At 35.7% G+C, this 135,486-nt stretch overlaps 4 protein-coding genes across 4 annotated transcripts; 1 reads left to right on the top strand and 3 right to left on the bottom strand.

The window, feature by feature from the left end:
• Nucleotides 1–13,451: 13,451 nt before the first annotated feature.
• LOC144440736 (sulfotransferase 1 family member D1-like) lies at nucleotides 13,452–14,366 on the top strand. The gene has a single exon (XM_078130119.1). It carries the CDS (start codon nucleotides 13,452–13,454, stop codon nucleotides 14,364–14,366), a length of 915 nt encoding a protein of 304 aa, XP_077986245.1.
• Nucleotides 14,367–24,669: 10,303 nt separating this feature from the next.
• LOC144440735 (uncharacterized) lies at nucleotides 24,670–26,471 on the bottom strand. Its single transcript, XM_078130118.1, has 4 exons — nucleotides 26,465–26,471; nucleotides 26,042–26,195; nucleotides 25,636–25,741; nucleotides 24,670–25,101 (listed from the first exon to the last, which is right to left on the bottom strand). The coding sequence occupies exons 1-4, from the start codon at nucleotides 26,469–26,471 to the stop codon at nucleotides 24,670–24,672; spliced, it is 699 nt and encodes a 232-aa protein (XP_077986244.1).
• Nucleotides 26,472–39,501: 13,030 nt separating this feature from the next.
• Nucleotides 39,502–51,157, bottom strand: LOC144440996 (serum paraoxonase/arylesterase 2-like). The gene is made up of 9 exons (XM_078130501.1): nucleotides 51,054–51,157; nucleotides 47,503–47,573; nucleotides 47,103–47,158; nucleotides 46,087–46,276; nucleotides 45,386–45,512; nucleotides 44,657–44,854; nucleotides 43,291–43,372; nucleotides 41,860–41,994; nucleotides 39,502–40,797 (listed from the first exon to the last, which is right to left on the bottom strand). Exons 1-9 carry the CDS (start codon nucleotides 51,116–51,118, stop codon nucleotides 40,618–40,620), a joined length of 1,104 nt encoding a protein of 367 aa, XP_077986627.1. The 5' UTR covers nucleotides 51,119–51,157; the 3' UTR covers nucleotides 39,502–40,617.
• An 11,703-nt stretch (nucleotides 51,158–62,860) lies between these two features.
• Nucleotides 62,861–105,367, bottom strand: LOC144440734 (xanthine dehydrogenase/oxidase-like). Its single transcript, XM_078130117.1, has 22 exons — nucleotides 105,301–105,367; nucleotides 104,558–104,634; nucleotides 102,273–102,369; nucleotides 101,885–101,991; nucleotides 100,354–100,547; nucleotides 98,733–98,991; nucleotides 94,360–94,462; nucleotides 93,986–94,037; nucleotides 93,130–93,259; nucleotides 92,701–92,820; nucleotides 87,725–87,946; nucleotides 85,585–85,718; nucleotides 82,142–82,316; nucleotides 79,244–79,435; nucleotides 78,563–78,708; nucleotides 75,639–75,720; nucleotides 73,788–74,012; nucleotides 73,084–73,158; nucleotides 67,491–67,543; nucleotides 65,534–65,714; nucleotides 65,097–65,285; nucleotides 62,861–63,031 (listed from the first exon to the last, which is right to left on the bottom strand). The coding sequence occupies exons 1-22, from the start codon at nucleotides 105,365–105,367 to the stop codon at nucleotides 62,861–62,863; spliced, it is 3,051 nt and encodes a 1,016-aa protein (XP_077986243.1).
• Between the last annotated feature and the right edge of the window lie 30,119 nt (nucleotides 105,368–135,486).

Raw genomic sequence — 135,486 nt, 5'->3', positions numbered from 1 at the left:
GTATTCAGCGGTAAACTTTGGACTCGCCCGGATAGCAATCTGAGAGGTACCGATTTCACGAAACAGTGCTCTGTAAAAAGAAGAAACTCACAAGGACACAAATATTACTTTTGTGTTGAATGACTTATACGATTTGCAGCATAGGGAGCTATTCGCCTCAGTTCCAGTCAATTACAGTTAATTGTCAAAGTTCTTTCAAGTAATTTCAGCTCAGCTCACAATTTCTCAAGAACCCGCTGGTATCGCTCTTCACTTCAGTCGCCAACTGACTTAGTCTCCGGAATAGCGAATTCCACAGCTACTTCAAACGCATACGTCATCAACATTTTTATTTAAAACATCGTTCATTCCGTATTACAAATATGGTTAACAAACAAATTGTTTACAACAAAAGATTCTCTCTTAACCTTATTTAGTAAATGTTTATTAATATAATTAATTCAATTCAGCAATAGCCAGTTTATTGACCCGTGCTAAATAATTCTAGCTAGACAGCTGTTGATTCAATTGGGACACAATTTATCACTCTAAGATGACATGTGACCTCTACTCATTAGGATAGAATAACATTACTTGACCCGGCTCTGTCTCATTAATCAATGTGACCTTATCACTTGTGTCTTTTGTCAACAGAGGAATTATCAAATCTTAAATGTTTATTTTGTGACTCGTAACACCATTCCCCCCGTCAAAATATGTTTTGTCCCCAAAACACGTAACCAGCCTAATTGTAAGAGAAGCTAATTTAGGTTACAAAATATTGGGAAGAGCGAAAGTGATGGTACCGAAAGATGAAGGTCACATACTGTCAAAGAGATTATTGAGGACAGACGAGCCCGTATAGTTTATATCATACATCAAGTCAAGTAAAGTTTGATAAATATAAAGTAAAGAAGGAATTTTTTTTTTTTTTTTTTTTTTTTTTTTTTTTTTTTTTTTTTAAGGTAAAAACCTGATAATCCGTAAAAATTTGGAAAGTCGGAAATGTGAAGATAGCTTAAATGCCAAAGAAATGGTAAAAGGGTTTGTTGAGATGTCGTGAGACAAAGGTTTTGTAATATCGATCAAAATTTGTTCACAAAATTCACTTATTTAGCTTAATTAACTTAATTATCTTAAATAATTCTTAATTATAAAAGGCAAAAAGAGTTGCAAAATTGTTCTTAATTGAAAATTTAAATCGTCAAAATGTTTCATGTGAACTTGTAAAAGTTCAAAACTGTCCGAGAGTCTAAGAGTTCAAATTCATTTCAACAATTAGAGTTGAAAATGTTAAGAGTTCAAAAGTTTGTGTCTTCATATAATAATATTGAGGAACTGAAAAGAAACGTCAATATGATGACGTGAAAGTTGAAAGTAGCTCAACAACTTTGTTCCTTAAAGACATTTAAAAGTTAAAGTATTGAGATCACAACTGTCTCTCAATTTTCAGTGTGAAAGTTATCTCAATGTTCAGAGACTAAAAGTCCTTAATTAAATCTAATTAGACGTCAAAATAAAATAGGTACCATTAAAACAATTAATTGTTCATTAAATTTGATAACTGTTAACCATCAAAATTCCAGCGATTGTTCCTTAAATTGTAAACCATGTCAAGTTCAAGGGGTCACATTTCGGAATAGAGTTTTGAGGTTGAAGTGGAGTCGCAGTTGCACTAGTCTGTCGGCTAATGTCGTTACCGTTGCTAGCGTGGATGTCTGTCGTCACACCACTTAATCTACTGTTTACGAGTCTAGCATCTTCATGAATGAAGGGGCCCTGTAAAGGGTTGTCATGAATTGTGCAACTAGGCAAAGAGGTCATGTCCTTACTAGAATCACACATAGGATGATCTGAAATAGTAGGCAATATCGGGATGACATGCATTTCATGATCAATTGGACTGGCCTCAGAAGCCGTTGTCTTAACCATCAGTTTGTGCCAATATTGTTTAATGGCACGTAGGCAGTACTTATAAGTAATCATAAATATGATACAGAGAGCAAAAATACATATTGCCTCAACAATATATTTAATATAATCGGTGTTATGTGGAGGTTCAAATGGTTTTGTAGGGGATGGGTTTGTAGATATGAACCAAGAAATTTCCTGCGCTTCAACTCTTTTGGCCAATAAGATTTGCAACGCTATACTAAAATTTCTCATTTTCCACATCAGATATATGGACAATGCCAAGTTAACACACGATAATGCTAGGGTCACCCAAATTGAATTTGGAAACATTGTAAATACTGATGGATCATCATTAAAGTTTATGTTCTCCTGCCGAAATTGATCCATAGGAGTAAGAAAGACTTTGGAATTATCACGAAGCATAGTGGCAGCACGATTCAAATCAATTTTGATATCGTTTTCTGTGCTTAAAGTTTGTTTCCACTCAGTCTCTAATATTTGTACATCTGGCAATTGAACTGATGTAGGATTGTCGCTTAAGGTAGATAATTTCAAAGTAGGAAGGGCTGTACTATATAAAGACATAAGAACCGGAATATTCAAAGTATGACTATATACGATATCATGATCTTGTTGGCAACTATTTCCCAAGGTATCTATGTAGTATTTTTTTGAGAATAGTAAACAACCGCAAGGTATCGTGATCACACAAAAATGACACTTTTCAATTTTCTGCAATATTGCATCATTACAAGAAAGATGCCAATCTGATGAATAACCCTGAATTAATACTTGCGAATTTCGCAGCACCTGGGCTCTTTGAATGCCTGTGTGACGAACAATTATTTGAGGATTACACCATTTCAAGACTTTAGAATGTTGATTCAATAATACTGCACGAGCACATGATGGTAAGTCTGGTTTCAAAATTGTAAGTGGTTGACAAATAAGAATGGATAAACCTTGACATGTTTGAAATTCAGCTGTTGACATTTCTAGAAAATAATCTCCATTTCGCTGTATTGCAAAATAATTTGGCAAGTTATTTAAGACAGTAACAGATTGTGAAATCGCAGTTCCGTTTGTATTTTGTGCTACTGATGGAAAGGAAGGAATTGGCAAATGAATTACCTTAAATACATCGAAAATCAATGAATGACGACATAAAGGTACTGGAATATTGATGTAAATATTGTGGCCGTTTCTATAAAAAGTAGCTCCTTTTTGACGGTGATAATATGATGCGGTTTCGTGACACAAATGATATTGTGAATATTTTTTCTGAAAGTTGTCTTGTAACTTTTGCAGTGAATTTTCTAAAAGTTTGGAAGAGACAAATTCTGGTGGTAAATAGCCTTCCAGCAAGGTTTGCATACCAATTAAACGTTCTGTAGCTTTGGCTATTAAAACATCCAATGTACGTGATCTATCATCCAGAGCATTTAAAAGTAACATATAACGATGAAATTGATCATTTGAAAGATGATAACTATGGTCCTGTCGCTGTGTTTGTAATCGGAGTCGTTCAATGTCTGCTACTGCAAGAGTCAATTGTTCTACCGTTGAAAAAGTGTTATTGACAGAAGACCACAAATTGTCAATTCGTCGATTTGTAATCTTGAGTACGGAACTCAGGTCAGCACTAAAATGACGTAATCCTGTACGTTGATTTGCTAGTTCTTGTTCAACTGATGAAATATGACGTGCTAAAATCGAGACATCTTTCGTTGTTGCTGTTCCAAATAGAGTTTTAGAAATTTGCCCAATTATTGGCAAAATTGACCTGGTCTTTCGTTCTGAATTATAACCATTATCAAATCCCTTATTTCCATACTTGAATGATGAAAGTCGATCTAGTTCATTTAAGTAATGACGTAACTCTTTCAGCTTGTACTTTATGCGATAGTTTAACGTCTTGATGGAAGCAGAGAATTCATCACACATAGCATCAGTAATATTTAAAAGACACACCTGTTTATGCTGAAATGTTGATGTAACTTTCACAATCTCGTGTATATCCAGCCATGGAACCGCTATAGTGAGTGACCAACTGCTAGCAGAAGCTTCAATGACTGCTACCTTTTCGAAAATCACACCATAATTTAGACGTTGTACATCATCTGTGGCCATGAAGTCATAATCCGAGTCACTTTTTGCATATAATAATGGAAAAAGCATGACATAGAAGAAGACTGTTGCCTTTAGCATTGTAAACAGAAATGTTCTCCGGTCCATGGTGATCGATGAAGTGAGCTAATCAATGTTATCATTTAATGATGTGACCACGTAAGATATTTAAGAAATATTTACTTGTGTGATTTTGAAAGCGAGGCTGAGGATAGTCAGAAGTTATTTTACCATATAAGGTCAGAGCATGACGGATATGGAGATAACAATTTATGTGAGGTATACGAAGAATTTGAGAGATGTTCGAAATTCTAGTCAATAGTGTTTATTGTCCTTTGTGAGGAAATAAATATGTGTCATCAATTGGTGGAAATAAATATGCGTTATAATATGGTGTAACATATATGTTGTCCAAAGATGTTAAATTTAAGCAATCACAATTTTCACCATGATCTTCAGAATTTTCATATTCAGTGAATCTGCCACATTGGCTATTGTAGAACTTATAAGTGTAACGATGTGGTTCATCCGGATTTGTAGGAAAAGTTGTAGCGGTAAAAATATCATGTGAATCTAATATGGCTTGTTGGATTCTTTTGGGGAGAGGTAATTGTGATACAAGACGGCCGGCGTCACGTTTTGATTGTGACAATTTGATGGTACCTCCATAAAACTTTGGATTTCTTCCTAAAGAAATACAGTCTCTTATCTTAAAGACACATAAAGCAAACAAGTCATCTGGTTGGTTAAAATATGGAATTAGGGGTTCAAAATATGATTGTAATGATTCAGCTTTAAGCATGGAATTGAAAAGAGCCTGTGATAATTTTGTGCGCGCCTGCACACATGACATGACATATATTAATACTTCATGTGCTTTACGGAATTTTTCATCATGATTTTCAAAAGTACCTAAACTTCGATAATTATAGCACATGAATAATGCATAACAAAGCACGTCAATTCTCAGCGAATGCCAAGGAGTATTATTTTTTGAAAAATAGGCTAAGATAACCTTCAAACTATTTAGCTTGGAGTGCTCTATAGCCGTGGCGGTGACATATGTCTTCCAATGAAGATAAGGATTAGAAGGGAAATGTAAATTATAATTTTTTAAAGCATATTCGACTAAATTTGCGTGGTCATTGATAATACCTTGATATGTTACTTTATCCATATTATAAAGATACTTAATATTCCGTGGGCTGATTTCAACACTATCCTCGAAAATGGGTGTGTAGTCTTCATTTGCAGGAGTTGCAGCTATACGTTGTAAACGTAAGAATTCTAAATCAGCTGGGTCGCAATGTTGACGTAAAGCTTCATAAAATGAATCCTCTCGTAGAAGACAATTACAATCCAGAGCTTCCATTGCCCATATTCCGTGTTCCTCGTTAATCCAAATAGTCATTTTGAAACCTCAGTATATTTAAACAGGAAGTGTTCATTCAAAGTAATGTTATCGAAATGGAAGTGTATTGCAAGTTGGAACACTAGTGACATGTATAAAATATTTACCGTACATTAGTCAAAAATTTGTAGCCCAATATGGTAATGAAATGTGACATTGTTTTGTGACACCAGTGACAAATGAGAAAGTACAATTGGAGGACCTATTTCTTGTGATTAAAACTAGTTGTTTTTTGAGTGGTCACTTAAGAAGTACCCTTGTGGCCCCTAACACACATCGTCTGGCCAGACTGTTCAATTATTCACACAATCACAGCTGTATTTATATCTAATTCCTTATTAGGTATAACTCGCAGAATCAATCATGAGGGTTTTCTAAATGACCACTCTTAAACATGAACTTTAAATAATGTGATTGACTCATACGGTAAACATTTTTTGATATTTGATGACCAAATATAAGAAATTTATACATGCTATATGGTAATATTTGTTGTAAAGGATTGCAGTGATCAAACAGGTGGTTTACTGTGTCATTGTCTTTGAGTGACCTTAAGTGTATACTTAAAGATGACGTTTATAAGTTCGTGAACCTGATATAAAAACAGGATGGTCCTTGAGAATGTTTAGTGCTAATTGATTCAAGTTTTCAACAGGTTCCCAACTATTAAACTCTGATGAATAACCTTCCCATTTAATTAAATACTGTAGTTTACCATTTTTGTACCTACCACGGATGATTTTTTGAACGTTATAAAACGTTTGATCATTTTCAGCGGTTAATGTATTTGTAATTGCATCAGAACTGTCATCAGTCTGATTTTGGTGGGTATACCGTTTTTCCCGTCTTAACTCAGCTCTATTGCGGATATTTTTTCTCCACGATTGTCCTCTAGGACTGTTGGTGTGTTGATTTGAAGTTGTTTCCGAACACGAATAATATTCAGTTTCTGAGTTCATGTGGTAGTCCGTCATAGTTGTTTGTCTTCTATTATTTTTATCAGTGTTTGATGTGATATTATTGTTGTTAGTGGCAGAGTTGCTATTATCCCTGAGAGGAGCTTCGCTGGCTGTTAATGTAGTTGTATTATTGTTGTCACTTAGGAATTGTGGAGGTCTTAAGCGTGCATGCTTTAAACGATTTGCATGGATTAGCTTAGGATATTTCTTATCACCTGTTATGTATTCCAACTTGAAATTTACTGGTGAAACTTGTTCGATTATTCGAAATGGCCCACGAAAAGGGTGGTGAAATTTAGGTGTTCGACCCAATTTGACTGCTGGGTGATGTAGATATACGACATCACCCACTTTGAATCTGTGATCATGTGCTTTTTTTGCATCAAAATATGTTTTCATTTTGTGTTGAGCTTTCTGGATATTTTGTTTTGCGAGTGATATTGCAAGATTTCTAGCATGAGCTAATTCATCTAAATGATACTGAATATTGCGTGATTTACCCAATCTTGGCAAAATTTCAGCATCAACTGGTAATCGTGGTTCTGTGCCAAATAGGGCACAGAATGGTGTGATTCCAGTTGCTTCATGTGGGGTTGCCCTATATGCAAATAGAACAGATTGGAGATATGTGTCCCAGTCTGAACTTTGACAGTTTACATATATGCTAAGCATATTTATTATTGATTTGTTTAAGCATTCCACACTTCCGTTCGTAGTAGGCATATAAGGTGAGCTGCGTTGCTTAATAACATCAAAATATCGACATAATTCCGTTACAATTTGAGACATAAAGGAAGAACCTTGGTCTGACAACAATGAATTTGGAAATCCAAATTGACAGAAGATGTGTTCGAACAATATTCGAGAAACTGTTTCGGCTTTGCAATTTGCTGTTGGGAAAGCCCAACAAAATTTGGTAAGGTATTCTGTGATTACCAAAATATAACTATTTCCAGATTTTGTAGTGGGCAACTTTCCCACAAAATCAATTCCTATCTTATCAAATAAACCATTTACTGGTATAGGAAGTAATTTTTGACGATATCGAATACCTCGTTTCCGTGAGTGACAGAAGACACAGGATGCCACGTAAACTGTCACGTCTTTGATTAAGGTGTCCCAATAATAACGTAATCTGATAGCCTGTAACGTTCGTGAGGTACCCAAGTGTCCTGCTGTGACGTCATCATGAACCCTCCTTAATATGTATAGTTGTAAGGATTTCGGAATTACTAACTGTCGAATACAGTTATGAGCTTTAGCTGACTTACCTGTAGGGGACCAGTAATGATATAATATACCATTCAAAATGGTAAAATTGTCACTGCTTTGTATTATCTTCTGTGCATGCTTTGAGTCTGAAGGTAACTCGCCATCATTGGTTAAATAATTAATCATTGGTAATAAGTGTTTGTCCTGACGTTGTAAATTGTAGAGTTTATTAATGCCAGTATGTGTATTATCAATCTCACTATGATCGGTTAGTGTGTCATTGGAGTCGATTGATTGAGTGGATGCATTACACAGCTGGTCAGTCATGATATCAGTTTCAGACGAGTCGTATAGATGTCTGATGTCTGTAAGGATATCTTCTTGCGTGTTGAGTTGTAAATTGGCTATCTCTGGAATGTTAGAAATTTCATTCATAGTTAGCTGTGACTGATTGTGTGTATAATTTATGTCATCTGAATTAGTATTGTCGGTGTCTGTCGGTGTAATTTCGGAGTTTTGATATTTTTCAGGTGGATATTCGCGGCGCGACAAACTGTCCGCATGTGGAATTTTTGCTCCAGGTCTGAAAAGAATGTCGTAATTGTAACCTTGTACTTTGAGTACCCACCTGGCTAGCCTGCCGCTTGGAGTTTTCATTTTGAATAGGTAGATCAAATTTGCATGATCTGTAATGATTGTGAATTTGTTTCCTCTCAAGTAAATATCACATTGTGTTAATGCATGTATTACCGCGAGACCTTCACGTTCTGTACAGGTGTAATTTCGTTGTGCTGGATTTAGAGTACGACCACCATAAGAAATGACTCTTTCTATGCCATCTTGAACTTGGGCTAAAATGAATCCTACACTGTATGCTGACGCGTCCGTATATAATAGAAATTCCTCATTAAAACGTGGGAACGCCAATATTGGTTTTGATGTCAACGCCTTTTTTAACGTATCAAAAGCCTGTTGACAGTCATTAGTCCATATGAATTTTGCACTCTTTGCAAGCAATTTGTGTAGAGGATTTGCTATTTTTGAATAGTTATGAATAAATCGTCTGTAATATCCTGCGCAACCTAAGAACGATTGAAGTTGTGATACTTTCGTTGGTACGGGAAATTTTAATATTGCGTCGACCTTTTTTGGGTCAGTTGAGATGCCATTTTCGTTCAAGATATGACCTAGGAATTTAACTTCCCTTTTTCCAAATATACATTTTCGCGGGCTTAATTTCAAATTTGCATTTATTAACCTACCTAGAACAATGTCAAGGTTTTGAAGGTGTTGTCGAAACGTTGTTGCAAATATTAATATATCGTCTATATATGATATGCAAATTTTATATTGTAATTGATTTAAAATAAATTCTAAACTGCGTTGAAAGCTACTACTTGAGTTACGTAATCCTTGTGGAAGTGTCTTGAACTCAAACTTTCCATCATGAGTAACAAATGCCGTCTTATGTGAATCTTTTTCATCAAGGGCAATTTGCCAAAATCCACTAGTCATATCAAGTGTAGAAAAATATTTGGGACTTTGGGCCCCGATCATTTCTAAACTATCTGAAATATTTGGGAGCGGATGATTGTAAATTATTGTCACCTTATTTAATTCACGATAGTCAATCACAAGACGCCATGAGCCTGAAGGTTTTTTGACCAAAAGTACAGGTGCACTAAATGGGGATTTGCTACGTCGAATTATATTTTGTCTTAAAAGGTCATTTGTTTGTCTCGAAATTTCCTCACGCTTGTCAGGGGATACTCTATAGGGTGCCTTTGGTTTCACTTTGGCATTAGGTTCTAAATCAATAGTATGTTTAATAATATCACAATAACCCAAAGTATTTGAATTATCTACGAATGCTCGCCTATTTCTCCATAGTACTTCTTGTAAGTCATTAATTTGGCTATTTGTCAAGTTAGAGCATTGCCCAGTGAAGTCAAATAATGAATGAAATTCTTCCCGTTCTAAAGAGGGATTTGTCTGAGAAGGGTGTGTCTTATTATTTAAATATGTGTCCGTCATGTCAAAGTCATGTAAAGTGGTTCCGTCTGGGAGTGGTCTGAAAGTGCCCAATCGAATATGCCTACCTAATATGGCCTCATTGTTAGATGTGTTGATCAACCTGATTGGAACTGAACCCTCATAAGTAGATGCTAATACTCGTGCAACTTGAATGCCTAAGTAATGTAGTGACGTCATGTTGGTAGTGGTTCCTATTAGTCCATTCGGAAATGAGCCCCTTAGCTTAGCCGAAATTATGCATTCACACCTAGGGGGTATGACATATTTTTTAGCTGGTCTCAAGACTGCATTGGCATGGATGAATAATTTCTTGTGTGCAAAATCAATTATTGCTTTGTGCTGCTCTAAAAATTCCATTCCTAAGATCAAATCTCTATCTATGTCCTTAACCAAATGCACTGGAACATTGATTAGTTGATTTTCAATACGTATTGGAATTTTTACATAGCCTTGAATAGGAATCTGCTGATTGTTTGGTAATTCTATACATTTGTATTTAGGTCTTTTAATTTTGAACTTTTTTAGCTGTGGAATTTTTTCAAATAGTTTTGTGGAAACTACGTTTATTGTAGCTCCAGAGTCGATCAAAGCCGAAATTGCAGTATTGAAAATTTTAATAGTGATCAAATTGTTAGATTGTACCTTTAAATCAGCAGATTTTACAGAATTTAATTTGGGCGTGTGAGACATATTAGGCTCTTTGGATTTGATATTTCTCACACTCCTTAATCGTTTTTTGAATAAAAACGACTATAGGTAGGTCTTGGACAATTTCTAGCTATGTGACCTATTTGACCACATGAATAACAACCTCTGTTATTTCTTTCTGGGCAGGATGGGGCCATATGACCTGAACGATTACAATTTCTACATATTTGTCTGCCAGACATAATTTCTCTTCCGCCATATCTTGGGCGATTTTTATCAAAATTATTTTGACGGTCATACATAGGCCTGTTTGTATTGAAATTTGGCCGGCCTACTGCAAAATAATTGCCCTGATTTTGACGAAATTGAAGATTTCTTTGTGTCTGAGGGTAATATCCCGCCCGATTGTCAGAAAATGTTTGAGACTGTACCTGTTGTTGCAATTCTTCATTTCGACGAGTGAGCAATTCATTTTTTTGTCGTAATTGTGTAGTGAGCTCCACCATGTCGTCATGCAATTCTTGATCAATCCTGTTCTTGGGCAACTTCAATGTTGTGTTTCTGGATGTCAGCTGGCTGTCGTGGTTTGGTAGTTGAGATATGATTTCTGCTGTCTTGGCCGCTGAAAACGCATTTTCAAAGTCATTTGGTTCCCGGGATAAAGTTGCTATCTTGATTTCATGACGCAAACCCTGTAAAAATAAACTTAAAATTTCTGGGGCCGTGCGCATTGCTTTAGCACATTTTTCCCGTAATCGGCTGGAATAGTCATCCACAGATTCATTTTGTCGTTGTTTTATCAAACTTAATTGCTGATCAACGAGCCATCTTGGTTGAATACGATGAAATCTTGCAATAAATAAAGGCCGCAATTCATTCCAATTTTGTGCCTGATTTTCGTCCAAGTCTACATACCATCTTTCAGCAACATCTCTTATCAATAATATAAAGTATTGAACTTTTTGATCGTCATTTAAGTTCTTTAATACAGCAAATGCATCAAATTTATTCAACCATCGTTCTGGTGATTCATCTTCTTTGCCATAATAGTAAGGCGGTTTCTCATCACTTATCTGGACTCTTCCTATTCTGTTATTCACATCTTGTATTAGATTTTGAATGTTATGAATAGGGTCAGCTTGATTATTTTGTTCCAAATTTTGTGCAATTGGAATATTTGGTTGTAGGTTGTGATCAATTGGTACAATTGGTATTATGTCTTGATCAATCTGTAAATTGTTCTCCAAGTTTGCCATTTGTGCAAGAGGAATTTGTGGTATGTCTGGCTGTCTCAGTATACGGCCCGATCGTAGTAGCATATAATGTCTTATAAAGTACTTACGTTTTGCGATTGTACTTTTTTACCTGTTGATTCTTTGAATAGCACTGTCCAGCCCGGATTTTACACCAGTGTTACAACGCTGAATTTGGTAGCTGCAACGTTGACCCGTATTCAGCGGTAAACTTTGGACTCGCCCGGATAGCAATCTGAGAGGTACCGATTTCACGAAACAGTGCTCTGTAAAAAGAAGAAACTCACAAGGACACAAATATTACTTTTGTGTTGAATGACTTATACGATTTGCAGCATAGGGAGCTATTCGCCTCAGTTCCAGTCAATTACAGTTAATTGTCAAAGTTCTTTCAAGTAATTTCAGCTCAGCTCACAATTTCTCAAGAACCCGCTGGTATCGCTCTTCACTTCAGTCGCCAACTGACTTAGTCTCCGGAATAGCGAATTCCACAGCTACTTCAAACGCATACGTCATCAACATTTTTATTTAAAACATCGTTCATTCCGTATTACAAATATGGTTAACAAACAAATTGTTTACAACAAAAGATTCTCTCTTAACCTTATTTAGTAAATGTTTATTAATATAATTAATTCAATTCAGCAATAGCCAGTTTATTGACCCGTGCTAAATAATTCTAGCTAGACAGCTGTTGATTCAATTGGGACACAATTTATCACTCTAAGATGACATGTGACCTCTACTCATTAGGATAGAATAACATTACTTGACCCGGCTCTGTCTCATTAATCAATGTGACCTTATCACTTGTGTCTTTTGTCAACAGAGGAATTATCAAATCTTAAATGTTTATTTTGTGACTCGTAACACTATCAACTTCGTCCGTTCTCCAGTGCCACAGCCAACATCTAGAATAACATCGTCAAATGTCCAGTTATCTTCTAACAATGTCAGCAATTCGGTACCAATATTATGTTGTAATTCTCCATTCTGTGAGTAATTATTCCAATAAACACTGTTCATGTTAAGTTGACGTTTAACGTACTTACAGCATTGAACGTTGATCGTTGATCGTTGTATTTGTTCATACCAGAGGTTGGTCAAGCGTTTATTGTACTCGAAATTGTATGGGCGACAAATGAATATATATTTTTGTTTCTCGTTGTAACAGGCTTTAATGGAAGAAGTCCATTTCAAGTTGCCGGTACCGTAGGCGGTTCCCGCGGGAATCCAAACCCTCCCGTACCGCCGGCGGTTTTACCGCTTTGTTACCGTGCATATTCATGAGAAACTCATTACCGCTTGACATGGCATAATGAATTCAGTGTGAATGGGGTACCTGAATATTAATCAGATCGTTGTTTCTGGTCGGTCCCGCGGGAACCTCGGTTTCTTCCATCAATGCAAAGATGTTTTTAGACAGTAAAAAGTTACTGTCTATGGTTCTATGAGAATACAATAACATGGCGATAATAACGATAATATAGACGTGTATAAGCCAAACGTTTATGGTAGGGGTAAAAATACACTCGTTTTATATGATCGTATAAATTCACTGCAAGTAATGTTACAATTGGTTAACTGCGACGTACGTTAAAAAATCATCAGACGATTTCGAGTCAAGAATAAACATTGCCATACGAATCAAGTTTATTGGAACATGTAATCAATTTGTGACGAAAAGTCACAACTGCTTTCATTCTTCGATCGCAGCGTGCATGCAGTGTGATCGAATAGTGGAACAGCAGTCTTTGTTAAAAATACGATAACTCCGTGCAAGTGGGTCAAATGTTGAGCGGGTTCATCGAAAGGGCAGGACTTTGAATGGTAAGAGTGGTCTGCTCGGAATATGCAAATTGCAGGCTAGAGCATTGTTCTACCATTCGAGTGGCAGTGGGAGATAACTTGAATATGGCAGAATGGCTAGCGATGTCATATGAAGGCTGCTATCATATAGAAAGTGTTATGGACGTCAAGGCTCTTCGTGAACGTCATATTGACACAATTTGGGACGTTCGAGATTCTGACGTAGTCGTTTCCACCTTCCCCAAGTCAGGAACAACGTGGATGACATATGCACTCATGTCAATGTATGATGACCTGAACTGGAAGGTACCAGGCTCAGGAAGGTGTGCCGAGTTAAGCGTCGTGAACGAGAATTTAGACGTCCTCACTGGTTTTTATCATCAACACGTCAAGTCTATCAAGACATCAATGAAAGACGTACCATCGCCACGATTAATGGCGTGTCACTTACCACCACAGTGCTATCCTAATGTTTGGAAAGCCGGGGAGAAGCAATGTAAAATCGTAAACGTTACCAGAAATCCGAAAGACGTGTGTGTGTCCTATTATTCTTATCTGAAAAACATGGAGTATACGAAAATGGAACTTACCTGGGAAGAATGGGTACCATCATTTATTGAAGGCAAAGTTTGGTTTGGGCCCTGGCTACAACACGTCTTAGGGTGGCATAAGTATGGTCTACGAGACAACGTCCTCCACCTATACTTCGAAGACATGAGGAACGATTTAAAATCCTGTCTCTCCACTGTGGCGACATTTTTAAACCGCCCTTTGACCGACGATAAAATGAATAAAGTTGTCCAGCAGTGTAGCTTTAAGTCGATGCAGGCAGTCAACGTTCCAAGTGGTATGTGGGGTTCGCAGTCTGAAGGATATTGGGATATGAAAGGCAGTTTTCTACGCAAAGGTGAGGTTGGAAGCTGGAAACAGAAATTTACTGTTGCCCAAAATGAATTGTTTAATGAGACAATACTCGCGGAGCTTGGTAAAAATGATCTTAACTTACAATATGAACCATAATGTCTTCTTTACCTGTGTAAGTCGAGGTGACTGACTTTTATAAGTAATTAGTTATTAGTAATACACAGAAAACACCAGGTATCGGACAGGGATAGTTACCAAACTTTGTTACAGCATAGACAGTGGAGCTCCACTGTCTATGGATAAAGCGATAATTGTGTTATATTTTTTTTCCAAAAGGCCATGCGACCAGTATGTTGGTAACAGTGATCAAAGAACAGCGATGGATAAATTGTGTTCTTTTTGATACCCAATTTTCTTTGTTAGAAGTGGTGTTTCGTATTTTAATTAGTGATGAGAACTCCAACTTAATCAACCCTGTTATCATATCTCGTACAAGATGGTCGGACTAAACTATTCCTTACGTGGGTTTACATCTGTAGTTGGCGAGCGAGTATTTGCCTTCATGGCGACATTTTGAGACCAGTTCAGATTTTTTGTTCTGTAATGTATTCTTTTCAGCATTGTTTAAGTGGCCCGTATTTCAATCCCGGGTCACCGCATTAGGGACTACTCCACCCAGTACACAGCGTCTTATCTGAGAGGATTAACACTCACGTCACCGTGTCCACATATCAATGACAACGATCAAACATTTACTAATCCTGTTATGACACTGTTTCTGCCTGAACCAAAATCATTTATAGTAACAACGGACATCGGAATCATTTCACTGCGTTGCTAGTCGTTGTGATACTCGAACTGTATTATGTACAGGCTCGCAACGAAACGGCCATATACACATTGAGCTTGAAAGTTCGGCCGACACAGTATACAGCGACTGTGCAGTGTGCGTATTATACCATAGACAATGGATGGCAGTTGTCTACTGCATAACACTTTTGACTCGACAGAGGTGGTAATTTTGTTTCATTGTAATGTGTCATAATTATGTAACACATATAGTTTTATAAATAAAAGAATGAATTTCACGAAAAAGAACCTTTTGTATGTTTGTTCAAAGATCGGAATACAAATGTACCGGGGAGACAGCTGTGTTGACGTATCACACAACAATGCACTAGCGATGGCAAAGGAACTGTCTGAAGTAAATCGCTGTTTTGTTTATCGTTCATTGCAATGTCCCGAAAGGGTTGAACGGGCCAATTTTATAACTTTACCACTGTACAGTGAATCAAAATATGGAGCTTGGACGACAGCGTATGAATATAACGGGGTGTGCTGTACGCCGGGGATGTACGTACGTGGCAGGGTGGAGCCGAAGACAATTGCACTTACAGCTACACGACTTTTGCAATTGAAACTCATGATCCAAAAAATCTGTTTCGGCACCATTTTGAATAGTATTCTGCCTTCTTTCCTTGTATATTTTTGTCCAGACGCGTTACATTATTTTCTGTTGATGCAGCATGTACTATGTGTATCATAACACGGAAAGTCGGGTTGACGTCATGCTCAGTTTAGATTGAGATGATCGACATACTGCCACTTCCAACGACATGGTGAAAAAGAATGCTTTGTTACATGTAATCAATTCAAAATAATACGCAGATAATGGGCGGAAAAAAAACCCAAAATTTACTTCTTTAAAAAAAAAGATTTACAGGTTCGTTATTATTTCGGGGGAGTTTGAATTTATTGTGTGATTTGGCACGCTCGGTATGTGTAACAGGGTGTACCGATTTTCAGCCTTCAATGCAAATGCCAAAACCACGTAAAATAGGATGTCATTATTTCCGGGTTTACACATGAGGTAAAAGAAGGGTTTCGATTCCACCAAAAAGTATTACAAGAGAAATCGGCTAAAATATGGGCAATAATGTCATATGTGTTGACAACACTGGCGTTGTTGAGTCAACTGACGAGGTCTCGGCCAGCAACGACAGTGGTATCGATATCGGTGACGAGGCCTCGGCCATCAATGACAGTGGTATCGGGGACGATCTGCAAGATTAAAACAACGACATTGCTTTGCATCAAAACGAATGTCCGCACTGCCTTTGCTACCCGTGTGTCACAACATACCGACAAGACTGGCTTGGTATGGGCCAGGAACCTTGTGACGAAAATGTTTTGGTTCGCCATCGGCTCTACCGAAAGTATTGGAATATGCTCGACCGAAGAAATGCGTGGAACGATCCACGCTACTTACATAGGAAACAGCAACTAATGCAGGCTGATGATGTTGCCATCAGTCGTAGGGAAGTGATGCCTAAATGCGTCACTTCGCAGGTACGGTCTCTTTATCCAAATTTACCCGGTGTTCCGTACAGAGGTCATAGCTGGGCGTAAGCTCGGTCTAACCGAACGGCTGAAAAGCCACAAACCAAACGGCCCTTTTCAGGGCCATCACATCCTCCAAAAAGAGTGTACCTTACCTAAACTACACGTTCATGTTTTGCGTATGTCGGTGTTGTCATTTGTTAGCAATTTTATTCGAATTTGATCATTACCGTTATGTTATTATGGTAGGTAGAGGTAAATAATCTAGCGAATTGATTATCGAGATACTACCAACCCCCCAGGGAGTTACGCAAACGTTTACACAGTACTAGCCCCGTCTACACGGCACTAAAAATCCTACCTGAGGTAGGATTCAGGATAGTTTGAAGCCCGTGTAGACGCAAACGCGTCCTGAAACCCTCCTGACTTAGGACACCTTTGAGAGGTTTCCTGAAACCATGGAAGTATAACCCAGTATACTTCCATGCTGAAACCCTCCTGACTTCGTCCTATGTGCTGTGTGGACGCGTTCCGTCCTGAAAGCCTCCTGACCCCGGAAGTAGATCTACGAGCATGTCAGGTGATACGTTATCAGCTGATACAACATGGGTTTTTACGGTTTCGTTCGTCTACCGAAAGGTTCATAGGTGTTATGACTGAAAATTTCGTTCAGGTCAGTAATGATGTATATTTTTGGGCATATTTCAATTCTCTGTTGTGTAAAATTTACTATAGGTGCAAAATATAATGATAACTCGATAACATTAATGCGTTTTGTGTTGATTTTTCGAACGTTGTGTGTGTGTGTTCATGAACGATTGTTTGTCAAGTTGGCGCGAAATCGAGACCTAAACCGACATTTATTAATATAAGTTCGTAAATTTATGAATTTTTTCGTCCATGGTTTTAATGATGTACATATGAACAAGTTAAAAAACAATTTCTCCCAAAATGTATGTGTGTGCTTTGTTGTAAATGAGTTAAACAACACTTCATATGATTGTTAATTTCCAAAATTGTGTAGAAATTGTTACTTTGTTGCACATTTGGAACTATTTACAAACTCCTATTTGTTGTGTGTACGATATGTCAAATAAATATGGCAGCTAATTTTGGTAGAGATTTTTGGGAAGACGAGGAAACAGCTGCGTTAATTGCTGTATGGGGCGATGCCGTGATACAGGCTGAATTAGAGAACAGTTCTCGTACTAAGGGAACTTATGAACGTATTTCCAATCTATTGAAAGAGAGGCACGACGTAAATCGAACCGGTGAACAATGCTCAACGAAACTACGGCACCTTAAAGAATCATATAAACGATTTAAAGATGTCCTCAGGAAGTCTGGCAGTGGTCGCCCAGATAAATGGCCTAAATTTTTAGAGGCCATTGACACCATATGGTGTAAAAGGCCACAGATAGACCCAGTGCATGTCATTGACACTAGTGTCAATTCTAGTTATGGGAAAAATAGCAACAACAACAACAGCAGAAGCAGCAGTAGGAGTAGTAATGGTGCTAGTAGTAGTAATAGTACTAATACTGATGATGATGAAGAAGAAGCTGAACAGCCGCCCATGCAAACAGGTATTATTTTTTATCATTTCATCTTTGTACTTTCCATTATAAAATATTTTCTCCTGTTAAGTCCACAAGATACACTTGTTGACCATTTCTACCATGCCCTATTTTTTTATGTTCCGCAAATTAACTTTTAGCTCTAGGGCCTTAGTAGGGATGACAAAGAGGTATATATTTAATTTTTAAATTATGAAAGTACTTATATTTACTGTCTGTCCAAATTAAACTAAATATGAAACAGCATAGATAAAGTCCATGATGATGTTGGTAATTCAATTAAAATTGCCGAGATGCTAAATAAATGTAACAGTTGTACTACAAATTTCAATAACAAACATTTTACGCACTTTGTATTTTTTTGCAATTTATTGTTTTCCTAAGTCGAGATTAGCAATGGTAATTTTTTCCATATTATTTTTTCAATGTAAAAAATAGGAATAATGTTTAAAAGTAAATAGTTATCCAAAATACCCCATTGTCAAAATGTCATCCATATATAGTTATTTGTACATTTATTGTATTTGACATTGAATTATTAATTTCACTGCAGATAACATAGTGACTTGTTTGTTCATTGTATATACATATCTGGTAGGTACATGATATATATGTTAACTTTAATCAGGACAATTCCTATAGACTAGACAGGCAAGTGGTGAGGGTGTTTGTGCTAATTAAAGGGCCCCTATTTAATGTAATTTTTTGAATTATACAACCAAAATATATACCCATAGCTTCCAATCTAGAGTAAACCCATCCCCCACCAGCCACTCTATGGCCAGGTCAGCTGTGTAGTAGCTGGTTTGTCAGACCCCCCCCCCCCTATTTTTTTTTAATTTAACATCTATTGTAAATTTATTGAACACCATTTTGTACATGTCGATTAGAAGTGTATTCTATTTATGAGTAGTATAATAATAAGTTGAAATCATGATTCCTTTGGACCCTGATGTCAAAAAACAGTTTGATTTGATACACTGTGAAGCATACTATACATGTATGTACTGGTACATGATACTGATTCACTATTATTCAGGTTGTGCAATATTATGGGTAGGCTATATATAACAAAGTAGTTTTTAAAAATGTTCGAGTTGCAACTAGTGCAGTTTTGAGAGAACCTCGTTGCATTGGAAATATCATAATCCTAATAACGTGCCTGATACAGCAAGTGAGCATGTACCTTAACAAAGCAACCAACCCAACTCTACCAAGTTTAATTCTCCTGTAGTGTGTATTTACCCATGATGATTTGTATTGTTATACTTTATGCCTGCTAAAAGATTTTCTTTATTAAATATTTACACAGGCAAAGAAGTTGGAAATGACGCTACAATTAGAAAAAGGATAGCAGATGAACCTGCAAACAAACCAGTCACCAAGCAGCGTAAGCCAAATAAATTTAAGGCTGCCATGGCTGAAGCAACTAAGACACTGATGTCTATAACGGAGAAGTCAACTGAGAAATTAAATGATTTCCAGTCCATGTTCCTTGAAATGGAGAGAGAGAGGAAAGAGGAGGAGCGTAGAGAGAGAGAAAGAGAAAGGGCACATGATCGTCAAATGATGGCAATGCTTGGCAACATACTAAGTGGATCGTCCACCCAAAATCAAAGCAGTACCATTGATGATGAAGGTTCAACTTATGCAGTAATGTCCAATTACATGGGCCCTTACTAGTTTTTGTGATGTTATTTGTACTTCCTAATATTTAGATTCTTATATTTTTAAAGTGGCCATATAGATGAGAATTTGGTATTTATTTTGGATTTGTATTTGATAAAACAGCTTCACCATGTTTTTCTACTTGAAAAAATAATACGAAATAACATATACCAAGTCCATGTTCACATCTCAATAAACGGCAAAACATTAAACAATGTGTAAAATGTTTGCTATTGTGCGTACAATAACAAACTTTTTGCACTTTTTGCATTTTTTTGCAATGTATTGAGTTATGAATATAGACTTGGTATATGTTCTTTTGCATTATTTTTTCAAGTAGAAAAACATGGTGAAGCTGTTTTATCAAATAAAAATCCAAAATAAATACCAAATTCACATCCATATGGCCACTTTAATGTTTGTTTGATAACATTGGTATAGATGCTTCCCAACAATGCATGTGTAAGTTTTAAATGGAATGTCTTTCCAAAAGATTTTTCCATAAACTGTGTGTTCTGGAGAGTCATTTGATGATTTTACATCACCTACATTTATTTGTGTTTGCACATTAACAGCAGGTTGATATTGTGCATTTACAGGGTCCCTTTGCCATGTGTTATTGTGTGACAGAACTCAGTAGAAATAATAAAATCAATGGTCACATGCTGAATACTCATGACAGTTGTGTTACATTGCAGTGTATAGTCATTTTTGTACTAATTAATGTTCAGTGTGTCAACATTGAATAACATTGAATAACTTAATCATCTGTCTCTCATGATGCACTAGATCATAGCAAAGATACCCTATAAAGGCACAAGATCAACGTTATGTTTTCCCTGAATTTGCAAGTAATTGTAATTGATGATACATTATGAAATGACTCTTCACAATGCACATTTTAAAAAGAAGACTATTTCCTGGAGTGGTGTTCCCCTTAAATCTCCTTAACTTTGAGAGTGAGTTGTTACATGTTTAGTATTAAAAATAATTAGTGTTTTCAAGAGTATTACATAATTTTTACTGTTGCTGTTACTAAAAATCTGTTCAATATTTACTAAATATGTTGAATTTTGATAGTTGATTAATTATAGCTGGCTCGGAGTCTGCAAGTTACAGGTCTGTGCCTCATTGTTGCTGTTTATATCTGAATGGCTAAAGTCCTTTGCCAAGATTTGAAGTGTGATTGTGCTTCAGTCAACCCGGCTGTATAATTGGGTACCAGTAAATTATAGTGTAAAATAAATCAATAAAAAATCAGGACTGTATTTCTTGAATTTCTATTGTCATGGCTCTTTTCTGTTTTTCCTTTGTCTTCCTTATCCATGTGCCTTTTTTCTATTCAAAGCCTACTTACATAGGTTAAATATCCCGCCAGATTTAAACTCATACACATTCATAAACATCACATAGGTAAGAGTAGTACAAGTAAAGACACACTTTCATTGCTCGCATATTAAAGGACAGACAGTGAGTTGTGTTATTACTAAGCAACTAAGACACTGATGTCTATAACGGAGAAGTCAACTGAGAAATTAAATGATTTCCAGTCCATGTTCCTTGAAATGGAGAGAGAGAGGAAAGAGGAGGAGCGTAGAGAGAGAGAAAGAGAAAGGGCACATGATCGTCAAATGATGGCAATGCTTGGCAACATACTAAGTGGATCGTCCACCCAAAATCAAAGCAGTACCATTGATGATGAAGGTTCAACTTATGCAGTAATGTCCAATTACATGGGCCCTTACTAGTTTTTGTGATGTTATTTGTACTTCCTAATATTTAGATTCTTATATTTTTAAAGTGGCCATATAGATGAGAATTTGGTATTTATTTTGGATTTGTATTTGATAAAACAGCTTCACCATGTTTTTCTACTTGAAAAAATAATACGAAATAACATATACCAAGTCCATGTTCACATCTCAATAAACGGCAAAACATTAAACAATGTGTAAAATGTTTGCTATTGTGCGTACAATAACAAACTTTTTGCACTTTTTGCATTTTTTTGCAATGTATTGAGTTATGAATATAGACTTGGTATATGTTCTTTTGCATTATTTTTTCAAGTAGAAAAACATGGTGAAGCTGTTTTATCAAATAAAAATCCAAAATAAATACCAAATTCACATCCATATGGCCACTTTAATGTTTGTTTGATAACATTGGTATAGATGCTTCCCAACAATGCATGTGTAAGTTTTAAATGGAATGTCTTTCCAAAAGATTTTTCCATAAACTGTGTGTTCTGGAGAGTCATTTGATGATTTTACATCACCTACATTTATTTGTGTTTGCACATTAACAGCAGGTTGATATTGTGCATTTACAGGGTCCCTTTGCCATGTGTTATTGTGTGACAGAACTCAGTAGAAATAATAAAATCAATGGTCACATGCTGAATACTCATGACAGTTGTGTTACATTGCAGTGTATAGTCATTTTTGTACTAATTAATGTTCAGTGTGTCAACATTGAATAACATTGAATAACTTAATCATCTGTCTCTCATGATGCACTAGATCATAGCAAAGATACCCTATAAAGGCACAAGATCAACGTTATGTTTTCCCTGAATTTGCAAGTAATTGTAATTGATGATACATTATGAAATGACTCTTCACAATGCACATTTTAAAAAGAAGACTATTTCCTGGAGTGGTGTTCCCCTTAAATCTCCTTAACTTTGAGAGTGAGTTGTTACATGTTTAGTATTAAAAATAATTAGTGTTTTCAAGAGTATTACATAATTTTTACTGTTGCTGTTACTAAAAATCTGTTCAATATTTACTAAATATGTTGAATTTTGATAGTTGATTAATTATAGCTGGCTCGGAGTCTGCAAGTTACAGGTCTGTGCCTCATTGTTGCTGTTTATATCTGAATGGCTAAAGTCCTTTGCCAAGATTTGAAGTGTGATTGTGCTTCAGTCAACCCGGCTGTATAATTGGGTACCAGTAAATTATAGTGTAAAATAAATCAATAAAAAATCAGGACTGTATTTCTTGAATTTCTATTGTCATGGCTCTTTTCTGTTTTTCCTTTGTCTTCCTTATCCATGTGCCTTTTTTCTATTCAAAGCCTACTTACATAGGTTAAATATCCCGCCAGATTTAAACTCATACACATTCATAAACATCACATAGGTAAGAGTAGTACAAGTAAAGACACACTTTCATTGCTCGCATATTAAAGGACAGACAGTGAGTTGTGTTATTACTAAATGCTTCAAAACATTTTTTGTTATGTATGTATGTATGTATGTATGTATGTATGTATGTATGTATGTATGTATGTATGTATGTATGTATGTGTGTGTGTGTGTGTGTGTATGTATGTATGTATGTATATATGTATGTATACATATATGTATTTATGTATATATGTGTCTGTCGGTAAGTAGATAGGTAGGTAGTCATGCATGTATGTATAACCTGTGTGTGTGTGTTTTGTTTACCCAATCAAGGATGCTAATGTGTATTTTTTAGGGCTATTTTAAGTTTTTCCAATAACATGGTCTTCCAGTATGAATGAATATTTCTCTCAGAATAAGCCCTCAAAATGCTTACATCCCAACCCTTTAACAACATCGGACAACCCATGTACTTTAGGTCCAACTCTACCTCTAGATATATCTGATAAATTAACCAGGCCAATAATGATTTATGGATGTGATATCTGGAGTGATGAGTATATTATTGACTCACCAATAGAAACCATAAATCTTAATTTTTGTCAACTCATATTTAGGGTCTTGAGAAAATGTACAAAAACAGGAATATATGGAGATTTGGGCAGATTTCCACTCAAAATATTTTCCAAAAAACAAGCAATTAATTAGACCATACACTTGCTGCATTCAAATAATACTTTATTAAAGGAAGCATTTACGTAACAAAACTAAATGGTACCCGTTTGTGACCTCATGAGTATCCAACAATGACGTACATCATGTCAGTAACTACAAACCGACTTCATTGTTGTTGAGTTGAAAAATGACAAACGATGACAATAAAAAATTGAATTTACAAAAAAGAAAAAAGAACTAAGAACGTTTAAACTATTCAAATCAGAATTTAAAAAAGAACACTATTTGGAACAACTACATAACTCTGAACTCAGAGATTAAATTTGTAAATTTAGATTAAGTGACCACAGACAGGAAATTGAAAGAGGCAGATACCACAAACTACCAGTTAATAAAAAAATATGTAAATGTTGTGACACATGACATGTAGAAGATGTAAAACACTTCCTATTACAATATCCTCTATATAATATTGTCTTTTTTAAGTTGATATCAGTCTCTACATTCATTCCTTGTGAGACTTCACAACTTTATTTACTTTTTTTGGAATACGTAACAAAATTTGAGGTTGGCTTGAAAAAATAGGTGGGGTCGGGTAACTGAACCAAACAATTTTGTTTAGGCCTCTCATATTCTTCTTCAGATAACTTCAGATAATCTTCATCAGGGAGCCTTCAGTAATTACTCAGAGAAGATAGTGCCATGAAAATTGGGTGAATCACTTTTTACTGATCTGTCCTTGGAGGAAGGCGATATTTAAAAAAAATACCCTGTTTCTAGATGGATTGTAAATCAGGACCTCCTGTCAGACTAATAATATTGAGCTCCAACAGCTGTGCCATAAGGAGGCTGTGTTTAAAAAAACTTCATTTAAATATTTGTATGGGGGAGGGGGGGGGGTGTCATTTTTTAGAGAAAGGAAATTGAGGGAAGGTCACTTTTAACACAACAGACTAGGGGAGGGTCACATTTTATGCAACTGATTGGGCTTTATTTCCACTGTCCCCACACCCATCCTTGTTATTACTGAAGACTCCCTTAGATAAGCATGGCTAGAACAAGGAATTCATACTCTATCTCTATCTTCAACAAATTGCAGAGCTAATGCATTTCTCACTTGGCATGCATTATTATTTGGTTTGTCTAACAGGTCAATGTTTTCAATATTGTCATCATTATTTGGACGTAACACCTCATCAAAGTTATCCCCATAGATTTCACAAATATTGTGTAAAATGCAACAGGTAGTAATGTGGTTAGGTAAGTTTACCAGTGAGCTATCATTTCTTTTCATAAGACACCGCCAGCGCCCTTTGAGACGACCAAACGCATCCTCAACAACATATCTTGCTTTGCTTAACTTTGAGTTGAAGATTTTCTTCTCTCTAGCTAAGTTACCAATCTCAGGATAAGGCTTCATCAACCATGGTAGCAATGGATATGCTGGATCCCCTATGATAAACACTGGAACTTGAACACCATGTATTTGCTGTGTCCACTGTAGCCAGAGAGAGGATATTCAGGCATTAGGCCAGGGAATAAAAATCTGAGTGTATGTAAATGTCTTATTTTTAGCACAACTGAACTGCTATACTTCAGTAGTGTTATAGGCATGTTGTTGTGTCTGTCCTCTTGTGTGTGTGTGATAAACAAATTAGGTCAAAAAAATAGACCACACCCTTAGCAACAGTGAAATGATGATACAGATTACTAAAGATAAAACAGGGATTGGTAAGTATGTGAATAAAGATTAAAAAATTGTATGCATATATGGCTAGCAACAAGACCACTCCTAGAGCAACAGCCAAATACAGTTGTGCTACAATGCCATTGGTGCTATTTTGTTTAGTCTGGCCTTAATCTCAAATATTTTTTTGTAACAACATGACACATGGAGAGTGTAGCTTTGTATGTGTATTCAACTTCAAGAACTGGCAGGCTAAATGTGATTTTTTTATAGCGACGATGGTACTGTCAACACCATCCTCACTCCCCTATACACTTACACTTAAATAAGAATCAATCTACTTACATTAGGGAAAAGTTCACCAGCATTTCCTCTCTGGTATAGAGTTGAGTTTGCTAGTATCCTGGCATCATGAACTCGTCCAGGCCAACCAACATTTATGTCCATAAATCTAAAAATCAAGGGAATTGAAATGATTATGGTAAACATGATTTGCCAGTCTATGTATATACAGTTTGTTGTAATTGTTTACATTACATATTTCATGCTACTTATAACTATATCATATACAATGTCTGTTAATAGTTTACATTTCAGTCTCAAAACACCAATCAATGAATTATAAAAGTACGAATTATACATTCTGTGTGTATGTGCAATTTATGTGTTGGAATTAAAAAATTTAGGTAAGATCAAAAACCAAAGATCGAAACCAAAATCTCTGACAAGCATTTGCATGTGTATAGAGTACCTGTATTGGTGATCAACCACAGCCTGTAAAACGACAGAGTGAAAACATTTTCTGTTATAATAATCACTTTGGAAATCCCTAGGTTGCAGTATTGGGATGTGGGAACCATCAACGGCACCTGCTAGCTGGTAGAATCCAGTCTTCACTTGGAATCCTTGAAAATAAAACATATTTGACACTTTAATAAATTGTCATCAATCAATCCAAAATTATAGACAGAAATGACTTACTACAATTGTCAGTATATCTTGGAATTTTCATAAGATTACAAAAGTAACATTAACTACTGGTGGGGGGGGGGGGTGACATCGTAACAACTACAAAAGATTGCCAAATTGATAGTATGCCATACTTACATAAGTTACATTTTTCATAAATGTTATTTTACAAAATTTGAGTGACAGCTGTTTTGACGCTTCTAACCTAACATTTCGCCACATACCACATGACAACATACATCAAATTTCGCTCCCAGATCATCATAATTTACAAAACAATTCACACAGGCACCTCTTCTACATATTTATAATTCATTTTGGGATACATTTAGAGTAAATGCTCGGGAAATAGCCGTGATTTTGACAGCTTTCTTGGAGCACCCAGGCGATGTTAGGCGTACGAGAGGCTTTGCATAAATGAGCGTCCCTACTGTAATCCTCCTTTTATAGTCGATACGGGCCTTTAAGTGAGAAACTTTGTATAATCAATGCTGAATAGAATATATTACAGAACAAAAAAATCCAAACTGGTCTCGAAATGTCGCCATGAAGGCAAATACTATACTCGCTCGCCAACGACAGAAGTAAACCCCCGTAAAGAATAGTTTAGTCCGACCATCTTGTTACGCAATATATACATACAAACAGTAAGAGTATGTACCGATTTTGACAATCACTATTTTAGTTGTCTGATGATCGCTCGAAGCGTGAAACTCTGAGTAACAACTTATTAAATTCTTATAGATTCTTTTGAATTAAGTATATATATATATATATATATATATATATATATATATATATATATATATATATATATATATATATATATATACATGGAAGTATAACTTCCATGATATATATATGGGTTATACTTCCATGATATATATATATATATATATATATATATATATATATATATATATATATATATATATATATATATATATATATATATATATATATATATATATATATATATATATATAACTCGGTGAGTATCAATCTGCTAAGACAGTGCTCTATACCGCAGTGGCAGAGCGTAATAGTTTTGGTAGTACTGGAACTCTTTCTTGGTTGTAACTCGGAGTTTCACGCATGGTGCGATCATCAGACAACTCTGAGGCTTACTCTCTGGGTGTGCTGTATATATAGAGTGTAGACAATAGAAATACCATCACTATTAATTGTCTGTGTCGGTGGGTAGGTGTTGTATGTGTGGAGGTGTTGGTTGTTATTGTGTGAGTTATTGGGTGCGGACAAGTAAGTGTTGGCGGGTTGTTAAATGTTGGGCTTTGATGTTCCGTTAGTTAGCGGGTTTAGTTTAGGTGATAGATGCTCTATTGAAGTTGGACAAATAAAACTTATTCTCGTGTCGGCATTTGGATATCAACTCAGTTCTTTTGTTTAGTGTGGAGCTTTTGTCTGCTTTAATAATAGTTAGTTTTTCGGTTAAACACAGGTTGCAACACATGTACAGGTTCTGGGTGATTGCCATCTTCCGACATCTGAGAGTGTAATAGAACATCTAATTTGAATCTCCCGCTTTTAAGTAGCCAATCAGGAAGAGTTTTACATTGACAGATATGTACACTGGAGAAATTGGGAAAAAACAACCAACGAAATGTACAGAGATGGATCGTGTTGACGGTACGGCCCGTCGATGGCGGCGCCGTCTCTCCGACCGATTTTGAAAAAAAACGTGCTGATTGGTGGAAGAAACCTTTCAAGGTCCTTGAGATTCAAACGAAATTATCTGTTACACAGATTACAATTTGGCAAACTACAAGGTAAGTGAATGTTCCTGGGGTTTGAATGTTCAAAAAAGTCTCCAGAGAGAGAGAGAGAGAGAGAGAGAGAGAGAGAGGGAGGGAGAGAGAGAGAGAGAGAGAGAGAGAGAGAGAGAGAGAGAGAGAGAGAGACAGACAGACAGACAGACAGACAGACAGACAGACAGACAGACAGACAGACAGACAGAGAAACAAAGCCAGATACAGATTGACAGAGTTAGAAGGATATACAGATAAACAAAGAGATAATTTATTAGAGATAGACATTAGATAAATATATATAGACGAAAAGAGTTTGTCTGGTGGCATGACAGAATGTAAAGGTACAAACGACACAGTAAAATATGCTCACCACTATTTTCTAAATCCACGCTTGAAGATAAATTATTGAATGACTAAAGTCTGTCCCCGCTGAACACATCAGAAAAATAACAAATTTGAAAGGAGATAACAAATACGACTATCATTTCTGCCCCTTCTACAAAACAATTACCATAAAATCAAAACGTTTTCAAACTCGTAACCTGCCGTAGACAATAGTTTTAGTATTCTTTTTTGATAACCGAAATGAATTATAGTAGTTCTTTCAAAGCAGCAGTTTGAAATGGCCCTCTGATATTTATGATGAAAGGAAAAATGAAATAAAAACTGGTACTGAAGCAAAACAATGAACACTGGAGTAAAAAGTGGTGGTATGATGGAGTAAAAAGTGGTGGTATGAGAACTGATATTTAGGTTTTATTCCGGCAGAGAGAAATTCACAAATCGCGCTGTTCTAATCTTTCTTTTCTCTCCCATGGTGAGTGCTTTACTTAGATGAAAAAAGTAATAATAATATAATGAATCCCTTGTTTTAGTAGAAACAAATTAATTTTGTGAAGTAGGAGAGGCTTTATTCCATTCTATCAAGTTGGATGATAACAAATAGATATTGACTAGACGTAAATCGATAGGCGTTCTTCTATGACAGCTATCCAATGGTACATGATGAATCGGCCATATAATATGCTAATGAAGCAAGGTGAATGTTGGGAAGTGTACACTCTTTAAGTATTCCCAAATTCGCTATATTCTGATAGAGTTCTGCAGAGTGGAGAAGTACTGGCACTGGTAAGTAAGCCAACATTTGTCATCTAACTATTCCCTCCCGCCCTATACCACAACCTTGAAAAAAAGTTCTTTTAATATATGTCTTTTAACTAGTACATGCAAGGCTAACTATTCACAATTGCATGATAAGTGAGAAAAACAGAGTTGAAACTGGCGATCAGCGGCGACCCGAACAGCCATGCATTTACAGTTACACTGTCTATTGTTCCCCTTTTGTTTGTTTTTGATATCATAGAGGGGACGGTTTCATGCCAGTTGCTCGTCAAAATTTATCTGAGAGTGATGAATCTTCTTTCAAAAATGATTGTACCATATCATGTGCGATATATTGATTTGGCTATTTATGTAGGTGACGTGTCATACAATATTGGCAACAATAGTGAAAATGCTAGTGATTTTAGTGAGTATATCGGGTTCAAGTTGATCACGAATTCTATTGCCGAATCGGACCTCGATAAAACTAGGAGCTCAACTACCGTTACAAGTCGATATCAAAATGCCTCTAATGATACTTTAATGTATTGACTCAAAAAATAATAATTCGAACCAAACATAATGTTTCAATTGCCTATATGTTTCCCGTCCCAGACTTTGATTGCTACTAAACTTAAGTTCAATGGTTTTGTGGTGTAGGCTTTTGACTACCTTGGCGAGACAAAAAATGCAGCCGGCCTAATTTTGTTGTCTATATGAGAGTGACTTGTAAATGTTTTATAGTTTTCGTTGTTGTGTTGTATTGTCACATGTCTGGCTTGCATTCGTACTGAACAGAAGTTGGTCTCATCGACTTGTTGGGGACCCGTGTTTTTTATCACGGTGTACAGGCGATTATTAGGGGTATTTAATTATCCATAGGTGGGTACTGTTGTCAAGGCAGTAGTTTTGTTTCACGGGAAGTCACCGCGGTCGTGGCCTGCAGTATGACCGTTCCTCAATCATAGCTGAAGTAGTATATGTATGGACTCGGAGACCATACTTGGGTTGAATTTATCCATATACTCCATACTTATCAATTAGATATATTACAAAATTCTTATGTCAGAGATACGGTTTTCAATATATATGTTCGACTGTACGTCGTCTTGGCGATCACAGTGTACGACATTTCCCTATTAACACTTCAGACAAAAGAACAGGCACTATCATGCATATATATCTGTATAATGTATTACCATTGATCAGAGTATATCAGATATGTCTATTTCATGTAAATGTAAGGTTTCCGGTAATGAAGATCAATTGAGGTTGAAGGAGGATGAACTCAAGACTTAGGAACCAATGGAATGAATAAATTATTTAAGTCATTCCCTACCATCTAACAGCATTAAGGATTCTTCTCGGGGGGGGGGGTGACTTTTGCTGCTCGTGATTCTTATATTATATTTGTTGGGTACTTTACAGCTTATTTCAACTTACTATATATTAAGTGACAGGTATTTGTCAGGTTTTGAATACACATCTATTTTGCCTCATCCTTTGTAAAAGATTACTAATTTGAAACATCGGGTTTGTAATTATTGATCAGGACTGTTTTACTCTTTACTTTTGCACTGGACTCCTAGGATCCTTTATCTCTCAGCCTGTCTGCCTCTCTGTCCGTTTGTCTGGGTGTCTGTCCGTCCGTTTGTGGACACAATAGAGAAGTTTAGATACACGTTAGAACGCGTACGCCTACGTGAGCATTATCGTGCAGGCATACAAGTAATGACGCGTACAAAATTGTGTTTAGTTATGCGTTCTTAACACAAACGTGAGAAACAGTGGAATGTAAACGCTCGCGTTGACATCTTCTGTCCAGAAGGCCAGACACATGTCTTTTATTTCTAAATTTGTCCATATTTTTTGCCATTTTTCCTGCAACTACCCAAATCAAACACCAAACAATTAGTTTAAAGTTATGCTTCAGAACTTTGATATAAAAATACGACATTTAATAGACGAAAATGACAAAAAAACTGAACACGTATTTACAGTGACGTATACACCGCCATTTTGACGTAGCGTCGTCTAATACAGAACGCCTAAGTTGCTTCGAATCACGTGACTATGACGCTACAAGTATAGAACACACGTAAATACGCGCATCTAAACCTCTCTATTATCTCCCAAACTACTGCGTCAATTGCACTTGGTACACATTATCCGTATGCTAATTGTAAAGATAGGTTTTGGTAAACATCATAGGGATATAGGAATGAGTGATTTGCATAATCAGAGCCAGCTAGCTGAGGTTTGATTGATATTTTTTAGTCATTAGGCTATATAAATTTCAAACTCCATATAACAACTTACACATCTCCTATAAAGCTTGTAGGTGTAGCTTATAATTGTAATGATTAATTTGCATAATTATTGATTTTTTGGTTATAAGGCAATATTTAGTATCCAAAGTATGCAAGCTTCACTTTTAAAATATATATTTTTTAAATTAATTTCCCAATTTACATAAATGTTTGATTGCCATATCAAGTGCAAATGGTTTGCTCATATTGAAGGCATTCAGTTTGCATCTAATATGTATATTTCGTAGCAATGATCATTAACGTTAAACTTGAAAGTATCTCACCTCTTGTGCTTTGGATATATAGGTTTGTATAATGTATAACTATCCACTTCATTCAAAATACATATTATCCAGCTCTGGTCACTTCACCAAATCCGCACAGCAATATGCATACTACAACGTATACTCACTCAAATATATGTGTATGCCACAAAATGAGTCAAGGAATAGCAAAAACCGTCGATAATTCATTTTAACCATGCAAACTGAGTTACCATACATATAAAGAATCATTACAGTCTAATTCAGTTAACCGATTGCTAAGTTGGCGACTTCAGGCAGGGTGAATGTTGAAAGGTTAAAGGTTAATGAGTTTCCTTCTCACCTGCCGAGGAATAGAAAGATACATACTAGGACGTTAATTGAATCTTCCAGATGATGATTTATTTCAGCTGGTCAGAGTACTCTTCTGACTAGAATTTTTTTTTTAAAGGCTGGAATTGCATTTTCTTTGTAGCATTATGATAGACTTGTTTTGATCTGGGGGGTATATGCTAGGTATTTAGCAGATGTTAAAAGAAAAGCGAAAATGGTTATATATAAATATATAATACTCTTCGATACAAATAACTTTACAGACAGTACAAATGAACAATGGACTCTAAACATGCAGTACCTTCAACAATATACAATATTGTAATATTATTGTATTTGTAGAAAGACAGGTCCTACCAACACATATGGGTATTTCCTGTCATAAACCATTGGAGAGTTTTATTAAAAACACATTTTGTGTTTCTGTGTGACGTTAACAAAGGGTGTTGTCACAAAGGACACTTATAGATAGGTGTGTGTGTGTGTGTGTGTGTGTGTGTGTGGAGGGGGGTGTATTGATGTGGGGGAGGGCATTCGTTTTTATTTTGGACATTGGAAATATGGGGTCATTCTGTTCTTTATGTAAATTGCACATACAAGTGGTCATTGTGTCGTGAATTTCATAATCATTTCTGAACTGCGTACTTTTCTTGTCTGTTGTTCTTACTTATTTTAATATTACTTTATCTAGAGTGAATGTGCTTTCGTCATTTGTGGACAAATAAAATAAATCAAAACAAAATTCTTTTTGATCTTGCTCATTTATTTTTCATTAGCCTTACCAACTGCCCAGCCTGGCAATGCAAATTCGCTATATTCACGGGTTTGGAAATGTACCCTTTACTATAGACAAGCATCAGTCCTTTGGGAGATTTAAACAAAAAATGTCATTACCTTTAACGTTTGTTATAACCTTTATCCTTTTTTCTTCTTTTTTTAATATTGTTCCAATTTTCTTAGTTTTTCCCAGTTCCTATATGGCATCAGCCAATCCCCAAGCTCCAGACTTGTTACGTATTTATCCGACTATTTTGCTATAACCCCAAGCTTAAAGCACAGTTTTTGTTTAAATATTTAATTCAATTACTTAAATGGTGTAAATGGAATAAACTCGAAAATGATTTAGCAATTGTCCGTGAGCGTGTCAGCACACTTCATGGTTTGTGTGTTTTATTGTTCGTTCCTCGGTTTGTCTGATTGCTTCCCGTGCCCCGCCCAGTGTACGTACTGTGGACTTCTTTCTACTCATATAGTTGCCTTATACTTATAATTCTATTTTACAGGTTTGCTCAAAGCAGGTTTTTCTTTTTAAAATATGAACTTATCTACCCCCTTAGTATACATAATGCAACTAAATTAAAATAAGCCTACATTTATTTCCCTTTAATGAATCATTTTCATAATTAATGAATTGCAGTACTTAACCATATCTTAATACATGCTTCAAATTTCATTTAACATGTAGAATAGATTTATGAACACGAAGCATGTGTCTTATTAAATTTGGAACTTGAAACTTGGTGTGTATTTCAACAGTTAATGAGTAATATGTATAAACAATTATGTTCTCTGATTAGGTAATTAGCATGATTAGATTACAAGCTTCACATGTCATCTAGTTCCGTACATATGTTGATAATGACAAATTACATGTGTCCTGGTTAGCTTGTTGAAGTAGATTGTAATATTAGTGGATCTTTTCCATATCATTATCTTTGGTAAGAAGGTAAATGTATAGATTTTTTTGTATTCCCTTTCCCCTCGTATGTAGTATTTATATTCTTGAAACAAACACTGATAATTAGTTCTCTATCATTTGCTGGTTCTAAGCTGGAATCCTCTATAGAACGATGTTATCATTTCAAGTAATAGAACATTTGATAATTATTATCCGAGTGATTCGAGTAGAGGCAGCGCCAACTGTATCTCACGGTAATAGCACATGATAGTAGGGGGCAATATTATACGCAATGTCATGATGACTGATCGCGAGGGCAACAGCAAACGTCTGGTTCCTTGTGGGACTGTGGGTCACTCCAACACAGACTGTTTCCCCGAGGGTGAAGCCTCGAGAGAAAGAGTCATTGTTGGGGTGACCGGTGACACACAGTCCCGAAGAAAACTGACGCATGATGGATGTTACACTTGTACGATCAGGCAATATGTGTTTTGTAACACACCTATTACATTCTCACTCTATCAACACATTTACTGTTCCATATGGCAATATAGCTAAAATGATGTAGGCATGGTGTTTCACTCATGGGACATGATTACGTTTTTGACACTGACATAGACATATTTCAACTTTAGACTAACAATAACAGAGACACAATAAACACTGTACAGCACAATCCTTTGCCCAGTCATATTGAACACTGATAAGTCTTGCTATTCTATCACAGTGCAGTAAAACAGGCTTCTGATGAAAACATTACATAGAGTTGATAATTTTAATGGCTGCAATTGTTTATCAACATTTCAACTTCACTACTTCTACATCCCTACTGTGCACGGCACCTGTGTAATTGCTTCTTTTACATTAGAAGTTGTCTAAGGATGTGTATTAAATGTCATGTTGCATGAGTGAAACATCAAGGCAACGTCATTTTAGCTCTGACACCTGACGACAGTGACGATAATTCAGAAAACCACACCGGAATATGGAAAACCGTACTTCTCTTAATTACCAAATGTGTTCATTCCGAATTCTATTCTGGCACAAGGGTGCTATCATATCTGTCTTCAAAAATCTGTAAAAAAAAAAGATTCAGTTTCTATGGTCATGTGACTCCCGGAGCCAACATACAGAAGACGCCATGTTCGATTGTTGTGAAAACATGTACGCATCAACGTATGACGTCATCAGTCAACAGTTGCTAGTGCTGTTGCTGTTGCCATCACTAGAACTGTTGACAAGTAAACGTCATTTGCAGTCAACAGCGCAAAACCTCTACATACCACGTGACCACGTATTGACGAATCACAACACAGAAAATGTAGTAGGCATGTTACAAAACGGTTTATTGCCTGATATGTGGATGGTGTAGTGTTGATGATCGACGAGGGCAGCATCAAAATGGACAGGGAAATATCACTTCGCGTGCTTATAGCCATGGCCTAAGATAGGGGTATAATTGTGATTCTGTCGTGTGTGTGTATGTGTGTGTCTGCCTGCCTACCTGTTTATCTGTCTGTCTGTCTGTCTGTCTGTCTGTCTGTCTGTCTGTCTGTCTGTTTGTCTGTCTGTCTGTCAGTCTGCCTCATTATTTTCTCTGAACGGACATCGTCTAAAATAGCACATTAACTTTTTATTGTAATGATCCGATGACATAATTATATTTTCGATAAGTAACGATATCCTAGGACTGCATGCTCCAATTCGAATTGTTGCAATCTCGTAGAAATGTACCTTTGAAATTGTAATACGATTTGATGAGTACATTGATGTTACCAAATGCATGTTGTTAACGAATGTAAAAGAAATACACCAAATAAGAAATATATCACTAAAATTAACAATTCTGGAATACATGGTAGATCAGAATATCGCATACTGGAATATTAGAATTAATCAAATGCGTTTTGTTCCTATGGTAGGCAGTCAGTTACATCCGGCTAACTGTTCTCTGCCCCTTATATGAGCCATTGCGTTGACGCGTGGTTTAAAATCTCACGTGTCAAAGTTTTAGTTAATGGCAATGTCTGTAGCTTATATGAGGTTCATGCAATTGTCATTTTTTACGGTTATGTTTATCAATTTTAAAGTGAATTAAAGCATTCTTATAGTTTAACTATTGTTTTGGTGGCTGATATATAAAGATAGTAACTATAAACATTAACTATACATTTTCATCAAGTTAACATATATATATATATATATATATATATATATATATATATATATATATATATATATATATTCTAATAATTGGTCAGTTACGTATAAAGGGGTATTGTATTTGTTAATTAGTGGTCAATATTATCCGTAGGAGGTAAAGTGACAAGCTTAAATCTTGGCTGAGAGCTTGGTTTTGAACACATGAACACATACGAATCTAAACAAATCATCACAACAAACGTTCCAATAGATGAGAATAGGATCAATATGACAATGTGTGTAAACACAAGACATCAAATGGCAATTGGACTGGATGAGAAATCAATGTATACATTGTCAATCTCTGGGCATATTTATTAGACTCAGACTTCATGCTGTGACCCAACCTAGTAAGACATTTCTACTGCATTACCTTACTTCACCAGTTCTTTAATTTAAGTTTGTGAATGACTTACATAAAATCCAGATTAAACCATTCTCTGGTATAATGATATTAGTGATATCAGCGCTGATTGCATTAAACAGAGTAATTTGCTGGTGCTGATAGTACATTTGGTGACGTACAAGGTATTTCCGCGACGTCTTTAAGGTATGAAGAACTCACAGTATCAAACCATTTCTCAAAAACCTTAGCTGCGCCTGACGTATTTTTTTTTTTAAATGTTTTGTTAGATACAATAACTTACTCGTAATATCGTACATCCCGAACAATATTTAATCACCTATAAGTGAACATACTTTTTGTGGCTGTATACTTCATTTTTTACCAGGTTTTGTGTACTTTAGTTTCGTGTTGTTTAGTATTTCTCAATTGATACGTCTGGTTCTCATACATCCTTATATCAGTTGGTTTACTTTTCTTTCTACATTTTCTTCTCGTCTGTCTTTGTTTTGTGATAGCCACGTGCTGTTATTGTTATATGAATATATTCATCCGTGTCCATGACTTTGACTTCCTAGACATTGTCGGTAAAATTCAAATTGTTCATGGGTTTTGTCATCAACGTATGGTGTTCTTCTTTCCTCATATTAAGTATAAATATTTGAATGTACCTTTCAAAGTGTCCTCCATCAAAACTACTGCATTGACATTGGAGGGAGGGGATGTTACCCGCATTTGAACCACTCGTACTCTTCCAAAAGAAAATCGTTCGGCTTATAAGCTTTTCTGACTGTTATTCTCATTCCGCTCATTCTTTCACCAACATTCCGCCCGTTCTTTCATTAAACTTCAGAAATGTAAGAACAAAAAAATAAATTCATACATGTATATTTATTATTGGCCTTGTTACACCCCTGATCATCTGTCCCATAGCTATCAAAAAAAGATCAGCCACCCACTTCCGAAAGTAAACAACACTATTTGCCAATTCAATTCAAACCTAAATACGCTGCTGTGAAACACTGGAATTCCCTCCCATTGCATTAAAGAGTAGACAGAAACAAATGAAATACCTTCAAGACAAAACTTAGGTCACATATTTCACAAAATTGACTTCTGTTTTCTGTTCTTTTTTTTTACATAAAAAATGTTACACGATTATATCATTTATTGTAAATACTGTGCTATTAGATATTATATATAATATATTTAAGTGTGTTATGTTATGTTCTTATGTTTTAGATCTGGTAAAATAAACTCCCCTTCAATGAAATATGTAATACATTATATTATATCCGATTCAACTTCAGCATTTTTCCACACTTGTAACAGCCACACTGTTTAAGACTGTCTCCCTTTATTTGTGTGCCATATTTATTCCTCTTTTAATGAATCAAAACCCAATGGTAGGGCGTTATGTCACTGTTCAAATGAAGACTCGATCCGAATATCTGACCCTTTGTAAAGTTCAGGTGATGGTTCCCAGAGTACAGTGCAGGTGATGGTTCCAGAGTACAGTCCGGGAGATTAGAGGAAACCACCATGGATGTATTCGAAGAAATCAATCAGATTGATTAAGGATGAAACTATTTTGTTGTCAATATTATACATTAAATTATTTCAAACTAATATCCCTGAAAATATTCGCTCAAGTGCCGTGTATTATCTCAGCTATAAAAGAAATGTACTTTTCTATAGTTGGCCCTTTTTTGGTGAAATAAAATGGATATAAAGCATAATAAAGATAAACTCAATATCGCGTTATGTGAATTTATGTGAGAAGACTAGGATGGGAATGTTCAGTTTCATAATGTATGTTTAGTTGAATGAGTTAATCCATAGACCCTCCACCCACTGACGTTGTATAATAATGGTTAAAAGAATTGCTCGTTTGTTACTTGGAATATTGCATAAATATGCCTATAATGTTGGGAAATGTTTTTGGATCGGATGATTTTGTTTATTTGATGCTATATTCGGTAATGAATAAGATTTAGATGAATGAAACAATCGAAAAATTTGCTTATATGCTATGATTGATTGATTAAAAGAGGGGGACGACGAATCCAGGAAATAAAGGCATTTTGATGAACTTCGGGTATTGGAGTCATTTCGAAGTCATACAACACCTACAGCACGCAAAATTTCAGAAAAAGACCACGTTTATATGTGATAAGCTCTTGGGGTCCTGAATATTCATTGGTCAATCATTGCATAACAATTTCTGATGACCCCCATGATGCACTGTGGCCCATAGCAAAGATCCCCCAAACAGGGTACAACTTCACCTATTACTTGTAAACATGATTTAAATAAATTGACAATATGTAAGCACTGCAATTTGTCTGTGATATGCAGGAATCGGCTTGATTTTGGTAATTAGCTCTGACTGTAATGGTCACTGTCTCCAAAGATAGCGCGCATCTGATAATATGGGGAAAGACACTTGCATGGAGTTTTTTGTATCATAGGGAGCCCAGGAACTGTTTTACAAACAAACAAATATGCATGGGTAAATGGAATATCATTTGGAACTCATTATACTTATCTATATACATGTATAATGGCCTGTATACTCTTGGAATGAAATACTCTGTTTCCATATATACTCATGCATACAAACAACTCAAAAAGTGTGTCTGGATCAGGCTGTTGGCTCATCATTTTTTTTTTCGATTCTCACTGTCTTGACCATTCATGACCGTAGTTGTTAAAATAGATTCAGTTTGAACCATCGTCCTCAAAAATATTCATATGTCCTAAGTACTTCGACCATCCTAGCATTTAAGTTTTTCGCCATATATTACTTTCTGACGAATTATCAGACTCTCTAACGCACGAATGTCTTCAAAACAATAGAATACATTAACTTACCTTTTAGGCTCGTTCCAAGATACTTTGTTTTTAAAGGATTTGGGCTGGCATTTTGTTACATGATTTTTTTTTCATTATATATTCTCTTCACTCATTGTACATCGTTATTTAAGCACAACTGTGCACAATGATAACACCACTAAGCTGACCATATTGTCGTAATATGCCATTTTGTGGTTACTTTTAATGAGCAATTTGAATAATTAAGTATCAAATTCAGTATAATCTGGTACAAACGTTAACCGTAACAAAGTTTTCAAGAAACATTTGAATAATTAATGCTTTTCGGTAATTATACTGTATCTTAAGAATGCAAGTTTTAAATTTCATATAATGTGGTACATATATCAAATATGATAATACGCACTTGTCCTGTGAATTATGTTGATAAACTTTGTAGTTTCAATGATTAATTTCAAAAATTCATGATTTTCGGTAATTAAACTGTATGTTGAAAATACACACAAATTAACCATAACAAAGCACACTTATCTAATAAAGATTGTTAGCATAGCTTTTTAGTTTAAACAAGTAATTTGCATAACTAGTGATTTTCACTAACTAGGCTTTGTCTTAAGAATGTAAACTGCAAATTTCATCTAGTTTTGTACATATGTCAAACATAACGGTGAGCACACGAGGGTTCTTGACGTAGCTTTTACTTTCAATGGGTAATTTAAATTATTGATGATCTTCAGCAATTAAGCTATATCTTTGGAATGCACACTTCACATTCCCTATAATGTGGCACATATACCAACCATGTCAAAGCACACATATCCTATAAAGCCTGTTTGTATAGATGTGCGTGTGTTGTTTAAAGCTTGTTGATGTAACTTAAAATCTTAATGGTTAATTTGCATAATTATATTTTTTGATAATTAGGAAATTTGTTAACTCTGCAAGTTTCAAATTTTATAGTTTCATATAATTTCCTAAATAGTACATTATGTATAAAAGCTATAGTTTAGAAGTTTGCATTCTAGCAGTGTGCATAAGCACAGAAATCTATGTTTTTCCTTACGAGAGGCATTCACTTTAAATCTGGTTGTGCATGACGTACCTGTGTTTGTTTGTTTGTGTGCGTGTGTGTGTGTTATGCGTGTATGTATGTGTCTGTCCATCTGCCTGTATGTCCGTTCGTTCGTGTGTGTGTATATATGTGTGTGACTGTGTTGATATGTGTTGATATGCACTTTGCTACAGATCAGAGACAGGCGTGAAATAAAGGGAAACTCCACTCTAAGGTAGCTTAATGGAATTAGTATACCGACAGCAAAATGAAGAATTTGTTCAAATTAAGGGATTCAGCTATGGACAAGTGATTATTTTTTTAATTTAATGCATTTTCATATCAAAAACGATATAAAAGTAATGATACAATCATGGTGAGTACAAAACGAAGTATGCTGGGCGATTCAAACTTAATAACCTGTAATATTGTTTTGTTTTGCTTACTACAGAATGCATGGTTAAAACAATGATTCTAAAATGCTCTAATTTCGCAATATGCCATCTTTTGTAGAACCGTTCCGACCAACAACTGGTTGTCATAGTAACATGCTGCACTTGACCCGCTTACAATAGACCCATCATTCATGAAAACTTGTCTTATATCTACTTTATCGTAGGGGGCCTTCTCTGATCCCAAATGAATTCTCAATACCTAAAGAAAAACAAAACGAGAATAGATAGGGTGAGATGACAACTGCTGTAAAGAATAAACTCTAACATGATTTGTTACAACCCATAACACCAAAGTAAAGCCTTTCTGTATGTACCACAATCGTTTATAGCATCTACATCAAGTGTAAAAATATACTGTTTCATTTGCTAATTGACCACATTAGAAAGGCCACATGTTGGGCTTGTAAATAAACCAATTGAAACAGTATACTTTTACACTTGATATGAATGCTATAATTGAGTGTAGCACATAGAGAAAGCGCTTTACTTCAATATTACTCCTTGTAATACTTGCTGGCTGTCAGTCAGTTTGGGTTCACCAAAGGCAAATCGTGTGTGTCAAATTTGCTGGTGTTACTTGTATTTGTAAGAAAATCAGTGGATGAAGGAAACCCAATAGCCATAGCATATATTGACTTTAGTAAGGCCTTTGATAAGGTTTCTCATGCAACGTTTGTGTCAAAGCTACAAGCACATGGAGTAACAGAGATGATGTTTATGGATTAAAAACTGGTTAACCGACAGATCACAACGCACAATATTGAATGGAGCTAAGTGATCAGCTTTCAGCAGTGGTGTACACCAGGAATCTGTACTAGGACTCATTATATTTATGATATCATACATTAATGACATTGATAATGCCGTGCAGTCTATCATCCTGAAATTTACGGATATTACCAAGATGTGTACATTATTAATTTTCAGGCTGATTGTGAACAGATCACTACATGGACTGAAAACTATTGTTCAAGCATCGCAAGACCAACAGGACAAGAGGACACTCACTAAAACTTGCAAAATCTAAAAACTGGATATTTGGAAATATTTCTTCTCTCAATGCGTCATATCTCGATAGAACAATTTCTGATGAGAGCACATCATCGAATTCGAAGTATAAAATTGAATTTCTCGTAATATACGAATCTAGAGGTTTTGCAAATATAAGGCGCCAGTCATCCCTACATGATGGGGCTTTATGCATGTGATTTTAAACTGAACATTTGGGAATTACAAGAACCTAAGAATCATTAAAACTTACATGTGAGCCAGCGGGCTTCGTGATATTGTCTCGATGTTCGACCCATTGATGAAGTACCGGATGACCTCCAATCCAAAGGTCACCAGTTGTCTTATCGACCTCAAGATTGTCTATTCCAGTATGGAGATATATTTTCTAGTGAAAAAAAAGGAAATTATTAATGAAGCCGACTGATTTTAACTCATAGTTTTTCATATTTTATTTAAGATTTCTTCCTTTTCCATTTTGTCGATGTAAAAGAGTTACTAATAGTCTTCAAGTATTTATACCATTCTTTTGATGTTATCTTGTTTTCATTTAAGAATTTTTCTGAAATAATAGCTAAATTACATTAGGGTTCGAAGGTGATGATCCATCGAGTGATGATACATAATTTAAATGGATTGTTTTGAGATTGTTCAACACGAGTCGCTAAATAAGCAATAACATGTCCTTTTTATGGACAGAGCGGATAAGTATATTTGGTGAGTTTTCAAGCAAAGTTGGGATTGTAGGTTCTCGCGTGAGTTTTTTATCCGTGCCCCCCCCCCCCTAACGATTACATCTGGGTCAAGTCCTTTATCTTTTTATAGCTTTATTTGACAATTGTTTTCTTGATCTCACACAAGTCATGATCCTAATCAGACATTGATAATGTTAGATTTACAATAGCGACTTGACTATTTGTTCTTCTTCTGAAATTGATGTCAACAACATAGTCTAAGTCAATGTTTGTACCTCGATAATAAAACAAACAAATAAATAAATAAATAAATAAATAAATAAATAAATAAATAAATAAATAAATAAATTAATTAATTAATTAATGATTGTACACAGTGTGTTACTTTTTAAAGAATGTGGTGTTATTAATTCAAGATGGGTAATAAACGTAAGTAATGACTACATCACGTCCAGGCTGTGCATGCGTCAGTTGCCTACATATTAAAACATCCATTATAATAGTTTGATCACATTGTTTGCTTCTCATTAAATGTTATTAAAAGGATTTATTAGTTAACAATCCAAACTAAAGAGACATTATATTTCAAATATACATATTGCCACCACGATCATCTTGAAAGGATAGAACATTAATAAAACATCATCATTCAACTGCAATATACCATTACTGAGACATTTAAAGATATGAGTGCTCGAATCGAGAAAATATAAGTATATATCACATGTTTCAAAGAAGTTTGATATTTTCGAGTCAGACAGACAGACAGACAGACAGACATACATACATACATACATACATACATACATACATACTTACATACATACATACATACATACATACATACATACATACATACATACATACATACAGAGAGGAAGACATGCACAGAACAAGACGTTGGTGGGCGGGAACAAAGACTTTTTAAGCTGTCTTTAACCTTAAATTCTAACGAAATTAATAACCGTATTTAGGTTAGAAAAGACCACCTGTTTTTCTTCAATGGAATTGTCATTCGCTCTTTCAAACACCATGATTAGTCCCGAGACTGGGGAAGCCACATAAAGATACCTGAAAATAATAAAGAGCAAAATTGAGATTAACAATTGACTGATAAGTCTATAAATTAACTAATCAATCAATCAATCAATCAACCAATCCAAGAATTCATTTGGTGTCAAAATCATATACTACGAAGAGATAGATGTAGGAATGACGCTGAAACCGTTCGATCATATTATCGGTTAAAATATATGTCGCAGTCGCCTGTACTATATGCAGTGAAGGTATGATGCCATATTGTTCAGCCCTTATCGGTCTTTTCTCCCGACAAGGCATATCTAACAGACTCGTCATAATACACTGGAAAATCGTGTTCAAATACTCGAGTGATTAAAAGTTAAGTGCGCCCTCAACATTAAAATAGTCATTTATTTCTTCCACTGGTTGTGCTCTGTACTCCTATCAGACCATTTGTCGGTACATAAAACTGTTTTATATCTGACTCATGCAATTACTGTCAGAGCAACTAATGTCTGGAATCAGTTCAGTGAAGTGTTTTAACTGTTTGAATTTCGAAACATTCACACCAACCTATGCTGTACGCACAACTGCCCTCGTGGGAAACTTAAAGTTTCTTTTATTGTATACATACATATCTTCAATTGTTATTGTTATGAAGCGTTAGTATTAGTTATCATACAACAAGACAAATGTTGCACCCTGTCATACAAGAAATGGATTTGTAGAAGGTTATAGTTGCTTCTAGTCAGCTGACAGCTTTATTTTATTGTTCGAAATCATTTGGTTGCATTTTAAATATTTCTAATATTCATTGTCATCACTAGACTAGATCTACCACGATTTCGACTATTTCATGTATGTTGAGATAGTCTAGTTCCAGACAGGGACAGTATTATGTATTAAAAACTTCTATCCAAGTCTAGTCAAGGCCCTGAGGAAAGGTGTTAATTGTGGTTCTACATGTACTCCATTGTGAGCGAAGCGTGAACGGCGCGTGTCAGTAGTAATCCATCACATATTGACAGGCTGTCGTCATCGTTGTCATGTTTCTAGGATCTACGACTGATATGATATGTAAATGTCCAATCAGGATTCCACCTCAAGTCTGTTTAAACTAAAATGTGGGGACGCGACGACGTCATCATGTTATATGAACAGGGTTGGGGAGCACATATATATGTTTATTAATACATCATACTATCTGAAACTAGATTAAAATAGTCTAAATCAACCACAATCAAAAGGATCTAGTCTACGTTATCACATGAACTCTTCTATATAATTATGGCGACGACAGAAGCGCATTGTTAGGCATGACGTGATATACTTTACCTGCCATTGGGTGACACATTGATACCATTAGGACCATCTAAGCCCGAGGCTACCAGCCTGTCGTTACCATCATAGAACCCTATTGTTCCCCAATGAAGAAAGCCGAAAATTTCTATCTCTCGTTGCCAGTGTTTCACATAGTAGCAGTCATTTGTGTAATAGAATGTCTCTGGTCCTACAGCAACAACGTCATTTACACTATAGATGAATCAATTTAAGAAAATATGGGTATATATGAATACAATCCCTGTAACGTAGGAGTTTGAACTGTACGAAACATACCGTCAACTGAAAAAAAAGTTCCAGTCATTACGGATTCAGCCTATCCTATCCAATTCAAATATGCCTTTCGAGGACCTAAGAATTCATATATATATATATATATATATATATATATATATATATATATATATATATATATATATATATATATATATATATATATATATATATATATATATATGTGTGTGTGTGTGTGTCTGTCTGTCTGTCTGTCTGTCTGTCTGTCTGTCTGTCTGTCTGTCTGTCTGTCTGTCTGTCTGTCTGTCCGTCCGTCCGTCCGTCCGTCTCTCTGTATGGCTATCTGTCTCTCTCTCATACATACATACATACATACATACATACATACATACATACATACATACATACACACACATTAACTTACTCGTCATGTACCTATACTCTTATCATATACTCATCGTTCTAGTCGCTAAAGAGCAGGCCTCTCACCTGAAGATGTTTTCGCCAGTTACAGTTTTAAGATGATTCAATGATGTAGATGCTTCGTCAAATAGAAATATCTCGATTCTATCTTGGTTACTTATATGGTGGTTGACCACAAACAGTCTTTTTTCCCCTTTAGAAATTGTAAAGATGATATGAATTATATTACTGACTTCAAACTTCAAATCGAATGCAACAATTTTGCATTTTTGTCAGGAACTAGAACAAACAATATTTCATTGATTGTCACAGTGTTACTAGGGGTCTTAATACATTAGTCACAATTTGGAAACTTTTTTGTTGTATGTGTGACATTAGAAATTATTAATTTTCAAATCAGTTTTATTCGTGAAAAGAATTGTGGAATATATATGGACGAATGGCGAAGGACAGACAGACGGACAGACAAAGTATACTATATAAGTGTGTGTATATATGTGTGTGTGTATGTATGTATGTATGTATGTATGTATGTATGTATGTATGTATGTATGTATGTATGTATGCCTGGTTTTTGTGTCTATAGTTTGTGTGTCTGTGTCTGCATGTGTGTCTGCGCTTATGTTTCCATGTGTCTATATCTGTGTGTGTATGTATGTATGTATGTATGTATGTATGTATGTATGTATGTATGTATGTACGTACGTATGTATGTATGTGTCTAACGTTGTATGTGTCTGTGCCTGTCTCTGTATGTTTTTACCAACCTGAGTTTTTGTCTTCATACAAACTAATACCATGTGGATAGAAGTTGCTTCTGTCAAAGTCGCCATTCAGGGTCACTTCTACAACATTCTTTTCGGGGTGGTTGAAGTCAAATACAAATATTCTACCCTTGAGATGTGGTGGTTGTCTTCTGGGATCATTATGGTAACCTTTCTCTCCACTCAATAAACCCTAGTGGAAGGATTTGTAAGACGATAAAAAAGTGTATACAGTTTATTAATTTTTAGTTAAAAAGAAAAATGTTACCTATATCGTGTGACGTTGAGATAATGCTCTTTAAATAGTAGAATAACGGGATGTTATCGAGTTTCGATTCATTGACAGGGTCGAATATGACGCAGGTAATTAGCATCATTGACAGAACGTGTGTCGGAAAGGCGTCTAAATAAGCAATGGGGAAAATGTAGTATAAGGTAAAAAGTGTTGACACTTCACTTTATGAAGACTGAAATACACATGTACCTTATTATATGCTTACGTTAGCTCAGAGCTGGCAGTGCCAGAGATGCTTAAGTCAGAAATTATGAATCTATGCATCTATGACGAAGTATGGCGTAGCTCAATCTGATTAAAATGCTATGTAGATGTCGGCTAATCGTTCATTGCTATTTTACCTTCGTTATTTTGCCTGAATTGACCTTCTTGGTACATGTTTACATTTTTAGAGGAGGCGATCAGGCTAAAAAATGTAAACAAGTACCAAGAAGGTCAATTCAGGCAAAATAACTAAGGTAAAATAGCAATGAACGATTAGCCGACATCTACATCGGATTTTAATCAGATTGGGCGTAGCTATATGTATCGCCAACAGTTTCCCTAGCCAAACCAACCCAGAATTTTAAGGGTTCCAACATGTACGTAACAACCACAAGGCCGGTCATCTCTAACCAAACTACCATACAACCTGGATGAACTTTATCTATATTCGGAGCCCCATTCCCCTCCTCCACCATATATAATAGCCTTACACTCATATATAACATTCTAAATTACGTACCGAGGAAATGAATGCAAGTCCGTTACTTGTTACTGTAATATCTTCGGAACCCATATCTGTGGAATACAAAGTTAATTAACATCACTAGTGCCCTTAATATACTGCACATATGTTTACTATGGTCTGATTGGGTGATATCTTTACAAGGTTTAATGGGGGTACATATATTAGTTGACGTCAATGGGCCGGGACTATTGTAATTTAGGTTTAGTATTCTGTTCCTGTCTGATGAAAAAGGGTGTTTGTTTTTACAGTCTTCCCATATTTGATAAAATAATTTTCAACTGTCCCTTTTCACTATAAATGATTACAAGTAGCTTGAGCTTGTACACCTAATAATGGAAAACACATATTAACTGTATACACACCACTTGCCATCATGTTAGCGTATTCAACTTACCGATTCCTGGTACCACCCTACAAGGACCTGGCTCATGGTTATGTATTGTCTTGAAATGTCCTAACAGGTAGCTGTCAATGAAAAGAGTTTTCATTCATGTTCAATTCAGAATAGTAGAATGTTGCAATGTGTAAAAAAAAAATATATTCCAATTTACAATAATTTTCTGTTATTTCCTCTGAAAATGTTTTAAAATATCAATAATTGTACATGTTTATTTAGGGGTTGATTTATCCTTACGTGTAATTAGTACCGTACTGTAATGGGTTGAAATCGTGATCGTATGTGGCTGTATACATGTGCACACCAAAAACATTAAATTGATTTGATTATGTAATCAGGTATTACCATTAGTCGGATCTGTAGATATTTACATTCACAGTGTAATGTGTTAAATGGGCAAATAGCCCGTCAGTTTGTTGTAGGATTAGCAATGCACTAATTAATGCAAAATTGGTGAACTCTGATAAGGTAGAAAATATGAAGGAAAAAAACAGTCAGAGGAAATAATAGTTGTGATGTCAATATTCGAAACTTTATTTGAAATATAATATTAGAGAAAATAAGAAAATGGTATTAGAAATGCGGAAAATCGCGACAAAATACTTATCAATTCGTCCTGCTCCCTGTGGACAAAACATAATCCTAGTATGTCTTTTGGACAGTGTATACTCGGAGTTGATACGTGAATTATAATAATTTAATTATGTGTTCCGTCATTATACAATAAACCATAAGATTATATGGGAGCCTGATATAACCTTTCATTGTTGTCGGCTGGGTTCAGAATTTACGACATGACGGCCTTTGCGCTCTCAAAACAATTCATGACCCGCCCCCCAACCATGAACCCAAACAATATTCGAACTACACCCTCCCGGCTACACATATTTTAATGTGTAATTATATAATGATACATAAATATGGCATACATTTTCACTATAAACTTTATCGAAAGCAATAGAGTACTTGCAAATTGTCAATACCCCAATTTTACTCGAGTCAGTACGTTATTACACAACTGTATGGCTATATTGAATACACTTTAACTTGCCTATTCAGAGATATTTGGCGCACGCACGCACACACACACACACACACACATTTGCTTGGCTATTGACTGCCTCATAATTAAATGTACAGTAAGTAAATGAAGTGTACAATTTGGCAAACTACAAGGTAAGTGAATGTTCCTGGGGTTTGAATGTTCAAAAAAGTCTCCAGAGAGAGAGAGAGAGAGAGAGAGAGAGAGAGAGAGAGAGAGAGAGAGAGAGAGAGAGAGAGAGAGAGAGAGAGAGAGAGAGAGAGAGAGAGAGAGAGAGAGAGAGAGAGAGAGAGAGAGACAGACAGACAGACAGACAGACAGACAGACAGACAGAGAAAGGCATGCACAACTGAGTACATTCGCATGGCTGTCATCCAACTCATCACTGAATATAAGTATTAGACGGTATCTTAGCCGTGGGAATATTTTTTTTTTCAATTTACTTGGTAAACGCCCACTTCTGAGGTTTAATATGGTTCAAATCATGGGCAAAATATTTCGCCCCCCTTTCAGACATTCAGAATGTTCATGGCTCTTTGAATCATCAATTTTGTTCAGCCCCCCCCCCCCCATCCAATTTCTCCGCAGCTCCTCTCCTGCCGTAAATTCTGCTCCCAGCCTAAGTAAAATCAGATTAGAATATAATCTCCTATACATGTGTAACCTAGTTAATTGTGGTAAGGATAGATATTGAAATGCGGTCACAAGTCAAGTGACTAAATAGAAGAGTCAATTTTTCCTAACTTGTGCGGTTACAAATAGAGTGCATTCATTCATTCATTCATTCATTCATTCATTCATTCATTCATTCATTCATTCATTCATTCACGCGAATAGATTAATGCGTGTCTGTATTCGTTGAAAATTTGTTTTCAGTTCCAAGGTCAAGTACTGTTTTAACCAAATGAATTTATTTGTTATATCGCCCACCCGTTTCAATTGAATCTAAAGCAGGCAGACCCGGATGGATTGAATTTGTATGCGGTTTTCGCTCCAGTATAAAATGCATATCTATATAGCGTTACAAATGGGTCAAACGATCACTAATGACTGATAGACGCATGCGTGGTTTATAATCATAGTAGTAGAATTTAGTAGTAGATTATGTAGAGTAAAATCTATGTTATCTTATACCGTACACAGTACAATGGTAGTGCTAAAGTTTAGTACCATAAACTTAGTTAACTATTACAATGTAATTGGTAACCACTGAATATTGCAGACATGAACGTACAGGTGTGAAGCACAGGCATTTGTTTCCCGAGTTATGGCTCAGAATATTTCTATCAGAATACAATAAAATGACGATAATATCGTTAATATTGACGTATTAAACCAACACTATATGAAAGGGGTAAAATTACACATGTTTCTGTGATCGCGCAGTTTCACTAAATGCGAAGGAAGACACAAGGTATGAAAGGCAGCCGCCATTACCGTACGTAAACATGAACGTTCAACCGGACGTTGTACTGGGCAAACATTTCGAAGATTTTACCTTCCATCACTTCCTGGTTCCCAAATTTCATAATCTTCCGATAAATCGCGTCGTTGTTACAATCAGACCACGCTTACCAATGATATCAACGGATTGCTAACGCCATGTAGGGGAATTGGAGCAGATAAATTTTTTCTAACTACCTTCCGAGAACGTGATTGGATATCGATGTTTACATGTTAAATGGAGAGCCGTTATCGGCTGTAACATGTGCTGCTGTTCCATAAAGGGCTAGGACAATATGCAAAATAGGTAGTTAGAAAAAATTTATCTGCTCCAATTCTCCTACATGGCGTCAGAAATCGGTTGATATCTTTGGTAGGCATGGTCCGATTGTAACAACGGCGCGATTTATCGGAAGATTATTAAATTTGGGAACCAGGAAGTGATGGAAGGTAAAATCTTCGAAATGTTTGCCCAGTACAACGTCCGGTTGAACGTTCATGTTTACGTACGGTAATGGCGGCTGCCTTTCATACCTTGTGTCTTCCTTCGCATTTAGTGAAACTGCGCGATCACAGAAACATGTGTAATTTTACCCCTTTCATATAGTGTTGGTTTAATACGTCAATATTAACGATATTATCGTCATTTTATTGTATTCTGATAGAAATATTCTGAGCCATAACTCGGGAAACAAATGCCTGTGGTGTGAAGGCCCTGTTGTATATTACTGTAACAAATAAATGAGGGAATCTGGTGCAGAGGAATTCACCGTACATACAGTGATCTCAATTACGTATTGTACTGCGTGGCTTTTTTTTATAAATCCTAAGGATTATCATCAGCAAATATATGCAAAAAATAGTGGCCTTGTCTGTTTATACTATCATGGGCGCTTAAACATGTATGGACAACCCATGGAGATAGTAACTACGTGACATCACAGACAACTTACTTGTCTGTGGTAACATATAGCAGCTGTGTACACCCACCACAGACCATGGAAGTATCACCGACCATTCACAAACCAATGTTAGTCTCAGAGACAGAGCACTACATACTTACACAAGTCTAGCGATGTGGGATACGGCTACAGCGAGCACCACGAAGACCACGATGCGTAGGATCATCGTGTAAGTGCACAACGTAACAAATGTTGACAGAGTAAGTATCGGCGTCACTGTCCGGTCAAAAGGTCAAAGAACATACCATTCTCGCAAGGGGAGTACACATAATAATCTTGACAGGTACGTTTCGGACGGTGCCATAAAGGCGCCTGTGGTTTACGACGTCGCAACATACGGTTATTATCAAATTATATGCAAATATGTCGTGACTAAAGACAATTTTTACAACAAAAAATTATGAACTAAATAAGAGAATCCACAAAGGAAAGATAATGGACATGTTGGAGCCGTTTTAAGCAGTGCATTGGAATAGATACCAAAATCATTGTGTTTGAAGCTCTTTTATCTTTGTTAATTAACTATATGGATTTAAAAAAATAAATATCAACTTTTTTTTTCAAAAACATGATATTGGCTCGTTATTCCATATCTTGCTGTTGCACTTATGATATACACTTTTCAATAATATAGCCTTCTACTACGTATGCATCATATCAAAAATTGCTATGCTGAAAAAATTCTTTTGGACAAATGAACTTATTTCGCAAAACACCATCTTATGGAGGACTGTTCTTACCATCGCCTTGTTACTATAGTAACTGGCGACCATAGCGTTGAGCCTCTGATTGTGATGAAATCATTCACCCCAAAAATGTAAACAATGTCATTCTCAATGTAGAGGTAGTCTCAGATCTGACAAAAAACTTTTAAAACAAACATTTAAAGCACAATACACGGTAAACATGACTATAATGGATCATGGGAACGTTTTCTGAATTAATAGGTACACAATTTAATCATCAGCGAAATTAAGAATCTTGAGTGCAAGTGCATTTAGTACGGCGCAACACGTAATGAGTTGTATCGCAGTATCCAATGACCTAACAATATTTTGTGTTAGAGAAATATGTCTAATATGTACTTTTGCACAGACACACACAGACATAAGACACACAGACACAGACACACACCGACACACACAGATATATATATATATATATATATATATATACATATATATATATATATATATATATATATATATATATATATATATATATATATTAGTGGGTCACCACATCCTTTTAAATTCTAGAATTGAAATTGTAACCCCACACCCCATCAAAATTTAAACACTTTTGACAGAAATGTTTTATGAAATATTGTTGAATTTTGACAAAAATTAAAATAAGCTTGTTTAACTTTGCACATATGTATAATGTACCAATGCCTCTTCAAAATTATACAACAAAAATCATTGTGTGTATGCTAACTTTAAAATGCCAGTAAAAAATGTGACCCCCTCACTCACCCCATCTAAATTTCAACATTTTGAACAAAAATCACTTGACATTGTATAATATTGGAACACACAGGCACCAAGGTATATTTCTGTCAGTTCATATATATGTATGATAAATCAACTGAACTATTCATGTGTAGAGTTTATGTATTTCTCCCAAAGCCAAAGTGGTCTTAATATTCATAATTATCACCCCACTAAAAACATTTAGTTCCCCTCCCCCTAACTTAATTGGTCAAAATTTAAAATGTCCACCCGATATCAAATCAGTATGTAGTAGTAGTACTATGAATACAAAGCCAGTATGTAGTGAGGAAAAATAGTTCTTTTGTTGACACTTTATGTTAGTGCTGTGCTATAGTGAAAATTCTTCCATTTCTCAATTGGGGGCTATTTAAAAAAAAAAATAATAATTGCATATTTAGGGGTACAAACAGACCCATTAAAAAGTAAAATCGTTTCTGTAGGATGAGAACGAGACAACTAAAACAAACACCCCCCAAAAGTAAAAGAATTTAATTTTTCATCCTACATTGATTTGAAATATATATTGATCTCGCACCTTGTATCTCATTCTCGCATTGTTGACACAGATAAATGTTGATTTCATGTAAAGAAATTGCTAGTGTTGTATTGCGGAGTGTGGTTACTATGAAACAGGAAATAACTCATATCAGCACCTGTTGATCCACTGAACAAGGCATGCAGTATACGTACCTAGCCACATGATAAAGTGCACACTGTCATCATTTCGAGCAGTGCACACACTGTGAGGCCCAAAAGCTATGCTACTAGATGTATTTTGGGTACAATATTTAGAACCCCTCGTTGAAATATCATTAATGTTACCATGGGTACTTTTTTCATGGGGAGAAAATGTAGATAGTTTTTATACAACTTGTATAATCTGTTGCAATTTGAACTGTAGGCTTAATTTTATGATACAAAAAACACTCAATACAGTCATTGTGACTAGTGATAGATACTATAATACTAATATGGTTGGCGAGACAGCTGAAAAAATAATCTACTTTTGGTTGAATGCATCTACTGAAAATAAACTATAAATTCAGTTATTTTAAATTGGCAGGACTTTACTATACTGATACAGGGATGTGTAATGGCCGGGGTCCCATTGGGAATGAATACATGTGTCGGAAACTCCTTGTCCCCTAGTCCTGCTTACAGATGGTGCACCATTTCGCTCGCATACGGCAACAACGTGTATCATGCAAACCAGTGAAAGGCAAAAGGGGTTCATATCCCAAACTGAAAGATGGCGATATTGAACTAATAGAACCTTTGAAAAGGTCTTCCATGACATACCGAGCACTAAAGGAAAAACTAGCGGAGTATGGGGATATTACCAAAGATGTTTGTATCGGTACATTCAGATGAGTGGTGAGAACTTGATTATACGGTGCACTAGGTGGTATGTCGTGAAAAAGAAGTATTTTTTTCACTGTCTATTGTCCACGACCAGTCGCACGGTCGTAGCCCAGTGAAGAATTTTTTTTTCACTGTCTACTGTCCACGATCAGTCGCACGGTCATGGCCCAGTGAAGAAGTTTTTTTTTCACTGTCTACTGTCCACGATCCACGATCAGTCGCACGGTCATGGCCCAGTGAAGAAGAAGTATTTTTTTCGCTGTCGATTCTCCACAACTGGTCATACAGTCTTGCCCCATTTTTTAAATACGAGAAGTAGCTTTTTCAGTTTTTTCCTCCTCGATCGGTCGTACGGTTTGTAATAATTATCATTGTTGTTTTTCTTGTAATGACAAACATGGTTTTAGCATCGATAAGACATCAGTGGTTTGAGAAAACGCCATCAATTGACCCCCATCAATCGTCCTAGCTCTGGTGACACTGCTGACCTATCGAGCGATATGCTTCCAAAACGACATAGCATCAATCTGTATAGTAAATCTGGTTACCATAGTAACAAAGCAAAACCCAAAACAAAGTATTTCATTTAATGGCGATATGGAATTATGGTCAGTATGTAAATTTCATGTGACTACCACACAAGTCATAGCTTTGAAATAATGCAATTAAAGTTTCCAAGTGCCATGTCAGTTTCATTTCGAGCAGTCGAAATCATAGCAACTAAGGAGAAAATTAAAAGAAATTATGTTTGCTTGTTTGTGGGGGGGGGGGGTACTCAACTTGGATGACTTGTGTAGGGGAAGACATTTATGACCTAGGCGTATCTCAGGTAGAAAGTCTTGGATGTATTCAGACGTTACGGTTAATCGTGAAATAGTTCGCAAACTCGTGTAATGAGCCATTTTTATGGCTTCGATGTAGTTTAGAAGTTCCGCATCAATGTTTTAAATGGTTTTTCCCTTGTTGGTGTTCTATTCTGGTAACCTCTTAGCATCGCCACCATGCTACCCCAACCCTCCTTAAACGATGACATTTAGTAGATTGAGAGATGAAAGTCTAGCGTCAGACATTGGACGTAGTGTTATCTTTTTTGTATGGCCGACAACGCTTCTGTTTCGCACGTCAATGTTTTTGCTTGACCGGCAATATAGGGAGTGTGGTTGTTGATACATTTCGTCAAGTCTGAAATTTATAAGACAGTTTATGAGACAGTTCTTTAAATCATGGTAGTAAAACTAATTTTCTTCGCAAGGACTTCTGAAACTCATACGAAATTACCTTCCGTTGACCCTAAATCTCCAATTCATGAGTACGTATAGCGATCGAAAAACATATAACACTTCACTTCACTTCACTTCACTTCCAAACACGGGTTTGTTTCGCGTTCGAATGTTGACAAGAGCGCCCGTTTCAGTCTGCGCCATAAGTTGCGTCGTTGACGTAATTCGAATTTCACACCTCATACCTTATAAGTGGAGGCCACATTTTAACCACATTAAGACCATGTTGTTTCAGCGTCATCGAACATCACTTCGTATATGATTTTGACATCACGTGAATTTTGAGTTGGTTGGTTGGTTGTTTATTGATTGATTGATTGAATGACTGATTAATTTATTAATATAATTAATTAATTAATTAATTGACTTTTCTGTCAAATGTTTACCTTAATCTTGCTCTTTATTATTTTCAGGTATCTTTATGTGGCTTTCTCCAATCTCAGGACTAATCATGGTGTTTGAAAGAGCCAATGATAATGTCATTGAAAAAGGTGATTTTCAACCTAAACACTGTAATTTAAGGCTTAAGTAGCGCGAGAATTGTCAGTGGTGACAACACGTGCTTTGCCCAGCCCACCAACATTTTGTTCTGAGTGAGTGAGTGTGTGTGTGTGTGTTTGTTTGTGTGTGTGTGTGTGATTGTGTGTGAGTCAATGTGTGACTGTGAGTCTGTGTCTGTGTCTGTGTGTGTGTCTGTGCTGATGTGGTAGGATAGCTATGGGGTAGACGGTTAATAAGGTGTTTAAGGTTATGAGTATGGTTATTTGTAAGTCGCAGTTTTCGGAGCTGATTAAAAAGGGGCAGAGAATGTGTTTGACAAACTGAAAAAAAAACATAACTCGAACAAGTTTCTTGTAAGAAAACAAAAGTGTCTCACGTAATGGACGATAGGTGTCGCCCCACATTTCAATGCAGTGTCTAAGATGGGGAAGAATTAAAGTGTTGTAAAGTAGAATAATGATGGACCTAATTTTTATTTATACTGGATAGTTCTTTAAGCATATAAACACTTGTCTCCCATGACGTCCAGTGAGGGCCATCCCTCATGGGTTCAGTGTTAATGCAGGAGGAAACCGAAGTACCTGGAAAACCTGCGTTGTTCGGTAGAGTCAAACTGAACGACAAACTTCTTACTTACAGCGTGGTAAATTTAATCGAACCCAGAATGGAGTTCGATCCCCGACCGCAGTGGTAAGAGGCAAGTGGTTTAACCAACCCAATAATAACGAATAAAAGAGATTATTCCGATCTTGCGACTTTCAGTTGGATTTACATTTTTAATGTGGGATTTCGAATACAGAGATTGGTCGATAGATACACTTAGATATGTGGCCGAAGAGACACACGTACGTAATGGGTGTGTCGCCAATACCTAAATGTCCACCAATGTCAGATATCCTGTGAGGAGTTTTAATAATCAAATAGTTACTTTTCCCAACGTTAATTATTGGTTTGTTAGTATTACACCACTGGTTAACTTTTTTTAAAGTGTTCAGTCATGACATTGAAATTAATATTACTAGTTTTCATGAATTTGAAAAGGTTTAGTGTCGTCTGCAAATAAACAAACACTGATGGCATCAATAGATTTGCTTATATCGTTAATATAGATCAGGAAGAGGATAAGTCTAAGTAACAGTACCACAATTAATTTGTTTTGGATTAGAATTACCACCGTCTACACTAATAACCTGTTGTTTATTTTCAGGATAATTTTGAAACCAAAGGACCAGAACACCTCTAAGGGAAACTTTTGATAACTTAGCAATGTGGTGGTCGATTGTATCGAGCTCTTTTTTAAGGTCGATAAAAATACAGATGGTGACGAAAATTTTGTCCATTTTGTCTGTAATGTCAGATATATGGTCATCAAGGGCAAGTTTAGTACTGAAATATTTTCGGAAATCATATCGGGTGCCAAGTAGAATGTCAAATGTATCAAGTGATGATAAAGGTTGGTCTTTGGAACCGATTCAAAATATTTTGCTTAGGACGGGTAAAATTGAGATGGGTCTGTAGTTCCTGGCGTCAAAGGTTGATCCTTTGTTTTATATATTGGAGTGATTTTGCAAAATTTCAGGGCGTCCTGGAATATACCATGGGAACGGGAGCAATTAATCATATGTCTTAATGGGCCAAAGATGAAATAAGCTGCATCCATGATTAGTTTAGGATATGAATGTTGCCATATTCAATAGCTTTCCTAGGATCCATATGTGATTGATCTTCTCCGTAATATCAATTTCAACAACTGGGCGAAAGAAAATATACAGTCAGAATAATTTCCACTCAGATAACGGCTATAATGTACTGTTGGAGTGATTTTTAAGGCGAAATTGGGGCCGATGTCAGTGAAGAAATCGTTGAAGGTTTAAGCAATATCAAATTTCCTTAATGGGCAATGCGAGTTTGTCAATTGTCACCTACAATGATTTGTCTCGGTGATGTCACTTTGTTGCTGTTCTTATTTAGGATCTCATTAATTGTTCAACAAAGAAAAGGGACATTGTGAGGGCATTGATTTTCACGATGTTTTTATAAACTTTTGCAAACTGCCAAAGGTTTACTCTCTGAAATTGATTGACAGTTTTCCAGTCATGAAAATGAGTCACCAGACTCACCTGCTAACTCGTAACTTATCTTCGGGGATGAGCACTTGGGCTAATATTCCAAGATGTTTTGTTCTTGAACGTGCAATTGTCACTTATTTACCCAAACGATTTTCGTATATTCGTGTCCTAAACATATTGCAATGGTATATTTTGATTTTGCAAATCGTCCTCTGTTATCAATAAATACTGAAACTGCACGACATAGTCATTAAATATCATACTAACCCAGACTACTTTACCTACAATAATACTAGCAGTGGTGTTAGACAAATATAATAGCGTTATATTTGACAAATATAATAACGTTTGTTCTTTACAATGGTAATCCTAGTTTTGTTTTTCCTAATGTACTGAGAATTCATTTCGAATCAGATAAAATTAGATGTAAGACACGTTTCATGAAAGATGGGTCTCTTGTAAGCGGATCAAATGCAGCATGTTACTGTGACAACCAGTTGTCGGTCGGAACGGTGAAAAGATGGCATATTGCGAAATGAAAGCATTTTGGAATGATTGTTGTAAACCATGCAAGTTGTAGTAAGGAACCAGTCAGTTTCTCCAGTCGGGGGTGGATTATTAATTCTGGCCGTCAAAATGTCACTGAGACCCCCTATCTGTAAAACCAAAAACAGGCTGACCATCACTTAATTCTAAAACATGATGGAACCCCCCCCCCCTTATATATATAATATTTACACGACAGGTATTTTTGATCGTGACTCAGTGTGGACTGCTTGACTGTCTTGCAACTACTTTATAAGATCCCGGGTTAGCACTATCATAATTATAGTTATTGACTACACAGGGTAAATATCTTCCAAACGGAGTTTAATGGCATCTTGACAGTGAATAATAGGGAAAAAGCTTGAAAGGGGAATATGTACATCTCTAATGGGGGTCCTATATGGGTCTCCTAGAAGCCCTGGAGGTTTATTACTCTGAAAAGTCAATTTTGAGACTATTCAGACCCATTCAGACAAGCTTTACAAGACAGCACTAACATGCAAAAAAACCCAAAAAAAACCCAGCTACATAGGGTTTACACACTTTTGAAATATACTTTGACAGCATCTTGACAGTAAGAGGGGAAGAGCTTGAGACTGGGATATGTCCAACTCATGTGGGGGTCCGAAGGGTCTCCCTCTAGAAGCCCGGGAGGATATTTACTTTTAAAGCCAATATTTAGGCTATTCAGACATTTCAAGCAATAACTCAATCCATGCTCTACAAGACAGCACCATCAAGTATCAGAAACTATTCTTTATAACTTACATAGGGCTGAAATATTTTCTTAAAAAGTTAAATGATATCATTATATACATGTAGTAAAGGTCAGCACATCTAATGCTAGTATCATTGGTAGGGGATATTTGGAGTTTAAGGCAATTTTTGACTATCTTGGCGAACTTTTCACATCTTTAAAAGACAATACCATCTCAAATTAGAATAGGGTGAACATATTGAAGAAAAGTTTAATACCATTATGACAGTAAAAAGGTCGTTGGTGCATCTGATTTTGGGTTGAATGTATGAGTGACCTCTGATGGGGGCGAGGGAGGCCTTGGGGGTTTCCCCTGGCAGATCTGGAACGTTTGCTTCTGTTAAGGCAATGTTTAAGTTATTCATAGCCTTTGAGGAAATATTTCCAAGCTTCGAAAAGCTAACGTAAATGTCAGTTTCAAATCAGTTTCCCATGTCACATAAAAATAGGCCCGTAACATTGGCATTAACATATATTGCATGTATAGTAAAGTCACTCATAACGATTTATCTTGTCAATAGCCCAATCCCTCCATTGTAACAGTTTCTCCATGTTGCTGTTTTTACCTCGCATATGGGGAGGTATTAAAATGGCGAATGACGAATGTTAATGAATAATTTGCATAATTGATTATTTTCGGTACTTAGGCTATATCTTAAGACTGCATACTTCAGTTTCAATATAATTCAGTACATACGTTAACCCATGTTGACATAGTTTAGTTTTCGTGAACAATTGGAATAATTAATGATTTTATGTAGACTGTACCTTAATAATGCCCTCTTCAAATTCGATATAATATGGTACTTACATTAACGATAAGAAAGCACACTATGCCCGTTAGCATAGGGTAATCAACATAATTAGTGATTTTCGGTTATTAGGCTTTAGCTTAAGAATGTAAACTGCAGATTTCACATATGTTGGTAAATATATCAACCATAAAAATGCGCACATGAGGTTTCTTGATGAAGCTTTTACGTTTAATGATTAATTTGCATTATTAACTATCTTCATCAATTGAGCTTTATATGTGGAATGCATGCTTCAAATTCCATATAATTTATCACATACATAACCATGGGGAAGCACATTACACATATCCTCTGTTGGTATAGTTTTTAATTTTAATGGGTAATTTTCATAATGATTTTTGTATATAATTAGACAATATGTTAATTATGTAAGCTTCAAACTTCATACTGTTTCGTATCGTTAATTTTCGAATTAAGTGGTACGTACATCACATATGGTAGCTAGGGTTTGCATTCCAATAATGTGTGCAGGCCCAAATAGAAGTCTATGGTTTTGCCCTTACAGGAGGCATTCAGTTTAAATCTGATATTTCCATGAGGGCAACCAGGCCTCAGAACGTGACACAAGTCTTCACATTCTTTGAGTGGCGGTCCCCTTTATTTCGAGCGTATCTCTGTAACGAAGTGCCGTTCAACACATATTAACACAAACGCACACAAACACAAATCGAATCTATATGTTGGTGAAAATTTGGTCTTCGTTTAATTTTCACAATAATTTCCAATTTCTGTGAATCCCTATATTGTATGTTTAATACGTTAGATAGTTAACAATAGCAACTTTATAGTAATAATCAAATATATTACGATTTATCGCATTGTATTGCCCAAAAATATCACCAGTAACTGATAATGGAACTATTAACTAGAGTCTATTATAAATAATGACTACTAACATTTGAAGCGTAAAACACTCTCTCTCTCTTGTCCTACGTACATAATCGGCTTGCAAAAGGCATTTCAATTTCAATATGTTCAACCTAGGTATGAGTTTATTGATTTCTGGTCACTTTTTGCCAACATGAAAGGGTCACGTGAGAAACACTTTACACTGCGCATTGCATTGTTTTCCTCCTGACTGCATCAGTCTTCCATATCCCCTAATAACATGAACGTTCGAACCAGTACATGTATTCAAACTCCCGTAGACCAGTAAGGTCATACTCATAACGCAAACTAAATTATCTTAACGGCATGTAGTCCTGCTTGTAGACGGTGTACGCGTTTCGCTCAACACCTATCTTCTCAAAGCAACGTAACCCACATGTATCGAGTACGAAAGGAAGATGCTGTCGGACGAATAACAAAAGAATTACATACAAAGCTCTCAAATGTTAGCATCCGATCGAATAAGTACACATTTTGCATCTCTTTGCCAACAGTAGTAGCTGGTAAGATCACAAAAAAGTGTCGAAATCGGAACTTTTCCAGTTCCAACTTTAATTTCAAATGTCCCAACTTTAATTTCAAATGTCCCACCTTACAAACGCTGCCATATTTGATCGGGAAGTCCACTGGGTATCGTACTTAAGGAGGAGCCATGAAATTGTGGTTGAACTTTGGAATGTTTTTTTCGTCCTCTGAGCATGGACTTTTGTAGCCATGACACAGACAACCTGGCCATGACGAGGTAAAATATAAAGTTCCTTTCTAAATATTAAAGAAGGCATTTGCAGTTATTCTTAAGACAACGAGACTCTGGTTATGGGCTTCTAGTCATCAGAAACTTCTTTAGTGATTGTGGTACATGTAAATATTGTTTGAAAGACAATTGCAACGCATCATCGTTCGGGGAAGTTTGCGTCCAGGCAGTGTGGCGCGGCGAGGGTTCGCACACGCTCCAATAAACTTCCCCTGCTTCCTGTTTACACGTCCACGCTGACTTGCCGTTGATGTCAATGCTGGCGAGAGTAAAAATTTGATTTGATTTGATTTGATTTAAATATCAGTATACAGAAAACAATTACAATAGACAAAATAAATAGTAATGTGCTGGAATAATACAGAAAATTTAAAAACTTATTTCCAATGTGGTCCCACATAAACAAACTCAATGTTACCACAGATATAGATCAAACATGAGGCATTTAACAACAATCAATCAACTATGAACTGAAAATGCATCCGTTCAGAGATACGTTACATTTTAATTATAAAACTTAGCTAAATATGCAAATGATCAATTAATTGACACGAGACTTTGAAATGTCTTTTTGTACTGTCGTACCTTTGTGTAATCTATATCTGTAGCAAGTTCAATCGAATTCGGTACAGTCCTTTCTATCCCTCATTGCAAAAATTTATCAAACGTGCAAATTATAAATTAATTGAATTCGATACCATCATATCTTTGCTCGTTCAATATCTTTAGCAAGGGTCATCAAATTTGTTTCAGTCTTTCTTGGTATAGGCCCTAATAGCTAAAGTTCCTTAATTATGCAAACGGGCAATTTCTAAATTTCATAAAGAACCATCATATCTTTTTATAATCAATATATGTGGCAAGTTTGACAAAAGTTTGATAAAGCACTTTTGGATGCATAACCCGAGTTATATTCATTAACAATGCACATTATGCAAATTAGCACTTATTTAACTTGACAAGAGAAATACTGCACAAGTGTGAGCCAACCACAAGGTAGACTTTTAATGTGACTTCCTTCATTCATACCTCATATTTGTCTGCCTCTCATGTGCTAATTTTAGGGTGGGTACAAATACAGACTTGGCATATAATTTCAACATTTCATTACGAGATACCCAGCAGTATTTTCAGTGCTTTAATAATTTTATGTTAGTGCTGCTTCCAACATGCTTAGTGAGCCCTGATTAAAAGGGGGTGCAAAAACTAAATAAACAACAAGTGTCACTTACAAAAGGGTAATCAAACTGTCTTGAATTTGTGTACACATTAAAGTTTCGACGTATTGATCTTAGGAAGATAGTTCATGTGAAACTTTAAGTTCATAATATTAAGTCCATTAACAATATGTTATAGTAAATGCATTACATGGAGCAGATAAATGAGACGAGTCGAAAAGAAAACATAAATGCTATGTTAGTTCCTCTGTATCGGAGTTCCGAATCACTTCTTTGTGTACTGGTCTCCACATGCAAGAAGGACACGCCTTGGTATTGCTGGGGTGTCAAGATCAAATATTTGTTCCAGACCAATGTCACTGCGAGCTGCTCGAATGGCTTCTTTTGTGGCAAAATACACAGTATTCCCCAAGCATATAGTTGCTTGTCCAGTGCCCTTTAGGTACATAAAGAGAGATTTATTCAAATTGATATACAAAGTAAACCAAGATTACATGTACACAGAAGGTGAGGGTAAAAAAATCTATAGATTTCTTGTTCGTAAACACAATGTTGACACATGGCAAATTCTGACCTATAAATCTTCCTAAAATAGGTACATTGTATCAATGGTGTCATATGTGGTCATCACATTGGGCCCTTAATATGAAAACAAAATATGAAATTTGACTTTCCATAACAGTACATATTTGCATGATTGAACTTTACTGATGATTTTGGCCAACAAGTAAAAATATATTGTACAATACCTCAGTTCATTATGCAGTACGCCCACTACTTAATGCGATTTTATGGGCTTTATCGCATAATTTTACAGTTTGTGAAAAAATAATATGTCCTCTTTCGATAATTATTATGAAAGCTAATCGAACATAATATCCATCAACATATATCAATAGTATGCATGGGATAATGAAAACAGCAAAACGTTAGAGTTTACTCTTCATTAATGTATGTGTTCAGTTATAATACAAGCAATTTCAAGAATTAATTCTCAAGATATTGTTCCATTACCAATAAACCATTGTGTATATACATAACTAATTAATCTTAATTGGATTTTTCGTAAACTCTTATCAGTTCTTGTAATTAGCATAATTGAAGATATTTGGTTTCATCAGAATCGAGGCTGTAGTTTGTTTGGGGACACACACATACTGACGGACAGACAGACAGACAGACAGACAGACAGACAGCCAAAATCATAACACAACATTCCTTTATAAGCGGTAAAGGGGGGCAAGGGTGCTATTTGATAACCTCAACAAAAAATAAGATAAAAGTATGAATTATGGGAATAATAAACCCCTTTACTACAATAATAATGTTACCTCATGTAAGGAAATGTTATATTTAAGGGATGGTATGGGATGTCTATCTGTATGTATGTATGTATGTATGTATGTATGTTTGTCTGTCTGTCACAAAAAAGGCTGGCCTAAGTTCAAACGAAGTGTGGTGGACATATTTTGTAATGACTACAAATGATTAGGCTTTGTCGACGAGACAGGACTATTTATAAACACGAAGTTGCTACATGGACATATATTTGAACTGTCAATCATTACAGTACCAATGTTTTTCAAATAAAAAGTAGTACTGGTTGAGAATTTTATTCAAATTTGCATTGGATGATTTCTGATCAAAGCCATCTGTTGGCAAGTGTCGGGTCATCTCCCAAATTAAACTGCAACACCTATTTACCAAGCATATTAAACAAATCTTCATGAAAGACATTAGCATTAATTTTTATATCATATTAATGATTTCAAAATAAGAAGACATAGCTTTTTGACCCTGAAGATGAAGGTCAAGGTCAAAAGTCGGTATGTAATTAGAAAATTCATCATTGATAACCACAATGAAGGCACTTGAATAGGGTCTCTAACTGTTGAGTGTCAAGAGTTATTGGCCAAACTGTGAATATTTACAACAAATATGGCTGCCATTTTGCTGTTATATATAGTGGAGGTTGTGAAACAAAGTGATGTGTATATGTAGACTATAGCATCTGACATTTGTTCAAGGTTTGGTTGAAATCAGTCCATGCATATCAGAGATATGCATGCACATTTTGACAATAATATGGCTATTTGACCTTAAATATGGGGGTCAAAGTCAAAGTCAATGTGTCATTAAAAAGCTCATGATTGATAACATTGCGGTCTCTATCTGTTAAACCTCAATTATTATTGGGCAAAGTGTGATTATTTAAGACATATATGGCTGCCATTTCGTGGGGTTTGTAAAACCAAGTGACGTGTAAATGCCCTCTATAACATCTGACATTTGGTTTGGTTGAAATTGGCGCATGCATATTGGAGATACATGTGTATACGAAAGGATGGACAGACGGACCAACAGGACCCAAGGTAGTAGCCTACGCCGGGCTTTGCCCTTTCGTTGCTAATTAATACTTAAAATACCAGATGGATAATAAATAGGTGAATGCATCTTACGTACGGTTAAAAATGAAATAGTCACCACGATTCTTTTCTTACCTTTGATGAATATATATTGCAGGTATTCTCAGAGTCTTTCAAAAATTGAACATTGAATTCTCGTGGAATATCGTAGACCCGTGGTAAACGATACATTCCAGGGCCGCTATGGATAAGTTCACCTTGATCGGACCACAACCATTCCTCTGTCATGTACATACCATACCCCTGCACGAACGCACCCTCAACCTTAAAGTTAAAAGAACATACTACTGAAAGCCCAGGATACAATACCCGTTTCATGTGTTTGTGTTATCAGTAAGCTCCGTAGACAAGGTTTGCCAGGCTTAGCTATTCACAAATGTCTACATAAAATGTTGGATTAGCCGTTTGGAAACGACGTGATAAACTACCGCATTAGGTGTAAGCAATACAGCCAGTAAAAAGCTAAAAGACATCAGTAAATGACAATAAAAACGGGGTTGAGTTGTACGAACCTGTCCTATGTCGACAGCTGGATTAATGCTTCTCCCTACATCAAGAACAATGTCAGTCCGCAATACTCTATGTTCCCCAGTAAGGCAATCTATCTCTACCTCGGAACAAGCTGATCCAAATACAAAGTACGAAGGTGGACAATTCAATTCAATTTCAGAAAATTCCTTTATGTCTTCAACTCTGAAATATTAACACAATACCAGCGGATATTCAACACATACATTCACGGGTGGTTGGGATCCTATACTGTAACTACACTAAATTGACCAAGCAGGATCGTTACTTATTACAATAACCAAGCACGTAAGTCTCTGGAAGTTCGTGACTGTGTTTTCGTACCTCAGTATCTCAGAGTCTATCGAACGTTTCTGGAGAAAGAAGCTAAGAAGCCTAGACTTTTTAAGCTTAGTGAAACATGCTTCCTAAGGATAGCTTACGAATAATACACTTCAGATCTTTACTTATTTGACTTGTCACAGGGTTCAAACTACGGATACTTTCTTTATCAAAGGTCAGTTGACTATATCCTCGTCCCAACAGAGAGAATTCGAAGTCACTTCTACTCTCCTAAAGTGGATCGATTGGCGGCCATACTTGTAGTTAAAAATCAATATTTACTACATAGCTCAAAAACTGTAACACACAGACACTCCATTCAAATATCTACCCCATATTATCAGATGCAAGCTATTTATGGAGACTTTGACTTTTGACCTTGACTTGACATCCATGGTCAGTTATCACAAAGTATCGGTGACAGGCACAAAGTGGCTAGGTTTTGATAATAGCCCCTGAAAGTCAAGGTCACATTACAAGGTTTTAAAAAGAAAATTTGTACCTGACAATAGTGGGTAGAAACTAGTATGGTGTCTTTATTTACATATGACATGTCACCTTAAGTAACGAGATTTTCAAAGACCCAACTCCTCAACTACATACACAATAAATGATACACAAATGGTCAACAAATATCACCAAGACAAACACCGATCTACGATTGCATTGGTCAAGCCACAATGACATGTCAGTCGAAGATGGCATAATTCTGATTGGCATCAGACTTATAAATATTACCCAAAACAATGCGTCTAATCCATATCGGACATCTAGGAATGAATAATTGCAAACTATGGGCACACAGGGTAGTGTATATTGGCCCGGCATATACAAAATACATTGAAAACAATAGCTCATCCTAGTTAATTGCACGGATTGACGAACGGACGGAACCCATTGTAATTGCTCTCCCTTGTTAAGTGAAGAATGCTTGTATTCTATATTGACCTTAGCTAAACGTATCAAAGTGATCTTATTCCATTTTTCAAATAACATACTAAACTAATGTATATGATGTTAAAATAGAACATAACACAGTGCAATGGAGCATAGCAGCATAGCACAACACAACACAACACAACACAACACAACACAACGCAACACAACACAACACAACACAACACAACACAACACAACACAACACAATTATAACATTACAGAACGCAGTGCGATGCAAGGGAATGCAACATAACACAGTGCAAGCACAATACAACACAATTCAATTAAATAAATACTATACAATGCAGTAGAATGCAATACAATATATAGAGAACAGAGAAATGGTTGTAGTGCGTTATCATACAATACTTGAAAATACACGATATAACAAAACAACACAACACAACACAACACAACACAACACAACACAACACAACACAACACAACAACACAATACAGCATAACATAACATAACATACAAAAGTACATAGTGGCGTGCAATATAGTACAAAAAATACATACACACTGACACTGATATGACAATGCAATGCAATGTGATAGTATCCGAACAATACACGGCAAAATCAATACATAACATATTTAAAACAATTACAATATAATGTAACACATCCTGTTAAAAACAAAACAAATACAAGACCAGTATCTTTAGCTTTTACTTACATGAAATGACCAACGGCTGAAAGATTTATCCTATCCTTATAGGCTGCCTGGACCTAATTGATAAAACAGAGAGTTCTATTCAGTGTACATTGTCTACATCTTGCTCGTTATATCCACTCGTACACTCTGTCATGATCGCTACTGATTAACATTTCCACGCACTACCCTATCTAACATTCCTCGATTTTTTCTCATAAGCTGGATTATCTTGATGACTAAACCTGCATCATAACCTGTTATGAATAATTTAGCTGAAACCTTTAGAAATTCACTTGAACAGTTTGCTGATGTAATATTCATTCTTTTTTTCCAGTCGAAATTGTTTTGAAAAAGTATAACAAATGTGAAGTAAATACTGATAATGTGGCTGGTAAGGAAGATATTTGAAAAAGAAATATTTCATATTGATAGTGTGTTGCCTAGGTTTACCTTAATGGGATAGCAAGACAATTAAAATGTGTACAAATGTGCAACAATAAAGAAACTGAGTTTCTCTGAAGGATGGTAGTTAGCTTTAATAACCTAGGCCATGCGTATTATACTTAAACCTCTACAATTGCGCGCTCGCAACAGGGACATTTTCCTTTCATCAAACTATCACAAATATATTCCCTATAATGGTTCAATGACTTAATATTCGAAAAGACAACTAATCCTGCTAATTCATTATTGTTTTTAGTGTTACAACAGAGACATGTTTAATACGCAATGGTTTTGAAGACGTCACTGTCTTAGTTTGACCTGCATCGATTGAGGCACAAGCGCAGCTGGTATATTTAACGTATCATTTCGAGGCCTACGTCATGAATGTTTATATAATCAGGTCAATGGAGACACTGATTTTAGAGTCAGTACAAACCATTACGTTTTTATACGATTTTTTATACACACGAGTTTAGGCATAGGTGAGTCAATACACCTCATTAAAAATATTACGGAGTGTTAAAGTTAATTATTCAACAGAAATCTCCAAAATAAGGATTTAAACCCTCAATTTAAAAGCAGATCCCAAAAAGGCAGCCAGTACTAATTTAATACCAACTAAAAAAAAAGAAAAAAAAACATTCATAGTCTGTACAGTCTGGACATTCGTCTGTGCAGCCTGTCTGCGCATATTTATCGTGCATTAACGTTGAAATCCTACTTCGGTCTAGATATTCATAGAATTTTATGCTTTTGTAAAGTTTGAATCTTTAAATACGACATGGCAAGCATTATTATGAATAAGGCTCTCTGAGAAGTGGAAATTCCAGCAAATGGTCCGAAAGAATTACAACATTTTTATCGATTGATCACAGAGTGCGTCATGACTTATCCAAGTGACATATGTTCGACACCAAAAAAAAATATACGTAAAGTGATATGTTCTTTGATGAAATAGATGTTTACACATAAACAAGCAACAAGAAAATCACATGGGATTAACAGTCAGAACTTTATATCTGGAAAATACATGGGTCAATTGTGTTTATTATTTTTAAAACATCGCATATAAATGATAACCCTTAGCTGATAATTGATGACTCCAACTGAGTTATCGAAAATAAAAACTGCCTTGTAAGCTTGACTCTCATTTTACTTTATCGGCAAAATTAAAGACTGTGGTCAAATTTCGTGATTTTTCATAAGGTTATTTACTGTGCGGTAATTCTTAGCACAATACCTTTTTTTATTATTATTATTATACTTTATTTCAGGCCAGCGGCCCATACAAATAGAAAGAAAAGAAAGCACTAAAATGTAACACTGAAGTGAAAACCTTCCATAAAATAAAAACTAAAAAGTACAAAAAGCACTAATAAAGAATCGACCTAAAGTGTTTCCAAAAGTTAGAATGGAAATAGGAATCGGAATGTACACAACTGTAAATAACAGTATTCTTGCTGTCCATTAAACGTTCACAAAATGTAAATAACAACTTACGTTGCAATGAAGTAAAGTTGAGGATATTCCTAATTACAAAATTATGACTGATACTAACATCACGTTTACGATCAAAAATCAAACGCAACGCATTATGATAGGCCACTTTGAAGGTGGATATCTGTTTAGTGCTATAGTTATTTACACCACACGTTAATACAATACATACTATACAGAAAACTTTTTAAAAGGGTACATTTCACATTTTGAGAGCAATGATGGAAGTTACGTACGATCAAATTGGCTCGAGCATATACACAACGAAGCTGCCTTTGTATATCTGCGTTGTCCTCCCCTGATGAGGACACAATATAACCTAGGTACTTTTTAGTACTCACAAAGTGCAGAGGTTTGCCATATAGCAATACGCTTGGAATTCTACCCGGTTTCCAAGACTTCGGGAAAATAGCCATACATTCTGTTTTGGTAGTATGAAAGAGAATATCGTGGTCATTTCCACAATGCTCGCAAATACCTATCAATTTACGCAATGCTTTCGCTGAAGGACAGATCAAAACTAGATCATCTGCATAGAATAGGTGGTTTATGACAGTGTTTACCAAGTAACATCCAGCGCGGGCCGACTGAAGCTTCGTACTAGATCATATACAGCAAAAAGCTTAGGTGAAATAATGCTACCTTGTCGCACACCATTACTAACGTTGAAGGGGTTTGACACTGCAGAAGCCCAACGTACAAAAAATAATTGTTTACTATACCAATAATGTAAAATGCGGGCTATAAATGTTGGAATGCCCCTATAAATCAATTTTCTAAATAATGTCCAATGATTAATCCTATCAAAAGCCTTTGTAGCGTCCATGAAAAACAAAAATACAGGTGTGTTATGTCGCTTGTAAAAATCCATAATTTTTTTTGAGTACAAAAATACACATATCTGTAGAGTGATTACTTTTAAATCCAAATTGTAGATCGCTGGTTTCAATTAAAGTTACAATACGTGATAAAATAGACAATTCCAACAATTTCGAAATGGCCGTTACCAATGCGATAGGACTATAATCATCCGCTGATGTAAGGTCCTTAGACTTGTCCTTCACAATGGGACAAATAACTGCATGCATAAACATCTCTGGTAAAAAACCATGGATGAAGAAGCTGGTAAAACACAAGCTCAAAATAACGGTAAGAATAGGGTCAGCATAGATCAGGTGCTCTGAGGCGATGCCATCATTACCACATGCTTTTCCCTTTTCAAGTTTCTTTACACACTCTTTAATCTAATTGGCAGTAACCACCATTGTATCATGAAAATCAACTCTGTCAAACGAGGACAAAACAAATGCTTTATCACAACTGTTTTTGACAGAATTAAGTAGACTTTCATAATGCTTTTTCCACATGTTTGCTATATTTCCATGACCATTACTACCACCCACACTGGTTGGAAGAGTGGAATGGCCACCCATCGTAATATGCACTGAATTCCAAAACTTACGTGAACCCCCAAGTGTTAAGTTATTGGCCATGGCATCAGCCCTAGCTTTACCCTAATCTCTTTTACATGTGTTTTGATAACACGTTACTTGTACGGACGGAAAACGGGCCAATAAAACCTACAGTAGTCAAGAATACGTAGCACTAAAATTCTAAACACAAACTAGGTTACATGTTCAGAGATATAGTTGAATATCATTGCTTGGACAGATTTTACGTTGCAGGACTTCATCGGAGTAGAATTTAATAAATCGAATGGTGTATGTGATATGTTTAGCCCGTGCGCCTTTCTCTTAGCCAAGGCCGTTTTATGAGAGGTATGTTTTCTTCACGGAAATGAAACTGAGAAATCTTGAAATGAACATGGATCAAACAAAATGGTATTATGTAAAATCTCACATAAAACTATGTTTTTTGAAGCTACAAAACATGCGAGTAGGTGACTTTGGAACATGGTACATAGAACATTCTAAAATAACACTGCATTGTTATGTAGATAGCAACTCGAAAGAACGCATGAAATAGCGCGCCATTTGTGATTCAACTCTGGCCGTATGCAAATGATCGAATGTCCAGACTATATTAGTAAGCTGTATGTCGTTTATATTCAATCAAACAATCACTTACATTCGCATTGATACTTGGCTATTCCTTTAATATCTAAACGAAGCTGAATCTAAATCACATGCACACAAATTTCATGTGTGGTTTCTATGAGTCTACTCTTTGTTCATTTCTCAAGTTCAATGTACTTTATTACACACATTCATGGTAACAAAATATATGTGTCCTATTATGCTAGGCAATGTAGCTTTTACTAGTGCTAACTGTAGGGAGCTATTTGCATAATTAATGATGTCCATTAATTATTCTTTATATGAAGAATGCAAATTTCAAATTGTATATCATTTACTACATACGTTCGTGATACCAGGCAACACGTGTACCATAAACTTCACTATGCCTATACCATTACTGGTTATGAGGGCACTAGTAGATGTCTATAACCACGAGGGCTGTTATGTATAAGTCGCAATTATAGTTGCTACATAACGGCGCAAAGAGTAATATGCTTTTTAATAGTGCCCGAATGAGACAAGGTAATTTAATCAAATAATAGCACATGATAGCGAGTAGAAGAGCAATGTCTCAATTTGGTGCCAGCACAATGGTTGAAACTCTCTACCAATATTTGAATTATCAAAATTGTTTGTTATAGAATTCGAGACTGAGGGAAGACATTACTTTTGGATATTTCCTGAGTAATTGTGTTATTAAAATATGTTAAACCGACCATTCCTTCATTATACTATGCACATGTTCACTCATCATTTGTCAAAGTTCATTATCCATCGAAAATATTCCCTTCCAATATGCATTTCCATATTGTACCTGCAGATAGCAATTGAATGGTGACATATTATTTGTAGGAGCACGATTGAGTGCCCAAACAACTCACGTGTAATTCTATTTATATATAAGCTTGTTGGTGTCACTGTATGCAACACATCATGATTGTGATGTGCATAATAGATGCACATGCATCGGTCGAATTAAATTCAGTGGGCAATAGTTCCGGGCAATAGTTTATGTCAGTTGCTAGCTGGCAATATCACCGTGCACGATATAGTCTATTTATAACAGGTCATATGACTGGATTCTAAACAAAGACAGCTTTGAGTAAAAAAAATTTACGTGCAACAATTGACATTAGCTTCCCTGTGTTTAGGGGCAATGGTATCGAGAAACGACTGAATCCAGAAAGAAGAACTTCAACAAATGTTAAACACTGAAATATGACTGTCCTTTATTCACTGTCATTAGTTTCACAAGCCACTAAAATGTTTACAACAATATTCATAATCATGTGTTAATGATATATTATGTGTGACTATTCTCACCCAACTACATCTAAATAAACAGAATTGGAGCCAGATATCATGACACAAACTAACTTTGACTCGACAACAATCTGAACTTTGCTACATTTCATGGTGTAATTCAGCGAAAATGTTACTATTGTCTAGCGCAACAAAAGTATTCCCAACATTGGTACATATTTATTTGAGCCACCTTTGGGTGCAACTCCACAGAACACAAAATGAAATTAACCTATTCTGTTTATGTAGAGTAGGGCGATAAAATGGTGCCACGTACACGTTTTAACAAAATGTTGGTCTAACCACTGTACAGTATGTGTTCAGAGACTCACCCATTCATTCCAAGATCCTGCAGGATGGTCATCAACAATTGGTTGCATTCTCCGCATAATTTGTTCACACGCTTCCTACAGACAACCAAAATGACAAATAGGTTGATTTATCAACTAAACGACGTGAGCGCGAAATTTAAATGAAATAAACATTAACTGTAGAATGTAAATAAAATATGGAGCCATGTGAATATCAACCTATCGATCCATCCATCACATTACAAGTACAGTCATTCATCCCTCCCTCCCTCCTCCCTTCCCACTCCATCAATCCATCCATCCATCTATATATATATATATATATATATATATATATATATATATATATATATATATATATCCATCAATCAATCTGTACATCCATCTGTCGAGCCATCCATCCATCCATCCATCCCTCTATCCAATCCATTTAATTGATCCATCTTCCCATCAAAACCATCCACCCACCCACCCACCCATCTGTCTATCTATGCATCCATCTATACATCCAATCCATCCACCCAATCCATGTATTGAAGCACCCCTATCTATAGATGCAATCCATATACGATGATGACGATGATGATGATGATGATGATGATGATGATGATGATGATGATGATGATGATGATATACACCATACACAGGAAATAAGCTTTGAAAATCATGGTCACATATGTTAAAGCACGAAAGACAGTAGAGCTATGTTGAACTTTAACTCTTACCTTTACAGCACCTCCATTGAGGTCTGTACCAGTATCTGCAGCAGTACCACTAGCATTTGGCACACTAGATGTATTCGTTTCAGAAATATAAATTCGTTCCACAGGAACATTCAGTTCATTGCTAGCTATCTGTATCATCTTAGTATGGAGTCCTTGTCCCATTTCAACACCACCATGGGTAAGAAGAACTGACCCATCAAGAAATATCTGAATTAATGCATTACCCTGTGAACAAAGAGACACTAGGCGTGTATAAACTGGCTATCGGACTGCAGGGTAGATTGAAACTATTTTACGACAAATATAAACAAGAAAGAGCATATTGGCTCTTTGTTCCTTTTGCAACTTTAGTTGTACTCTGTAATATTGTGTGTTGTGTGTAGCTCAAGGAATTAATATGCTACGAAGTCTTGTTTAGAGACGAATCACACTCTATAAAGTTTATTGATTATCATTATGGCGTTTTACACAAGTATATTCCATGTATACAAGTAATTATATTTCACTTGAATGGTAATACATATAAATATACCCATGCATAGAACACTATCATATGGCCATGAGATGTATCACACGCACTTATAATATTTGTACAATATGAAAATATCAGTCAAATGATCCGGGTCATGTGATATCATAGCCCAGTCATGACCCTCCACTGTTTTTTTTCTTCCTATTTTGTAACATGTGTAGTAGTGGTTCAGCTGTTCAGCTCTCCGAGGATGCAGTTTTGATTTAGCAAAGTAATAACGTAGTTAGTACTTTCATATCACGCACACTATAGAACACATTTCACGCAGAAATTTGGTAAAACACTGTACTTTTACATTATAGTCACATTTCACAAGAAATATACCTTTACCCTTAATTTTGCGAATGTCGCAATGAATAACCGAATCACGTTGTCTTGACGAAGAAAGTTATTTCTTCTCATCCCAAGACACATACATACACAAGAAATTTCAACTCAATTGGCCCAGATTTTAAGCATTTTACCAAAAATTCCTTTTTTAGACCTAATGTGCATATTAATGACCCAGTCAATTAGTTTTCAACAAAGTTATATCTGCACATTCTAAGACACCTACACAACACATTTCATCTGAATTGGCCCAGGATTTTTTACGAAGATTTTGTATGCATTTTTAGACCCAAGTGGCATAACAATGATTCAATCAACTTTAAGAAACTGCTCATCAACTGACACCTACACACCATGCAGTATTAGAGGAGAAGATAAAAGTAGAACAGGTGACGGACAGATGATGGACGACAGACGCCGACGGAGAATTAATCTAACTCCCAAGCTCAGCGCAGCTTTTGCTGACAGCAGAGCTAAAAATGAAGTACAGGCACAACGTACACTTGCCTTCAGACAATAACATTCTTGAGAACTTTAAGAAACTGCTCATCAACTGACACCTACACACCATGCAGTATTAGAGGAGAAGATAAAAGTAGAACAGGTGACGGACAGATGATGGACGACAGACGCCGACGGAGAATTAATCTAACTCCCAAGCTCAGCGCAGCTTTTGCTGACAGCAGAGCTAAAAATGAAGTACAGGCACAACGTACACTTGCCTTCAGACAATAACATTCTTGAGAATTCCAAACTATTACTCTATAATCGCATGAACAAAACAGGTGGTTGCAATTCATGCATATCCTTTTGCCATGTGCTGAACATATAATTCTGTTACAATGAAGAAAACTCATTTTTTCAAAACATTTTCAGAGAATTTTTTTTCAGAGAATTTGCTCCCAGGGGTGTATTCTCAATATCACCATTATTATTTTTTTTTTACAAATGTTAACAAAGGTTTTATGTATCGTGTATCTTAATCTCACCTGCATGTGCATTTTGGTACCAAATCCAACTCCCAACATCAACGGATTGATGGAAATGCCCCTCTTCAACCATTCGTGTTGCCTAGCAAGAGGAGACAAAATGACACAGCCGTGTTATTCACGTTTTCAAAATTGTTACTTCTTCCAATGTCAATGTTAATTTGACAAGTTGTAATTGTTTTTAAAGGACTGGTTTATGATTCCCTGGTAAAGCTAATCCACTGTTGTCTTATCTCTAAGTTGATAAATCCATTCTCGATCTTACATTATATTTTTTACTATCTCAACTAATATACATTAGTCAGGATGAACATGTCTTACTGTTTAATAGTATCAATCTAATGACCGACAATAGTAATCAGCTCAGTATTTCTTTTTATCGCGGCCACTAGAACAAAGTGGAGAGAGTGAATGTACCAACCACATGCGTGCCTTCTTGCACAAATAAATTTCTTTTTTTGCAAAGGTTACCTATCTAATAGTACAGGGGAGAGTCCGAGGTAGAGCCCCTTTTAAGTCAGGAAATCCCCCCCCCCCCCATTGATTTGTGTGTACAATAGCAGTTAATTGTCATAATTCTGCTTATTTTCACATTTGTATATTCATGTCATTTTAAATTGTAAGTCATTTGAAGCTCTTCTAAAATTATATGGTTTTGATTTTGTAAATGCCTTTATCTCAAGAACATGCAATTGCAATTTTACAGTGCGCTCTGCTACCATCATTTTTAAGACTAACAGATTTCGGAAACATGTGGACAAACGATTTTTCGACTGTCTAGCTATATATGAAAAATTGTAATATGTTTAATCCACAAAAACATAATTGGCAAAATCAGGAATAACTAGCGAACTGACCAAGAGCAACTTTTTCTTTCACTGCTCGTTAATATTAATAATAAAGCCTCGAATATGTGCGGGCATCGGTTACTGAATAAAATCTGGGCGCGCTGGGACATAGTAATCCCGTGTGATTACATCAACGAGGTGTCTGTGCATTGCAATGATCAGCATAAATAACAAAAACATTGGAGTTAATCTATATTGTCAATTGGTAACTGGGTACTAAGCGGTATCACACTGTACAAGATTTTACCCCAAACTCTCTCTGATTTGTACTGTTAGACATCAGCTCCTTGAAGTCAGTCAAATTTCACCTGTGTACAGGATTTTTTAAGAATATTTTTGCCATTTTCAAAACGTAGAATTGAAACTGATGAGTCTCTGAATATATATTTTCATTGCTTCTGGTATCAATGATCTATTGTAGAAGGAGTAGCAATTTCAGAAATTTGTCAACAGATTTTCTTGAAAGACATGCAAAATATTTTCCACAAAACTAAGGAAAATATATGCACCTATTAATGTGTTTGCCAAATATATAGATTTATTTGAAAAGGTAAATTGGATGACAAAAGACAGTTACATACCAAAACTCATCATGCACACTGTCTACCCAAGTTATTGATACTTTGATATTAAAAAGTGTTTTTTTTCACAGTACATGTTTCATTTACTTGTCAGCACATTTTATGCAAAATTTAGAACTCTATTTTTTGATTCCCAAACATACTTTTGTTACATATTAATTAAACGTAATTACTATGCTTAAAATGTTGACAAATATGGGTTATTGAAGAAGTATAAGTAGTATATATTGAACAGTGTATCATTGCACTTCCAGAAACAAAACTTATATATATATATATATATATATATATATATATATATATATATATATATATATATATATATATATATATATATATATATATATATATATAACTCGGTGAGTATCAATCTGCTAAGACAGTGCTCTATACCGCAGTGGCATATATATATATATATATATATATATATATATATATATATATATATATATATATATATATATATATATATATATATATATATATATATATACAGGTTTTGAAAATTTGAACCAAATTATATGCTATAGACCCTACAAAACTGTTTCATGAGGTGCGTAGTCCTCACTCATCAGGGGTAGATCTACCCCTGATGAGTGAGGACTACTCACCTCATGAAACAGTTCTGTAGGGTCTATAGCATATAATTTGGTTCAAATTTTCAAAACTTGTATATAATTCGCTCTACTACCCGTATTGAGCACTTTTATGTGGTTTTATCTACATCCAGTCAATTATATATATATACATATATATATATATATATATATATATATATATATATATATATATATATATATATATATATATATATATATATATATATATATATATATAGAAAGACAGTTTTGAGCTCATGGGTGAAAAATAAAGACAGACATATGTCATGCATACTTTGTTTTAATTTGTGGGCAGTATATATACAGACGTGTGTGAACTTTCACGACAGTCGACAAATGTAGTTTTATATGTTTAACTTCGAGGTAAAACATTCAACTCGTTAGGGAAAACGTAATGCTACACTATGAGTTACATGTGTTGTCCACTGGATATTATGGCCGGAATTATACATTATCGCAAATACTCTTAGCACTTCGCTCATAATATAAAGACGCCACACTTCTCACATACAATCCAGTCGTGTTGGGATTCTTGGCCCTCGCCTTTCTCCTACCACGCCTGTCATTTCGTTAGCGTCAGTGTACTTTAATTAATGAAACTTCGGCCAGATGTCAGGATCGAATTCCTATTTGGCATTAATCTTTTCCTGCTGTGATATGACGTAATTGTAGCATCACCCCCCTAATTATAAGAGAACAAACGTGGACGGTTGCGATTTGCGATGTAATCATGACTACCATATTCAATAGTCACTACAAGAATTCCTGTTATAATTTTATGTTTGACTAACTGGGCGTGGCATATGCAGGGGAAAAGCAACAGCTAAACGTCCCAACACTTGTGAATTTTAGGCTGCCACACTTACACCAATTACCTGTTGAAAGATATAACCATTTCCTGCCTCTGATAGAAGTTACTTTGTTGGAGACATTCTTCCCAGCATCTCTGTGTATTGCATTGTTTGATAGTCTGCCTACAATGTGTTACGAAACCTTCCCGGTGAAAATTCAACTCACGAACCTAATATTAAAAGATTACATGGTAAATACGTCATTAAATTGAGATTTGTGTCATTCCTGCTGGTTAGTTCTGCGGCATCGTCAATGTGATATTTATTGATAGCTGTAGATGAGGTCAGTTTTTTCCAAGACAAATTTATATGCCAAACATTCAGTCAAATGTGGCGATATTTGTTACACAATAATATTCATTATTTTTTATTCTCATGTAAATTTCTAGTTATGATACTTTATGTAATTGACCTAATACTACTTGACTTGCAATAAAAAAAACGCACCGATATATTGTTTGACAATAGTCTGTCTTAAATTGTTATATTAAAGGCCGGTGGTCTATTGTTCCTTAATAAACCACTGTTACAATATCATAACTTAAAAGTGACACAAGTACTAGAATAAGTCGTCGCCTATTCTGTATACCTTTCTGTAACTTTTAAGAAATTTTGAAATACTATAGGTACCGAGAATTCTCGATATATTGTCCGAATCTTGGAAAATTCGTTTCAATAAGTAGCATAGAACATTTGTTTGCTTACCCTTGTCTGTGATAATCCACATCGATATGCGACATCAGAGATCAAGCTCTCGATCATTACGACCGACTGTGGCCTTCCAAACCCACGCATTGCAGTATTAGACGGTTTGTTTGTCTTGCAAATGTAGCCTTTAACTCTGACATTGGGTATATCATAGACGTTGCAAATATTTTCAATGATATAATTTAGAATCTGTAAAAGAAAAGTGTACTTTGCAAAGTTTTAATTTGGAGAAGACCGTTTTGGTGAGCTCGTTCACATTGAAGGACAGACGGACAGACAGGAACCAATGTAATAGCTTATAAAGTTGAACAATTGCTAAGAATTAGTTCAAGATATTTGGTCGCCATTGTGCCATGCTATCAGCGAATAGGAACACATCGTGTTTTTGTACATTGCTCGGGATTTCTTCCTAAGAAAATTTAAAACGAGAACGTTTTTCCGTTAAAGTGTTTGTTACATAAGTCATAACAACGCACACCCTGGATAGTAATAAATCTCATGGTTATACATATCTGTAATGCTATATACACGATATATGGCACAATAAATCAAGTCAATACGATTTCTGGGTCCGCACTCACGAATCACACCCTTTTACTGCACTATTAAAGATAAGATCCATCACAATTTAAGGTGTGTCTATCTATTGTTATTGTATTACTTCCCAGTGAATAGATTGGGGTTGTCTGATCACAAATAATGCAACAGTTACAAACTAGACATAGAGCAGTTTTAACATTCAAAACCATGTGAAAGCATTTTGCTTAAGATAAACACTTGTCACTACACCACCTACGGATACACCTAATAATCTAACAGACACAGCTTCTTTTTACAACTAATTTACCAACCTTTAGTACATATATCTTTGGTTATTTGATGACAAAAATGGCATGGTGCAGCTAGGGCATGTTTAAGGCATTACACGATACAAAGGTTGATGTTATGTTAACTTTGTTGCGATTCATTTGATATGCTTACTTTAATACCCAATAAACCATAATGTTTTTATAACGCTCTTTATTAACTCTGTGTGCCGCTGCAAGTGAAATACGAAACTGTTTAGGTTTAGTGTTTTGAACTCAGAACAATCACGAATACTTTTTGTGTATGTGAAAAATCCTCGTCTGACAATTGTGTCATGAGACTAGGGTATGACACACGTGCCAAATAACCTTTCCTTGAATAATTCATAGATTACTTCATTTCTTCACAGTGACAACATTGTCACCTCTTTAAAAACATAAGATGTCTTTCCTTAGCAGTTCATAGATCTTGTCCAACGTGAACAATCATGAAGATTAAAGAAGGTTCTGGTGACCGGCATTCATGGAACATCTGACATATATACTAGATTAACCATATTTTACACCTTATAGTTTTATGTAAATTGCAAAAAAAAGATAGTACACCAGTTTTGATAGCAAAATGATGTGATTTTGTATTAGTTTATACGTTGGTTCGTTCACATATCTCTTGAACGAAAGTGACTCTTGTCATGGAAATTTCCATACATTTCCTGAAGACAATAATCTGGTATCTGAAAACAAAGCTAAAATTACGTTACAAAATCAATCTATGGTTCTGTACATTTCTCTATTGTTGCCACACCTATAGTGGCATTTAAACTTAAAAAAAAAACAATTACATTTTTCGAAGCTGATAATTATTTTTTAAAGGCTATCGTAAACTTATAACCTGCCTCCAAAGAGTCAAATAAACCTCCAGAGCTTCTAACAGAAACCCCTAAGCACCCCCTTCCCCAGCTCGATAAGAAGGAATTAACCAGGTGCATTGACCTTTTACTTTCATGATGTTATTTAACATTTCTTATCATTTCATCCTTACCCTTTGGCATTGTGTTTTAAACTAGGAAATTATTGAAGGCTGTAGTCAGCCTAAAATTGCCTTTTAGAAACCTTAAACGAGTCTTAGAGGAATAACAAGACACTCGCAGGCTCTTCACCTAACCCTTGTGTGAAGTCTCCATATAGGAACGTTTTTGAGTTTACAAAATTAATATGACCACCATTCAGTTAAGGTTCGTCAGCACTGCAAGCAATATATGTATTATAAAATATACTTCCTGCTTTGCATTTAATTTATAAATCATTGGAATTGGTCATGTGTAGCCTGGTTTTGATAATTCATCCAAAAGGTCAGAGCCGAGGTCACTTTCTTATAAGAAATCTTATATTAAGGTTTAGTTCTGCAGTAATATTTTGAGTTTACTCTCCAAATATGGCAACCATTCAGTAAAAAAAATATATAATCACTAACAACAGTTCTTGAGTTTATTTGTTTCCCCCTATACTACCTGTAGAAATGATTTAAAAGAAATCGGCAACAAATGAATATGACAAAGTATCTCTGATACGCAAGAAATGGCTTAATTTCAACATTTGACACAGAAGGCTATCACAAATATGGCCACGATTCAGTCAGATTTGCATATATCAGGAAACAAAGTGATGTGAGTAGATATGTCCAGTGTGACATGTCAACTCTGTACCAGGTACTGCAGAAGTTGGATATTGCATTTCTGAGTTTCCCGCTCTACCACTCTTATTTTACTGCCATGAAACTATGATACCCTTTGTGTATATTTCAATGCTTTGTATAAAGATTAGTTACTAATACATGATCACTATCGTGCTTTCTTACGAGACGTAATCAAGTAGTCTACTCTGAGTCATGATGATTTGTCTATGTGTATCAAAAAGTCTGCCGGAGAGTAAGGGTCATCCCATTTTAGAAATATGGAATATTGCGAGCCATCGTGGTTCAGTCTGTACAGAGAGTAAAGTTTTTGTTGGCCCCATGGATAAATAAACCGACTCTCTCCCCATCCATTCAATCCTTTACGAAAGTAACACTTCAATTTTTTTAACTTACCGCATTGCACACATATGGTGAATCGCCTGCATCCATGAAAGCTGCGACGTCCAATACGGCAACCCTCCCTTGTGTGGTGAAACCAATCTTGTACTTGAAGAGTACAGGTGCTCTTCCACCAGTGGATTTCATATCTTCATCCCTTTCCAATATAAGTCGGACTGGACACTTTGCTCTTATGTAGTAACAATTGATAATTGTGTTAGATGACGAAAACATATATCTTTGTTATGTACATATCTAATGACAATAGTAAAATATAAAAGGCGGAACTAACTGCATTCTGAAATAACTGAATTTCACTACAAGGCAAACAACACAATGTTTACTCTATCTCTTTCTCTCTCTAAATGTCTGTCTGTCTGTCTGTCTGTTTGTTTGTTTCTCTCTCTCTCTCTCTCTCTCTCTCAATTTCAATTTCAATTTTTCAATTTTAATTTATGCATGTCATAAAATGATATTTCGTTTACAATGATACAGGTAGGTAGAAGTAATATTTAGTTAATGATTAATGAGCATGATTAACGATTTGATACCGATAGTTATTTTACGATACACAATTAAGTCTTCATTACAGACATTGCAACTTAGTAAATTGCATGCCGTTCGGTTTGAAGGTCATAAAATAAAGAGAGGTGCATATTGAACTATCAGTATGAATGCAAGTGCCTGAAATAGAGGGCGGACTTTATGCAATGGTCACATCACTTATTTTAAAAAAATGACAGATTTTTTACCTGAAGTGATCATCTGTGAAATGTCATCTCTTTCCCCCTTTCAGAAGCAATTTATTAACAATGTCAATAGAGACGTAAGTTACAGATATTCTACATCCTCATATGTTTAAATACAATGTTATTTGCGATGCCGAGACAACACCGTGTCAGTTTTTTTTCCGGTGCCGGCCTTTACAAAAAACACACACTAATTTTCACGATTTTCGATCGTTAAACTCCTGATTAAGAGTGGTTAGCAAGACAATTCACCCATGGCAGACTGGGTAAACTATTCGACCCCAATACGGTGAAGTTTTAATGATTTAGGACTTTTTATATCAAAGTGCTGCAGTTTATAGCATGAACCATATATGCGATGATACATAGTAAACGCCAATTGGAATGCAAAGAATATAGTCTGAAGTAGTGATAGCAGTGTACAAGCGTCATTTGTAATAATTGTCGGCATTTGTATTAACGCTTATATTTGTAATAGAAATTGCGTTTTTCATGTAATATAACCAACAATTTTAATAATTGCCTAAACTTGTAATACTTTCCTTTAACGACAGATATATAACAAAAATTACCGATATTTGTAATAAAGTTCAGAAACAAAATTGTAATAAAATGAAAATAGCCATGGCAATATGAAGCCAATTCTTTGAGGGGTATATACCTTTAAGTTTGGGGTGGGGTGTGGGTGGAGGTTTCTCCTTGAGAGCATTGTATTTTTTGGTGACCCCTACAACAAAATAAACTAGAGTTGAACTGAACATGTACTCGTATATCTATGTATGATCTGTAGATGTAGCAAGTTTTATTGATTTTGGTGCAGTCATTCCGCCCGTATATTTATAAAGTCATTAATTATGCAAATGTACATTAGTTGTGCAAGTCACTCCCACCAAAATCTAATCAGCGCTATGTTACAGCCTCACAATGCGAAATAGTAAATTGGAGAACATTTGGATCAATATACTTCTTGAGATATCAGTGGAACAAAATTTCTACACAGACAGACAGACAGATAGATATCTACACGACATCAGCTCCCATACGGGAGCTTATAAAATAACTAGCCCCCCCCCCCCCCAATTTCTTGGGTTTTTTTCATGACCCCCACCCCTTAAAAAGCAAATAAAAATACACACTTAAAAGTGCTATAGTAATTAACTTTCCACGCAAAACAATAAATACAATTCTGATGGTCTGAAAGGGGTGGCCCCAAAATATTTTGTTCATGATTTGTACCAAATTAAACATCAGGAGTGATCATTTATCGAGTACATTTCCAAGGAGTATATTCAGTGATAAGACAGGTGACTGCAAAGCGAATGTTTGCGCTTCCCCCTCTGTCTGTCTGTCTGTCTGTCTGTCTGTCTGTCTGTCTGTCTGTCTCAAGAGCAGTCGTTTACCTTGTACGTTTGAAAAATTGTGTTCACTTCATTTACCAACCGTACATATAATTATGAGGCAGTCAATACCCAAATGAGTTTGTGTGTATGCCGAAATATCTGTTTGTAATGTAAAGTGTAGACAATATCAATATAGCCAATGCAGTTGCACAATAATGCATTCAGGGTTATTATAATTTTCAAGAACATCTATGGCTTTCGATAATGTATATCGTTTGATACTGAATGGCTTCCTACATGTCCTAATTTTCAAAACAAAGTACTCACCAAAGGAGGAGGACACCCCTCCAACACCCTCTTCCCTAACTATCATGGGGTATGCTGCTTCTGCCCAACATAAGGATTGAAAGAGAAAACTCCACTAGCTAAGTATCTCCTACTACAGGTTACAGCCCAATGTGAGACCTTTTACTTGCAAAGCCGACATATATTTGTAAGAGTTGCATGGTTGAGTTGAGTCTTGCACTAACTCTTGTATAAACTCTTGAAGAGTGATTACTTGAATGTTTCATTATGGTCTCCTGGTAGGCGACTGTACCGCATGATGAGGTAGTGTTATAGTGTACAGTATGATGGATGACGCTCGCTCACATCAAATCTTACTGATAATTTATATTCACGTTGATAATGCACTTCATTCACTTCACATATACTCCTTGTTAATGCATTAGGTGTGTAGTTAATGATATTGAAAATAACAATTCACATTTACAATAATCTTGCTTTGATATTGATATTGGGAGAGAAAGTTTCAAGTTCTATGTGCTATACATGTATATCCTTCACGCATCAATGCCTTTACAATTTCCTGCCCAAGCAATTCAGGTGAGCATTAAAACAAAGTGCTTTCTTTTCCTGCATTTATTTATTTATTTATTTATTTATTTATTTATTTATTTATTTATTTATTTATTAACCAATCAATTTATTTATTTATTTATTTATTTATTTATTTATTTATTTATTTAAATATTTGTTTAAGGCGGGTTAAAATCATAGATAACCTGGTTAGCTAAAGCTCTAGTTTGGGCCATCTTTATCACCGTAAACCAGACTATTTTAGGGCACCATCCAAAAAGCACCGTCGCGTAAGAAATGACGACTCTAGTTCGCGAGAATGGTCTTTACGGTTGGGATTCAGTTACGTTTTAGCCAGAAATATGTCAGTGAGTTAGTAGTTTGAAATGGATGTAAAATGTTTATGGTGATTTCTGAACCTTATACGTAATAATATGTGTGCACAGACTGTATGTGGTTATAAATAAAAGCATGTATTATGGAAATGTGACGACAATTCTCAACTACTTACTTATTAACAGCAACTGCACAAATAGCAGCATGCTGCGAACATGCCGGTCCCTTTCCACCGAATCCACCACCAATGCGAGCAGTTTTGCATATTACTTTATGGCACTGTATTCCAAGTACATTAGCAACGGCAGTCTGTAAACAAGGGATAGTTTTTGAAACGTTGGTTTGATGTATTTTTTTTTTAAATGACGCTTTCATACTGTACATGTATTTCAGAAATATTTGCATGTACAATGCATGTACTAATGACATTCTTCCGCACCCCGTATGACACATACACAGCTTGAACTTCCAAAATTTCATGAGGAAACATTTAGAACGCGCAACAATACTCTGTACAGTGGTTTAATGTCATCTTTCTGGGCTTTCAATTTTCTATGGTAGTCACTCTCTGGAATTATGCGCTCCATGCTAGAACGAACTCCGAACGAATTTCTCTGACAATGCCACATAGTAAATTGGAGAACATTTGCTTCTGTACTTTTTGAGATATCACTGAGTGGAAAAATATTCTGCTCCCACAAGAGTTCTATAAACTACTGGGCCGCTAGGTCTGAAATTTAATTGGAATGTTCTTTGAGTGTTCATTTAAGAATTGTTCATAACATGGCGAGTCCGTCAGTGATATGTAAACTAGGACTAAAAATGTCGGGGTTTTTTTGGTCAAAAGTATATAAATCCAAAATTACAGAGCAGATGGGCCTGAACTTTTATGGGAATGTTCTTAGGGATGTTTAGGTTAAGAAGTATTCATGACATGATGATCCCATCAGTAATATGGCTAAATGTGTCTTGTTGGTGAAAATCTATGATTGCAAAACTACTGAGCAGATTGGGTTGAAATTGGGTTGGATCATTCCTATTGGTGTTTAAATTAAGTATTCATGACACGGGGAATCCATAAGTTATATGCACATTAGGTCGAAAATGTATCTTTTTGGTCAAAAATGTTTTAGTCAAAACTGCTGAGCAGATTGGGATGAAATCTAATGGGGATGCCTATGGAGATGTGTTTGTGTAGATGGGTAGGCATATTCACAAAATGATTATCCCTCCAGCAATATGAAAATTAGGTCTCAAAATCTCAATTTTGGTCAAAGACTTATATCTTGAAAACTACATGATGAGTTCGGCTGAAACCTGGTAGGGATGTTTCTCGACGTGTTATTATGCAGTTATTGTTCGAATATTATGAAATACCTATCCCAGATGTTATCTTTGTAATATACATCATCATTTCACTAATGTAATGCTAATGGCGTGGTCATGGTTGCTAGGACCAATTGCTTCAACTGTGTTCAACAATAACTGCAGAATAACACAACCAGAACAATCTCAACCAAGTTTCAACCCAGTTTCAAGGTATAACTTTTTCACCAAAATTGAGATTTCTTTACCTAATTTGTAAATCGCTAATGAAAACATCATCATCTATACATCCCTATATGCATGCTCATTAACCTCCTGTCCAATCTGCTCAGTAATTTCGGAATTATACATTTTTTACCACAAAGACATATGTTAGACCTAATTTGCATATCACTGATGGGATCATCGTGTTATGAACAATTCTCAATCTAATTAAGCACCACCAAGAATATTTCCATCAAATTTCAACCCAATCTGCTCAATAATTTTGGAATTACAGATTTTTGACCAAAGGGACACATTTTTAGCCCTGATTTGCAATCATGGATAGTATAATCATGTTATGAATAATTCTTAATCTAAACACCACTAAGAATGTTCCCATAAAATTTCAACCCATCTGCTCAGTAGTTTTGAAATTATTGATTTGTGACTAAGAGGACACAGTTTAGCCCTTATTTGCATATCCCTGATTGTATCATCTTGTCAGGTACAATTCTTAATCTAAACAACACTAAGAATTCGAACGCTCCCTTTAAATTCGACCCAATCTGCTGAATAAGTTTGGAAATATAGATTAAGTTGTTTACAGACAGACAGACAGACAGACAGACAGACACCTAGCTATGCTTATAGCACTACTAGACCTTATCAGTTCAGTTGTGCTAAAAATCATTAATTATGGAAATAACAAATCACTATTAACAACTATAACAAAACGTGCACTTTGCATTGGCATTTCAAGCATATGTACTAAGTAAGTAGTGTACCTGGGCATCAGCTAAACATTGGGTTGCCACTATCACCTCAACTTTCTGATCACCACTGTCAGGAATAACAAGACAAGAGTGAGGTTCGAGATAGTACTGTTCTTGCCCACCAACACGCATTTCACCTTCCAGTACTTCGTCACAAGAACCAAAGCTTTCTTCGATGTTGCCGTGCACTAGCTGTTTGATTGGTTTGTAAAATGACTCCTTTTCAATAGCTTCCTAAATACAAATAAAATCGCAGACATTGATTATTAAACACTGGTTGTATAATTACAAAAGCAGTCGACAACATATTGTACAAACGTTTCCTGCCAGATCATATGTATATCCCTTCCGCCTGAGGTCTGATGATGCCAATTCCATACTCATAAGTGAAAGTGAATGAAACAATACATTTTGTATCGTTTACAATCCACGTTTTTAAAAAAAAAAAAACATAGTGGATACTTAAGGATTCCTTTTCCGTAATGCATGCATCATTGTTATGTAAGTATATGAAGTTTGAAGTATACATTCTTAAGATCCTGCCTGATCGTTTCTTATACAGATGCACTAATATTTCCACAGGGCAAACCCATAGACAAATGCTGGCTCCTCCAAAACCTTCTATTCCTGTATGTATAAGATGTATAGCATGTTTCACTTGAATTGAACCATGAACATGCAGTTCTCAATAAAGTACACAGACAGACAGAGACAGACAGACAGACAGACAGACAGACGGACAGACAGACAGACAGACAGATACATCCACACATACATCCATACATCCATACATACATACATACATACATACATACATACATACATACATACATACATACATACATACATACATACATACGTACACATACATACACATACATGCATGCTGGCAGGCAGGCATGATAGGTAGGCAGGCAGGAAGACAGACAGACAGACACACAGACAGACAGACAGACAGACACACAGACAGACAGACAGACAGACACACAGACAGACAGACACACACACACATTCATACATACATACATACATACATACATACATACATACATACATACATACATACATACATACATACATACATACATACATTGAACTATTTTCATGGTCCCCATTAGATAACACCTGTATATTTCCTTTTGTCCAATTTGTTTGAAAGTGTAATGTATTATTTATTTATTTATTTATTGTTTTGTTTTTTGTTATCTGATGAAATAAATTTCAATTCAATTCAATTCAATACATACATACATACATACGTACATACATACATACATACATACATACATACATACATGCAGGCAGGCAGACAGGTACACAGACAGACAGACAGACAGACAGACAGACAGACAGACAGACAGACAGACAGACAGACAGACAGACATACACACCTACATGACCGAATCTTTAAATGTTCATTCCTACATACAGTGACTGTTGTAATGTCCTTAGCTATAGCTATCATACATGATATAAGCCTTATTTTTTGTTTACTAAACTGTAAGAAATATGACGATTTAATTCTTAAGATATTGACTAATTAATAAATACGAATAATATGGCTTTATATCACGTGTCATTTGTTATCATCGACGTGCGCACCAAATTATTGGCATTTGGAGCTTGTATTCTCAAATTATTTATACAAATGACTGATTACAATACAAAAACACACTAGTAAACTATATCCATGCATGCACCGATTTGTGACATTCGAAGTATTTATTCCTAAAATGTAACCTAATTACTAGATACTGAAAATGATTATTTATAACAATAATAATCTTTATTCGTCCAAATAAATTTGGAAATTTGTGGAATGGTCGCCACAAGAGCAACGCCCTAATGTTGAAAGAGCAGGAGGAAACCGGAGTACCCGGAGAAAACCGGCAGGGTAAACTAAGCATCACCCTTCTTACCTACAGACCTGGTCAAATTTTAAATCAAACCCAGCCGACACATGGTTGGTTCGAACCCAGGCTGCAGAGGTAAGAGGCGTACGAGCTAACAGCTCGGCCACCGACAACCCTTATAGTCAAATTATATTATAAACATATGCACATTGCTATGGTTGATGTATGTGCCAAATTATATTGAATTTGAAAAGACATTAGTGCATTCGTAAGATAAACCCTAATTACCAAAAATCATCAGCTTAGGAAATGACACATTCAAACTACAAACTAAATTAACAAGCTTTCAAGTACACGTGCCGTTTGTTTTTTGCGTACTAAATTATAATTGGATTTGCAGTATATATTCCTAAGATTTAACCTAATTATCTAAAATCATTCATTAAGCAAATGACATATTCAAACTAAAAGCTTCATGAACAAGCTGCCCATTACATGTAAAATAAGATTCATTATATGTCACTTATATGGGACCACACCCTTATGCATTGTTTGAATGGAGAGAGTGATGATGTAGCAGTCCGTATATTACAGTACTGACCGAAATTGACCCGGAACTCTTTTTTTCATATTGACTTAATACAACATGGAACTATTTTGACATGCAGAAACAAAACGCACTTTTCTGTACATCAAATGAACATTTATTTGTGAGGAACACACGTTTATAAATGAAAATTCTACCGTAAAACATACTCTCGATACTAAAATGGCGTCGGAATTACTACTTTGCAACAATTTCAGTTCGTATAAACTTTATAACATGTGCAGTAACATAACATGTGTAGTGTCATTGTTGGAGTCGTCGCACTCCGCGACAATTCACGCTATTTGCAACGCGTGGTTTTTGGAAGAAAGGCAATCTTTTCAAAATAACCGATCCCATGACATATAATAAAAATATTATAGCCTTGATATTGGATTATACGTATATGCCCTCGGTGCCAGGATTTGATCAGCACTCCGTGTCATGCTGATCATATCCTTGCACCGCAGGTATATAATCCAATATCAAGGCAATAAAATATAATATTTGATGTGTGTCCTAGATTGTAGTGTATTGTAAGTATATATTTTAAAGATATAACCTAATTACTGAAAGTAATTAATTTTGCAAATGAGTCATTAAAACTAAAAGTTACACAATCAATTTATACCAGATTTAACTGAATGCCTCCCGTAAGGGAATCACTAATTATGCAAATAATTCATTAAACTAAAAAAAATATGGTAACAGGCTTTGTTTTGGGACAAGCGTGCTTTCTTAGGGTAATGTATGTGCCAAATTATACGGCATTGAAGAGTGCATGATACAGCTTAATTACTGAATATCTTTCATTATTCAAAATACTCATTAAAGGTAAAAGTTGTAGGAACAAACTTCATAGGACAGGTGCGTATTATTATGATTGATATATGTACCTTGAAAATAAATTTGAAGCTTGCATTTTTAAGATACAACCTAGTTACCTAAAATCATTAATTATGCAAATTTTTCATTAAAACTGACTGTCAGCTATATCAAATATTTCATAGGACATATCCGCTTTGTTATGGTTAATGTATGTACTAAATTATATTGAAATTCAAGTATGTAGTCTTACGATATAGCCTAATTACCGAAAATAATTAATTATGCAAATTATTTGTTAATGCTGTAAGGTACATTAACAAATTTTATAGGACAAATGTATGTTATGTTTATCGAATATATTAAATTATATTGAAATTGAAGTATGCAGTCTTAAGATATTTCTTAATTAGTTGATTTAGTTAATATGCAAATTTCTCTACTTAAACATTAACAGATCTGGCTCAAAACCTAACCAGGTCTAGCCATTACACTAAAAATCATACATTCCAAATTTCATTACAATTGAGCCAGCCGATTTTTAGAAAATTATGACACAGTCTCACACACGGACAGACAGACAGACCGATAGACAGACAGACAGACGGACAGACAGACACACAGACACATATTCCCCTTTATATACCTCCCATACCCTTACGGGGGGGGGGGTAAAATGGTATTGAATTTGAAGCTTGGGCATTAACATGTAGCCTAATTACTGAAATCAATTACACAAATGACTTATTAATACTCATGGCATGTGTAGCAAAATGCACTCACTTCTAGCCATTATGGTAAAATATGTATACCAAATTTCGTTTGCATTGAGAACGTCGTTTTTGACAAAACAATGACACAAACACACCATTCCTACACTAAAACGGATGGTAAAACGTTTGAAAATTCGGCAATATGTGTGGAAATTTGATCTCTGTTAAAGAGCTAAGAGCTATATTGAGCAATATTGCATTACAATTGTTGGGATATTGAAAGAATGTTGAATTTAGCCGAGCAGAAATAACCGCCATTTTGGAAAATCTGCCGACGGTCCTGAAGTAAAATGTAGGATTATCTTAATTGTCTTGAGCATGTCAGAAATGTACGGTGCTACATTGGAATTTCATTCAGCAACTCTGTGTATACATATGATTATACTTGACCTTCCTCTTACATGTACAATCACGTATGTAATTAATGAATTAATTAAATAATAAACTCCCGACATTTTTGCTCATAGAAACACCATCATTACCTAAGACAAGATTTCTTAAATGACTCTGAGGAGTAGTTGTCGTGTTCAAGGTCAATAAGTGACTTTTGTGGCTCCCTATTACAACATTTGTCGTTTGCGAAGAACACTAATGATGTTGCGGTTTCCATCGACGACAGTTTATAGTGCTTTGGCCGTTTTTCTCGTTGTCTGTTGTAACCAAAAATGATAGATTCAGCAATTTTTAAGATTTCACTACTTAGATTATAGAATTTGGAAGTGTGGGCAATTGGAAAACTGACACAAGCACCACAGTTATGCTTTTTAGCGACGTTTATGGGAAATATTGAGACCTGTAAAATTTCACGTGCACATTTTTACATAATGTAAAATATTCTTGTAAAGTAATCATGCACAGTTTACATTATAGCATAGTACATACTCAGTTGTTGTTTATGTTAGATTATGCTAACAATGTATCAATGGGTGCAGTGAGATTAACATATCTTACCTCTATGGAAAGAATACTGTCTAAGTCATCATATTCAACTCTAACAAGCTTTGCAGCTCGTCTTGCTGTTTGTCTGTCGGTTGCCAATATTCCTCCTATTATGGCACCAACACAGGTTACCTAAATAGAATGACATTGTCTTTTTAATAACAATTTCGAAGATATGGTCTTTTGGTGATATTATATACAAAAGGTGGTCATGTACAGCATATTAGTAACCTTTCATATAGACATCAAGAAAAAACAGATTATTCATTTGTATCCCCTTTCCCATTGGACTGATGTCTCCTGTTTATGGTTATCCATGTTTTAAACATAATAATATAGTAAGAAAATGCCAACGTCGTACCATCTATCTTTATATGTTCTGACGGCTTTAAAGTTTGAAGCAATCATATTCCTTCAACATCAAGCTGCGATGTAACTTACCTCATCGTCAGCCAGGCAGTAATTACAGAAATCTGGACCTTCAAATAACATATTGCAACCTGGTACATCATCTTTATCAATATAACATTTTACTCCATCAATTAACATTGCTTGACTGGGATCAACTGATCTGTAGTACACATAAATATTTTAAAGCAAATAATTATTTCAAAAATACACAAAAAATGTCTATATAGTTTCCGTCTCTATCCATCTCATGTCTGACTGTGTATGTATGTATGTACGTACGTACGTACGTACGTATGTATGTATGTATGTATGTATGTATGTATGTATGTATGTATGTATGTATGTATGTTCGAATGAATTATTTGTAAAACCATATATCACAGCCTGTAGGTAAAGTAAATTACAACAAAAAATTCATTTGCCATTTCAATCTCTGTTGGTGAAAAGAAAAATTTCGATTTCACCTTGAAGTAGGTGGTCGATTAAATGTCTAGGCTCATTATTAGAAAGCTAACCATTGATGATATGTTGGGGTAGACTTAAATAGTGTCGGCAATTAAAGTGTACATTTTACAGCAGATATGGCCACCATTTTGCAATAAAAGTCAATGTCACAAGGTTAAGTGACTTGCACATTTACCCTACAGTCGTTGAAACTTGCCAATGCATGTCAGAAATACACATTGTACAGTTTAACACTAGTATAATTATGTGACCTTTGAGATGAGTCAAGGTGAACGGTCAATGTGTCATTAGCAAGCTCAGTTTTTTGACAATTTCTCTCTCTCTCTCTCTCTCTCTCTCTCTCTCTCTCTCTCTCTCTCTCTCTCTCTCTCTCTCTCTCTCTCTCTCTCTCTCTCTCTCTCTCTCTCTCTCTCTCTCTCACCTTATCTTCGCATGTGGTCGACTACTTGTAACTAAAGCCAAAAACAGTTCATCTAAAATAGGGAACAATACCAATATATTATCAATAACGACGTCAAATATTATTATCATCTTCACCGCTACTACCACTTGAGACACTCCTACGCTTGCATTTATTGTAAAAAATAATGACGCCGAAGTAATCACATCTGTCTTTGTAAATATTCGAACAGATAGAGATCTTACCACCACACCAATCACCGCCACATACATCAGTACTCAGAAACACCATCACCACCCCCATCGTCATCATCATCGTTCTCATCAATTAATCACTAGTATACTATCCGTGATTGTTAGTTTGTGATATTAAAATTACGGCTAATAAATACTTGCCATGCCTGGGCGGAAGATCATCAAGATATAATGCTTCACCAGTTGCTTGTTGGGAGGAAGACATATGTCGAATTGGTTTTCCCACCGATCCTTTACAACATTCCTTAGCAGCATTATGTAAAGACAAGAATACATTTCAATTCATTAATGGTTATTCTTTTACACTGCAATCAGTGATACTGACTCCGCCCAATTTAGCTACGTTGACATAGTTTTGAATGTGCCTTTTAATATAATCATACTGCACAGACATATTGTGACCATGGAATATCAGGAAGACCTAGTTTAGAATACTTATGAAAATAAACTCTAATAATGAATGATTCATGTTTTCTATTAGGAATGAAAAATATGTGTGTGTGTGTCTGTCCGTCTGTATGTCTGTCTGTCTATATGTCTGCCTGTATGTCTGTCTGTCTGTCTGTCTGTCTGTCTGTCTGTCTGTGTGTGTGTGTGCCTGTTTGTGTCTGTGTACGGGGAGTGTGCCTGTCTGCCTGTCTGTATCATAATTTTCTCAAAAAACGCTGGTTCAATTCAAACGAATTTGGTTCACATATAATTTTGGGTACGTGCTAAAAACAACTGAATAGGTTTTGGTAAACGAGCTATTTATGTAATTAATGGTTTTCGATAATTAGGGTTATATCTTAAGAATGCACTCTTCATATTTAATATAACTTGAAACATACATTTGTGATACCAAAGTATATCTGTCCTGAAAATATTGTTGATGAAGGATTTAGTTTTGATCAGTTGCTCACATATTTGTGTTTGCAAATTTATTTAAACTCTCCATATGGTTTGACCTATCCTAATTTGAATATTGCCTATCGACCTCATTGCATGTTGGTCATTCAACGCCACGAAAAATCAAACCACATCTATGGATAATCTTTCTTGAGAAGATAAATTCATACAATCTCTCACTATTTCATTCTCAAATATAATTGAAAATATTTCAGTTTTGAAACGGTGTGGCAAGTCATGCCACAATAGCTTACTGAAGATGCTCGTTCTATCATACGCGCCCATTTTATTGAGGCTATGTCAGCATTGTGTGATGATTACACGGACGCTTCCTTGCTGTATAGCCCCGCAAATCATATATTGATTAAAGTTCAAGGTAAATCTTTATTATTATTAATTGTTCGGCAAATACAGTGCGTATTTAGAATGAATAAACATTACAACAGGAAATATTTCAAGTTGTCAACTTACATATATACGGTCCATGCTAAAGAAAATAGGTAGGTCGTGTCTATGTTGGAATTTGTATGGCGGGCAAAGTGGGTTCATATTGCTTTGAAAAACCCACACAAAATATTGATGTAGTAACTAATGGATATACAATGTCATGTGTGGTAGCATAGAACTGATCTTTGGAACAAGGCGCAAAGGAATAACAAGCTAAACGTTTGCCCTTATGGAAGGCATTCAGTTTACACCTGGTTACCTTTGAGATCAGTTTCTATTATAAATCTCAGTATCTTTGGAATTGAAAAATAGCTACTTGCATGATGTAAATGTGTATAAATTCAACATACATATATACAGTAAGCAAGTCACCTTGGTGATTTAACGTCAAGGTCAAAGAGGTAGGTTAAATAATTGTTAAATGGGAATATTTGATGTAGTGTTTTGAATTTATTTATTTACGTTTAATTTCTGTGAAAATCACAGAGGGAGCACTATACTATAATTTAGGAAAGTTTAGAAAATGAATTTTTTGAAGAAGTTCGCCCGAAATTTCAAAAGCAAGATGAAAGCTTTTGAACACTGCCAACATATTACAACCATAACTAGTTGTATAAAGAGAAGTTTCATATATTTGATCTTGTAAAGATGAGAAATTACGGCCTGAAAGAGTCTGAATACACTAAAATTGGAGACTCTATGACTGTGACTTCCATGAAAGATGAACATTTCCCTGTCTCAGGCTCTCCCCATACCTTTTACTGTCAAAATGCTAGTACTAAATAAAACAATTCAGCCTACATAGTTGCTAATAATGATGTTGTCCAGTAGACGTTGGAAATTATAGCCTGAAAAGATCTGATTAGCCTAAAATAGTGTCTTTAAAGAAAATCAATATTAAAACCATCTCCTGGGGAAACACCCCTGGCCCCATTAGAGGTGGCCATATTCCCACCTCACGTTGAAATTGAACATAAAACAAAATTCAAGCCTATGTAGTCACTAAATACATGGTGGTAAGTTGCCTTGTACAGCTGAGAAATTATTACCCAATATTTCTAAATAGCATACAAGTGGCTTTCAGTGTCAAGGGACTCCCCCCACCCCCATGAAATTTGTACATATTCCCATATTAAGCGTCAAGCTCTTCCGCCTATTTCTTACTGTCAAGACGCTATTAGTATTAAGCTTAAGTATTATTTCAACCCCAATTATTCGATAATTATGAATTGAATACTATTTACATAAAATATTTGTAATGATAATCGTGTTTATTTGAATATCAATCAACATAATAGGGGTAGTTTGTAATGCTGAGCTCAAAAAAGGGGATAATTTTATGAACATACATTGTCATGGTAAATAACAAAATCAACATAATATGCGGATTATTTCTTCCAAATTTTGACATAAAACATTATGAGAAAAGATTTAAAAAATAAATAAATAAATAAATAAAGCGATTGTAGGAGTGCGGATTTAAAAATTAAGTCCGAATTCTATATCAGATTTTCCATAGAAAAACAATGGACGTGTTCTTTTATGACAACTGAACTTTGCTCACGTTCAACTTTTTCAAATGCGCACCAATTTTAAAATTCGTAAGTAGAGACCAAAGGGGTTTTGTAAAAAATCTTTTGGTTTTAGATTTTCCATTTCTTAAATTCTTTTCTGGAAAATTATGTGCTATCGCTGACTATTTTGAAAAAAAAACTCATTAAGAAAACCATTGTAAGGACTAATGTGTAAACCGGCACATTTTCCCGTGTACATCTACATAAATACGGACTTCTAACTTTTTTATTCTGTAAGTGTTACACGTAATACATACATACTGACCTAGCATTTGCTTTCACAAAAAATAATCTTTAATTTCATGAAAGCTGTGTCGCAAATAAAAGCGAGAATTTCGAGTTATTACGTATATTTTAGTTTAATACCCTCCAAAAATAATGCTATCAACAGGTCAACGATATGTGTTCCATGGTTGCTCATTACAGTCAGTACACTGCGCTCATGTCAGAAAAAAAATCCATATTCTTTTCATTATTTTATGACAGCTAAACTTCACTCAGCTCATGTTCAACTTTTTCAAATGCACACCAATAGGTCTGGAAAATCGTAAGTAGCGACCAAAGGGCCAAGGGGTTTTGTCTACCGTAGGTGTCAATCAAATATTGGTGCCTAAATGCTTCGCGGAATACTGGACAAATTAAAGCTTCGCTGGGCCGTAGTGCTAGTGCCAATTTAGTCATAAATAAAATAATATTGTTATACTTTTATTCATATACATTGCAAGTACTAAGCTCCCAATTGTTACAACTTGAATCCGTTCGTCTACGATCTGATGTCGGCGGTTGTATACTATACTCTATTATAATGTATGGGTGGGTGGATGGGGGGGAGAGGTCATCATGGGGGTTAAGTGCTGATAACTTTCGCCTCTCCTCTTACCTATTCAAAAAATGCCTTTTTGAGATATTGGCTGTATTTCTACTCCCACTCACCAATACGTAACCACTCCCGTTGAACCATTGAAACAAAGAGTTTACGAACAGATGTTCTATGAGACCTTCAAAAAGAAGGGGGTCATTTCATTGCATCTGAAACAACAAACGGTGCATAAGGCTTCCCTGTGACTGATAATTCTGCAAAAATGTGTTTTCATAATATAATTTTCCTTTTCAATAAATGCTAGAATTTTGATTGTGAGAACATTAACTTTCAATTTGAAATAATTTCTCGGGACTGTCGCGTACAGGGTGTGCCTATGGCGTCAATCTTATTGTTCTGTTATATTTTTTCTTAAATTAACCCCATATTTTCTAAACTAGCGATGATCAGACTCAAACTTCTATTCAACGTTACAAGAAACCATACGACTTCCGCTCTAATATTTCAAATACTTTGTAGTTAGAGGTGCACATTCAACATAATTGATTTAAGACTGACTGACACAGACTCGCTGACTGACTTACTGGCTGGCTGACTGACTGACTGACTAACTGACTGACTGACCTACTGAATGTCTGTCAGTCTATCTGTCTGTCTGTCTGTCTGTCTGTCTGTCTGTCTGTCTGTCTGTCTGTCTGTCTGTCTGAGAGGTGATGTAATAATCCATTTCAGTCATTGTTTAATTAGAGTGACATAAGAGAGTGGTATAACCCAATAAAACATACCTGCCATTTCTGGCTACCATTCATCGGCGGACAGTCGTTCAAAGTCATCTTCATGGATGGTAAACTGTTATTATTGAATCTCTCTTGCTTGACATAGTGATAGAATTTGAAGAAATAACTTCTCATTGCAGCAAGTTTGAAATCTCTAGCTTGCTCCATGTTGAAACTGTTTTTTGCAGCTGTCTTTGAAATTCGAACATCACTGGAGACATGTTGCAAGATGTTGAACACATCTTGAAGAATAGATTCGTCCCATTGTCTATACGAAAAAGTAGCAAAAGTTCACCATGTGCAATCGTGGCTAGCTTGAGTTAATTTCATAGTTTCTTTAGTTCATCGCAATATAATTTTCGTCTTCACTTATAAGACGAGTACATTACTTGGTTCCTAAACCAAAACGCAACTCAATATGTTGTGAGGGCTCTTCGTTATCAGTTCAAATCACGTTTGCTCACCAGTTTTGGTGTTTGTTCAAATATTTATGAAAATTTGATTTGGAAACCGGTTGCACTTGACTGTGGATGTACATTAGTCTGTGTTATGGGAGAATGCTACAGAAGTGATTGAAATAAGATGGTCGCTTGGCGAGTAGATCTAGACCTTCAGCAAGACCTATGTAGTAAAAGCACACGTACACGGCGACAAGTCTTGTTCGTAACATTAATCTTCTAACAAAGGTGATTTCCAAAATATGTATCCTATAATTTCGTTGAAATATGTGCTAGGTGAATATGAAAAGTAGGTTCATAAACTTAGGAACTTTTTGAGGCCAGTGGTATTCGCCTTCTTGTACTTCAACCACTAACTGAACAGCCTGAATTGGAAGTCATAAGAGGAGTCTTGGCTACCAAAAGACTAGTTTAGCAGTTTCTTCAAAAAATACCTGTCATGTGAATATTATATTGGGGGGGGGGGGTCATCATGTTTTATAATTAAGTGATAGGGGGGTCAGCCTGTTTTTGGTTTTATAGATAGGGGGTGGGGCAGTGACTTTTTGTCGGCCCGATTTAAGAATCCACCTCCTCCCCCCAAGCTGGAGAAACTGACCGGTCCCTAAATCCAATTCATGTGTTTACTTGCTTTGTTTGTAACGGATTCAGTGTGTCCACTGTCTGATATCGCCAGTTGTAATTTAGTTTCTTATCTAACATTGACTACTGATCCTGCCTCTAATGTTACACAATGTAAGTCTTTGTTCTCACAAACTATATTCGCTACTTTCACAGCCAGGCAAGATTTATAAGTCGTTGTTTTCTAGATCTGTACATATCATTCCAAGCGTGTCCATACAAAGACAAAATCAAAATTTGGCTACAAGAATCCAAACCTTTTTCAGTTTTCAGTGCACGCATAATGCCTCGACATCGGGCATTTCCATGATATACTTGAGACAACCTGATTGGTTGCAGTGTCGATGTTCAAAGCCATGTTATAAATAATGCTTGAATGAACCACGGCCTCCTGTTGGGTATGATTTGGACAGTGCCGTAAGGAGGCATGTGTTTTATGACGTTGTATCTGTAGAACACCATGTAAACATCCAACACGTCTTTTTTTGGGGTTTTTTAATAGATATATTGAATACTAGGATTATAGCACCAAGCACTATGGGAATGCTTACCTCCCTTTGAGCGTTCTCCCACTATCTCGGATTTTATTAGATCCAGTTTGTCCAATTCCTCCAAATGTTATATTCATATCATGAATGATATCTTCTCCCGGAATGAATCGAACTCTCATTCCAGCACTTATGACATCAAGTTCAATGTCTCTTCTATGTGGAGTGTAAATACGATAAGACTTGAAATATTCGTCCTGTTCAAAACACAAAGAAAACGATCGCGTTGTTTTATGGCTTACGAGAACTATCCATGGACTTATTCAGTATCAACGAACAAAGATGGCCGTGGTTAGATTAATAGTTGCTAATTCAATAAATATTTGGTTCATGAGGGTGATTCAAAATAGACAAACCTCACAATTAACCTAAATGGTCCTTTACAGGGTAATCAGGGTAATCTGCACCAGGAAATGTAAGCATTATCATAAACTTTAGGTTTTCGGAGGGTAATTTAACGATTTAACATTATACACGATTACTGAGAAAAAAAAAGCTATTTGAACTTAATCCTTGTTTAGGGATTTTAGTGTGGGCCCCACACCCCACTCCCGTGGGTACGACTGGACAGGTCTGGTAGGGGTGTGTGGCCAATGCTGTCAACCCCAGACACCATTTTCGACCAATTTCGACCCAAAACCAATACCACATTTTAGACCGTTCGATTTTTTAGAAGACCCCATTTTAGACTAATGTTGAACGCATGGTTGAACTATGAATGCAGTGTTGCACATGCGCCGTTAATGTAACATTGCATTATGGGCCGATATCTAAGCACAAGCATTTCAGGGAGTATGCATGCTATCTCATAGTCACCGATATGGAAACGTGAACCAGTGAATTAGCAGGGTAAAATTCCCGTGGAAAGTTACCGGGTATAATATAATTCCCGGAAATTCCGAACTAGTCGAGAATTTATTAAAGAGTTCCTTCCAGGACCCCATTTTAGACCAAACAAAATTAAAATTTGTGAAAAGTAGCCCCCATATTAGACTCATCAGCTCTAAAAGTACCCATTTTAGACTAAAGGGCGAAAACGTCTACCCCAAATGGTGGAACATGTACTTATACCCAATAGGTGGGAGTAACCCCCCCCCCTCCCCCCCCGGCCACACCGCTTCATTGGAGCAAGCTGAAGTGCATATGCCATAGGTAAACAACAAAATCATCTCCATAATTCCTGTGTGCAAATATTACCTCTAGGGAAAAATCTATAATGTATCCATTGTTGGCCTATGGCATATGTATTTCTGCTGACTCCTCTCAAATTTAGAAAAGTTAAATTGGACGTCAGGTCACATTTTACCCAACATACAATCGTTGATGTCTGGCGCCTCTCATCCTTTCTATTTACTTACGGCTCTCTTACTTGGGTATTTTGTCATACTCATTCAGAATTCTCATATATGAATACTTTTACGTTCTGCATACTAAAAAAGTACTAATATGAATACATTATATGCCAATCTGCCTGTTCACAACCTAGATATGCATAAGTTCGCAAATGTCTAGCATTACATATTCCTCTACTTACCACTTTAGTCAATGGAATCGAAATAAAGCCCAAGATTTCTCGTTGTTCAAGATCGACTGCCCTCTCATGCACGCGAAACTTTTCCAAAGGGATTGTTCTTTCAACTCCTGTATAAAAAGAATAAGCAATCAAACCAGCCAGCAAATGTTTGGGTCATCGACCGTTAATGATGTATATCTTACTTGGTGAGGATATTTTTACTTGTGCAGCACCATGAATACATGAACAATATTATCACAACTGCCACCCTAAATTCAGTACAGCCTTCACCTCTAGACTATCACCACCCTCCCTCACCAACACCATCACCACCACCACCACCACAACTACCCTTACCCTACCACCATCACTACTGCCACCACCATCACCAAATGTTGATGAACAGTACCTCTAGGTCCAATTATTGTGATGTAGCACTCTGCAGCTATAAGTGATGGCAGAACATCTGATGTTAACAAGGCTGCAACAATATGGCCACCAATTGTCTGGATAATAATTTATAGATTGCCTTTGTTACAGAAAATAGATCACACTCTATATATGAATATATATATATAAGTATATATAAGTAAAATATATATAAGAATAAGGATGTAATAAGTCGTTTCTCAGAGTTTCACCCTTCGAGCGATCTTCAGACAACGAAATTGGGATTGTCAAGGTCGGTACATACATACATACATACATACATACATACATACATACATACATACATACATACATACATACATACATCGGTACAAAGATTGTTCGAAGCGTAACAATCCCAATTTATTTGTCTGAAGATCGTTCGAAGTGTGAAACTCTGAGTAACGACTTATTACATCCTTATTCTTTTGTTGTGACCATTATATATATATATATATATATATATATATATATATATATATATATATATATATATATATATATATATATATATATATATATATATATAATGGTCTCAACAAAACTCAACTCAAATGATTTACACAAGTTCTCACTAGCTAGCAGAGCTTTCTTATTTTTACTTAGATGTGACAATTTAAAGTTTGTTTTCCTACATGTGCAATATACCTTGTTCATTTAAACATGACTATATGAAGAAATTAGTGCCATAAGGGCATAACTCCAAAAATGTCATTTTGATAAGAAGATAAAACAAAGAAGTATTTCCAGCACTAGGCCCTTGTGACTTCACGTCAATTTTACATGAAATTTTTAACGCACTATATGCCTTCAACCAGAACATTTTTGTGGTGAGATAAGAGAAGACAGGAAACTATGGGAAAATTGGGGCTTTTGAGACATGTCATTTTTAGAAAATAACAAAAATCAATGTTTTTTCACTAGGTCTTTTTGCCAACTTTCTTTCTAAGTTTTCACCTACATAAAGGGAGAACTTTCATAAGATGAGGACATAATTATGTTCTTTAAATTGAAGAAAAATCACGAAAATATGGACTTATGTCACTAACTCCTTGAGAACATACATTTAGAGTAAAGTTTGTATTTTGAACATCATATATATGTTATATACCAAACTAATCACAAAGAAAGTTTCTTCCATTAATTTAATAGTGTATTTATTGAAGTACTTGTGAAAACCTTCAATAACAATCGCCAAAAAAATCGACTAAAATAACATAAATGACGTGGAACATAATTTAAACACCAAAACAATAAAAAATAAATAAATCCAGCGTGTGACTATTATACTCCTATAACGTACAGCGGTTCAAAAGTGACCTATTATTTTGACCAAGCGCTCCAAGTTGTTTGTCTTTCAAAGAAAACAAAATACATTTTTCATCCATAAGGCATCTTTAAGGATATGATTTCGTTCATGCAATGATTTGTAGGCTATGCAAATGGCTGTACAGCTAAAGTGGAATGTTTTTGAAAAGACAGCTAGCCATTATTTCTATCTTTTATTTTGTTACAAACATTCCCCACACGTGTTGACAGTTGTTGAACAAATAAAACCTATATACGTGCAATGTTGTGCATACATTATTAATAACAAGTGCAACAGTCTTTTAAAGCTTGTTGATAGCGTGATCTTAATTATGTATTTGCGTAATTCATTATTTCCGTAATATATCAAGTGTACAACCTTGTGAGGTAGTTGACCTTACCGAGGGCATTCAGTTTATATGTTTTTATTTCATTGCATGTCGTAGGCGAATAAGCATGTTAAAGTCGTGAATGTAACGCACTGTAAGCATTAGGGTTACACTGGACTGACCTAAATTAGATGCACCTTTCGAACAATATCAATAGCATTCCCTTCAAGTTTATTCTACGAATGACTTCTTTTTTACACCACAAAGTAATATTTCACTTTATATAGTTGTGTCATAAAAGTAAACATGTAGATCGATTACCTTGTTTGGCACTACTAAAGTAAAGTACTCGGGTACATTGCATTCAGATTAGTATATTACATGTTAGTCTACTCTCAGTCTTGTTATTCATAATATGAACGTATATGAACGTATTCTTGCAAATTTTAAAATGAATATGAAAAATATAACTATACGTGTCGTAATACAAACTAAATAATATAATTTTCAAAAAACTACAATATAGAATGTGATTCTAAATCAGATACACAATATACAGTTTTCGGACAGGTTCATATAATTCGACAATTATTATTATCGTATAAAAGAAAGTAATATCAACACTTACAGCAGTGTTTCTTGTTTGGGGTCCGCCAATATACATCAGCATTTCCTTAAGTGATTTCAGAACTTGAGTTGAAGCCTCTGTAACGTAGGAAATGTCAATACAGTTGGAAATATCTTATTCTATTTAAATGCTGATATGGTTAAACGTCTCTTCTGTTTCTATTTGGAAGTTGAATTTGTCAGCAATATGTCATAGTTGCCAAGTAGCAGCAATGGTGGTGACGGTAACAATACCACGTGTAAGTAGCAGAAAGCCACAAAACGTTTCATTCACAACACCTACGATAGCCCTACAGAACAGGGTCGAACATCATATTTGTTTGTAGCTAGAACCTGTCATCAGCTCATGTAGAGTATAAGGTGAAAGGAGGAATGTCTGAAGCGAACAACATCAAATCGGCCACATCTCAGTGGATTCCAGTATGAATCTCTTGAAATCGTAACCTATTGTGTTCTAAATATTGATAAACCCAGTCACAAGGACAGTTTTAACAACAGTGATCTTGTGGAGGATCGGATCAAACCAAATTACTTGGTGGTAGAAATCATGAGTCAATCACTGGTTAGTTGAAAGAGAGAAGCTGATGTCACACTACCACAGCACGCATCGATCAGACTCTATAGCAGAATTGATTCACGATATGATAAATTGACTAACAGAATTACATTCCGAGATAACCAAGTAGAATTCACAAAAGAAAACAAAAGTTGTGTCATATTCTTTATCTAATATGTATTCCTTACCTGGTAAAGTCGTCATTAGTTTATCGAAGGTACCAATGGCAGTTGCCATGGTTACTGCACTTCCCATGATGATACTATCACGTAAGATAGTTATTTGGCAGAGTTCAGGTACATGAGATACCTGTATCATGCATACAGGACTCGATTTTTGTAACATTGTATTCAATCCTGTGAAAAACAATCACAATTATTACTCCTCATTAACACAGTAACTTTTCATATTTGCATACATTGTCTGAATGCTTGTTTACTTGACTATTAATCACTAGTACTGTTATCATCAATAAAGTGCACTTTCGTAAACTTTGGGTTCTGCAGTCATTTCATGATTTTTCAGCAAACTTGCATTAATTTTAGCGAGTGCCGAGAAATAACGTCTTGCTTAGTTGTAATCAATTTTGTTATCAATGGTGGAGTTTTAGTCCTCTCTATGGACACATAATATCTCCAGTAGTGAGAAGACAGGCATTTCTAATAGCAAATCTAGAACATACTAGAAATTCATGATAAAAGTAATATGATAGGAATCATGACCTGCGAGGTATTTTCACAAGTGGTTGTAAAGGTCTCTGCGGCTGTACTTTCACAAGCGTAGTAAGCGACAGTACAGCTGCAAAACACTGCAAGCACGTGTGCAAATACCCATACAGTAACTCATGTGGACGAGGTTCTGTTATTATCATATAATATGTTTATCCAAAACAGCAAATTTCTATACAAATTACACTGTGCGATCGTGCGCTTAGGTGTCCTTTGAATGGCTGCGCCTTCATTTGCATAATTTTCATTTGCGTGCAGGAATGCACTATTGCTTTCTATATTTCAGTGCAGTAAAGATACCACTAATATGCGATCGCATCTGTGCAGGTACATGTAATCTATTTTACATATATAACAATAAGCACTTTAGGTAAGAGGAGGTGTTCTGTTAAATTACCAGTAACTGGAAAGGGTATTTCTGAGAAGACAATTTAATTTATATCCAACTTGAAAGTCCAAACGTAGATTCAACTCTTGGCTGTTATTTTCATGATTATCGTGCCACGATGATGATTACTGATTATCTTTAATTATCCTATAAACCTACCAATATCGTTGTTTCCCGCCACTAATTTAGCTCCGGGGTATCTGCTTCTTAACTGAAGCAAGACATCAAGCGATGTCGGACGAATCCATCCAGTGCGTTTACCGAAGAAAAATACCGTCTCTGTGTGTAAGTCTTCATTCGTCTATTTTGAATGAAAAGCAATACGTTAGTCGTTATTTTTTTCAGAATCTATTGATGTTTACAAGGAGTACGAATGAGGCTAATTTATATATAGGTCTTCTTAGAAAATGCAGAGAATTCCATTCTTATGATAGTGTAATGGAAATTCTAGCTCAGACGAGACGCAGGGGCATCACAAACAATGCAAGCGCAATTGTTTCAAAGCTATATGATGATCTTAACTTTGTGTAGTTTCCATAATTGTCTCGCCCAATTGGCCAAGGGTACAGTACCCAGATGGTGTGAAGTACTTTACAAGGATCATTCTGATTGGTTGAATATGAATTTTGTTTTTAAAAGATGTAGTCTGTTTGGTTAATGATTACAAAGATAAAATATGTATGTTTCCAATAGGTTACTACTTTGTAATTGCTTCAAGTCAATCCACAGGTTTATGGGAAAAGAAGTTGTTAGAACAAGGTGTCAGAAGTGGGGATTCGGTGAAAACATTTACTCACTAATTCGAACCGATTTCTACAAACATCCATTGGCTGCCGATTCCAAAATAAAATGTCGATGATATATCGGCGCTAATCTGTTGTTTAAACTGATCGACAAGACGTGATTTTGGACCTGATCCTAAGCCCACTGATTGCCGTTCAGCAAACAAACAAACATGACGTTCATGTTGGAAAATGACGAAGTTAAGTGGCAACAGAGTTAGACAAGAAAGACATCGTCATTAGAGTAGCAACTCTTCATACATGCAAGAATTTGAACATAAAAGAAGTGGAGAAAAACATGTGAACGAATAACATATTGTCTAGAGAAACATTTTGTACCAGCTCGAAATGTAATAGTGATTTGTCTTTAAAGCAAGCATCCAATACAGTATTGAAAATATTGTCACAACACTGAAACAAGTTGCAGCCGCATGTGATATGATTCGTGATACACTAGTGATACGAATTAAAGATGATGCAAGGACTTGGATGTTGGTAGAATCAATGCTTACATTACATAAATTAAGTGGTGCGTAAAATTAGTGGGTGACACAGAAGCACGTGAAGAAACTTTAAAGTTCACATCAAAATTCAGGCCCGGAAAGAAGAAGAGAAAAGAGACATCTGATACAAAACCACAGTCAAAGGGTAAGGTAATATCAAATAATAGTTATTGTAACTGTGGTGTTCAGCAAGGGAAGGAATAACTATCTTGCTATAGTTGGAACATATATTCAACAACGAGAGTTAAACTAAATGCCTTCGATAAAGGCAAAGTCTATAGTTTATCATTCCCACACACAATAATTGTTGGAATGCAAATTCTTACATGATATACCCCTTCATTTTCAAATAGTTATTCCAAACTATAAAAAGACCTGAAGGTTGCATATTTAAGATAATTGCCTGATTACTGAAAATCACGAATTATTTAAATAATAATCTTATCATGATCAACAAGTGCAACAAATTGTCTGGAATTTGAAGCTTGAATTCTCAAATTATTAATTACACAGTAAGCAGTTACATCGACACACATTTTACAACATGTCCGCATTAGTATGGTTGATGTATGTACCAAATTATATTGAATTTAATGTATGAATTCTTAACATTCTAATTACCGAAACCATTAATTATGCAAATGACTCGCTGATATTCATGACATTTTTACCAAAACCTATAACCTAGCTATAACCCCCAAAGAATATGTGCACCAAATTTTGTTTGAAATTAGCCAGCTTCTTTTTGGAGAAAACGACAGAAAGGCAGACAGACAGACAGAGTCAGACAGACAACAGACTGTCAGACATATAGACTGAGACACACACACATACATCCCATCCCTAAAATATTACCTTCCCTTAAAAGGTAAATGCTAAGTTCACATGGTAGCTGAAGCAGAAATAGACAATTAGCAGTATCAATCCTCATCTGAAGACTCGATTAGGCAGATAGAATATAATGTTGGATCACTAAAAAGGAAAGGGTAACAAGTGGTTTGCAGTTCTCAGACTCCATACAAACAACAGTCATGAATATATACTGTAATGTTGACTAAGGGAGCGATCAGATATTACGGACGGGGGAAAAGGCAAATCAGAGGGGGGCCACCTCAATTTGGGACTCAAAGAAGGGGGGGTCATCATTTTTACGAAGTGAATAAAGGGGGGGGGGTCACCTTGTTTTCAACTAATCAAAATCATGAGCCACGCCCTTGGACTTAAATGTCCATACATTTAATATCATAACTAGGCCAACGCCCCTAAGCTCACACAGCTTTGTAGATTCATTTGTGAACGGCTGCCTCACGATATCATAGATAGCGCCCTCAGCATGGAGATTCCACATTGTACAAAGGTACAACAACGTGCATGCGTAGTCATTGTACCGCAATGTATCCTTGGGTAAAACCACCAAAAAAACATTGCATAGTATATAGGACGCGCATGCGTACTAGTCATTGAGCCGCTATGCTGCCGCTTGCGGGCACTGTGTGAGCTATTAAACAAAAAAAATGAATGTGCATAAAATAGACCATACACAAATAGCTATAAATACATATTCAAATATAACATAAACTCTGTCTCTTGATACATCCAATACATATGGTATATGCGTCACAACACTGCACCATGGCCACCTTTAAGCAACAATTATTTGTTAGAAAACACATTTATTGTGCCAATAAAAGAGCTATTTTTTTCCTCACTACATACTGGCTTTGTATTCATAGCACTACATAATACCACATACTGATTTGAAATTGATTGTGCTGTGTGCAACAAGTTTATCAATTTAGTTAGAAGGTATTATGTTTTGAGAATAAAAAGAGTGTTTCTTGTCAACAGATGGGGGAGGGTCACTGTTTTTTTATTTGTCAGAGGGGGTTGGATTGCTTTGTGGAAGAATTGCAGGGGGGTCACTATTTTTAAGTACAATATGAACAAAAAAGTAACCGCCCGCTGTAAAAACTGATCGCTCCCTAAACTGATGGTACATAATGCGATGAGTTAGTGATTTCTGCAAAATATGTCAAGATGGAAATCTTAACCTAGTCCTACAACATTGCAGCTGTACGGAAAACAATCAGCTATCCACATGGCCAATATCAACTATACTGTAACCACAAAGGTTAAACATTCCCATTTTAGTTCCAATGTATTGACACAACTACAGAAGAAGTCGCTACAATTCGGGGACACTGGTCAAACACTTGGCCTTATTACATTCAACATACCCAAGGTTGTACATGCAGTAGATACAGCCATACAAATATACTCAGCGAAGACTCCAAAACCAATAGTGAAGATAACAAATATTAGGTAACAGGACAACTGCCCCCCGGACAATTGCCCCCGAAGGATAACTGCCCCCCGGACAATTGCCTCCGAAGGACAATTGCCCCCCGGACAACTGCCTCCCGGACTACTGCCCCCGAACAAAAAAATCTATTATTACAGATGAACGGGTTTGTCATTAATTAAAAAGTCACCGTTAAGTTAAAGCCTCATGCCGACTTTTATAATTGTAACAATTATCACAGATGACAATAGAGTAAAACGTGCAAATGTGAGTATAAATAAATTGATTGATTGATTGATTGATTGATTGATTGATTGATTGATTGATTGATTGATTGATTGATTGATTGATTGATTGATTGATTGATTGATTGATTGATTGATTGATTGATTGATTGATTGATTGATTGATTGATTGATTGATTGATTGATTGATTGATTGATTGAGTGAGTGAGTGATTGAGTGATTGAGTGATTGATTTTTATTACCTGGACAAGAAATAATTTCAGATCACTTGAAAAAGATATATATATACAAAATTTATACAGGTAATGGCAGTCAGAAAATAGCTTTGCTAATCAAGTCTGACCCCTCACATTAATGGTTAACAGTTAAACATTCACAGTGTTACTAAACGCACCCCCAACCCCCATCCCAATCCCAGTCATTTTATAAGTGATGAGAAGAAAGTTCGGTAAAGAATGCCAACTATGCTATATATTCTTTTAGTAAATCCATTTTAAGTAACCACTTGAAACTATGTCGTGTTGGTTCCTTCCTGATATTGTATTTGATGTCGTTCCATGTAGTTGCACCTGTATATTATATGATATTGATTGTTGTTCAACTGATGTCTTCACTGGAGGAATACATAAATTGCCCTGTACCTTCTGTCGTGTATTATATTCATAATTCAACAGCGTGCAATACTTGATTATACAGTGTGATCAATTATTGAAACAAAAACACCTACTAAATACTTGTGTAACTTAAACACGTCTAGAATTGTTAACTGGTTGAAAAGAGGAGAAGAATGTTCCAGAAAATTATGTGAATTACGGCAGTAAGTTAAATCATCATGCCAACATTTATGAATGACGTAACAATTATCACAGATAACAATAGAGTAAAACATGTGAATGGTGTGAGTATAATGTATGCAAATTGCGGCGGTAAGTTGCCGACGGTGACTTTTTAATGAATGACAAACCCGTTCATCTGTAATACTAGTTTTTTTTTCGTTCGGGGGCAGTGGTCCGGGGGGGGGGGGGCAGTTGTCCGGGGACCAATTGTCCTTCAGGGAGCAATTGTCCTTCGGGGGCAATTGTCCAGGGGGGAGTTGTCCTTCGGGGGCAATTGTCCGGGGGGCAATTGTCCGGGAGGGGGGGGCAGTTGTCCTAGAATCCAATATTAAATACTTGTCTTGTACAGTATATCAATACATGTCACCACTTAAACAAGACAAGATATTGTCAGATAGGGGATGTATTCCAATGTCTTGCGAATTACCATGGTTATACCACCAAGCAGTATACGTAGCAAATCAGTTAAACCTGCCAAAAATCAACCACTCACACTGACGCGTTCACACTATCCAATGCCAACCATCGAAAACATACCTTAATGTCTTGCTAAGGCCAGAGTGTTCTCTGACTGTGTATGTAACTCAAAATTAACTTTACTAGTCGTACTTAACTTGCCAATGAAACTCGACAAATAGTCTTCTATAACTATGATGTGAAAACCCTTCTGTCATTACCACCTGTTATGTATACCATTTGGAATAGCATTGGCCCCTGAAGAGTACCGAGGACGACAACATGAAGTCCTTGCAGGACTTGCCAATGTAGAAGTGGTGGCTGATAATATATGCTTGACAGGATTTACAACATATTTATCCACATTTCTTCCTCACTTGTCGTGTGTTTGTGAACCATTACGACACCTCACAGACAAAGGTGCATTGTGATGATCGCAAACACAGCATGACAAGGCCCCTGATCAACTCAAGCAACTGGTCACAAATCACCCAGTTCTTCAATATTATGATGTTAATGAAGAAGAAACCCTACAATGTGTCCAAAGTGAAATTGGAATAGGGGTAACACTCTTGCAGAAGGGACAACCAGTTGCCTTTGCATTCAGGACTCTCACACCAATAAAACAATACTACATGTACTTCTAAATTTAAACAGAATGCCTTGCTATTTTCTTTGGAAGCGAACGATTCTATCGATATATATATATATATATATATATATATATATATATATATATATATATATATATATATATATATATATATATATATATATATATATATATATGGACGTCAAATCAATTATGTAGATTGTGCCCATAAGCTATTGAGGTCATATTCAAGAAGCCATTGTTGATAGCCCAGTAAAGGATACACCGACCGTTGGTCTGCCTACATAAGTACGACCTAGAATTTCTCTACAGTTGAAAGTAAATGAAATGTCACATGCATCACTATCCAATAAAGAAACCAACCAAAGAGATGCCAGCATATGAAATATGCAACACTGCTGAAAAAGTTGAATTCAATGCTGAAATTTAGAGCATCAATGCAGCATATTACATCAACAATTCAGAACTGTTACAACGACTGTAACAGATCCAACAACACACACAACCAGAAGAAAGCCTGCAAGAAACTCATCAAGAAAGCCAACAGTAATGGCAGTGAGTGGAAAGCAATACTTGACTGGACAAACAATCCGATTGGAGGGACATGCAGCAGTCCTCAACAAACTACTCAAGCCAAGGGTTTTGGAGGGATTACATGAAGGCATTAGACCGCATGTCGTAGAATTATGACACTGACGCCAAAGAACTGTCATGTCTTTACACATTCCCGTGCCAAATCTTCTAGGGATACCTTTATTCCAGTAGCTCAGTTTTATTGTAAAGCTGGCATGTCTGTAAAAGACAATATGAGCAAAGACACATGCAATGTTGACACTGCATTCTATGATTTCACATTCCAAGATTGTAATGTATGTACAACACATTATAATTTTAGTATGCTCATTACTAATAAATCAAGATTTAATTATTGTTAAGTTTGTTAATTTAGGAAGTTTTATTGACTTCAGTCTTCAGGGCTGTAGTGTAGGGACCTCGTCTTGGAGCTGTCGGACTTGGGTCCGAATATTTGGTCCCCTGTCTAATAAGTCATGTACGCAATGAAAGTATTCAAGTTCTACGTCAAATACTGGTGTGAATGCTGTTTTATTGCAACAATTCAACGCTATGTATTCTACCTCATCCTAAGGTATACGACACAACAACCAGAGTTACAAGTTGGACAAACAATATGAATGAAAGTACTGCCAACTGACAGGGATGACCGATGGCGATTGGGTACGTCAAGCAACAAAAAGTTGTTCCTTGTTCACACTTTGCTGATGTTGATGGATGCCTATATTGCCACAACAACAAATATTTTATGAATTACTGCAGAGCAAGTGTTCAAGCCCAAAGAACACTATGTCATCCCTGTTAAAATACCAAGTTCTGGTCCCCAAGTTGATAGCTCAAATGAAAAGTCAGTCACCAGAATAGAATCCAACAATAGCTGTAGAGATAAACCACAACCACAGGTCATTGATAACTCTCCCAAATCAAGACACCAGTATGATTCATGGACCACAACATGGATTTTTTTAAAGTTTCCCATGCATGGCGTTCAAGTTACCAAATAGTCACCCGCATACTGGAACTGTGAACTAACACTAAACTCTTTACAACTTTGAAAGGTGCCATGTTTGCAAACTCATTGCAACATTGTTTGAATGTTCAACATCGATAATTCTTTAACGTAAACTAAAAGGAAAAGAGAAGGATGTCGCGATATTGGAGCACACGCTCTCGAGGAATAAAGAAGCTTTCAACATTCGTGTAGAGGAATAAAGAAGCTTATAGCAGAGCTGGCAGTAGCATATAGCCAGAAAGATCACGGCTTTGTTTCCGCTTATATAATAGGTCTACAATGAGTGGTTACATAAACATAGCGAGTGGTTATACGTACTACGGTAGTGAATGGTTTAAAAGCGAAACAACGACCTGGACCTTTCACACTAGTAGTAAATTTGCAATTAAACAAAGGTTCAGTGCATGTATAGTGACATTGTGCTATCCTATTATTACACGTTATTGTTTAATTCTTTTACTCACTATCAACTCGGGTGGAAATATTAGGTCCTGTGTATCATCAGCCAACTTGTAGTGGTCAACTCCAGAAACAGAATCGCCAGGCATGTCTTTTGCGAGTTCGTTGTCGTTTATTTCATCGTCGCTTGACATGTTTCCACTAGAGCGACAGCATCCACTTGCACTGCCTGACCCACAGCATTCTTCCTGAGAGTTGGAGCAATAAAATCGAACTATGATTTAGGAGTAGATTTTTAATTATCTAATCACTTTCTATGGCAGTGTATGGTGGGTGCAGGAAAATATCTTCATTTAAAGTGGCCTGGTTATGACATACTGTCGTTCTTAATAAAATGCCCGGAAAATCATACATGATGATATAAGATATTTAAACAGTGTATAGTTTGTCATCATCATCATCATCATCAACATCATCATCATCATCATCATCATCATCATCATCATCATCATCATCATCATTACCACCTCCTCCACCACCACACAAATTCGATGTAAAAGAAATCACAACAATAGCAATCACCCAATATACGATTTAGACTATCACTGTGCTACAGCGCCTAGTACAGTCCCCTATAACTATATCACATCTAATTCTACATATCAATTCTTGATTCATGAAATACGAAAGCTTGAAAATAATGCCACCAGATTCAATGTGATACGGCAATCAAATTAACTTCAACGGTGGGAGTATTATACTTATTATAAGGTTAGAAATGTTAGCGAAACTAATTGAAAGGTGTAAGTAATGATTTGGTATTTCTGGTTGTGTGAAATTGATAAACACATTTTTTTAAAGATCAAATCGAGATTATTAGTGTCTATTAAAAGACTTATGTAAAGAATATCAGACCGTTTAAAAAGTGTTTTATACATACCTTGCTGAAATGATAAAAGCCTTGCAAAATTGATCGATAGCCAGTACACCGACATATATTACCAGACAGTGCTATTTCTATCTCTGACTTGGTTGGTTTAGGGTTGTTACGTAGCAATGTGTACATACTCATCACCATCCCAGGAGTACAAAACCCACACTGAGTGCCACTACTCTGAACAATCTGCTCCTAGTATTGATTGACATATCCATTGGATTAATTTCAAGTGCATACCACTTTCAGTAAATAAAAAGAAAACAAACATGTTCCCTTTTAATGGAAGCCCGGTCTCGACTTCTACCTGCGACCAACTACTTTTAAAACTGCGACGTGCAACTTTAAAAACTGGTGCACCATTTTTATTGCATTAATGGGTAATATACATACTCGATCTTTTGCACATAATCGCCAAACTCGTTGACCAGTGGACTAATAACTTTTGAAAAGACGAAGGTTGGATGTATATTGTAGCATATATATCACTCACAGTCTTGAGTTTTGCAACTCATATTGCGATCGAACAAGATGTATTCCAGTCTTTCAAAGTCGCATGTCACATTTTCGAAGTGCAAGGGCGCCAATTTAATAAGTATGACTGATTGACCTTCCATAGGCTTATATTTGATAATGTTAATTGCACATTTTTAGTGTCATTATTTTTCCAAAAGTATCATGCAAAAATCCGGAATGAGTTACAAACATTGTATTTGACTGTTATGCAACTTCTTTTACATACCTGTACAGGGTGTAGTTTGTCGCTAACACTTCCAATTCCTTCGATTGTTGTAACAGCCATACCATGCATTGCACACACTGGAAGAAGGCACGCGAACACACAGGCATGTCTAGGAATAAAATATTCTAAAATGTTATAATGAGGACATACAAGTACTTTAAAATTTCATCTTGCTATCACTTAATTAGTTTGCAGACGAAATGTGTACATATTGGCGTACCTGTCTTACATTGCATCATGTGGTGGTATCATTACGAAGAGCTTGTGAAGTTAGTGGACTGTCAACAGTCGTCTTGACTTTTTTTTGTAATTTATCTTTAAAACTGTTGTCGTTGAATTTAATAGAATTTAAGAAGGCGTGCACATTCCAAGGAGTCAAGACGACTTTTCTAACCCACCGGACTTTCATTGCTATGAATATTCATAAGCGCCCTCATATGGAACGTCAAACACAGATGCCTGGTTAACAGGGGGTTAACTAGCCTCTCCAGAGGGCGCCGTGATCACTGCGTCATAGAACTACGTCCATCACGTCTCTCCAAATCCACTTTGACGCGCAATCTTATTGGGTACTCAGTACGTCTTGGCGGCGACAGTAGGGAGCCCCCCACGACGTTCTCGGGAGAGGGGAGGGGTTAACCACTACTAGATAGTACAGACACTAGGTTATATATTTTACGTGTTCGAATCCTCAGTGAGTAGCGCGCGTTCTGTATGTGCAATGTACATGAAGATTATTAGATTATACGGTATAGGTTATATATGTACACACAAGTAGTATTTCAGAAGTGTTTTTTTTTAGGAATACGACAAAATATAAGCTAAGTCTGAATACAGACTAGTGAAGTCAGCAACTTTAAAAAAAAAAAAATTCATATTTTCTTTCCGTTTCTTGTACGTAGTTGCTAGTCGAGTGCCTATCACGTGATGTACACCGCAATGTGTTTATTCATACAAGACAATCACTCCAATACAAAAGCCAAATATATAATTAACATTACAACTGTGATTCTTCAATACAATCATGTTGAAAACACTGCAACACATTTGTTGCATAACAGCGCCCTATTTATTTCATTCTTTTCCATGACCAAACTGACAAAAAATTCTTGAATCAGAAAAATGCAACATTCAATACGGCTGGATAAAAACTTCACATGTGGTGATTAAGATGATTTGTTTATCTCAGAAACTGGAAACTGTAATCCCCTTTGTAATATGCAGTTGTATTGTCATTTCAAAGGCTTCTCGTCTATAAAAAGTATATGTATGATTATCAATTTTCCTAACTTACTGTCTCTTTATTTACTTTTTCTTTACTTTTTGTGACGACCGATCATTATCATGAGAATCATAAAATTAGGTACATGTATAAGTTATACGCTTAAAATTCGAAACAGAAAAAAAAAAACAATTTAGAAATTCAGCGAGAATGAATAAATCTTAACTAATGAAAGTATAATTAGCAGATCTAACAATAGCTCAACAGAGGTATTGACAAAAGGGTGAGAACGCAGCCTACATAATATTATATAACTCTAAACTGTTTAGTGTATAGAAAGACATGCTATCTCCAAAAAAGAGATAATAAATGTCTTAAATTTCAAGTCTTGAAGTGACGACGTTGCCGCCATTACAAAAAAACAGTCCTCTTCACCATATGTCCAGGACGCACAAACTGTGCCGTTAGTTTATTTTCAGTTCTTACCTTATTTCCTTCGTATGTGGTTCATATCTCGACACCATCACTGTACAGGCACCACATCCTCCTTCTCCACATGATACCTTTGTTCCTTTAACATATACTGAGGCTGTTAAGTGACTTTAAATTCAAATTTGGCGAACATGCACAGTTCGTGTTAATCAAATTAAGTCCATTTGTGTGTATGTATGTATGTATGTATGTATGTATGTATGTATGTATGTATGTATGTATGTATGTATGTATGTATGTGATAGAAAGAAAATATTTATGTCCCCTCCCCATTTTTGTCCGTCTGTCATTTCTCACTTGCCCCATAATTCCGCCATTAAGACTGTGTTAAGATAGTGTGAGACATACAAATATCATAAGTTCTAGCTGTCTCCCTTGGAGTATCTCTGAAATCATAATCGATACACAATTTTAGATACTCGGTACACATACTTATAGACATCGTTACAGCATTACCTTAGTCTATAGGAGTGAGTGAAAAATGTTTTGGCTGCCATCAGACACAATCTAATTAGTGTCTGTAATTCCTTGCTGCCTCTCACTCTCACTCTCTCTCAGACAGACGGACGGACGGACGGAGAGACAGACAGACAGACAGACAGACAGACAGACAGACAGACAGACAGACAGACAGACAGACAGACAGACAGACAGACAGACAGACCCAACAGATCGGCATCGATTTTATATTAAACATAAACATTTTAAGGATACGAATATCTCTTAGGTATGCAAGCAATGTCATTTCCGGGTCAACATTTTCATCTGTAACCTTTAAAGAGAATAGAAAAGAGGTCCAGTACATTTTAACGGTATTTATTGTCAAAAGGGTTTCATATAAAAAAGACAAATGTCAAACGTATTCTTTATATTCCTGAGTAGATCGAGGGTCCATATATATATATACCTGTCCAGTTCAAGTGTGACATTGTCGATATACTTTACAAGTTCAAGTGTCATATTTTCAATATACGTGACTAGTTAAAGTGTCCACACTGATTATATATCTGAGTAGTTTAAGTGCCCATATAGTCTATATACTGAACTTGTTCAAGCGTCTATGTTGTATATATCACCTGCATTGTCTTTAATTCTAGAGTAATCCAAGGGTCTGTATTGTCTATATACTTCATTGGTTCAAGTGTCCATATAAATATACCTGACTGACTAGTTCAAGTGTCCACATTGGCCATACATATGTATGAGTAGTTTAAGCGTCTGTATTGTGTGTATCAAAATGTCCAATCACGTATTTCGCCTCAACCATGCATCCCGGCTCACTCTGATGTCATTCAAAGGGCAAAAGCCCCTCAATACAGGTTATGTGATAGCTAATTTAAGATTTTTAATTACTGGATGCCACCGACTTTTGTAAACTTGATGAGTGACATAAGATATGCCAGATTCCAAAGAGGTAGGGAATATCTCTCGTAGTGTAGTTAAAGGTATTTTCGTACTTCGTAACGGCACAATTGTTTAAATTAAAATTATGAATTGTAAAATTGAGGTTCGTGTACTGCTGTTTATCGTCAATGTAATACGTAAAAATCACACTTCTGTGTTTTTTGTTTCTATTTCTGTTGACTCGATAATACTAGTAGGTACCACATCATGTTGCGAATATGTACGTGTGTGGACATCACTAGATATCACTGATGGTGAAAAGAGTATGTGTTCTGACACTTTTTCTTTGACTACGTCGGTAGATGCAGGGCAGACAATATCATCTGTAAGATTATTCCAGTCGTCTATAGTGCGGGAGTATCTGTGTGTATTTCTTTTGGCTGGTATTGCATGGAACGTGCTGAATGGGATTATCCGGTTGATTTCGTTCTGTTAGTAAGGAAACTTTTCCATTTTTGTGCGGTATATGTCGTGGTTAGCCTGGAGCACTTTCTCCTGTTTTCTAAGGGTTCCCACTGAAGCTCCCTTAGCATTGCTGAAACACTGTAACGCTAATTGTAAACCTACTATACTATATTATCGTACTGTACTGTATTGTATTGCATTGTCAATTATACATGTGCATTGCAGAACATTGCCAAATTAGTTCAGTAAAAATGACTAATTAATAAATGTCTCTCTTCGACTTCGGAATTCTAGGTGATCAGATCGCGTGTTTTCAATCAAAATAGCACCATAGCGCATACTTTTTGTCCTAAAATTCAAAAAGCTGCAACAGCCAAAGGGGTTCCAACAGCCTGGTGAGCTCATACATTTATGACATTAGAATGCCCTTCCATTCAATTTCCAGGTATAATGTAAAGTTGAATATATTTTCTCCGGAATTCGTAAATTGCGTTTTTTCAATGGAAATGTAAATGAACAGATTGAAGTATTATCTTTATAGTTTGTCAGAAGTTAACAATTATGTTGTCAGTAAATTTGTAGTTGGTAACCCCACCCCTACCCATCTTCTTATAAGAGTAATATGTATTTTTTATATCTCTTGATTTTAGATTGGCCCTTAAGACTATGAACCCTGTATCGGTTCTGAGCGGAGGATGGATACGAAGCGGAAAATGGCCTTTGATGCCCTTTATAAAGCTAATCTACTAACCTTTTTACCATTCAGAAAGAAAATCAAGATACCATTCTCGTCTCTGTTGTATGCATTGGTGTCTGGTGACGTTAGAAAGTTGGATAGTAAATATCCAGCCGACAACATGTTTGTATTTCCAAAGAATGTTTCAACGAAAACAAGCAGCGCTGTGTCCTATCCAAGGTACGAAAGTAATGCTATTAAACTGTCTTTTCTGTCAAGGCGATTAGAATAGTGACGACATTACTATTGAGGTGTAAATCATCGCCACGCCCGAATGTCTATGACCGGATGTATGAATATTTTAGCATTTGTAATATTCAGCGATGAGCCTGAACACGATTTCTTTAATATTCAGAAAATAAGGGTTTTGAATTGAATTTACTTGAATTAGTTGATTTGAATAACAATAATTATGCTCCAAACTTGTCATTTAACATACAATGCATGCTGTGCTCATATTGCATTCATCTACGACATATTCTGTCAATGAAGTAAATGAATAATGGAAACTAGCCTAATTCATATGCATATTTTTTCGTCACCAGACACCAGTTCTTTTCACTAATGTAGCTGCCGAATATATCAAAGAAGCAAATTAAATGATTTTATATCGATGAATCTAACAGATGATACCAAAGTTGACATACATCAGTTACATTAATCAGACATTTGAAAGTTATAAAGAATCTTGACTGCAAACAATCACCTGGTTTAGATGATATCAGTGCTAGGTTTTGAAGATTGGTACAAGCCAAATAACACCGAGTCTCACGACTTTTTTAATTACGCAATCACATCCGGGTCATACCTGATCAGTCGAAATCTGCCAAGGTAACACCCTTGTTCACAAAAGAGGGATAATGTTTCGAACTACAGACCGATTTCAGTCTTGCCAGTTCTATCTAAGTTATTAGAAATACATTTCATACGCATCTTCATAACGTTTTGACTTTCTATATTAAAGTTATTATCGAATAATCAATCTGGTTTTCGTAAGTTTCACTCATGTCAAACAGTCCTCACAAATGTAATTATAACACATCATCTGCGTGAGTCGTGTTGCGATTGGTCAATGCCCTATCACGTGGTATGCGTAATTTGAGTACTATTGCCCGGGAAATGACGATCTATTGCCCCATAGGGCAATAGTTCCATGAATGAAAAGTCGAGTGGACTATTGCCCGCCCTTTGCACATGCGTGATTGCAGGTATCAGTCTATATCGTTTAATGGGATCGTAAGAGTTGTGTTGGTGTGCCACAGGGGTTGATTTTAGGGTCGCTGTTTTTTTCTTTTTATCAACGACCTCCCACTAATTTCTGGAAAGACAAATATGTACATGTACGGAGCACAAGCTATTACTATTAGTCCAGATATTAATGAAATTGAATCCAAACTCAACTAACCAGATCGCGGTAAAACTTCAAGCAAACTTGCTTCAGAATAGGGCGACATCATGAAATTAAAAGACAAGTTACATGTACATGTAATGAAAATTGCAAAAAAAGTCGGAATGATCGTCCGTACTCATGGACTAAGGTTCTACTTCAACTTCAAGTTGACCTATAAACACGGCATATGTGTCAGTGGTTTTCATCATTACTTGGTTTAGTAACAGGAGATACTACGAAGTAAACTGAAAAAAAAATACCGTAATTTGTTTTACGAATGTGGCCGTAATGTTTCGATCGTGGGAAAGCACTGTCTCAAAACTGCGTATTCTAACCCATAACCATTGTTTACCACATGGGGCGAAACGACCAAACCGCTGGGGCGAAACGACTAAGTAGGTGCGAACTGGCAATGGGGCGAACTGGTTATGGGGCGAAACGACCAGACACCATGTATGGTACTAAAGTGGCTTTCAAATTACATCACCTCAAATGTATGAGAACTTTTTTAACTCGGAGAACAAAGATTACTTTTTACAATTGATTTATATTACCCTACTTTGACTAATGTTCCAACATATGGGGACATTGTTCCAACACACTTTTACTCCGCATGAAAGACGACAGAAAGCTGTTACAAGAGTACTCTTAGACTCGGATTTCAATACACCAAGCCATGTTTTATTTGTGTCTCTAGAATGGCTACCTTTTAGAAAACGAATCATTTACAATGAAGCCGTTTTAATGTACAAAGTCTAGAATAGCCTAGCTCCGAATTATCTCAAGTATCCAAGAAGTGCACACTCGTAATACACGTGCTGCCGCCAGAGATGAACTGTACATCCCAAAACACAGAACACAGATATTTATCGTCTTGTTGTTCTTCTTCTGGCTTTTGCCATTTTACAAACTTTTGTATTTGTTTCATTCGTTTGTATTTTTACTTCTTGATATTTTTAATGTATATATTGTATTTTTTATCTCGACCCTGTATGAGAAGAGCCTTTGGCTCAACAGTCTATCGAATTTAAATAAAGTCTAATAATAGTAATAATTAGTATAATTATTATATAACATTATATAATAATAGTTTTAATAAAAAGTTTATTTGAATATGAACCACCCTACCTGGGGTACTTTTTTATGCTGAGTCCAAAAAGGGGGTCATTTTACTAACATCCGTTGTCATGGTAACCAAAATCTACATAATATGTGGATCATTTTTCCAAAATTTAACATAAAACATGGAAAAAAATAAAAATTAGTAAACAAAATGCCCTTGTTTTTGGCATGTATGAGATGGGGCTTTTTGTTGCAACACAAATTGTCTAAGATAACTGTTTCCATGGTAATAGTAGGCTTAAAAATGTTTTTGGTTAAATACATACACATCTGACAAAAAACTAGATAAATTTGATAACATAGCTTATTTGTATATTGACCACTCTATATTGGGTAGTTTTTTATGCTGAGTTCAAAAATAGTTGTCACTGTCTATAAAAAAAAAATGTTGCCATGGTAACCGAATCACCACATTATGCAAATATGTTGCAAAATTGATGTTAAATTCCAAGAAAAAAATTTACAAAGAAAATTCCTTACTTTTGGTATAATGCACTAGTGCTATCCATTGTGAGACACATTATGTAAAATTGGACAGTGGCTTCCATAGAAACATAAAATATGCTTACAAATGTCATGTTTTCGTAAAAAAATATACGTCTGACATACACCTACAAATGAATGGGTTTGCTATTAAAATACCAAATATTTTGTTACACTGAGTCTAAATAAAATATGCAACTAGTGGCAAACTAAGTGGTCTTAAAAGATTAACATATATATCAGAAGATCTGTGCCGATTACATGGTCTAAATATCAAAGGGTCGGGCCCGACTACATAGTACAAAAAGTCACGTGCAAGGAGGACGCTACATGTACATACATAAACAAACCGGTTTGCGGGAATGTGAAGAAAAATATAGGCCTTTTTTCATTTTCTGTTAAACATTACATGTATAAGATGGCAACCATTAGCAATAATGACAGCATAACACAGAAATAACGAAATACTGTGTGAAATTACGATTTAATACAAATTACCATCAGCTTGAAATACAACCCCATCTTGTCCTTTTGAGTTGCGCTGATATTTACAAACATGTACGCTACGTAAGCACCATCAGCTCTACATACCTTTTGCTATTTGCACAAAGTTCAACTTTCCTTTCTTGGCAGTGTAAACCATATAGTGCGGGGGCATATGGCAGATTTTTGGGTTTCGTGTGAAATTCATGTTAATTTTTGCCAACATATATCATTGTGTTCCCATCATCTGAGCAATTAAAAAATATATGTTGGCAATTTTTATTTCAATATTAAGGGTAATTTTTGCAGCAATTTCATAAATGATGTAAAATCATGGTTTTTCTGTATATTGATGGCAAATTCAAATATGTGAACTGTACGATTGCTTTATATCCGTATAAATGTACTTATGGGCATCCTGTAGACGATAAACTTGTAGACTGTTGTATAATTTTGCATTTTAATCACAATATTATAAATTCTGGCTTATTTATTTGTATATCATTTGCATATTATGTATGATGCTTCAGGTTTATTTGATTTCCTGTATTGTTTGATGTTGCTGATTGCTATTCCTCCAAAAATGTATGCCAACCATGAATTATTTCAGTTACTATGAATACTCTGGTTGGTTTAGGGAGCCTTCAATATTTACAGGGGGCGGAGGAAATTACACATGGTCTGTTAAGAAAAACATGACCCTCCCCCAATTCTCCATTCGTAAAAAGTGACCCTCCCCTTTGTCCCATTTGTAAAACATGACCCTCCCCATGACAACTGCATATACTGAACGTTAATCAATATTCCCATTATATGTACACATACACATTAAATCATTTTGACGCTGAATATTTGTACATATACTACCATTGCAGGAGTTATACAGAAATGGCTGTGATCAGAACTAAAAAAAAGTCTACTTCTTATCACTATCAAACTGACAAATATTGGTACAAAAACAACACCGGGCGCGGCCCTCTGTTGTAGGTACATGCACATACATGTACTTGTCTGTGGTTCACGCGACTCTTTTATCGGTTTGTCTGTGCCTGTGAACGTTTGTCATGTTGTAACATAACATTTGAGTGTAAGCTTATATAATGCAACGTAATAGTATGTCTGGTCCTAAAAATAAACTTTCAGTGTATAGATTATATGTTGAGTTTTGGGCAAAAAATCGCCAACACACATGACAATACAACAAAACATGTACTAGTACACGACATTCAAATCTGCAAAGAATACTTACAACAGATGTGATCGTGGAGTTTGTAGTTTAGCAACTCCGCTTGTGTACGGTCCTTTTCGAATTCTCTTGAACTGATTTTGAAATCTAAACGACAGAAGACGCTTGTTATCAAGTGTACATACACACATTAAAAATATTCCTTTTCAGATCTGGCATCTGGTTTTAATATGTATCTACACATGTAGTATTGAATGCTGGACAGGTACATTCTACACAGGATATAGAGTCCAAGTTTAGGTCTACACAAAATTTGAAATTTTACCTCATAGCATACAAGTTACATAAATTGGACCTCCTGCAAATATTAGATAGAAAAGAAACATCACTCAGTAAAACCATGGTAAAACACATTTTAGAAACCTTCAGAATGTTTCACCCCCACTTTTGACCAATTGAGATACATTCTAGAGCAATGGAAAAAGTCAATATGGCAGCTACTTTAGAACGTTTTTGTTATTTGTTCTGTATTCAGTTCTCCCTCTATGTTCTGTAGAAATATCATGTTAAAAAGTAAATGAATCGTTGTTAAAGGCATTTCATGAGTGCTCATTAATTTCCCACTTTGCAATGGTGTCAAAATGAGATAGACTTAGTCATCAAGTTGGCATGTGACTACTTATTCCCAGCAATAAAGGTTATTTGTGTATGAGAATTACCAAAAGATGTAGAAGGGTACATTCCATGTTGTTTATGTTGAGGATTTGAATGTCAGATTTTATTTGAGTAATAAAAAACTTGGAATAATGGCTAACAATGCAAAAAATTTGATTTAAGATACTATTTTCTGGTGGGTTGGTGGTTGGGGTTGGGTGGTACATTAGAATGTGTCTCTGCTTTCAACCTTTATTCATGACTGACCAAGAGAAAGTTCGTTGCGTAATCGAATGTAAGAGTGCCTTCACGCTGAATAACTAAACTAAATATGTATATATTCATAGTGTTCCTTTGAAATATTAGAAAAGATATTATTCAGATACTGAATTTATCATCTTTATTTTATGCTACATTGTCCTTTATCCTGTTTTATTTTATTTTAGAATTTCGATGAAATAACGTAATCAAATGTAACAGCGGAGAACACATCTATTCATGTTGTTCCCTTGAATTGACATGTAACTCCAACCAAATAGCTATACTAGTAGAAACGTAGACAATGCATACGACATAATGGCGTGAGTGAGAGACAAGACAGTAGTTTTGAATAAAAATAATTGGGTCTATTCACACGATTCAATTGATGCTATGCTATTGATCAAAAATATGTTTATATCAGATGTAAACTGAATGCCTTCAGTAAAGGCAAAACTTTAGATTGCTGTTCCTTCACGCCTTGTCGAAAGAAACATTCTGCGCTACCAGACATGATATTGCATATCCATTAGTTACTACATCAATAAATAAAACGTAGCTTTGGAACTTATTGTTCATATCCTCTTCTGTAAAAGTTGAGTTTGGTGTATTTTTAACCCACTGTAACTTTCACTAGAGTCCACCATATATACGAAAAGTCATATTTGACCATGTCTTTCCACCGGGGTAAATCTTTAGCAGAGGGTGTGTAAATGTGGTGAGTATGAGACGAAGTGACACCTTTGACTTAATTCACCCCCGGTGACCTCTCCCCTGGGGGCCGTGAACAGTCAAAAGTGTCACTTTGTCTCGTACTACCCCTTGACAGAGATGGTAGTTAGGTGGGTCACAGGTATGGTAAAGGTTGGGTAAAGGTGGGTAAATTTGACTTTTCGTATAGTTAACCTCAACTGAATCTCTTCTTTCGTGCCAGTAAAATCAATTTAATACTAGACAATAATTTTGAAAAAAAAATAATCAGGTCTACCACTCAAGTAGTTGTTTTGTCAACTATTTCTGTCCTTGTTACCACGTCTACTCAAATAAAACCTACCTAAGAGTACCCATTCATTCTCATTCAGGCTACCAGCCTACCATCCACAGACACCACCACACGATCTATTCTAATCTGTTCACCTTAAGCTTATGAGATTCGCCAAGTTTTATTACAAAAGGGCGATGGATATATTCACTTGTTTCAAAGATGGTAGACTGTAATTTGCTAGTTAAATTTCAGTAATTGTACGTGTATTAATGGCTTACAGCTCGATGTAGTTTTAGTGGAGATTCGACTAACCCTGGGCTTCGCATCACCGTTTCATAGCTGACCCCCACCGGCTACCTGTTCCGAATATATGCATGAACCGTTTATTGTTTCGATACTGAGAGGTATGTCATGTAAATATATACATGTACTAGTATACAATGATATTTTCTTTATTTTATCGATTAAGTATTATATCTATTGAGATCAGAAATGCATATTTTTAATAAGCTCACACATCCATATAACACCAGAGGATGAGTGCATTCTTAAGATCTATCATCTAGCGTAATTACTGAAAATCACTAATTATGCAAATAACTCATTAAAATTACAAGCAATACGGTATTATCAAACTTTATGACACATGCACTTTGTTATCATTAATGTATGTACTAAATTACTTCGATTCATAATCATAGTGTAACATTCTGAATGACTTAGAAATGGCAAGTAAAGTCAGAAGGAACATTTGAACTGTTTGTTTTATTGAATTTACTCAAATTTCAGCGATAAAAAATAATTTTCATTCACTCATGCCATGGTTTTCCTAACCCTGCCAATTAGGGCGTCGATTTAAATTTTTTTCATCTAATTGAAGACATTTAGGGTCGTTTGGGTCATGAGAAACAGAATAAAGGCTGCCCTTATATATACCTACCAATTACTTTTGTTATCTTTACAATATACATAATGTTCTGACTGTTGCTATGGCATTGGTCTTGTTGATAGGCATATTTTATACATGTTTTGATATTTTTTTTGCCTGACTAACCAAAAATGTTGTTATCTTTGCAAAATATACTGGCATTGTTGGCTGTTGCTAAGGCCATATCAATGGAAGTTGACTATAATCACATGGATTCATGGGTTTTCATTGCCTAACCAATGGTTAAGAATAGGGTCTTGGGGCCACATTTTATTTTTAGCCCCCTAAGACTAATTTTGAAGATAAAATTTGCCAACATGTATTTTTAACTTCATTGGAATATATGACATGACCGTGATAGATAAGCGGTGTAACGTTCGATTATGTAGGTCTTTGGGTAATAAGGTCTGGTTTGACACAACATTAACACTCGTGAATTTGTAATTACTGTGTTTGGGCTCTGACATAGAATTGTGTTTCTCCACACATTGTTGACACATAGCAAACTTTGCTGGTTGCATGATGGTTCCTGAACTCCCTACGATACATAGAGACTCCGTTCAAGTGTCTACCTCATATTATCGGATGCGCGACCTTGACCATGACCTTTAGAGATAATTATCAAAATCAAGCAAATGTCAGACACATTGTACACTATACATATTCTCAATTTCTTTTAAATCATGTTTACAAGTAATATAGACGAAAAAAGTATACAGAAGCTTTATTTTTGGTGCATATGTAATTTATACTGAAAAGAAGCCATAGTTGTAGTAAACAATCACTCTATTAATACTACTTAGCTAAGCAAGATCAATCATATATTCTATTTATAGATCATCAAAAATAAGCTAATACTAACATATTACAGACACTTTTAGCAATTATGCGTGTCTAACGTCTTTTCGATCATTTCTCTAGATAATACAGAACCAGACAGTGGCAGCCATGTTTGTAGTCAACAATCATGATTTGCCAATTAACTCAAAAAGGGTCATGCAGGAAAACTGCATTAAATTGTCTACCCAAATATTGTCAGGTTTAAACTTTCTTTTCAGACATTCAACGTTGACGCTAGACCTGGATGTTCAGGTTCAGTTACAGAAATTCAGCAATTCCCTGCATTATTGTTTGTAATACAGCGGAACCTCGGTAAGGTGTGGGTCGCGGGGTCCACTGTAACAACCGCGCATTATCGATGGCCGCGAGGTACTAATTATATATACAGAATTATACAATGGAAATGAAAGAGAGCTAAAACCATGCATTCATAGCAAAAGTGTGTACATGTATTTGTCTCGAAGAAGTAGCATGTCAAATGCATGATAGCCTTGGTGGACTCTCCTAATCTACACACATGCTACATTGATTTCCCAAGCCTTTTTCCATGACCTGCTGATCACCGTAAGTTTGATGCGTAATGAAACACTAGATGGGTTTCGTTTAAAATTCAATTAGATATCATCCTGGTCACTCTTGATAATCTCTGTCATTTTATTTGGTTTTCAAAGTTGTGACGGCCGATAACTTGATAAATTACCTCAAGTGATTAAGGGATATTTGACCTTGGTCGACTTTGTGTGAGAGTCCAAGTCAAGTACAGTAATAAATTCGAGCATGTGCTGCCGCAGCTACATGTACCTGTGCTATTGGCAATATATTTGAACCATCAATCATTACAGTTCCAATGTTTACAAATAAAATTGGTACGGGCCGAGAATTTTTCAAATTTGCATTGGATGATCCTTGATCAAGCCATCTGTTGGCGAGTGTCGGTTCATCTCTCAAATTAAATTGCGACACTCATTTACTAAGCAGACTAAGTGTCGATAGTTAGTCACCTATTTCTCACGGTCTTTGTTAACATATACCATTGGAATTCGATATTTAGCAGCTGTTATAACAGATCATGTAAAAAAAAACAAAAAAAAACATTGGCCTAAAAAGAAGAGTGCAGACGATAAATTTTATTTTTATTGTAAAGATTAAATAAGAGATAATAATGTGAGCCAATGTAGGTGACATCCGCTAACAGAAAGTGAACATGTTTATGAACAACAATTCTTACGGCAGGCAGTCAGTTTAATAAGACTGGTTGAATTCTTAGGGCCAGTATGTTATGAACATCTTATACACACATACCTAGAAATACCCCCCTTCAAATTCAAATCAACTATATGCTAAGAAGTTTTCAAGTTTAAAATATTTAACTGAAAATCAATCTTTCTCATGAACACTTCAACTACACATCCCTTGAAATGTCCCTAACAAAGTTAAGACCAATCTGTTCAGAAGTTGTTTGAGTACATCTTTTGACATATAAGAACTATCACATTGTTTGACCTAAATCACATATCTGTGCTGTGATCATTTTTTCCTTCCATAAGGAAGGAGATACTTTAAAGGGGGAGAAAAGTCTATGTCTGTCTGTCTGTCTGTCTGTCTGTCTGTCTGTCTGTGTCATAGTTTTCTCCAAAACAGCTCGCTCAGTTCAAACGAAATTCAGCACACATGTTCCGTGGGGTAATTGCAAGAACTGATTAGTTTTGGTAAAACATTGCCGAAAACCATTAATTACGGTTTTTCGGGAATTAGGCTATATCTTAAGAATGCATGCTTCAAATTCATTATAACTTGGTACATACAGTTGTGATACCAAAGCCCATTTGCATATTTTCGCTAGACATGGTGGCCACACAAAAGGAAGTTGTTGTTTCTAGTCAGGAAACGTTGCCTAAAGTGGTGTGCATGTGATGATGCAAATTTGTTTGTTAATTGTTCATGATTAGTTCTGCAGTTGTCCTCCCTGAAGTAGCAATTACTGTAGGGAGAGTTATTTTGTGTTTCCCATGGATCTGCAGTCTGCATTGGCTGGACAAACACAGGAAAAAAGAAGATTGAGGCGGGGTATATAAGTGATACAAACTCACCAGAAAACAATTCTTTTTTTTCTTGGCCTACAGTGATAACAATATAGTGTATTTCAATAGGTTTACAATGGGCATGGAGTTTCACAAACAGCTGAAATATATCATCATTATCATCATCATCATCATCATCATCATCATCATCATCATCATCATCATCATCATCTCATTTTCGTCAAATATGGACCTATCATTTCCAAATTGCACACACTGATGCACACATGAATAAAGAGAAATCAAATGTTTTTAGATTTTCGATTAGAAGTTTAGGAAGTATTATAATGACCTCGAACCGTAACCTTTTTAAAATGTTCTTTTCCGATTTCTCCCGATATTTATCATCATTTCAATTTCATCAAATATGGACATATCATTTTGAAATTTCACACGCGAATGCGCAGATGAATAGAGAGAAATCGTATCTTTTCACATTTTCGATTAGAAATTAAGGAAGTATTATATTAATCTCGAACCGTCTCCTTTTTACCATGTTCTTTTCCAATTTCGACAACAAACTACAGCTGTTTGTTGCAAGGCATGTAATCGTTTATCTAGCTCAGTATCTCTGGAAATAAATACACTCACATATTTATCAAATGTAATAATCTATCATTTATACCGAAAGGTATGTGGTCAAAATATGGACAATAGACCAATCCTACAAAGAAAATTGTCTTCAACACTGTTGTTCACTGCCTACATAAAAACCGATATTTCTATTAGGCAGTAAATGGTAAATGACTTCTCCTGAAGTTTAATTTGGTTCCAAAAAATCCTAAATAAAGAGCAAAACATTTCAAGTCTTTTCAGGCTTTTGATGGCCCAATGGTCGTAAACTTTTGTTCAATTCGTTTTTAGTGCACATTGGATATTTAATCTCAATTCATGCTTGTATGCAACATCAGAGACAAGTAAACCACTTGATAAGATATTATATTATTTGGAATAGACCCAAATGTATATTGTTACATGTACTATTCAGAAAATATAAAGAAATATCCTTAATTTTGAAAAAAAAATGCAAAGCCCGCATGAGGATATATTGCCCATCACCAGAAAAAAATATATGGGTAGGTTGAACAGCTTTTTCATTTTTTCTGGCCTAATGTCATATCTTTCAAAGTAGTTGCCGAAAAGATGTCACATGCAAAGTAAAAAAAAAATGGATGGTGCTTTCCCAAATAAGTAACACAACAAAATAATCATTTTCTTTACCCAACTCCCAAAACTGTTATGGCCTCGTTTATGTCGGAACCTAAGGTGAACTCAGTGAATTCATGGAAATTGAAGTTTAGATTTTGATGTCGAAGGTACAGCTCTGTTTACAAATTCAAGGCCATTCTTTCCATAGCAAATTGTCTCTTCAAAATGAATTGCGGAATAACGCTAGTGTCAGTGTGCAATGAGATAATTATATCAAACAACATTTTAACCAAAGACAACGTCGAACACAATTATTGAAAGAAACATCTTCAAATAGTGGATCTTAAACTGCATACATAGTTTAATAGTTTTTCAGGGCCACCAAATATTCCAAAAAGAGATCTTTTATCAGTATGAAATGTTTTAATATAAGGAACAAGATGTAAATGAGATCGAGTGCATCTTCGGAGTCACTACATGCAGCATAGCAGGCGACCTCACGTTGAACGACTTTTTCCGTCTTTTTTTTTGTTTCACTTGCTGACATTATAATTGCGACTTGCTATCTTCAAATGAAGGAGACTTTCAAGACTACTGTTACTCGCGCAAAATGCACAGTGCATGTGCGCACTTCTTTTGTACTTTCCCGCACAAAGAATTTTTAACTGCTGCAAAAAGTTACAATTTTAACTGGACACATTTTTATTCAAAGTTTAAGCGTACAATAGCAATATAATAGTGCAGGGGCATATGGGTTTTCGTGTGAAATGCATGTTAATTTTATGAAACATATATGGTTATGTTCATTATAGGACCACATTTAAAAAAATACATGTTGGCAATTTTTATCTTCAAAATTAGTCTGAGGGGGCTAAAATAAAATTTGGCCCCAAGACCCTATTCTTAACCATTGGTTAGGCATTGAAAACCCATGAATCCGTGATTATAGTCAACTTCCATTGATATGGCCTTAGCAACAGCCAACGATGCCAGTATATTTTGTAAAGATAACAACATTTTTGGTTAGTCAGGCAAAAAAAATATCAAAACATGTATGCAAATATGCCTATCAACAAGACCATGTCCACAGCAACAGTCAGAACATTATGTATATTGTAAAGATAACAGTAATTGGTAGGTATATGTGAGGGCAGCCTTAATTCTGTTTCTCATAACCCAAACGACCCTAAATGTCTTCAATTAGATGAAAAAAACTAAATCGACGCCCTCTATGGCAGGGTTAGGAAACCCATGAGTGCGTATCTTTATTGTTTATCGCTAAAATTTGGGCAAATTGAATAAAACAAACAGTTCAAATGTTCCTTCTGACTTTACTTGCCATTTCTACGTCATGCAGAATATTAAAATATGATTATGAATTGAAAGTATCACCAACAAGTACTCATAAACTTACTGTTTTTTAAAAAAAAATATTTTTAATTTTTAACAGACTTACAGACCAATCATTTTAAAGATTTTACAATGCCAAACATAGAATTAAGGACCATATGTGGATAAACATACAAAAATGGACAATGTTACATATGCCTGGCCCTAGCAACAAGGCCACACCCATAGCAACTTCCAAATGAGGATATATATTGCAAAGATGGTTAGGCAAGTGGATAAACATTTTAGTGATAATGCTGTGCCATGATTCGCTAGAATCAGTCACGTGATAGGAAAATAGAATGACTATTTCCCTAGGGAAATAGTTCCATCAACTTTTACATGGTCACGTGACCACCGCGCGTTCACAGCAGGTCAAAATGGTAGCTTCTGACGATGTCGTCTGCCACCGCGAGTTCACAGCATGGGGTATATTATAAAACACATATTGCCTGGCCTATATTCGGGCTATAGCGCCCGTTCATTACCCCCTCGTGACTGTGAGTTACCAGAATCACATGCTATTTCCCGAGGCCAAAGCCAGAATCACATGCTATTTCCCTTGGCCTTTGGCCTCGGGAAATAGCATGTGATTCTGGTAACTCACAGTCACGAGGGTGTAATAAATTAAATAAATTATCGACCTTTCATTAGTGAACACCGAGTTTGAAAAAGTTATAGATTGGTGTACTGCAAATAAGTATTAATGAGAAAAAGACAAAATTCATGTTTATTCGAGGCCGTAGAAAAGAAATGAATATTAGTGGAACCATGTGCATTAATGGTAACGTTATCGAGCAAGTTGATTCTGCATCTTTTGTTGGCATCGTTTTTGATAACCATCTTTTATGGAATATGCACATTGACGCTGTCAATAAGACTATTAGGAAAAAAATAGGAATCATTTATAAACTTAGGGACTTTGTACCCAAAAATATACTTATTTTACTATATAAAACTTTCGTCCAACCACATATAACGTACGGTATTGAAGTCTGGGGAAGCACTTTTTCCTCCTATTTGAATTGTATTTTACTAGCTCAAAAAATGGCTGTGCGAGCAATCACACATAGCCAGTCCATGACCCATTCTTCACCACTTTCCAACACTCTAGAAATTTTTAATGTACATAAACTGCACAGGTTTTTGGTCAGTACCTTTGTTTATGATTTGCTGCACAATAACTTACCACACTCTGTTGATGAATACTGCAATGTGTTAAACTAGGAGTACAATACACGACAAAAAGAACAAAATAATTTATGCGTACCTACTGTGAAAACATTCTATGGTAAACAGTCAATGACATACACAGGTGCAGTTACATGGAATTCAATACAACACAGCACACGAAATGAACCTTGAAGGCAGCGATTCAAGTCATCACTATGTAAAGATTTACTAAAAGAGTATGTAATGTAACATTGTACAGTTCTAATGTAATATATTACTTCTTTTCATTATGGCACTCCTATATATAGGGGGTGGTGAGGGGAGGGGGTTAAGGGTAGAGCTACTTTTTGTATATTTATTTGCACTCTAAACTTGTACCATTATTTACTTTGGCCTGGAGTCAGACACGATTAGCACAGCTATTTTCTGACTCCTGTTATCCGATCTAGTTTGCTTTTCCTGTATTTACGTTTTTATTGTACTTATTTTTGACGCTGCACTTTTTCCAAAAATGCAATATCCCTACTCGTATATATGTGGGGAAGACAGTGGGGAAGCAAAGTCAAAGTGTGGACTTACTAGTGCTTTAAAAGATGAAAACCAACCAGAGTATTCATATCATAGTAACTGAAATAATTCATGGTTGGCGTACATTTTTGAAAGAATAGCAATCACCAACATCAAACAATACAGGAAATCAAATAAACCGGAAGCATCATACATAATATGCAAATGATATGCAAATAAAGAAGCCAGAATTTATAATTTTGTGATTAAAATGCAAAATTATACAACTGTCTACAAGTTATAGTCTACAGGATGCCCATAAGTACATGTATACAGATATAAAGCAATCGTACAGTTCACATATTTTAATTTGCCATCAATATACAGAAAAACCATGATCTTACATCATTTATGAAACTGCTGCAAGAATTACCCTTAATATTGAAATAAAAATTGCCAACATATATTTTTTAATTGCTCAGATGATGGGGAACACAATGAGATATGTTGGCAAAAATTAACATGAATTTCACACGAAACCCAAAAATCTGCCATATGCCCCCACACTATAAGATACATATTAGCCAGGAGTCAGCAGTGTACAATCACTTTATTAGTGAACTATCCATTTAAATCGAGCATGCTAGGAATCGACCCGTAAATAACGATTTTAATAGCATCGCTATGTATTCAAAAAGTAGCTTTTATTCTTTCTTTCTTCCAAAATCTCAGGGGGGGGGGGGTGGTGGCATCTCCCCCCCCCCCCCCCCCCCTCGCAGGCTACGGTACTACGTGTATGAAGGGGATCATGACAGCCGAGTGAAGTCGAGGATGGCAAGCTTTCCTGTGCTGAGAATAGGAGGCGGGCATTTGAACAACATTTTAACAACTAACTTTCATCGGGACTTGAAAAATCACAGATATAGAGCTAAATTTCTTGCATAAATCATGAAACTGCAAGACTATACCCTTA

Source organism: Glandiceps talaboti, chromosome 10 (genome assembly GCF_964340395.1).
Source record: "Glandiceps talaboti chromosome 10, keGlaTala1.1, whole genome shotgun sequence".
NCBI classification, from domain to species: Eukaryota; Metazoa; Hemichordata; class Enteropneusta; family Spengelidae; genus Glandiceps; species Glandiceps talaboti.
Note: the sequence above shows the minus strand (reverse complement) of the source record. Positions and strands in the feature narration are given on the sequence as shown.

Coding starts and splice junctions, on each gene's coding strand:
- LOC144440735 (XM_078130118.1), bottom strand. Junction 25,742..26,041: donor GTGGTTGATCACCAATACAG/GTACTCTATACA, acceptor CTTGATTTTTAG/ATTTATGGACATAAATGTTG. Junction 25,102..25,635: donor CTGGTGAACTTTTCCCTAAT/GTAAGTAGATTG, acceptor CTCTGGCTACAG/TGGACACAGCAAATACATGG.
- LOC144440736 (XM_078130119.1), top strand. CDS start 13,452: ATGGCAGAATGGCTAGCGATGTCATATGAAGGCTGCTATCATATAGAA.
- LOC144440734 (XM_078130117.1), bottom strand. CDS start 105,367: ATGGGAAGTGCAGTAACCATGGCAACTGCCATTGGTACCTTCGATAAA. Junction 79,436..82,141: donor CACCATATGTGTGCAATGCG/GTAAGTTAAAAA, acceptor TTTCTTTTACAG/ATTCTAAATTATATCATTGA. Junction 65,715..67,490: donor TCAGCCGTTGGTCATTTCAT/GTAAGTAAAAGC, acceptor TTAATATTTCAG/AGTTGAAGACATAAAGGAAT.
- LOC144440996 (XM_078130501.1), bottom strand. CDS start 51,118: ATGATCCTACGCATCGTGGTCTTCGTGGTGCTCGCTGTAGCCGTATCC. Junction 46,277..47,102: donor GACTTGCATTCATTTCCTCG/GTACGTAATTTA, acceptor TCCTTCCACTAG/GGTTTATTGAGTGGAGAGAA. Junction 45,513..46,086: donor GTATGAAGACAAAAACTCAG/GTTGGTAAAAAC, acceptor CAATTTCTAAAG/GGGAAAAAAGACTGTTTGTG.